Source organism: Henckelia pumila, chromosome 2, assembly GCF_033568475.1.
Source record: "Henckelia pumila isolate YLH828 chromosome 2, ASM3356847v2, whole genome shotgun sequence".
NCBI classification, from domain to species: Eukaryota; Viridiplantae; Streptophyta; class Magnoliopsida; order Lamiales; family Gesneriaceae; genus Henckelia; species Henckelia pumila.
In genome coordinates this window covers 134238767-134382945 of record NC_133121.1, presented here as the reverse complement: position 1 = coordinate 134382945, position 144179 = coordinate 134238767, and the positions used below count along the sequence as shown (strand labels likewise).

The following is a 144179-nucleotide window of genomic DNA, read 5'->3' as shown; positions in this document are numbered from 1 at the left end:
AAAATACCTTCGTCTTTTTAATTTTCTCCATACCTCATTCCATCTTCTCAACTAAAATTAGGAGCATAAAATTTTTACATTCAAACTTACTCCCTTAAGGTCGGAAAAAGTGTTTAGGCTGTCATTAGGTAGTAAATATTGGTCTTGAAACGATGTCGAATGGGGGTTTATCACACGTTTTTACGCATGCCATTCGTTTTTAAATTAGGCTCAAACAAGGTACTAAGGATAATTAATTCATTGGGTAGCTTGAAAGGCACAAACGATTTCTAGAAAAATTGCCTAAATCATCCCTAAGTCACATTTTACCCGTATCTCGCCTCGAAGGGTGTCCGAACTAGTTCTAGACAACATCTCAATCCACATTCAAATCATACGAATTAAATCAGTGCACTGACCAAAGGGAATCAAAGTTCTACTGAGACGGCATCACTGGCGACTGCCATAAATTCTGTTGATGGATTTGAGAGTGTGGAGCAAGCTCAATATGTGAATAACAGAAATTACAACAACTATCGAGGTAATCCTGTACCCAACCAATATCATCCTAGTTTGCGTAATCATGAGAATTTCTTCTATGCAAACAATAAGAATGTGTTGAATCCTTCTCTGGGGTTCAATACTCAGAATGGTGAGGGTAAGGCATCTTTGGAATACTTGGTGCATAATTTTATTTCAGAGTTATCCACAAGATTTAAGAGGAATGAGAATAAGTTGGATACTATGGAGACGCACTTGACCAATGTGAGCGCTTCTATAAAAAATCTTAAAACACAAATTGGTCAACTGGCGAATACATTGAATAATCAGCAGAGAGGTGTGTTTCCTAGCAACACTGAGGTTAATCCTAGGGAACAATGCAAGACTGTCACTCTTAAAAGTGGCAAAGAACTTGGGACTGATAACCCAAAGGCAGTGGATGATGAGGAAGTTGAAGAGATTGTAATGGAGTCCGAAAAATCTGATAGTAAAAATTCCAGCAAGTCTGCAGTTGTGCCTGAGAAACCACATGTGCCAAAAGTTGTTTTGTCATATTCTCAACGGTTCAAGAAAAAAGCGTTGGATGATAAGTTTTCTAAGTTTCTTGACATCTTCAATAAAATTCATATAAATATTGCATTCGCTGATGCTTTGGAGCAGATGCCACATTATGCTAAATTCATGAAGGATGTGATGGAAAAAAAGAGGAAACTTGAAGAATTCGAGACAGTGAAATTGACCGAGGAGTGCAGCGCCATCCTGCAAAAGAAACTGCCACAAAAATTAAAAGATCCAGAGAGTTTTACTATTCCTTGTATTATTGGTGGTGCTACTGTTAATAGGGCATTATGTGATTTAGGTGCAAGTATTAATTTAATGCTTTTGTCTATTTTTAGGTCGTTGGAGCTTGGCGAGGTGAAACCAACCACGATTACTCTGCAGTTGGCTGATCGTTCTCTGACATATCCTAAAGGAGTTGTGGAAGACGTTTTGGTAAAAGTAAATAAGTTTATTTTTCCTACTGACTTTGTAGTGCTTGACATGGAAGAAAATCAAGATGTCCCTCTAATTTTGGGGAGACCATTCTTGGTGACTGGCTGAGCGTTAATTGATGTGCAGGAGGGTGAACTAAATCTACGAGTTGGTGGTGAAGCTGTCACTTTCAATATCTATAAAACTATGAAATACCAAGATGAGGTAAAGTCTTGTAATCGTATTGATTTATTTGATTCTCACGTGAATAATCTTGGTGCGGGATTGGAGTTGGAAGATGCTTTGGCGAGGTTCTTAATTAATTCCATAAATCAGTTTGATGGCGATGATTGGGAACATAGAGAGAAAATTCTTGCTCTTGAAAGTTTGCCAAAGGAAAAAGATGGCCAAGACAAAATTGAAGCATTTCTTGAGGAAGTCAGCAAAGAGGTACCAGTTTCTTCTACTCCTGAATTGAAAGAAGTGCCTGATCATTTATGCTATGCATTTTTGGGAGAAAATTCGATTTACCCGATAATTATTTCATCCTCTCTTACTCATGATGAAAAGGATAAATTAGTAAGAGTTTTGAGAAAATTTAAATCTGCTTTGGGTTGGTCATTTCTGATATCAAGAGAATTATTCCCAATATTTGCATGCATAAGATTTCAATGGAGGAGTCCTATAGTCCTTATGTTGATCATCAAAGGAGATTAAATCCTGCGATGCAAGAAGTGCTAAAAGCTGAGGTTTTGAAACTATTGAATGCTGATATTATTTATGCTATATCTGACAGTTCTTGGGTATCGCCAGTACAGGTTGTGCCGAAAAAGGGAGGTATGACTGTGGTTAAAAATGAGAAAAACGAGTTGATCTCGACTCGTACTGTTACTGGTTGGAGAGTTTGCATTGATTATAGAAGGTTGAATAAGGCTACTAGAAAATATCGTTTTCCTCTTCTTTTTATTGATCAAATGCTTGATAGGTTAGGAGGTTATAAACATTACTGTTTTTTAAATGACTATTCTGGCTACAATCAAATTGTCATAGCGCCAGAAGATCAAGAAAAAACAACTTTCACATGTCCCTATGGTACATATACTTTTAGGAGAATGTCATTTGGTTTGTGTAATGCACCGGCTACTTTTCAGCGGTGTATGATGGTAATTTTTTCTGACATGGTGGAAGAAGTCATGAAAATTTTCATGGATGATTTTTCGGTGTTAATTTGGGTCTTTTTTTGATCATTGTTTGCACAATCTGACCCTTGTTTTGCAGCGCTGCCAAGAGAAAAAATCTAGTGCTTAAATGGGAAAAATGTCATTTCATGGTGCAAGAGGGAATAGTACTTGGACATAAGGTGTCATCTAATGAGATTGAGGTGGATCGAGCAAAAGTGGTTGCGATTGAAAAACTTCCACCGCCAAATAATGTGAAAGCCATTAGAAGCCTCTTGGGACACGTCGGGTTTTATCGTCGCTTTATTAAAGATTTTTTTAAAATTACTAAGCCCTTATGTAATTTATTATAAAAAGATACATCTTTTATTTTTGATGATGCGTGTTTGCAGGCGTTCAAGAAAATTAAGGAGGCACTAATTTTTGCACCTATTATGATTGTGCCTGACTGGAAAGAGCCGTTTGAAGTGATGTGTGATGCCAATGATTATGTTTTAGGAGCAGTTTTGGGGCAAAGAAGAGACAAGATATTTCAGGCGATTTACTATGTCAGCCGTACTCTTGATGGAGCACAACAGAATTACACTACTACTGAAAATGAGATGCTGGCTGTGATGTTCTCCTTCGACAAATTCAGGTCGTATCTCATAGGCTCAAAAGTAATTGTTTATACTGACCATGCAGCAATTCGTCGTCTCTTTGCCAAGAAGGATGCCAAGCCAAGATTGATTCGGTGGATAATCTTACTACAAGAGTTTGATTTCGAAATTAGAGACAAGATAGGGAGTGAAGATTTAGTGGCGGATCATCTGTCTCGCTTAGAGTTGGAAGGAAAAATTGAATATGAACTCATCAAGGAACAATTTTCTGATGAACATCTTTTTAAGGTAACTTCTAAACTTCTTTGGTTTGCTGATTTTGCTAATTTTCTTTCTTGTGGTGTTTTGCCTCCAGATCTTAATCATCACCAAATGAAGAATTTTTTTCATGATGTCAAGTTTTATCTATGGGATGATCCGTTTGGTACAAGAAGTGTTCGGACCAAGTGATAAGGAGATGCGTGGATGAAGCAGAAGCAAAAGAAATTTTGGAACAATGTCATTCTGCACCATATGGTGGTCACTTTGGAGTCTCACGAACAGCCACCAAGGTACTTAAGTCTGGTTTTTATTGGCAAACTTTATTCAAAGACAGTTATACCTTGGTAAAATCATGTGATAGATGTCAAAGGATGGAGAATATATCTAGGCGTCATGAATTATCCTATACAAATATTTTAGAAGTTGAATTATTTGATGTTTGGGGTATTGATTTTATGGGACCATTTCCCCTCTCTTTTGGTCAGTCTTATATTTTGTTGGTTGTTGATTATGTTTCGAAATGGGTGGAAGCAATCGCCACTCCCACTAGTGACTCTCGTGTAGTGGTGAAGTTTGTGCAGAAAAATATTTTCACGAGGTTTGGAACTCCAAGGGAAATTATCAGTGATGAAGGTACGCATTTTTGCAATAAGATCTTTAATTCATTACTGACGAAATACAGTGTTAGGCATAAGGTGGCATGTGCATACCATCCACAAACAAATGGCCAAGCAGAAATATCCAACCGGAAAATCAAGCAAATTCTTGAAATAACGGTCCACACTAACCGGAAGGATTGGGCAATCAAGTTGGATGATGCGTTGTGGGCATACCGGACCGCATTCAAAACTCCTATTGAAATATTGACTTCATTATTAAGAGTTATTTGCATCAAAGACCCCTATAAAATATTGAAAATGTACACTTCTCCCATGTGAAATTTTAATAGACATATTCAACTCTGACCTTTTATAAAATTAGCACACTCGCTCCTTCACATGAGTGATTGTTGCGCACGCACCCCTCATGCGATTGGGCAAACATTTTGATATTTTTTTTGCACCAAATACCCCTGTAAAATATTTAAAATGCACATTTGATCTCCTGAGAGTATAATTTTTAAATTCATTCAACCCATAATACACAATTTTTATTAACATCCAATTATAAAATATTTAGCAAACACTTTTCGTTTTATTAATTTTTATTTTTATTTTAAATTTAAATTTATTATGATTAATTATTTTTTAAAAAAAACAATATTATTATTTTATCTTGCTATCATTATTTTATTAAACTCACTTCGTGTTTCCAACTTCTCCATTAAATATGCATTCATAAACAAAATTTAAATACCTAAAAGTAACAAAATATTAAACCAAAATAATAAGTTTATGCATATTAATTTTCAATTTAGAACTATATATTTTTTAACCAAAATCTAATTTTTTTTAAAATGCATTGCAAAATTTGCATTAAATAATAATACACAATATTTATTAAGATCCAATTATAAAATATTTTTTAAACATTTTTAATTTTATTTATTTATTTATTTATTTTAAATTTATAATTATTAATTAATTTGTTTCTAAAAAAATATTATTATTTTATCTCGTTATCATTATTTTATCAAATCACTTCGTGTTTTCAACTTCTCCATTAAATATGATTCATAAATAAGGATTTAAATATCTAAAATTACCAAAATATTGAACCAAAATGATAAGTTCATGAATATTACTTTTTCGATTTAGAATTATATAACCATGTTATTTTTTTATTGTTTATTACAAATTGTGCAATGCATCTTTTCGAAAAAATTAAATTTTGGTTCAATAATATATAGTCCTAAATCGAAAAAGCAATATGTTTGAACTTATAAGTTTAGTTCAATATTTTGGTACTTAAAAATATTTAAATTCTTGTTTATGAATGCATGTTTAATGTAGAAGTTGAAAATATGAAATGAGTTTAATAAAATAATGATAGCAAGATAAAGTAATAATATTTTTTAGAAAATAATTAATTAATGATAATACATTTAAAATAAAAAAATAAAAATTAATAAAACAAAAAATGTTTTCTAAATATTTATAATTGGATCTTAATAAAAATTGTGTATTATGAGTTGAATAGATTTTAAAATTATATTCTAAAGGGGTCAAATATGTATTTTTAGTATTTTACAGGGGTATTCGATGCAAAAAAAAAAATCAAAATATTTGCTCAGTCGCATGAGGGGCGCGTGCGCAACAATCACTCATCTGAAGGGGCGAGTGTGCTAATTTTATAAAAGGTTAGGGTTGAAGATGCCTATTAAAATTTCACATGGGAGAAGTGTGCATTTTCAATATTTCACATGGATGTTTGGTGCAAATAACTCTCATTATTAATCACCATTATTTTTTTAGTAATTACGTTTTAACGGGAATTTACTATGTTTTGAAGGGAACTTACTATATATAGTATAAATTTTCATGTATATGTATATATGAACACAAAAATTAACTAAAATTAAAAAAATATCGAAATATACGATGAAATTTCAAATTTTGAACCGAACATATCATATATAGCATTTATGAAAATGTTAAATATATATTGACAAAAAAATTAAATGAAATTAAAAAATATTAATAACATCAGATTAAATTTCAAATTTAGAACCGAAAATAGGTACATTATTAACATATATAATTTATCATTCAATTTTAACATTTATATGGACACAACAAAATTTACTAAAATTTAAAAATGTCGATAACATCTAATAAAATTTCAAAATTAAACTAAAAATTGATACATTATCATATTGATAAATATTTTTTATTGTAATTATTTTTGTGAGAATTTTCGTATATGACAAAAACTCTTGTTATATATATAATAATGATTAATAAACCAAGTTTTCACGTTCATAAAAAAATATTATAAATTATTACAATATTATTATTTGTAAGTGATACATAATTAAATATATAAAATTAGTCAAAATCAAAATAATACAATTAATATGGACATTAAATGTTATTAAAAAAAAATATGGGCATTAAATGCCATTTTTATTTTAAATGTATTGCTTTAATTTATTTAATATGATATGTATATATAGTAACATTGATAAAAAAATTCCTTTTATGTTATATCAGTTTTGGCGGGAAAATATTATTTTTAGTAAAAACTTTGTTTTTATATAGATGTTTTTATATAGATATATATATATATATACTATTAAATAAAAATTGAGCATCCTTTAATAACTATTTTTGGTGTGTCAAGATGACACTAATTTTCTTCTCCATTTTACCCCTTTTCATTGAAATTTCTCTGCACGGTTTCCTTTTTTTTTAAGGCAAAGGGCAAAATAACATTTTTACAACTTCCATAATTCTAATTTCATCTCACGTCTCTCTCACATGTCTCCCAAACGAACGTTCTTTCTCCCAAACCAGAAATGAAAAACAAATTTTATTAAAAAATATTGTAAAAGCAAGCAAAGCGTGCTTCGGATCACTAGTAGATATAGATTTTAAGCAATTTTTTATTAAAAAAACTAGGAAAAAAAGCACGTGCGCTGCACGTGGAAAATAATTTTTAAACTTTTATATAAGCAAACTCTTTAAAGTCGAAGTTCAAGCTGTCACTCAGTCATACTTTATCAAAAACTCTCGATAGTTACTTTCAAAAGTTTAACTAAAGTTTCAAAAGACATATTTATGCATAATTTAATATTTAATCTTAAACAATCAATATTAATTAATCTTTAGACAAATCAAATTTAAATAAAGTGAAAGAAATTCCCTACTGAAAATTATTAATTAGATATTCAGAAAAATGATAGTGAGACTAATTAAATCTGAAATCTTGAGCAATATCAATATTTATAAACAATGTTATCTCCCATGGATACTTATTCAAACATTCACTAAATATAATATTTATAAACTTTTCTAGATCTCAAGTTAAGCTTCTTTTACTATAATTTATTAATTTGTAACTAATAATTTAATTTAACATTCACTAACCTATAGCATATTTAGTCTAAATATTTAACACTAAAATAAAATATGTACTGTGATTCTTATTTAAATTTTTTAACCATTTAGATGAAAACGCACGGTGGCACAATTAGAACGAATTTGCAGAATTTTAGAATTGACCATTAATTTATATGTATACATACACATTCAGATAACAATTCACCTACTCCAAAAGCATTTGCCTTGTTTAAACTTTGGAGAGTTTTTTTTATATTAGTATGATTGAGTGATGACAATTGAAAGTTGTTTTGATTAATTATCAAGTCACTTTTATCAAAAACTCTCGATAGTAATTACTCTCGAAAGTTTAACTAAAATTTTAAAAGACATATTTATGTAGAATTTAAATTTAATAATCTTAAACAATCAAAACTAAGTAATCTTTATACAAATCAAATTTAAATAAATGGAAAGAAATTTTCTACTGCAACTTTACTAATTAGTCATTCAGAAAAATGACGGTGAGGCTAGAATTTAACATTAATAATCTTAAACAATCTAAACTAATAATTAATATTTAGACAAATCAATCAAATTTTTAAATAAATAAATGGAAAGAAATTTCCTACTGCAACTCATTAGTAATTTGTCATTTAGTAAAATAAAGGTGAGGCTGTAATGAATTTTAGTTTTAATTAGTCGTTCACTAAAATAAAGGTGAGACTGTAATGAATTTTAGTTATTAAGCGATAAAGTAATATCCCTTCATGGTATGTCCATCATTACGACGTGAATTTGATTTGTTAGATCGAACCAGTTCTCGCATGTGTGAGAAAGCATGAAGGCGTAATAACAAATTGAAGAATTGAAATGAAATGAAATAACATGTATGTCGTATGATGAAAGAGATAGAGGATGACATTTTTTGGGTTTTTTAATTTTTGTTTTGTTGTAATTGATAATAATAATAATTATTATTATTAGTAAAATAATATTAGTTATTATTATTATTGTGTTGTAGAGGAAAATTTGATGGGGTGAAAGAGTAAATTCACAATTGGATATTAGTTATTATTATTATTGTGTTGTAGCGAAAAATTTGATGGGGTGAAAGAGTAAATTCACAATTGGAGTGGTGAAAATTTATTCACACATTTATATAGGAGATAGATTGTTTTGTTGTAATTGATAATAATAATAATAATAATAATAATAATAATAAGTAAAATAATATTAGTTATTATTATTGTGTTGTAGAAAAAAATTTGATAGGGGTGAAAGAGTAAATTCACAATTGGAGAGGTGAAAATTTATTTACACATTTATATAGGAGATAGATAATTGATAATAATAATAATAATAATAATAATAATAATAATAATAATAATAATTAGTAAAATAATATTAGTTATTATTATTGTGTTGTAGAGGAAAATTTGATAGGGGTGAGAGAGTACATTCACAATTGGAGTGATGAAAATTTATTCACACATTTATATAGGAAATAGATATTGTAAAAGCAAGCAAAACGTGCTTCGGATCACTAGTAGATATAGATTTTGTTGGGCTTTAAACGATACCAATCTTATCATAGACCCGGAAACCGATCCGTTGGCCCAATACCCAACTTCATTTTCATAATTCTCTCGTCTGTGCATTGTTGGGATTTCTTTTCACTTCTTTTCACTGTTGCGTTAACAAGCACAACTTTCGAACCAACGGACCCGAACACTGAGAGGTAATTTTTTTTTTAAAATTCTCGTCTTTTCTCTTGTTAATTTGCCAGGATGAGCACGATTTTCTTGAAATTTTATTCAGTTTTGAATTTTCTACTTAATTATTTGGAAATTTGAACTGTGCCGGCCATTGAGGATCAGCGCGACCCCATTCTGTTTTATACGCCATCAGTGTGTTTCTTTTGTGCTAATTTGAACTCATCGGCTTATCAATTTGCACGGTCCAGATTTCGATTCGTCACCCTATATAATGAACAATTGTGTTTGGATACCTAAAAAATTGGATTTGGATTTGGATTTGGAATTGAAATTGGATTTGGAATTGGATTTTAAATATATGGAATTGGAATTCCATTTCGGTGTTTGGAAAAAAGTTAAAATATATTTTGGAATTTGATGCTATAAATTTTATATAAATGACATTTTGTAAAAAAATTTTTTAAGAAAACTTAAAATTTATAACCAAAGTATATATATTTATTATTAAAATATTTTTATTATTTTTATAAACCCAAATTCCGTGAAATCCCATGAAATCCGACCAATTTTATAACGATTTCAGTAAGTTAAATGAAATCTCATGAAATCCCATCAAATACCAATCCCGTTTTGAAATTCCGTTTTGCCAAACACTAAAACGGTATTTTCAATTCCAAATCCCACCAAATTCAATGCAATTCCGTGATTCCAAACACAGTAGGATTTTATGACGGTACGGCTCTTGAGGCGGGCAGTACGGTAGCGTGGCCTCCTCTGAGCCATTGATCGGCGTTGTAATCCAACGATCACGATTGACTCTCTTCTCCTATAAATAGGGGTAAAAATTTATTTTTCATTTTTACAGTTTACGTTGTCACTCTGCCGGATTTTGGAAAGAGCTCCCGACCCGTGTTGGAATTTCCTTAGCTCCTCTTGCTCTTTTAATCCCGAGCACTAGTTGTCTCCCCGTGCCTCCCTAGTCATCTTCGTTCCTTTTGTAAGTCCTTCCTTCTCCCTTTGTCAAACTTAAATTAGGATGTCGTCCCCAGACGAGCGAGTGGTCAAGGAGGTAGTATATTATGTAGACGTCCCTTCCTCCACTCCTGAGATTCCTGGACCCTCTGACCCTCAAGGGTCAGATTCGTACCCGAGCCCTACTGAGACTCGGGAGGCTAAACGGCGGAGGTATCACAAACTTAGGACTGATGAGACCCGATTGAGGGGGAGGGTCGCCCATGGTACGAAGTCTTGGCTTCCTACCTTGGTCCGGATATGGGCCCGACCATTAGGGTCAGGTCGGGCATGCCTGATACTTATGATTTACTAATTCCCAAGCGTCAGGACCGGGCACACAAACCCCAGAGAGTTTCTTTAGTTTAGTATAGATCAAATAGAAACGGGCCTTAGGTTTCTCGTCCCTGACATTGTACAGTCTTTGTGTAAGTATTTTGAGGTGTGGCCGAGCCAGCTCTCTTCTAACTCTTTCTGCTGCATCCTCTCTTTGGGTGTTTTATTTAGCTTTTTCCACATTCCCCTATATATAGGTAATCTCCTGAAATTCCTCCAAATTAAGAAAACAGCCCCGGGTCGGTTTTACATATCGATCCGGTCCGAACATCAATTCCATTAGGGGAAGCCCAGCTATACATAAGGGTTGGATCAACAAATACTTCTTTGTTCGGTCTAACCAACCATGGCAGTGTAGGACGACCCGGGCCATGAAATTCAGAACTTCTTCTATTCCGGCCTAGCCAACCCACGATTTCACTAATTTCTTGGCCATCATGAGTGTGAAAACCTTCGACGTAGAGCTTAATTGAGGATGATCTGCTCTACAAGCAGGGGCGGATCCAGGATGGTAAGTTTGGGGAGCTGCATACTAGGTAACAGTAGTATGCGGCGATGACATAGCTACCAATTTTCAGGAGGGTCGTCATTTTTGTTTTTTCATAATTGTAGTTTGTGCATTAGTTTCCTAAAACTTTAGTCATTTTACTCTTTATTTTAAAATTTAATCTAAAGCTAGAAAATATTGTTATTTTTATTACTTTTCTAGATATTTTTCATCAATACAAAAAAAAAAATGATTGAATATAAATTTTAAAAATTGGGTTTTGGTTTATGGGAGATGTCACACATAACCTCAATGAATAAGCAAGACAAAAGTTCAGTCACCTAAATAAAAGCTAATTCAATAATGAGATTAAAATTTATCTTTTTTTTACACTAACAATATATTAACTCACTAGAATAATAAAAGCAAATCCATTTTTTTTAAAATGAAAATGAAGTACAAAGTGTTAATCTCAAAATGAAAGATGAAGTATTGAAGTGCGCAAAAAAAAAATGAAAGATGAAGTGTGGGTCTTGAGAATCGAACGAACCTGCACCTTTTCAAAATTCCAATTACTTTACCAACTAAGCTAAACTTCTAACTTGTTGAATATATTAACTTGATATACATACACTAATCACAAAAAATACATATATAAAACCAAGAATTTTAAAATATTTCGGGGGGGCATGACACCCCGGGTGTAGAATATCCGCCTCTATCTGCAAGTATCCCTTCTGTAGGAAGGGAGTAGAGTTCCGAGGTGATTTGGGTAGGGACCTTCACTCTTAACCTTTCATTTATGCCTGTTATGTGTTGCTATTGACTTTCTTTCTGTTCAAACTTTTATGCAGACGAGAGAATAGGCCGAACTGAAATGCCTGCGGATATCCGAGCTGCCATGAAGAGGTTGAAGAATGATATCATATTACGATACCCCGGGTGGATTGGACCCGAAAAGATGGTATTAGCTTCTCGGGACAGCGAAGCAGGTCCTAGCCCGACTATCTTTAGGAAGTGTGGTGATATCACATACTCGGGATGACGATACCTCGAGTGGATTGGACCCGGGAAGATGGTATTAGCTTCTCGGGACAGCGGAGCAGGTCCTAGCCGACTATCTTTAGGAAGTGTGGTGATATCATATTACGATACCCCAGGTGGATTGGATCCGAGAGGATGGTGTAACCGCAACATATTAAGGAACCCGGGACTGGGTGGCAGTAACCTGGGATCTACGAGGAAGGCTTAACCTGGGAGGCCTTAGCACCCGGACCGATATAGGAGATCGAAAGGAACCCGGGTAAGGGGCCTGGGAGCTAGAACCTCCCGGAGTAAGCCTTCGGAAGTTAGGAAAGGAAAGGAAAACCAGTGGGGCCCCGGCCTTTCTATTTTTAGGGCCAGAAAACGGCCACGTTTATTTGAAGTGTGTTAGGTTCAAATCACAAATCCAATCATTACTAAACAGGATCCAAAGGAGTGGGCTCTGTCCGAAAATTGTGGGGGTCTAAATCACACGTGATAACCATCTTATCACCCTAAAAGTTGTCAGTAAGGCCATACCCAGTAATCATTGAGGACCCGGGTGGGCGAGTATAAAAGCCCATCCTCGGGCAAGGTAAGGCTATGGACTCACTCTCTAAAAAATATTGGTAGAACTTCGTCTCCAAACGGATAAGATATTCATATATTTTGTATCTTTATCTACCTTTTCCGCCGGGAATTTACCCATCCCCGGGCAGTCATTTTGTGACAATCGCATCAAAGAAGAAGAAGTCCGAGGCTTTCGTTGTGACAACTGAGTCCGAGCTGCCTTCTCTCGAGCCCATGGAGCGGAAGTCATCAAAAAGAGCCCGAACAGAGGGCGGTTCGGGGAGGCAACAATTCGTCCCCGTTGGTGATTCTGAGGCCTCGTCCCGCGGAAAAGAGAAGTCCTCTGCAGTGGGGGTCGGTATGTTTCCCGAAGACTTGGCTCGAGGAGATCCCCATCATCCGTACAACCCCAGGGTCTCCTTTTTTTCCAAACCCGATGGGCCCGGGAGTCTGAATATCCTCCAGCACTTGGTTTCCTCTACGGATTTGGAGGTGGTTCAGTCCGTCTCGGACCAGATGGCGGAAGAGTCAATGGCCCTAAGCTTTATGCAGGTATCTTATTTTTCTTTATTTCCAACATATAGTCTGGGCTTTCTTTTTTAGACTTAATGTATCACATTTGCTTTCCTTATGCAGGCCCTTGCTTGGGCGTGTGAAATCACCGCCCGAGCCATCAAGGCCCGTGCTGAGGCTGAAGAGAGTGCCTTGCGATCGTGAAGCGGATTGGCGAGCTGACTGAGGAGATGCGCCATATACAGTCCAAGCATGACCAGGAAGTGTACAACATGCGAGCTGATATAGAAACGGCTCAGGATGGATGGGAGGGGGCCAAAAAGCGGATTGCCGAGCTAAAAGATACACTCCGGGATAAGGACAAGGGGATCGAGGCGGCCGTCGAGGCAGGTTGGGCTCGGAAAAAAGAGGAGTTTCTTGAAACCCCGGAGTTTGCCGACCTCTGTGCAAGCAAAGCATTGGTTTTCTTTGAAGATGGCTTCAAAGGGTTTTTTTGTTCAATTCCGAGCTAATGGTTATTCTGAGGTTGAATACCCCGCCACCTTCCTGGACTCCGCAAAGGCCCTAGATGACATGCTCTACAAGGAAAAGTCCGACCAGGAGGAGGATGAGGCCGGGCCAAAGAATGCGGTCGATCCCTAGTTTTTATCATTTTTCTTGTATTTATTTCATTCTGCTTCGGAAACAATGTTCTTACTGTAACTCAACACTTTTCCGATCGAGACCCTGTGTGGTCGTTTATATTGAACCTGGCTTCAAATTCTCCAAAGGAAAATAGTGAAACCAAGATATCCCACCACCAGGGTATTTATTCTTGATCAATGATCACAACATTTTAATGCATTATTTTGTTCACTTCAGCTTGATTTTGAATTTTTAGGTTGGAAAGAATCTCTCTTTTATTATAGGAGGTGACGAGGTGACGAGGTCAAGAGTGGGAAGCCATATCCTGAAATGTAAGTTGGAATAACTGCAACTAGATCTTGTGACTCGTAGATGTTAGTCGTACAGAAATTCAATGCTCATGTTGTTTGTTTGTGTTGGCATACTGTTGAAGATATATTGAAGCAGCAAGCTGGATCCTTCAAGCTGTCTTGTAATTGAAGATTCGTTGTAAGCATCTTATTTCTGGATGTTTTTTTCTCATTAAAGGAAGTCTCATTTTAACTTCGTTCATTATACTTCTGTCAACTACTATAGCCGATGCATTGGTAGACACATTGCCATGATTTAAAAAAGCCCATCTTAATTCCAGTTGGATTCATGACAAGGCATCCAAATTTTTTTATATATATTTATTTTTGTCTTTTTATTATTATGATTTTTATCTGTATGCCTTGCTTATTAATAGATTTCAATCCAAATAAATCCATGGACCATCCAAGAGCAGTCAGTCTTTTAGTTTGTTATTTCATGAATTCTTTACCATTTGCTAGGCCCGGTGTTATTGCTGCTAAGGAGGCTGGAATGGACGTAGTTGTTGTTCCATCCCTCCCTAAACAGTCCCAACTTTTCACCTCAGCCAATGAGGTCATCAACTCTCTGCTAGATTTTCAACCAGACAAGTGGGGCCTGCCTGCGTTTGAAGACTGAGTCAGCGGGTTTTTTTTTCCGTGGCATTGTCCATTACCACTGTGTGTTGACCCTGTCATTGGTACAGGGGTTGAAGGTACTTTACCAATAGAACCTTGGTACATTGGTGGTCCTGTCATCAAAGGTTTTGGCCGTGGCTCAAAGGTCCTTGGAATCCCTACAGGTTTTGATTTCTCTATCTTTTCAAGTCTAACCTTGCTAAGGGATGTATAGAAGCTCGGATCAACTAAATTGGCAATTCAGTTTGGCCATTGTGACTATTTTTCCTCAAAACTGAACAGACTGAAGAAACCATGCAAGAGAATGAATTTGCCTGTTTCGGTCATAAGTTTTACCATTTCAGTTATTTTAATTATCTTCGTTTTGATGTTAAATTGTGCTGGTTAGCTTGGTCGGTAAAAATGTATTCGATTTGGTTCGGTTGAATGTAGTTCTGTTTTAGGTGGTTCGATTTGCTTAGTAAACAAGTACATACCTCCACCACTGATAGCAACTTTCTATTTTATGTTAAGTTGCGGCTACTCATAATCAGTTCAATCAATTGTGATTTGTGATTGTGATTGCGATTGTGATTGTGATTGTGATTGTGAGTGTGAGTGTGAGTTTGGGTGGTCCAAAACAGTTAGATTTCTAACTCAGATTTTTTGTTGTTGTTATATATAATCACTCCAGCTAATTTGTCCACGGAAGGCTACTCGGCTCTACTTTCCGATCATCCTTCAGGAGTTTATTTTGGTTGGGCCTGTTTAGCCACCCAAGGTGTTTACAAGATGGTCATGAGCATTGGTTGGAACCCTTACTTCAACAACGCGGAGAAAACCATAGTGAGCCAAATATAATCGCACAGCTCTTTAGTCTTTATTTTAAACATTTACTTGCTAGGCCTTTTCTTTATTTGCTGCGACATTCTTGATCTTGATGTACAAAATGACTACAGGAGCCATGGCTGCTTCACGATTTCGACGAGGACTTCTACGGAGAGGAGTTGCAACTTGCTATTGTTGGCTATATAAGGCCTGAGGTACGACATAACTTCATTTTCATTGTTTGTGTGTCATGGTTTTCCTTCTGTAATGGAACCGACATTTAGGTAGTATTTGGGAAAACTTTTAGAAAAGCTAAGAAGTACTTCTTAGAAGCTGTCTCAAATACTACCTTAGTGTCGGATTCATAAACTCCATAATTTCTTTAACTGATTTGGACAATTGTGAAATTGATGTTGGATCATAACTCTCAGGCGTTAATGATCATACATGCCAATTTCCCATCACTCGAAACCCTGATGGCAAAGATTTACGAGGACAGAGAAATCGCGGAGAAAGCTCTCGATCTTCCCTTTTATTTGAAGTACAAGGAAGACACATACATGAAGAAAAGTTTGCAGCACAGCTGCTAATTAGTTATCTACAAATTGTTTGGCCAACTGGTAACTCAATGATTTGATTATGTCATTGAATATAAATGTACAATACATCCAGCAAATGTCATTTCCATTGTAAATTAATATGAGTAACCAAAATTTCTGAGGAAAACGCTTTTCTTTTCTTCTTCTTTTTTTTTTTCAATACTAATGGGGATGGTTTTGATTTTATCGGGATTTGAACTCTAACCGTTATGGCAAGCGGACTGGCGGGCAACCGGCAAACACGTCGTCTTTCATTATTTTTGTTTTATAGTCATATTTCGTCGGAAAGCTGACCATGACCATGACACTTTGAAAAATAATAAACCAAAACCCAAAAAAAGAAAAAAATTAGTGGACCAAAAAAAATTTGATTGAAAAAAGTAGCCTGAAAAAAAAGCATTGATATTTTTATTTTTATATTTTTATAAAAAAATGAAGGTCTTCCGGAAAACTAGCCCGGTTTGTGAAGCGTAGGAGGAGAACGTGGTCTTATGATGGCTATGGATATGATGATGTTGATTGTTAACTCGATATTCATTGCTTTGTTTTCTCTCTAATTCCTTCAATTCTTGTTTACTTAAATGAACCCAACTTTAATTTGCACGTTCAATGGTCAGCCAACTTAAATGAAACAGAACAAGAAATTAAAGCCGATTTTCCTAAGTAACTGAATCTTTTCCCATTTATTCTATACTATTAATTAAATTTTAGTCACGTATACTAACCATTAATCAATTTGGTCTGTTAATTTGATATCAATATAAATTTATATTTATAATACTAATACAAATATCAACAAAAAAAAGAAGGAAAAACTATTCACCCTAAAGAAAGGAAATCATCCCATTAACATAGCTGAAAATCCATTACATGAGTCTGAAAATTCGCTTTTTTAACAATAAAAAAAATTGAATAACTATTAACTCATGCATCGCGATCACTAGTGTATATCAATAGTTCGTCTCTGTTTTGTTGAGTATGCGTGTGGCGTATTAGATGCAGACATACATGTATGCATACTTGCAGCTAGCAGCAAATACCAAGATGCACTGGACTCTCCCAGCTCTGCCGGTTTTCGGAACCAGCTGTAGTAGGTTTCTTGAAGAATCCCATTTTCATGATGAAAATATCATCTAAATCAGCACATCCATATTATTGCAATAAGAACATTAAATTCTCCTAGATATGCAGCATTGAGTTGATTTACTGGTTGTTGAATTTGAAGTGGCTACATATGTAATGTGCCTCAGTTGCTGGAGGATATACCATTTCATTTCCATTACAGTAGAAAATTGTTATGTCAGGTAACATATCCTAACATCTGGATAGCAGAGCCAAATTTTTCGCCCTTCTAGTTCGGTACAAAGTTCTCTGGTTGCATTAAAAAGTGCAATGCTGAGCAATACACAGATCACCTGCACATCAAGAAACAATATCGAGATTCAAGCCAAATGCCTATCTTTAAAAATAAAGCTATAGATATGATGTCATATATTAGTTAGCAGTTGCAATGTAATAATTTTTTTTTACCTTGATAGAGTTGAATGGAGACAGACAATCTTAGGTTTGCAGTAAAAGTTAATGCTCACACAAGCTAACTGTTTGCGTACGTTGGATCACTTCGAATTAGATCATGATGAACGTACATGAAATGAAAACACACCCCTCCATCAGAAGGAACCTCACAAACCAAAGCAAAGTGTTTCACTTGTAGGCTCAATGATGTGAACTTCATTCTTGGAAGTTGAAAATTAGCGTGGCGTAAAAGAATGAAGAGCGACTTAATTCGATGGAAAATTAAAAAATCTAGCTAACTAGACAATGATATCTTTAGGTGCATAAATTTCATGTAATATATATGGTAGCTACTGTCCACATAGAGGATGATTCTTAGATGCCTAGGATTGTTGCAAAAAGTGCATCTTGATGCATGTAATCTTAACAGTAAAGCAGACTGCTGATTATTGAATTAATTATACGAAAATTGCGACATGGGTTTGATCATATTCATCAATTCAACACACAAACATCTTGCACTAGTAGACACTCATAAGTCATAATCTGGCCTATAGATGTATTCATATAGGAATGTACCGGAAAACGCCCATGAGTGCAGGCTATACCTATTACATGATATGCATTTTAATTTGTTACTCCTAAGTGGTAAGTATTTGATTCTAGCTAGCCACAAAAGTAGAAAAACATAGAAATGACCTAAAATAGATAGGTGTATGATGCCACTTGAGTGTCACTAATTCATGTTGTGTCTTTTTGGTAGGTTAGTTTCAACCTTGGCCGTTAAAGTATGCTCATCAGGAGTCAGGAAAATAATTTTTATTAAATAAAGATTAAAAAACAAAGTAAAGGGCTCACTAAAAAATGAACAAATGTTCATATTTTTCCTGCTGATAAATTTCATGTACTTTTGGCTATCCAGAGGTGATGATCTTTTTGTTCAGAAAGGCATTTTTTAACCTTTTCAGCTCCATTTTGGTGACTATCCGATCCCCTAGCAATTTCTTGGTCGGTATTGATTATAAGACGAAATAAATGCAAATTCCAATATCCTTTATTTGGTAATCAAACTTGATATCAGATAACAATTCCTGCCTCAAAAAGGTAAAGAAAGTCGCATGAATTATATGACGATTATATGCAGAAAAAATGGGACTGAGAGGAGTACTAAAAGCTATTTTTTAGTTGGGAGGAAAATGTTAGTCATTGTAATTACATGAAGGCATAGTAACACACCAGTCTGTCTACTTTATATATTCTCCCTATTTATACACCTCTTCATACGAGATTCTACCTAGCTATCCCCATGCTTTTGTGCACTGAGGCAATGGCTAATTCTTTTCATTGTTTTTTGGCACTGTCCCTCATACTTTCACTTCATTTAATTAACTCGACATCTACAAGTCATGTAATGAAGTCTCATATATCGCCTAATCGCCTACATATTTTGTGCTTCAGTTATAATATATTACATTTGGTCTCATTTTGAATTTCTTAATTGCTTCATGTTTCCCACAGGTTCACATTGTCTACTTAGGTCACAACCGCGAAAACCATGACGATCCTCTTGTTACGACAGAATCTCATGTTCAGCTTCTCGCTAGTGTCTTTCCAAGGTCGTCCCTTACCATATATATCCAACATTCTAATTTTCCATGAACATGCAGCAAGCTTGTTGTCAACCTCCTCGATCTAACCCCAATTATATATACTTATTAATTATAGCAAAGAAAAAGCGAAGGAAGCCATCCTCTACAACTACAAACACGCATTCTCGGGCTTTGCCGCGACTCTTGATGCAAGCCAAGCAACGGTTCTAAAGAGTACGCAGTAACAAGCTCCCAAACACTAAAAATCTCGGTGTAAATCTATATATATATCATGTATATATCAAGCATGCAGTTGCATGTTCTGAGAATTTTCACGCGTAATATAGAATAATCTATCATGCAACATGATCTAAGCAAAAGTGCTCGTCATAATTCGATCATGTGTCATGTGTTTATATATAACATATGTATATATCTTAATAATTCAGATACAAGAGGGGTCATCTCTGTGTTCAAGAGCAAGACAATGCAGATGCATACCACAAGAAGCTGGGATTTCATGGGTCTTACCCTGGATCACAGCCAAGGAACTCCGCCACAACTTGCATATGGTGACGATATCATTGTTGGAGTTTTTGACTCAGGTAGCTAGCCCCCCCATTTCTTGTTGATACCCATACATGATACACAATACTATCATATAAAATCGGCACGTAAAATTGGGATTTTTCACGTCCTGTATGAATGGAAAATTTCAAGGTATCTGGCCAGAATCTCCTAGCTTCAAGGAGGAACCACGGATGGGACCTATACCAAAGCATTGGAAGGGAGAATGCGTGGCAGGGGACGAGTTTCATCCCAAGAAGCATTGCAACAAGAAGCTCATAGGAGCACGTTATTACCTCAAAGGATTCGAGAAAGCCTTCGGGAAGATTAACAAAACAAGAAATAAAGAATACATATCACCTCGTGACGCCGTTGGACATGGAACACACACGGCTTCAACAGCGGTAGGATCCAGAGCGAAAGACGCTAGTTTCTACGGTTTCGCGAGCGGAGTGGCACGTGGAGGAGCGCCAAGGGCCAGACTCGCAGTTTACAAAGTATGTTGGAACGTAGATCACGAAGCACGTTGCAGGGAAGAAGACGTTCTTGCAGCTTTCGACGACGCAATATGCGACGGCGTGCATGTTATATCGGCATCCATTGGTATAAGTAGGCCACCCTTGCAGGAATTCTCTGCATCAAAATTTGATATTGGCTCGTTTCATGCCATGCAACATGGGGTGAGTGTGATATTTTCAGCTGGTAACAGCGGCCCGGATCCGGGCCTTGTTACGAACGTCAGTCCCTGGAGCATCTGTGTTGCTTCTTCCACCATGGATCGAAATTTTCCGACCAAGATCTTGTTGGAAGACAACGAAGGCAACCGCTATCTCACTGTACGTTGGAGTTCATTATATAGATAAAGACAACCCTCCCTTCACCTAGTTTTTTGCGTTGAGTTAGGTGAAAATTCATTTTTTAACATGGTATTAAGCTCAGATCGAACTAGACTTTAGAAATTAATCGTAAAAACAAATGATATTTAAAACTATATATCATTTTTATGATTCTAAAAAATATTATACCGTACAATAATCCTAGTCATGACGGCGCAGGGTGAAGGTTTCGTACGCAATCACGTGGGTGGAAAATTAGCAAGAGCCAGAGATTATTTCGATGGCGGGTAAGTAACATTTGAATCTCTGTCAAATAGTAGATTTTATATTTGATTGTGTTGGAAAAATTGAGTGAAAAGGGTTAAAATGGAGTTGAAAAACTTTCTCGGACGGACAGAAGAAGTCGCGCTCAAGCATGCAAAGATTGGCACGCTCGAGCGCGCCTGGCCCAAGCAAAGGGAGCTAGGCAGAACTATGTGCGCTCCAGCACGCCTGACCGCGCTCCACAGCGCGGTGGAGCGTGAGCTATGCTGTTAAGAATTCTGGCAGCGTCTTGACTCCGGATGTTTGCACCTGTTCGAGCCCTTTTTCTTGTCTGATGGAATTACAATTATTATGTGATATATATTCATTCTAAGGCACATCTAAAATGCGATAAAAGCGGTTTGTGTGCAGAAGGTTGCTTCCTTCGACGAAAAGTCGTGTTCCTTGAACACAAACCAGTGACCATCTATATATACACAATCCCTTGACTGCATACAATACACAAGAGCATACATATTCCCACATTATTTTCTAATTCTCTTCATTTGAAAGTTCTGCATATAAGAGTTCGCATAGATCAAGTAATTTGTTGTTGTGCTATTACGTATTTGATACAAGTCGTTGTATCTTATGGACGATTATCAAAACCGTTTTAGCACTTGTATACTGGGCAGTTTTGTCTTGCGGAAAGAAAGTTATACTCTTGTCTCGATAGTCCAAATCATTTTCTTCCAACTCTATCACAAAAACAACAACAGTCGATATCTTTCCTACAAACATATTGTTTGAGGTGAATAAATTTCATGTATATAGGAGATGTAATGCAGAAGACTGGAACAGTAGCCGGCCATTATCGGGTATGGTCCTTGTCTGCTTCGTGAGCGATGGAGCACTGGATTGTGAAGATGCGGGGAATGCAGCATATGTAGGGCAAGCCGCGGCGCTCATATGTGTGCAACCATTAACCAGGCCGATTGCCACCCTCAGTATGATCCCGGTGGTTTGCATAGATGTCATTCAAGGCACCAAAGTCTACCGATCAGCCGGGTGAGTTATTCATTTCGTTGATTTGCCAAAACTTTTACTAGCTCGCAAACCCGTTATGTATTTTTTTCGTTTTTGGTAATCATGTTAATATTGAATTTGTATTTTTTTTTGGCAGGTAACTTGTAGTTTTTTTATTTTTGGTTTTGTTACGGTGAATTTTAACTTTTAGTCCGATTTTCTTTTTCATTTTTGGTTTTGATAAAAAATGGACTGTGAATGAAATTTTACCGGAATATGATTAAAAATGAAAAAAAATGAAATTATTGGGCTAAAAATGCAAATTCAAAATTATTAATATTAATTAAAAAAATTATAAGAGCAAAAAACAGTGTTCTAAAAGGTATCATCTAGATGCCAAATGGTCGCCAATTGTCGATATTTAGAAGACGTGTCACTTGACTACGTTACAATGATCGGCTGCTTATATTAATAAATATATATATTTAAAAAGTTTAAAAAGATTAATTGCCGTATTAATTGCTCGTGATTTATCAATTGTATCGGGTGAAGAAGAGGAACATGTCATGAATTTTGATTTGAATTCGATACAAATGAATTATTGAAGAAATATTAAGCGAATTATATATTTATGTGAAAAAAATCGTCTCGACGAAAACCTGTCGACCGATTTTAATTAGAACACTCCAAAAAATGTAATTTTCCCAAACTTTGTGTATCATGTATTGCTTGATTCATTGTAATATATATACATGAACTAACAAAAAAAATCTGATCTTTCGAAAAATATATGTGCATTGAAGTCTCAACAAAACAGTGCGGATCTTTCCAAGTGATACAGCCTTTAAAGGGTCACCAGCGGCACCGGTGGTTTCAGCCACTTCTGCTCGAGGGCCAAGCTCAATTTCTCCTGATTTTCTTAAGGTGATTTATATATATTTTATACCATGCACCCCGTGTATATATAATCTTCAAGTGATCATATAATATAAATTATCAAACTTATTGATTTATATATACGAATTAATCTGTATGTTTACAAACTTGCATTTAATTCGCATGATGCAGCCAGATATTAGTGCACCAGGGAGCAACGTATTGGCAGCATGGCCTCCAAATATTCCTCCTTTGATATCAATGTTTCCCGATGATGATAACAGCTCCGTCACATGGAAATTCGACTCAGGCACGTCCATGGCTTGCCCCCATGTCTCCGGAGTCGTTGCACTCGTTAAATCTGCGCATCCAAACTGGTCCCCTGCTGCTATTAGATCCGCTATTATGACCTCTGGTAACTAACAACTTTTATGCATTGACCAATTAAATAGATAATTATAAGACGTGGAAACTCACAATCGCTATATTTTTCGGTACGCACCGAGTAAATCTTTGTGCCATAATAGATTGTAAATCATGCTGACCACATAAATCGCACTGGATAAACATTGTACGAGAAGCTTTTTTTTACTTGTCGGTATTGACTTGCTTGATTTCACATGCAGCTTACAATGTTGACATAACTGGTGATACAATATCAGTAGAAGGAACAACAAAATCTGCTGATCCCTTTGACATTGGTGCTGGCCACATAAATCCGGTGAAGGCGTTAGATCCGGGACTAATATATGATATGACGGCTAGCGACTACATCGTTTTTCTCTGTAACAGAAATTACACTGACGAACAAATACGAGCCCTGGTCATGATCGACACGTGCACGAGGTGCCCGAGCAGATACGAACCCAACTGGAACATAAATTACCCTTCGATCACCGTTCTTGATCTCAAACAGGAGACCACAGTTAAGCGGACAGTCCGCAACGTCGGTCACAAGAAGACAGCGATATATTTCGTTAGCATCGTGAACCCAAACGGGGTCGCGGTCCAGGTCTGGCCAGAGATCTTGATATTTTCGCCTTTCAAAGAAGAAATAACATACTTCGTGACGTTAAAACCGTTGAAAAACAGCCAAGGAAGATACAACTTCGGTTCAATTACTTGGTCCGATGGGTTCCACCATGTGAGGAGTCCCCTTGTGGTTCAAGTCAATAATACTATGTACTGACTAAGTATTTGAGTGATATGATATCAAATAAATATCAGCTTACTGGTGTTGGTGGCTAATTCTATCACAAATATATATGCATGTATTGATTCCAAAGACATGGAAGAATTCTATATAAAATTCTCATATATATCCAACATATATACATGCGTGATCGTTTTTATTTTTTGAACATGTAAATTTTTTGAGAATGATCGTTTGTTACAAGCAACAACTACGAGTGAAATCCACCATTTGCCCGGACAAAAGCTGAATTAAAGGCAGAAACAAGATGAGCAACCTTAATCATGTACTAGAAATCACTTGAGCTTTGAAAAAAGCTTTAATTTCTGATGCATAGAAACCAGCATATATCTATGGTTTTGCTGCGTAGTCGTGACTGTCTGTACTCCTAACAAGGAATTTGTTACAACAAATTAGTAATGAAACTATCCGCACAACTGACAGGACTTGAGCATTGACCTGACCGACGTGATAAAAACTACTTAAATCTATCTAATTAAATTAGAAAAATACCCACAATCACCAGGAGTCGAACCTAGTATCAATTGGTCTCAGGGCCTCACCTTAGCCATTGGGCTAAGGGCTCGTTGGCGAATTTGTTGCAACTTGAACATAAAGAAGTTTGACTCCTTTGCGGATGGCCAGGAGCTTTGCGTTATAAAGCTAAGGTTGGCTGATTTGTTTTCCAAACGCCAGCAGCAAATCACGAAGGCCATCACCACTCTATATCGGTTCAATGCATGGTTAACACATGAGTAATCACTTTTAGTACTAATTGAGTAATTATGCATATCACATTCGAAAATTTTCTTTTGCTTATAGATAGATTATAATCAATAACCTGATACATGAATATGAACCGACTAGTTATGATATTGGCGCGTGATATATTTATAAAAACAAAATGTACTTTGTCTATTGCATGCTAGTGATTTCAACGTGGATTATATTTGATTGATCAATGGTATTAATATTAATTATTTAATTATAATTGTTAATTAAAGACAATGAATATCGTTTTTGAAAAAAGAAAAAACAATGAATATCATTCATGCTTATATTATATTTCGAATATCGTCATCGTTGTGTTAACGGTACGAGTTTTAGCTTATTTATGTCCACACTCACATGCCTCTCAAAATCTTTTCAATTTGTCACCTATCCTGAAAATGTTCAAAGTCAAGAACACTTACTTTTAGAGTTTTTTTTTTATATATATATAAAACAAAATGGTTATAACTAAGCTCCCATAAAGGATATGCACTTGGATAGTATTAGTACGTGATACATATCAAATCTTTTAGGCTTATATATATAATTTGATTTTATTTGGATTTTAGTCCTTATAATTAATTCGCCGGCCGAATGTTGTCCTTGTGCTGGAAATTTAATGCTGGCATGTTAGTCCAGCGTGTAGTGCTGAGCGCTTGTCGCTTTACCTAAAGTTATAGTTGTTAGTAATTGTGCAACTTAAATATTTTAAATTATCACACCTTCCCAATAATTGCACTCCGTGCAATCAATGGAAATCGGACTCATGACCTTGGCTGTGATACCATTTGTAGAACCGAACAATTGCCGCATTACCAAAAGTTATAGTTGTTGGTAATTGGACAACTCAAATCTTTTAAACCGCACAGCCGCCCAAAATGTCATAGTTTGATCGTTCTACCCAACATGAATAATTATTGCACCCCAACACATACAGCGTCTCCTTAACAATCTGACAAAAATAGTTGGACATTGAAATTTCGTGCACCGAAACAAAAATTCAAATATTTAGTAGATCAGAACACGAAATTAGATAAGTTAATTGATAAAAATAAATATTTTGTGATTTAGTATCATGATCTATATTCGCCAGACATATCGACTCAGTCCATATTTGGAGTGAAAAAATAATAATTTTGACATATAAAAAAATACATTTTCATAGGTTTAGTTAGATAGAATATCCTTCTCACAAAATTGAACTGTGAGACGATCTCATAAAAATTCTTGTTTAAAAAAAATTATTTTTTCTTTTATATATTTGACAAGAGAATAATGTTATGAAAAATATCCTAATAAAACTATAATTATTAGCTAGTTAATTGGACAATACTGGTTTTGTTTTAGTTTAAACATTATTTTGAATTTTTTTAATCAAAGTTTTGCGATTAATATATATATTTAGTTAAAAATCAAAAAATTATTATTGTCAAACAATTTTATTAATATAGTTGTCTTGACAATCTCACACGCGCCAAACGTTTCAAGTGGTAGGTAACTACATATCGGTCGGGATAGTGTTTTAAGTTTAAATGGACATTGTGGTCACCACCTAACCTCCAAATCCTAAGGAAAACTATATGTAACTGCCCCATCGAAAATGGTGTCCAGACAACAGAAAAACAACTGGACGTGAGCATAAATGCTCAATACGATAGTATGAGTATACAATATTATATATGCATGTACGCAAGTATACCGGATACCAAGACACTCAGGTCAAGAAACAAGCTCAAAGACTGGGCCCAGGGTATATAGCACGATGCACCGTCACATCAGGAGGTGGCTCATATACCCGGTGGATAATGGTGACCTGATACTAGTACAAGTGTCCAACCATAATGGTGACCTGACACAAGACTTACGTATCCAACCATCCACTACTCGTAGGGTGAGCGCCCTACTACTACAGGATATCTCAAAGATACAGGATCAATATACTCATGTATGCAACATACAGTCATGACAGGTATATTGTGGTGACATCGGGTTGCTAATCTTATTTTAGGGAAAATTAATAATAATTCATCATTAATATCAAATAATTAAATTAAGCTAAAGAATTTTTTTAAAAATATACACGGACATCTATCAATCGAGTACACGAAACCATGCACAGGGCATGCAGGGGTCCATGCCCTGCTATTAAAATCAGAATTATGAACATTTCAAATCTGAAAAATGATACAATCTATCATATATATTTCTCACCAAGTTCCTACATAAAATACATGCATTCAAACACCTGTCTAATTATCTAGAATACCTGAAATCTCAGGCATAAACGAGTACTCGACAAACAACATATGCAAAGTTCTTTGTTTTCTAACTTCATAAAATACATAACTTCTGTTAAAACCCGAGTCACCACATTCTAATCTCGATCTCGATCTATCCCGGTCATCTTTGGCTCGATCCTGCCCTACCTATTATCATGCACACATACAAAACACAGCAATAGCCGGATAACTCCGATGAGAATATAATTCCCAGTATAAATAACATAACATGCAAGATATAAACATGAATGCAATGCATGTTTGAAAAATATTCTATCAAGTCTGATATCAACAAAATCTCGGTTCTTGGGATCCAGGGGAATAAAATCTCAAAGAAACCACCGACTCTCCCAATCAAGGTGGCGTCAAGTATCTCAATCCCCTGACTTTGGTGCAACTATAGTGAGTCACCTAGCTCTGGAAGTCGATCTATTTTCCTTGCCACTCAACTATAGCCATCCAAACGTCATTTGCAATCTAGGTCATTCGACCCTCTCTGCTTTTCAAGTAAGTTTCAAGATGAATGCAACATAATCTTGATGCATTAAATCATACAAATACTGTAAAACATCTTGAACAAGTAAAGCACATAATCATTCAAAGCAACAATAATCATCTAAATCAAATAAAAACACATAGGCAAACAAGTATGTGATTTCAAAAGGGAAAACTCGAGAATCATATCTATCTCGAGCGTTCTATCCCATCTGGATTGCTGTCAATTTATACCTTTTTTCTTCTGAATCAGAGGAGCTCCAAAGCTGGACAACTATATCAAGAACTCAAATCAAAAGATGCTTAAATTCATGGTAATTTATCAAGTGGAAATGGTTGCAACCTAACTCTATCTTTCAATCGGGATTTCCGAGCTCAATCAACTTCAACACAATCTGAAAATATAGTGTTTATAACAAGGAATATCAGCTTCCAACTCAATCCCAAACATAGCTAACTCAACAAGTTCAAAAGTGTAGCAATTCTAAAATCGGTGGCGTAACGGGTAAAAATTGGCAATCGAAACTATATCTAAATCAATTCCACAATCATATACAACACAACCCCCCAAACATATCAGCATGTATACGTTAAAAACCAACACATTCAGAAGTGAGGATTTTAAAAATTCTTAAGAAAAATCATAACAAATGCAATCGGCGTTCTTTCTTCGATCCTTCTTCGAATATGCAATACATGCTAACTCAAGAACATGTATGACCAATAAGAAATACATTCCATAGTTCACTTCAAAATCAAGTATGATAGAACTTAAGAAAATTTATACCAAAACGTAGCTCTCGACGAGGTGATTATAAATATATATTCAACTCTGAATTGTGACGGCCATTTTGCACAAAGTCGAAGTTTGAAGAAGTTGAAAATGGCGTGGGGTTCACTTCTGATTTCTTCCCCTTCCTTGCTGCTGTGATGTCATGAGAATGAAGAATAAACAAGTGGATGAATTGATAAATATAGGCCAAATTGCAGTTTAGTCCATGAACTCTTTGCTATTTGCAAATCAATCCTCGGACAAATTTTTTAATTCAATTTCAATCCTAAATAATTTAAGAATATTAGAATTTAAATCTAAACTCTAAATATTTTCAAATTAAATATTCTCGGATTAAAATTAAATAATTTCGGGTCTTACATATATGCAGATAAAATCATGTCATATAATTAAATAAACCATGCAAACACATAATACATGCATATCCAGTTTGGATATCTCGAACAGTACTTTCGTACCTTTCTAAGGCAGATCCTAGAAGCTCCCATCTAGGTTCCAAGCCTACCATGCAGCACTACAATTCATAATAACCATGCATTATCTAAAAAGCCAAACACCATCTATCATGCTCTAAAAGCCTTAATTAAACTATAGCATACTCCCTATCTACTATAAGGAGCCAGAGCTATACTTTCGTCTGTCATCATCCGCTTATGTAGAATGCCCCAGAGCTTGGGCACAGCCTCGCTACGACACCTGGACACCTCGCCAAAGCTCTGTTGCTTGGCCACTACTACGGACATTGTCCGCTAACTATAAAAATACTACTACCTACTCCTACTCTTAAATAAAGAGTCCCGAAACCCTTAAAATAGAGTCATTACGGGAGATAAGAGGTTTTGAAGTGATTTTCAAATGAGCATCTCGATCCCTATTTATAGAGCATGATCGGACGCTCCGATATCCAGATCAAACGCTCTCATCTGCGCATGCATGTCACGTTTCGATCGGTCAAGATCGGATGCTCTGATCCCCATTTCGGACGCTCTGATCTCATGCATGCAGCTACGTGTTCAAGTCTTATTGTCACGTGCATGGCACTATGATCGGAGGCTCTGATCCCTGTTCGGACGCTCTGATCATCCCCGTAGCTTCCGAACTCCTTCGCTGGCTCCGATCTGGTTCGGACCCTCCGAATTTCCCGAGCCCAATTAACCTATTAACCATTTTTCGGACATTTTGGACCTAAATCCTAGTCCAACGTTAGATCATATTAAAACCTGTTAATCATGATTCACTGAATCTAAACATGATTAGCAATTTAATCTTGTAAAATGGAATCGGGCTACTACATATTACGTTATATCATCACTATTTATAATTTTTAAGGACACTTTTTCAATAGTTTCTCAAAATATCATTTGATCTTTTCAAATTTTCAATCTTATCGTTATTTGTATTTTAAAATCTAATAATATTTTTACTTATATTTTGTTTTTAGTTATTATATTTATTATTCCTCTTAATAAAAACTATGAAAATATCTTTAATTTGAAAATAAAAAAATTATCTTATTTATATAAATATTCCAATTTTATAAGCACGTAATGTGTACAAAACAACATTAGTTATTAAGAGGGTGTTTAAAAACAGCTTATAAGCTCTATGAACTTATAAGCTGTAGTGACCCTTACCTGGATCACCTACTAAACAGAACATAGGCATGCAATTAACTTAATTAAACTGATATCAGAATAAAACTGCGGAAACCAAAAACAATATACAATCCCAATGAAAGGAATCTGTAAATATTCAAATATTATACAACCAAATCGAACAGCTGAATCAATCTAATAACAACAGAATAAAACCTAGGCGAAGCTCCAGCTGGCCAACAACTGCCTAGCCCCTCTTGGATCCACCCGCCTCGTCCAATCGCAAACCTGCCCCATGGAATAGGGTGTCCAGAAATACAGAGTATGAGACGTGAGCAAAATGTTCAGTACGAGAGTATGAGTATACATGCATGTAAAGTGAACTCCCTATAAACTCGAGGTCAAGGATCAGATAACAGAGACATACCGGGCCCTGGTATGTAGCACGTTGTGCCGTCGCTTCAGGAGGTGGCTCCCATACCATAATACCAGTGGATATGCCGGACCCAAATCGATGGAAGTCCAACCACTAACAGGATAGGGAAAAACCCTACTAACAGACATCTCGAAGGAGATAGCTCAGTATGCAAATGAATGCAGCATAAATCAATGGCATATAAATCATGCAGTCACATAATACATGCATACTCAGTCAGGATATCTCAAACAGTACTTTCGTACCTCAAATCAGTGCAAGCTCTACCAACTCTAGGTCCACGCCTATAGTCTGCTCTACACTGCCAAATGATACTACTATCATTAAAGTGCTCTAAAAGCCTTAACTAAGCTATTGCATACTCTTAAATATTTATAGGAAGCAAAATCTATACCTTCGTCCATCGTTAGCTTTTTGCTGTCGAGTGCCTCAAAACTAGGCCACAGCTCCGCTACGACGCCTGGATCGTTATGCCACTTTCGGATTCCCCACGGGACGCCTAGAATTCCCTAGATCTGAGTTAGAAGGCTAAGGAATTGAGAGAGAAGAGAGGGATCGGTGCACTCAAAAATGAGCTCGGCACCCCCTATTTATAGACGGAGTTCGGATCGTCCGAACTGGACTTCGGGTCGTCCGAACACGTTCGGGCGTCCGAACACGTTCGGGTCATCCGAACTGGGCTTTGGGTCGTCCGAACCCGATATTACGTCATTGCTTACATCATAATGATGACGTAATCCATAACGACTGTCGGCAGCACGTTCGGAGCGTCCGAACCACTCTTCGGATCGTCCGAACCCTGACTTCGGACCGTCCGAACCTTGACTTCGGAGCTTTCGAACTCGATGACCCTCAAACCATTTTCAAGTGTTCTGAATCCAATTCCGGACTCCATTAACCCATTAAAAGTTCCCTTAATCATGTTTACTCTTAACTAGTAGGCTTAATGAATTGATTAACATTTAATCACTGATTTCGGGTACGGGCCACTACATTCTTCCCCATTTAAGATGTTTCGTCCTCGAAAACATGTCTTAAGTACTGAATGTAAAACAGAAATCAAAAATATTTTTTATTCCAGTCAAACGCTTACAGAGTTTACAACTGAATACAACTTAAACCGAAATTAAAACAACTCAGGATGGTCTTCACGCATCCTGTCCTCAAGCTCCCAAGTAGCTTCCTCAGTGCCTCGGCGCTGCCACTGAACTAGAACCAAAGGAATGACTTTGTTCCGCAAAACCTTATCCTTATAATCCAGGATACGAATAGGTTTCTCAACATAGGTCAAATCCTTGTTCACCTGAACCTCAGATCGCAGCAGAATATGAGACTCATCCACCACATACCATCGCAATAGAGATACGTGGAACATGTCGTGAATACTGGAAAGATGCGGTGGCAAGGCTAGTCGATAAGCCAAATCGCCAATGCTCTCCAAGATCTCAAACGGACCGATAAACCTGGGAGAAAACTTGCCCTTAAGGCCAAATCTGAGAATCTTGCGGAAAGGTAATACTCTCAAAAACACTTTCTCTCCGACATCGAACTACAAAGGCCTACGCTTGGTATTAGCATAGCTGGCCTGACGATCCTGTGTAGTCTTAATCCGTTTCTTGATCTGATCAACAATGTCTATCGCCTGTTGGATAAACTCCGGTCCCTCAGCCTGTCTCTCCCCCACTTCTTCCCAGAAGAGTGGAATACGACAACGTCGCCCGTACAACGCCTCAAAAGGTGTCATCACAATACTAGTATGATAGTTGTTGTTGTACGCGAACTCGATCAATGGCAAATGATCCTGCCAGGCTGAAACAAAATCCATGACGCACGCTCTAAGTATATCCTCCAAAGTACGGATAGTGCGCTCTGACTGACCATCAGTCTCCGGATGATAGGCAGTACTAAAACTGAGAAGAGTACCCATCGCACGCTGAACACTCCCCCAGAATCTAGAAGTAAACCTGGGGTTCCGATCGCTGACAATGCTCACAGGCACTCCATGAAGTCGAACGATCTCCTGAATGTACAACCGAGCCATACGATCCACATTTTACTCCCGGCTATAGGCAATGAAATGCGCTGACTTGGTGAGTCGGTCCACCACAACCCAGATAGCATCACAGTTCCTCGGGGATACCGACAAATGGGTCACAAAGTTCATTGTGATAAACTCCCATTTCCATTCAGGGATAGGCAGACTGTGAAGCAATCCTCCAGGTCGTCCGTGCTCTGCCTTGACCTGTTGACACACCAAACATCTCGAAAAAAACTGATAAACACTGCGTTTCATTCCCTTTCACCAGAAACGAGTACGTAGATCCTTGTACATCTTGTTGCTCCCAGGATGAATACTCAACTTAGTGCGATGCACCTAAGACAAAATCTCCTCTTGCAACTCTTAATCCTGCGGAATCACAAGCCTACCAGACAAATACAGAAAGTCATCTGACTGATAATGAAATCCAGACGAGCTACCCTCGTTAGCTAGACGAGCTAAACGCTGGGTCTTTGAATCAGACATCTGAGCATCTCGAATCCGCGAATACAAAGCTGGCTCAGATAATATCGCAAACATCTGGATACTCTGCATACCTTTCTTATGCTTGAAGGTATATCCTGAAGTACAACAGTCACTGATCGTACTAGACATCGAACAAGTCTGAAGTGCGGATAGTTGCACCTTGCGACTCAAAGCATCAGCAGTGAGATTAGCAGCTCCCGGATGGTACTTAATCTCGCAATCATAGTCCTTAAGAAAGTCCATCCAACGTCTTTGCCTCATGTTCAACTCCGCCTGAGTGAACAAATACTTGAGACTCTTATGGTCGGTGAAGATCTCAAATTTCTCGCCATACAGATAATGACGCCAGATCTTCAAAGCGAACACAATGGCTGCTAACTCCAAATCATGGACTGGGTAGTTGTCCTCGTGAAGCTTCAGCTGTCTAGAAGCGTATGCGATCACATACCCATTCTGAGTTAGGACACAACCTAACCCCTGAAGAGAAGCATCAGTGTATACCACATATCCTCCAGATCCTGACGGTAATGTCAACACTGGCGCAGAAGTCAACCGCCGTCGAAGCTCACAGAAATTCTCCTCCCACTCGGAGGACCACTCGAAATCAACACCCTTGCGGGTAAGCTGCGTCAAAGGTCGAGCTAGTTGAGAGAAATTAATATCCTGCTAGACCCAAAAAGCTACGGATCTCAGCAACCGTCGTCGGACGCGACCAATTAAGCACCCCCTCAATCTTGCTTGGATCAATAGAAATCCCCTTCCTGGATATGATATGGGCAAGAAAGACCACTCAATCCATCCAGAGCTCACACTTGCTCAGCTTGGCGTACAACTGCTCATCCCAAAGAGTCTGTAGTACCAACCGCAAGTGAGAAACATGCTCTTTCGTATTACGCGAATACACCAAGATGTCGTCAATGAAGACCACGACAAACTTGTCCAAATACTCTCTGAAGACATGGTTCATCAGGTCCATGAATATAGCCGGCGCATTAGTCAAACCAAATGGCATCACTAGGAACTCGTAATGCCTATAGCGAGTACGGAATGCAGTCTTGGCTACGTCCTGATCACGGACTCTCAACTGATGATACCCAGATCTCAAGTCAATCTTGGAGTAAACTGACGTGCCCTGCAGCTGATCAAACAAGTCATCAATACGAGACAAAGGATACTTGTTCTTCACAATGACTCGATTCAGCTACCGATAGTCAATGCACAGCCGCATCGACCCATCCTTCTTCTTTACAAAAAGAACAGGAGCTCCCCAAGGAGATACACTAGGACGAATGTACCCCTTGTCCAAAAGATCCTGTAGCTGATTCTTCAACTCACGCATCTCTGACGGAGCCAGACGATACGGTGCTCGAGAAATAGGTGAAGTACCCGGCATCAACTCTATGCCAAACTCGACTTCCCTAGCAGGAGGAAAACCCGGAATCTCATCAGGAAAAACATCTGGAAATTCATCTACAACAGGAATACTCTCTATATGCTCTCAGCGGACAAATCAACTGCATAGATAAGGTAGTCTTCCCCTCCAGACTCTAGAGCTCGATAGACTCTAAAAGCTGATACCAAAGGCATCGGGGGTCGCGCTCCCTCACCATAGAAAAACCAGCTATCACTCCCCTCCGGATGAAAGCGTACTAATATCTGATAGCAGTCCACTGAAGCTCGATAAGTAGTCAACATATCTATTCCCAGAATGCAATCAAAGTCGTTCATCGCAAGAACCATGGGATTCGCTAACAGAATGTTCCCTTCGAACTCTAAAGGGCAACCCATCACTAGACGCTTAGCCAAAGCAGATTGGCCCGTCGGATTAGAAACAGACATCACTACGTCTAGTGAAATGCATGGTAACTTATGCCTCTTAACAAAACATGCAGAAATGAAGGAATGAGATGCACCCATGTCAATAAGTACAAGAGTAGGTATACCATAAAGCAGAAATGTACCTGCGATGACTTTCTCATTCTCCTCCACTGCCTGATCATGTCTCAGGGCAAACACCTGGCCAGAAGCTCGTGGCCTCAAATGAGAACTTCCAGCAGGCTGTCGCTGCGACCTCTGCTGAACGGTGGCCTGAGAACCAGATCCTAAACCAGAACCAGAACCGCCTCCCCCAGATAGTGGACAATCCCTTCGGATATGACCAGTCTCTCCACAATGGAAACAAGCTCCAGAAGCTCTACGGCAATGGTCAGTCGGATGGTTCTTCCTACAATGATCACACTTGTCCTTCTTACCAAAACGGACAACACCTTCAGAACCAGAGGAAGAAGTAGATCCAGACTTCTTGAAAGATTGGGCACGGGGACCCAAAGAACTAGCAGGCCTTGACTAAGGAAAAGACCTGTTCCGCCGAATTCTGTCCTCCGCCTGGTGACAACGGCTCACCAAACCCTCGTAGGACATGTCGTCGCCAACCGCCACACGGTCATGGATCTCAGGGTTAAGGCCCTGAAGGAACAGATTATATTTATCCCAGAGCTGTCAGCAATCTCGGGGCAATAGGATAGCAGATCAAAGAACTTCTGTTGATACTCATCAATAGACATGGCTCCCTGTCGCAGACTCAGTAGATCACTTGCCTTCGACTGACGGAGTGCAGGAGGAAAATACAGCTTCTGAAAAGCTGTGCGGAACTCGGCCCAGGTGGCCACTCCTCTCGCCGCAATAAAGAGTGCAAAAGTAAACCTCCACCACCTACGGGCTCGCCCATCCAGAAGATAGCCAAGGGTCTCCATATTCTGCTCCTCGGTGCAGTGGTAAGTCTGAAAAGTCATCTCCATACGGTCTAACCAGTTCTCTGCATCCTCCGGAGACTCACCTCCAACAAGGGGCTTAGGACCCATCTGCAGAAATCGCCGCACAGTGAAACGATCCTCATCACGACGACGATGATGACGGTCCCGACGATGCTCACGATCGTCATCTCCCCAGCATCCACCTCCACTACCATGGCTACTCTGGTCATCGTAGTTCGCCATCTACAAAAGCACCTCACGGTTACCTTATGCAGAGTCTAAATCCCAAGAATACTATGCATGCTCTGATACCATAAATGTAGTGACCCTTACCTGGATCACCTACTAAACAGAACTTATGCATGCAATTAACTTAATTAAACTGATATCAGAATAAAACTGCGGAAACCAAAAACAATATACAATTCCAAGAAAAGGAATCGGTAAATATCCAAATATTATACAACCAGATCGAAAAGCTGAATCAATCTAATAACAACAGAATAAAACCTAGGCGAAGCTCCAGCTGGCCAACAACTGCCTAGCCCCTCTTGGATCCACCCGCCTCGTCCAGTCGCAAACCTGCCCCATGGAATAGGGTGTCCAGAAATACAGAGTACGAGACGTGAGCATAAAACGCTCAGTACGAGAGTATGAGTATACATGCATGCAAAGTGAACTCCCTATAAACTCGAGGTCAAGGATCAGATAACAGAGACAGACCGGACCCTGTTATGTAGCATGTTGTGCCGTCGCTTCAGGAGGTGGCTCCCATACCATAATATCAGTGGATATGCCGGACCCAAATTGATGGAAGTCCAACCACTAACAGGATAGGGAAAAACCCTACTAACAGACATCTCGAAGGAGATAGCTCAGTATTCAAATGAATGCAGCATAAATCAATGACATATAAACCATGCAGTCACATAATACATGCATACTCAGTCAGGATATCTCGAACAGTACTTCCGTACCTCAAATCAGTGCAAGCTCTACCAACTCTAGGTCCACGCCTATAGTCTGCTCTACACTGCCAAATGATACTACTATCATTAAAGTGCTCTAAAATCCTTAACTAAGCTATTGCATACTCCTAAATATTTATAGGAATCAAAAGCTATACCTTCGTCCGTCGTTAGCCCTTTGCTGTCGAGTGCCTCAAAACTAGGCCACAGCTCCGCTACGACGCCTGGATCGCTATGCCACTTCCGGATTCCCCATGGGACGCCTAGAATTCCCTAGATCTGAGTTAGAAGGCTAAGGAATTGAGAGAGAAGAGAGGGATCGGTGCACTCAAAAATGAGCTCGGCACCCCCTATTTATAGACGGAGTTCGGATCGTCCGAACTGGACTTCGGGTCGTCCGAACACGTTCGGGTCATCCGAACTGGGCTTCTGGTCGTCCGAACCCGATATTACGTCATTGCTTACGTCAGCATGATGACTTCATCCATGACGACTGTCGGCAGCACGTTCGGAGCGTCCGAACCACTCTTCGGATCGTCCGAACCCTGACTTCGGACCGTCCGAACCTTGACTTCGGAGCTTCCGAACTCGATGACCCTCAAACCATTTTCAAGTGTTCTAAATCCAATTCCGGACTCCGTTAACCCATTAAGAGTTCCCTTAATCACGTTTACTCTTAACTAGTAGGATTAATGAATTGATTAACACTTAATCACTGATTTCGGGTACGGACCACTACATAAGCTGTTTTAGGAGCTTATAAGTTGTTCAGGTCTTATTTTAAAAATGTGTTTGGATGAAATTATTTTAAACAAATTAAAGATGTTGATGTGTTTGGTATTATAAGATTTTTTTATTCTCGAAATTACCAAAATGGGTCAAATACTATGAAAGTAATTTAAATAATATACATAAAAAATAGTTTCAAATTTATCATAAATTTTAACACATATATTAAAAAATAAAAATATTTTTAATTTTAATTTTAATTTTAATTTATAAAAAAATTTGAGAAATTATGTTAAAAAATGGAAGAGAGCGTGGTGAGAATTTAATAAAATATATAGGGATAATATGCAGAAGTAAAATATCAAAATAAGATCTTTTTTAAAAAAATAAGAGTAGTCTTGCTTTTTCAAAAACAACTTATAAGCTAACACCCTCTACATTATTATTAGTTTTTTATAGACGTATCCACATGTTATAGTCCATTCTATATTACTCTTAAAATAAAAAATATGAATAAATAATTAATTTGAAAATAACAAAAATTATATATTTTGATAAATATTTCAACTGTGTAACCACGTAAATTATGAAAAAAAAAATATAGCTATTATTAGTTTTTCTAGATGTATCCCCATATTATTGGTCGAGCAGATTAATTACTAATGCAGATAGTTGAATTGACAATTACGTTTTATCATTTATGTCCTATAATTTTTTTTTATTACGTTAATGGTGAATTTATATTTTTAGTCATATAATTTGCATTATTTTGGACCTATTAATGGTGAATTGCATTTTTTGATCTTGTGACTTGATTGTTTTCATCCGTCATTTTTTTTATAGAATTTTATCGTGTGTTCTATAAATTATTGATGTAGTGAATGCTGACGTGGATTTTTGGATAGAATCTTGTATATTTGTCTTTATATTTTTTGGAATATTATGTAGTTTTCCAAAAAAAATTATGTGATCAGCCTTCGTGACAGTCACGTAAGTAATTTTTCGCATTCAATGGCGGAGCTAGGATTCCTGGTCTACCCAGGCTAAAACTTTAAGCTTCCAATCTTTTAATATTTTTAATTGAGCTACCCGAGCTAATACTAAATTAATCAAAAAAATTTCAAAATTTATATATACAAAAATTTGAAAAAATTTCGGGCCACCCGGGCCGGGCTCCGCCCTTGTCCGCATTCAAGTTCGACTTAGTCAATAAATGACAAAAAAAATAAAATAAATATAAGTTATATGACTAAAAATACAAATTCGTAATTAAAAAAACCAAACAGAAAAAAATGTAAATTACAAAACTAAAATTATAATAACAAAACCAAACAGAAAAAAAAATGCAAATTACAAAACTAAAATTAATTTTCCTATTAATGGAATGCTATACATTCACGAATTTAAAAGTCAATATATAACAATAGTTTTATATGTAATTAAATTTATGTAAAATCATTGTTTTATAAAAATAAATGTTGATTTATTTTTGGGCAAATTGGTGATAAATCTCCAAACCCAAACTTGACTTTGTCCTAACTTCCTACCCATAAGATTCTTTGCATTATCTTCCTAGGACCACCAAACTTGAATATTTAATTGTTTAATTCTTGTACTGGATTTATGTTTTTTTATGCTTAAAATCTAAAGACTTTATGCTAAAATCTGAAGATTTTATGCTTATTCATGGTACAAAGAATTATCCGCAAAAATGGTATCAAAGTCTTAGGTTAATTATTCAGACATAATATTATTCATTAATTCATGATTTTCTTTGTTGATGAGAAGATTTTTACAAAAGATGACTTCAAACGAAGGTTTGAATCAAGAGAATTTTATTCATATGAAATCCTATAAACAAGTTAATCTATTCACAATAGATTACTTACAACATGTTGGGTTTTATGCTCTTAATTTTTAAGAGATAAAGAAAAAATGATTTCTAACTCTCAATTTTTAGAGATTACCCCAGATTCCTCTAAACTCTCCGGAGATCTTAGAGAAATTCAAAAGACGGTACAATATTACAACAATCAACTGTATGAAATACCTCGGTAAATTGAAGAAATCCTTAAGAAACAAGAAGAAATTATTGGAACACTAAAGGATCTTCAAAATAAAATCATAAATCTAGAACATACTTCGGGTTCTAGAAAAGGAAATAGAGGAGGAAGGTTACCACTCTCATTTGGTACCGAACCTTTATTACATCAGAAAGGTAAAACCAAAATGGTCCAAAAACCTTTAATCGATGATGAATGATGATTAATCTTATAAAAGCAGTATTAGAGAAAAACAGAAGAACCAGATAGTGAGTTCCAGGTTGGAGAAAACTCACATCCAGCAGGAACCAGATCGAGAAGGAGTAAAATCCCACTACATCAAACTCCTTACGGAAAAACTGTTTTAGATCCAATACATTCTTACGGTGTTATGTTAAACCTTGATGTTTTGGACCTCAAAAATAGAGAAGATCTTATAGATGATTGGACGTCGGCTATGAGAATAGCAGCAGGGACATTAGATCTCAATAAAGAAGGATTCATTAAACTTCTAGAAATGAGTCTAATGGGATCTGTTAAGATCGCATGGGAGATGACTATGCCAGAACTAAGGAATCAATCTTAGCAGGAGAATCCCTCAGCGAGATTGAAAGAAGAATGGCCACCCTATTTAAAGCACAATTCATAGGGGTAGACTATTTCAATAATCAAGATACAGAGAAAAAGAGAAGATATACTCAAGCTCTTTATAGCCTCGAGTTACATGATATCTGTTTAGTTGATAAATACATTATGTTATTCACAAAATACAGATGGAATTCGGGAGTCAAGGAAAATATAGCTATTCAGCTATTTTTCGCAAAAATGCTAAGTCCCTGGAGAGAAATGCTGATTAAAGAATATGTTCCAGGCAACCTTGATACATTGGCAAGACGAGCCTCCTTTTTGAAAGGAAAATTAGTAGAATGGTGCCATATGGCAGCATTACAGAAGAACTACAAGAAAATAAGGGGTATAGATAAGCGTACACCTTTGTGTTGTAGAGAAAATGATCTTCCAACGATCATTGGAAACAGATCACAGAGATTTAAAAGAAAGAAATTCAGAAATAATCCCTATAATAAAAGAATGAAAAGTTCTTAGAAACCAAGAACATTTTGGTCAAAACAAAAGGCCAGATCCTATAGATCAGGTAGAAGAAGTGGACCTACAAGAACATCCCCAGCAACAGGCTCATCACAAAGCAGGGGAAGAACACCATCAAGAAAAACTTTCAGAAGAACTCATACAAGAGCAAGTAAAAGTTTCAAGGATTGCAACTGCTGGACATGTGGAGCAAGAGGACATATATCTACAAATTGTCCAGAGAACGAGAAAAAAGGAATTAAACTCTTTGAAGCAACACCAGATATGGATGATGCGGTCTTCTTTCAAGATTTAGTCCAAGTATATCAATTTGAGGATATCCCCTCAGATGAAAGCATATACGAAGAAGAGATATTGTTTAGTCAAGAAGTTTCTGAGGATGAATCAGAATCAGAATCAGAATAAAGAGGAAGTGTTTCGCCATGAAACACATGAAAGTTTGGTTGGGTTCTTTAGCCAAACCACGATATCTCATAATATGGTCCAAAGGATTATGAGAAAAAATCAAACATTACAGAAGTATCAAGGATTTTCGGCAGGACAAGTTGAAAGAGTCTTAGGAAACCTAGGGCTAAGACAAAGAAGACATAATTTGATTTATAAGGTATCCAGAAGGGAAATGGCGATCCCTATGGAATTAACCAGTAATCAAATTGAAATGCAATTAATTCCCTTTGAAGAAATCCGAGAAGAATTACAGAAATTAAAAGCAGAAGTAGCAAAGACAATGTCTTGGATTCATATTGGAGCAATCCAGATTATGATCAAAACTACTTTTAAAGAGGAAATAGATTCACCCATAGATATCGTAGTATGCGATAAAAGAATGGAAAATATACAAGATGCGGTTCTAGGAACTATCTCGGGAAATTTATGTGCAGGAAAAATTGTGGGAGTTATTTATCCAAGAATAGCCTACAATTTAGCTGATAGAGATTTTAGTCGAGCCTTAACTTTGCATCAAAACTTCAAGGAAAAAAAACTAATGAAGGAAGGTAATAGGCCATATTCTATTACGTATCAAATTTCATATGCTCTTTCTAATACTCACCATTCTGAATTATTTATTAGAAATGAGTTCATTGAAATTCCAGAGATCTTTGGGAAAGTTGCTCAAGCAATATACCCGAAAAGAATCGAGTTTTCTTTAATTCAGGAAACAGGCATTCAAATTCAAGATAGACCGGTTCTATATAGAGACCTTAAAATATAAACCCGAAGGTTATCTTTCCAAGGAGACAGAATGATAAGCAGGAGATGGGACAAATCTCCTATTCAAGAAATTCCACCAGAAGAAAATGAGTTTTCTATAATAGGAAAACTCAGATCTCCGAAAGGATGGAAAGAAATGAAAATAGTATTCGAAATTACAAGTCATCGAAACTTGTTCCCTTGTAACTCGATTTACTATTTGGAAAAATAGGAAAAAGGAACTTACCAAGGAGTGATAAATATTGGAGAATTAGAAGTTCAAATCTGGGGAATTCCAGGAAAAGAAATGGATCAACTCATTTTTGGTCTAGAATTCCTGGAGGACCATAAACCATAGAAACGCCTTGAAAAATGAATAGAGTTCATGACAAAAAAAAAAGACTTGGAGAATTCAATAAGAATTCTACGAAATGGAAAACCAAGAGAATTGGATAAGGGACAATCCCTTAATCAGATTCGAGAACTCTGTTCACAAACAGAGGAATAAGCAAAAGTTGAAATTAGTAAGTCATAAACATGATTTACTAGAACGCATTGAAGAAGTAGAAAGTGTTAGAACCTAATGGGGGGGGGGGGGGGGGATTTAGGTTCTATTGGCAACTTTAGCAATTTAAAGTGATTATGCAAGTACGCAAGCGGAAGACTTAAGCAATCAAATAATAAGTGCGGTAAATAAATGCGTAATGTAAATAAAGCAGTAAAAGGGATAAGAGATGTTTATGGAAGTTCGACGATAAATCGTCTACGTCTCCCCTTCTTGGTTAAGTCGATTAACCAAGGATCCACTAGCACTTCGAACGTCTTGGCCTTGATGGCTCCAAGGATAGCCTTACAACTTGATACGATCACCGCGCCGATACAACTCAACACTCTTGGCCTTTAGGGCTCCAAGGATAGCCTCAACACTCGTAAAATACACTTGGCTTCACACACAAGTGTTTATAAAATCGAGCAACCAACTCACAAACTAACAACCCTCGATATTACAACCCCGAATACAACTCGATATGTGAATATATTTTGAACACTCAAAAGGGGCTACAAATTGCTCAACAAATGACTTGAATGATGCTTGAGAGGATTGAGAGACTTGAAGATGTTGGGATGATTTGAATGGCCTCGGAATGCTTCCTTTTATAGCTGAAATTTTGACATCGATCGGAACTTCCGATCCCTGCATCGGAGCTTCCGAAATTTGAATTCTGAGACACGCGGGTGTACTGGATCGGAACGTCCGATCCACTTCGGAGCTTCCGATCGGCGCAATAAATATGGTGTCGGGCAAAAGTCTTCCGGACAAGATTATCAGGCGGCCGTTCAGGATCGGAACGTCCGATCCTGTTCGGAGCTTCCGATCTGCTTCACTTCGTTGCCTCCGATCTGCTTCCGAACAATATAATTTTACATAGAAACTGATCGGACCTTCCGAACCACGATCGGAGCTTCCGAACCTGTTCTTCGTAGCTTCCGTTCCTCATTCCGACCAATATAAAAAAAATCCCTGAAATAGATCGGAGCTTCCGAACCAAGATCGGAGCTTCCGATCTACCCTTAGCTTCCGAAGATGCTTCTGATCCTGATCGGAGGTTCCGATCTCCAATCGGAGCTTCCGATCCCATAGTAGTAAACTTCTTCGAATTGTGTTTCTGATCTTGAGTATGAATTTAGTATTAATTCATCTTTGAAAATTTTAACTCTGTAATAAGCTCAATGTAAATATTAGTAATATTTTAACCTAGTTTTGTTAATCATCAAAACATAGAGAAATAAGACTTGTTAATGCATTAAAAACATTAATCTCATAATTCGAGATTTATATGCGTTTAAGGCGTAACAATCTCTCCCTTTTTGATGATCACAAAACTTGGTTAAAAACAGGAGATAAAATATACGATAATCATAAACAATTTTTATTAAGCAACAGATTTTAACGGATAAACAAATTTTATCAGATAAACAAATTTTATCTTAATTAATATTTTAACCATTAATTCTCCCCCTTTGTGATAAACAAAAAGTAATGAAACATAGAATAAAAAAAATACTAACAATTTCAAATTTTTTTTTAATACAATGCAAGAAAGAAAAAAATACAAATAAAAATACAAATAAAAATCTAAGAGTCATCATCATGCTGCGGAGGAGGGTAGCGAGCGGCGAAGTCATCAAATCGAGTCTCCAGAGAGGCAACTCTAGCAGTCAACTCGGTAAAATGAGTGTGCATACTCGTCTCAATGCGATGAAGAGCCTCGAAGAGTCGGTCGCTAGGAAATTGGTTTATTGGTGTAGGAGGGACCTCAGGAGCCTGGAAAGGAAGATCACCAATGGTAGACGCAAAGGCCTCAAAACTGGAAGAGGATGGAATATCAGTGTTGGGCGGACCAGTCGGAAAGCCTTTGGTTTGGATAGAGTGAGGAAGAGAGGAAAAGTCTCGATGAAAATCAGAAATAGGAGAAAATCTAGAAAAAGCTCGACTAGGATCATCAACCCATCGAGAATACACAGGATTCCAAGATAAATCCATCCTGATAATAGACTGATGGTTGATGATATGACTCGACTGGATTTCAAGAGAAGGGATCCCCTCAAAATCAATATCAAAACGACTCAAAATCCGGTTAATAAACCGGGCAAAAGGAAAGGAAACCTTTTTAGCCGTCGTTGCCGTGTGATGCATAGTCTGCATAACAAGGCGCGGAAGGTTAAAAGGTCGAGAGGAGATGATATGAAAGAGAATATACAAATCCAGATATTTGCAAGTGGAGAGGTCTCCACTGCGGGGAACTATAGATGTGGTGATGAGTTTTTGAATGATTTGGAAATCAGGACAAAGACTCTTGAGATGGATTCGATCGTCAGCAACAGTGGCTTGACGACCGAGAATAGTAGAAAGAAAGAGATCACGATCAAAGTTTGGATCATTTTGTGGCCAAGTTTGGGAGAAGTATTCACCGGGTCCATTCCTGGGAAGATCAAACCAGGAGGACAGATCAGCAGAAGAAAAAATGATATGCCTACCTTGAACGATGGTGGCAATGGTGATATCACCATGCCCTAATTCGAGTTCAAGGTTGGCATAGAACTCGTGAATTAGTGGAGGAAAGATTTGGTCGGGGACAGATGGCTGAAAAAAGGATTCCCAATGTTGAACATTGATTAAGTTCAACAGTAGGAGATGGGATTGGGCCAAGTAAGTAGTATCTAAGATACGACCCGGATGAATCTGACGATGTAAATAATCATCAGGTATGGGCCTAGACACAGCTGGTTGGGTAGGATCACGGACAATAATAGGACGACTAGAACTCGCTTGATCGCGACGGCGTTTGACAGGCATTTTAATATGTTGGAATCGGATAAAATAGAGATAAGAGAAGAATTTTAGGTGCAAGAAATCGGAATGAGCGATCTGATATTTATAGGGGATGGACCGATCGGAAGCTCCGATCTGGATCGGTCGTTCCGATCGTGCGGTCCACTGAGGTAAGGCCACGTGTCGATCGGAAGCTCCGAACAAGCTTCGGACGTTCCGATCCTGAGGCGGTAATTAAAGATAAGACGGTTAAAAGTAATTTGAAAAGTCGGATTAGATGGGGATCGGACGTGCCGATCGTGATCGGTGGTTCCGATCCGTATCTAGGAGGGAAAAATTACCGCGCAAGTTGAAAAGTGGCGGGATACAGATCGGTGGTTCCGATCTGGATCGGTGGTTCCGATCTGCCATTGGAAGAATGCATGATTTCTACTCTTTTAAAATTTATTTTATTTAACATTTAAGCAAATAATTCACATAAGAATGTGAGCTTCTTAATTTTGAATAAATACAATTGATTTGCATTATCCAAAATTAATTTGCTCGAATTTAATATTAAGCTCCCCCTTAATATGACATTAAATTTAATTTATGCCTACAAGTGATTACAATTCAATCATGCCAAGTTCACCACGCAAACGAATAAAAGTATTTTCATCTAGTGGTTTTGTAAAAATATCGGCAATTTGATTTTTAGTGTCAACATATTGAAGTTCAACTTCATTTCGTTCGATGTGGTCACGAATAAAATAATGACGAATGTCAATATGTTTGGTGCGCGAATGTTGAATCGGATTCTTTGTAAGACAAATGGCGCTAGTGTTGTCACAGAAAATAGGGATTTTTGAAAAAAAGACGCCATAGTCAAGCAATTGATGCTTCATCCAAAGAATTTGCGCACAACAACTACCGGCAACCATATATTCGGCTTCGGTCGTTGATAACGCAACACAGTTTTGCTTTTTGGAAAACCAAGAAACCAAACAGTTTCCTAAAAAGAAACAGGTTCCACTAGTGCTTTTCCGGTCCACCTTATATCCACCAAAGTCGGCATCACAATATGCTTTTAAATCAAAGAAAGAATTTTTCGAATACCACAAGCCGAGATTTGGAGTATTTGAAAGATATTTGAAAATGCGTTTTAAGGCGAACAAATGTGATTCCTTTGGACATGATTGAAATCGTGCACACAAGCAAACACTAAACATAATGTTCGGTCTACTAGCAGTAGCATATAATAAGGAGCCAATCATACTACGAAAGGAAGATTGATCTACAGTTTTACCATTTTCATCCTTGTCGAGTCTGATTGCTGTGCTCATCGGTGTGGATGATGATTTTGTGTTCTCCATCCCGAATTTCTTTAGAATCTCCTTAATGTATTTGCTTTGGTTCACAAAGAACCCATCCTTGCACTGCTTGATTTGCAATCCGAGGAAATAGTTAAGTTCCCCCATCATGCTCATCTCAAAGTGATCTTGCATAAGCTTAGAAAATTCTTGGTAAAGATCTTCGTTAGTAGAACCGAAAATGATATCGTCCACATAAATTTGCACAATAAGCAAATCATTATCTCTAGATAAAGTAAACAATGTAATATCAACAATTCCTCTAGTAAAGCCATTGGTAATAAGGAAAGAAGAGAGTTTTTCATACCAAGCTCGATGAGCTTGTTTCAATCCTTACAAAGCTTTGTTGAGTCTATATACGTGATCAGATAACAAATTATCAACAAAGCCATCAGGTTGTTCAATATAGACCTCTTCTTTCAAATCACCATTCAAGAAAGCACTTTTAACATCCATCTGAAATAATTTAAAATTTCTAGAGCAAGCAAAAGCAAGTAGCATGCGAATGGATTCTAGTCTAGCAACAGGCGCATAAGTTTCATCATAATCTATGCCTTCTTCTTGACTATATCCTTTAGCAACAAGCCTAGCTTTATTTCTAGTGATGGTGCCATGCTCATCAAGTTTATTTCTAAACACCCATTTAGTACCTATCACAGGTCTATCATGCGGCCTAGAAACAAGATCCCAAACATTATTGCGTTTAAATTCATTTAACTCATCTTGCATAGCAATAATCCAGGAATCATCAAGTAAAGCATCATCAACACATTTTGGCTCAACATGAGAAACAAAAGCAAGATGATTACAAATATTATTGAGAGAAGAGCGAGTAGATACTCCCTTTGATGGACTTCCAATTATCAGATCTTTAGGATGATCTTTGTGATGTGTCCATTCCTTAGGAAGTGGTGTTTCCTCAACTGTAGCATCTATATCATTTAAGCTTGAGGAAACCATCTCTTCTTCAAGTATTTCTATATCATCATTGTTAGTGCGAACAATAGTAGACATAGATTCATCAAAAATAACATGCAATGATTCTTCAACAAGTAAGGTGCGCTTATTGAATACTCTATAAGCCTTACTTGTAGTAGAATACCCAAGAAAAATACCTTTATCGGATTTGGCATCAAATTTGCCAAGGTTGTCCTTACCATTGTTGTGAATGAAGCACTTAGATCCAAAAGCCCGAAAGAATGAAATGTTAGGCTTTCTCTCCCTCCATAACTCGTATGGAGTTTTCTTGAGAATTGGCCTTATTGATACGCGATTGATGATGTAACAGGCAGTGTTCATTGCTTCAGCCCAAAAATATTTTGGTAGAGAATGCTCACATAACATGGTCCTTGCAATCTCTACTAGTGTCCTATTTTTCCTCTCAATGACCCCGTTTTGTTGAGGAGTCCTAGGACAAGAAAAATTGTGACCTATGCCTTTTTCTGTACAAAAGTTTGAAAAATTCTCATTTTGAAATTCAGTTCCGTGGTCACTACGGATCTGTTTTATTGAAAGATTTTTCTCATTCTCAACTCGTTTAGCAAAAGTTTTAAAATACTCAAAGGCATCATTTTTGTGAGCTAAAAACAATGTCCACGTGTAACGTGAAAAATCATCTACAATGACAAACGCATAAAGCTTTCCTCCTAAACTAGCGTTCCTCCAGGTACCACATAGATCTAGGTGGAGAAGTTCAAGGGGCATAGAAGTGGATACAAAATTTTTGCTTTTAAAAGATTCCTTTGTATGTTTGCCAAATTGACACGCATCACAAACAGAATCAAGTTTCAAATCAAGTTTTGGCATACCAGCGACTAAGTCAAGTTTTAAAAGTTTTTCGATGGTACTAGGACCAACATGACCCAATCGTCTATGCCAAAGAATGTTATCATCAACATTCACGGATACAAGGCTTTTTATATTTGATAAAGATAAATTATTTAAAGAGACCTTGTAAACGTTCTCACTTCTATATCCTTTGAAATTTATGGATTTGTCACTAATAAATGATACAGTGCAGTGTTGGGGAGTGAATTTGACTTCATAACCTCTATCGCACAATTGACTTATGCTTAGTAGATTATGCTTAAGTCCTTTCACTAGGAGTACATCATCAATTAGACAAGAATTAGATATACCTATTGAGCCGATGCCTTCAATTACTCCTTTGCTGTTGTCTCCAAAGGTGACAGTCCCCTTCTCCTTTGGTTTGATTGATTGAAGAAGATCCTTGTTCCCCGTCATATGTCTAGAACATCCACTGTCTAGATACCATATGCTAGGGAGAGCATTTTTCTTGTTTCCCTGAAAATAATTGATTTTGGTACCCTTTAGATCTTTTGGGTCCACAATGTTAGAAAAGAGAGATACAAAATAGACTTCTAAGAGTTCAGTCTCTCATAGCAACATCATCGCCACTTTCTAAGAGTGCTCCCAGTAGTAGGTAGGGCATATGGCCACTTTAAAAACCTATTTCCTTGGACAGAGCAACGTTCAACAGGGAGACCAGCCGCAAGTCAAGGCATTTTTAAGCCGGTCTATATTGAACTCCCTTAGATTGTGATCTCATAATGCCGACTAATGAGTTGTTAAGTACTCTTAGGCCTCCATTTCATATAGCTCTTTTGAACATATTGATATTTCAATGATCTGCATTTATGTCTAACATGACCAGATTTGCAACAATAAGAACAAGGAGGGGGTGATCTCATTTTAGCTTTAGCTATTAGACTAGCAAAGTCTATAGACTTTTTACCATAGCCTATTCCTCCCTTATCAAAGCTACATTTCTGCATGCTAAGTAGGTTGTTCAATTTATTGCTACTCACATTGAATTTATCGAAAGATTTTTCTAAGTGATCTAAGTCATCCTTAAGTCTAAGGTTATCATGCTCCTTAGTTTCTAATTCCTTTTTAAGATTTCTATTCTCTTTTCTAAGAACCTTAACCATATCAAACATATCTTTATAAGCATGTAAGAGTTCATCGTAAGTAGGTACCTCGTCATCGTCGTCAGAGACGATGTCATCACTTTTAGCCATTAAGCAGAGGTTTGCTTCCTCGTCGTCGTCGTCGCTATCACTCCAGGTAGCTAGTAGGGCTTTCTTCTTTCCTTTGTCCACTTTCTTCTTGAGTGGGCATTCATTGGCGTAGTGACCTTGTTGTTGACAGTTGTAGCAGGTCACTTCTTTCTCAGGTTTCTTGTCCTTTTTGAATTTGTTTCCTCGCATGAATTTCTTGAATTTTCTTGCGAAGAGAGCCATGTCATCATCGTCATCTTCTTCGACTTGTGTAGTCAAGGCTATCCCTTTGTGCTTGACATCTTCTTTCTTTGATTCTTTTCTTGTGGACACTTCTAACTCATGGGTTTTTAGGGTCCCATGTAGTTGATCAAGATCATAGGCGGCAGCGTCCCCTTTGTTGGATTCGATGATGGCGGTTCTCTTTGCATCCCATTCTTTTGGTAGGGCACGAAGAGCTCTCCTCCAAACTTGCTTGGTAGGATATTGTTCTCCCAATTGTGCTAACTCATTGATGATTTGAGTAAGCCTTCGGAACATGGTGTCAACATCTTCGTTGGATTCCATCTCAAATGTTTCGTATTTGAGTTGGAGTAAGTCGATCTTTGTTTCTTTCACTTGGTTGGTGCCTTCGTGACATATCTCTAGCTTGTCCCATATCTCTTTAGCAGATGAGCACATCGATATCCGGTTGTACTCGTTCATATCTAAGGAACAGTGCAAGATATTCATAGCTTTAGCATTTTGCGAAATTAATTTCATGTCCTCTTTTGAAAAGTCATCCATTCCCTTAGGAATTTCAACCCCATCAACTATTTTCATAGGTGTATAGGGACCTTTCACCGTCACTTTCCATAGGTCATAGTCTACGGATTGGATATATAGGGACATACGATTTTTCCAATACCCGTAGTTTATGCCATTGAAAAGAGGAGGACGATTAGTAGATTGCCCTTGAGCATAATCACTTGCTAGGTTTGCCATAAAAAGGTTTTGAAAAGTATTTTCAAATGGCTCTGATACCACTTGTTAGAACCTAATGGGGGGGATTTAGGTTCTATTGGCAACTTTAGCAATTTAAAGCGATTATGCAAGTACGCAAGCGGAAGACTTAAGCAATCAAATAATAAGTGCGGTAAATAAATGCGTAATGTAAATAAAGCAGTAAAAGGGATAAGAGATGTTTATGGAAGTTCGACGATAAATCGTCTACGTCTCCCCTTCTTGGTTAAGTCGATTAACCAAGGATCCACTAGCACTTCGAACGTCTTGGCCTTGATGGCTCCAAGGATAGCCTTACAACTTGACACGATCACCGCGCCGATACAACTCAACACTCTTGGCCTTTAGGGCTCCAAGGATAGCCTCAACACTCGTAAAATACACTTGGCTTCACACACAAGTGTTTATAAAATCGAGCAACCAACTCACAAACTAACAACCCTCGATATTACAACCCCGAATACAACTCGATATGTGAATATATTTTGAACACTCAAAAGGGGCTACAAATTGCTCAACAAATGACTTGAATGATGCTTGAGAGGATTGAGAGACTTGAAGATGTTGGGATGATTTGAATGGCCTCGGAATGCTTCCTTTTATAGCTGAAATTTTGACATCGATCGGAACTTCCGATCCCTGCATCGGAGCTTCCGAAATTTGAATTCTGAGACACGCGGGTGTACTGGATCGGAACGTCCGATCCACTTCGGAGCTTCCGATCGGCGCAATAAATATGGTGTCGGGCAAAAGTCTTCCGGACAAGATTATCAGGCGGCCGTTCAGGATCGGAACGTCCGATCCTGTTCGGAGCTTCCGATCTGCTTCACTTCGTTGCCTCCGATCTGCTTCCGAACAATATAATTTTACATAGAAACTGATCGGAGCTTCCGAACCACGATCGGAGCTTCCGAACCTGTTCTTCGTAGCTTCCGTTCCTCATTCCGACCAATATAAAAAAAAATCCCTGAAATAGATCGGAGCTTCCGAACCAAGATCGGAGCTTCCGATCTACCCTTAGCTTCCGAAGATGCTTCTGATCCTGATCGGAGGTTCCGATCTCCAATCGGAGCTTCCGATCCCATAGTAGTAAACTTCTTCGAATTGTGTTTCTGATCTTGAGTATGAATTTAGTATTAATTCATCTTTGAAAATTTTAACTCTGTAATAAGCTCAATGTAAATATTAGTAACATTTTAACCTAGTTTTGTTAATCATCAAAACATAGAGAAATAAGACTTGTTAATGCATTAAAAACATTAATCTCATAATTCGAGATTTATATGCGTTTAAGGCGTAACAGAAAGGAGTAACCATACTCTACTTTCTGAGGCCTTAGAAAAACTAAAGGTAAATAGTCTTAATCGGATTACTGAGTTACAACACAGTTTGTTAAAAATGGCGGGGCCATTTAGTAATCCCTTTAAAAAATGACAACAAGTCCTTTCTCCATATACATTCCGATAGGGATGTTATATAAACAATATAAGGCTGAGTATTTTGCAACTTATATTGACTCGGGAGCAGGAATTTGTACAGCAAAAAGAGGAGTCTTCCCTGAAGAATGTGAAGAGGAATTGCCAAAAATTGCTGGACGAGATTTCTCTCGAAGAATTTTAATTCTTTGCAAAGGAATAAAACAAGCAGAGATCCTTATGGGAGGTGCAGGTCAAACACCTTGGTACAAGGTAAAAACACCACCAATCTATTTTCATGATACATGAGCTGATATCCTGTTAGGAAATAACTTCTTACAAATGTTAAGAAGTACACACAAGACAATGAGTCAAGAAGACTTATGTTCACTACAATTTGTGATCATAAAATTATCGTTCAAAGACTCAAGGTTGCTTTTTATCGACAATTGCCGATAATATTTCGCATCCAACGTTGGTAAAGGACAACTTTTTCACCCAAAAATGAAAGATCCAAGAAGGTTTGGAGAACAAGAACTCCAAACAGAGGATATGTAGCTTCTCAAGGTAACTCTAAATCACAGAGATATAGAGTTGGAAAATAAAGTATCCCTTGAAGATGTCAAAAAGAGGCTCAAAGAAAGTTACAACGAGCATCCTTTGGCATGGTGGGATAGAAATCAACTCAAAGTCAGTCTTACTCTAAAGGAAGGCAAAGAGTATGAATTCGTCAGATATAAGTCTATCCCGATGAACATAACAGATCAAAGGGATATGAGAATGATTATCAAGGAACATTTGGACCTTGGTTTAATCAAAGAAGGAGTTTTACCATATAGCAGCCCAGGTTTTCTGGTTAAAAATCATGGTGAAATAAAAAGAGGGAAACACAGACTAGTTATTAACTACCAAGGTATTAATAAAATCCTGGAGTTTGATGGGTACTTCATACCGAGTAGAGAACACCTAATTAGCTGTGTACGAAATGCTAGAGTGTTCTCAAAATTTGATTGTAACTCTGGATTTTACCAGATTCGAATGGAAGAAGGAATTAAGAAATTCACACCCTTCTCTACTCCACAAGGACACTATATTTGGGAAGTTATGCCTATGAAATTGGCTAATGCACCCCAGATATTTCAAATAAAGATGGATAACCTTTTTAAAGATTATTTCAACTTTATGTTTGTTTATATTGATGATATTCTTATAGCATCAAAAAATATAGACGAACATGTTAAACATTTAGAAATTTTCTCTAAAATTTGTAAACAAGACGGACTGGTCTTATCTGAAAAGAAAGCAGTCATAGCAACAAGGAAAATTGAATTCCTTGGTATTGAGATTGATGAAACTGGAATAATTCTGCAACCCCATATTGTTGAAAAGGTAAAGAATTTTCCAGATAAACTCAAAGACGTAAAACAACTCCAGAGTTTTCTTGGAGTAGTTAATTTTGCAGGGATATTCATTAACAACCTAGCAATGTACAGAAAGGTGTTCAGTCATTTGTTAAAAAAAGATGCTAGGTTTATATGGACCGATGACCATACTAAAGGGTTAAACCAATTAAAAGAGATATGTAAGAATCTCCCAAAAATGGTTATACCCGTAGATGAAGATGATCTGGTATTATTTACGGATGCCAGTGACGATTGGTGGACAACAGTCCTTACCAAGATCACTCCAGATGGGGAAATACCATGCAGATACTGTAGCAGTCTTTTTTCAGAATCAGAGGCCATCAGATGGCATATCAACGAAAAGAAATTTTATGCAGTTAAAGGGGCTTTTGAAAAATAGTCATTATTTTTACTTGCTAAAAAATTCACTATGAAGGTTGATAACACCCAGGTAAAAGCTTTCCTAAGAAATAAAATTGAATCTAAACCTGAGAAAGCTAGGTTATTAAGATGGCAAGCTTTATGTCAAAATTATATTTTTGATATTGTTATTATTAAATCTCATGAAAATATTCTTGCAGATTTCTTAATAAGAGATAGAAGGCAGTGATGTGGATTCCATCATGAAAATGCAGAGGCATCTCAGGGAACACCTTGGGTTGCTTCAAATCGAGTTCAACCAGTTAACCATTAATGCTAAAATGGCCGGCAGGTTACAACAAGCTGATCGGATCAAAGTATCTAATCGAATTACAGGATGTATGCAATCTCAAACACAACTATGTGCTGCTATTCAAGGGCCAATTGTGAAGGCTATAGAGGAACCATTAGTTTCTTATAAACAAGATATGATAAAACCATTGGTTTTACAAAAACAAGAAATACAACCACCGGTTGGGAAACAAGATGTTGAGGAAGCTAAAACTCAAGAAACAAGTGCTAATCTATCATCAGCTTTTGATGATCTCGATGAAGCAACAATTGATGACGATTCTTCATCAAGTCAACCCTCCGCCTCTGGGGTAAAAGAGGAAGAGATCAATCTTAGGCCCAACACTGACAAGAGCAAATCTAAGATCGATACTAACCCAGCTATTATTTCTCCATTTCAGGTTTATCAACAAAGGTGGGAGAAATTAAGTACAAGAAGTGAAATTAACCCTAACACTTGTAGGGTTGATGTGGCAGGGGTATATCCAAGGGTTTGGCTAAAAAACAATGTCAATCCTAAGAATGTAAAGCTCTGGTATGAATTTGGAGTCTTGGCCTCAGTTTATACAACGTCACCAAGCTTCCCGGAGATATCACAGTTACCAAAATGAATTCAAGAAGCAGTCCAAGAAACATGGGCAAATAACGACCATTTGTCCAGAGGAGATGTGCTTGAGTTATAATTTTTTAGTGCAGCTCCAGAACCAACAGTGAAAGGATCACACGAACCCTTTCATTTCATCAAGCTAAGGAGACCTGATATAAATAGTCATAAATTTATCAAGGATCCTAAAACTGAAGAAATACCCTTAGTGTCCACTTTCGGGGAAAATAAGATCTAAACCAGAAGGGCATGGGGTATTTGGGTCTGTCTTACTGAGATGGACAAAATCAAGTTTTCATTTAAATTTTATCAAAATTCTGTGAATGGATCATTCCTATTAAACACAATGACAGGGAAAACTACAACCTTTGCGGAAGAACTCTTTGAAAATAAGAGAAATCTTTTGTGGAACAACAAGATGCCGGAGAGTAAAGAAACTCGCCGAAAATTTTGTAACATGGCTCATATTGGACGATGGTCAGAGAATATCTGCCCAGAATGCCCAAATCAGAAGGAGCCAGAATTTGGAAAAACCTTTAGACCCCGAACGGATCGAAAGGATTTTTCCGAGACAAGCAAAGGTGGACAAGGACCACTGAAGATACGTTTTCATAGGGGCCTACTTCAAAAGCAAAAGATTTTCCGACAACAATAAAGCAGGCATGTGAGGAGAATAAAGTCAAAAGAAAGTGGCAGGAATGTGATTCCTCCACTAGTAAAAGATGCCATCAATAATGGCATAAAGAATACAAGACAGCTGCCTCTTCCACTAGTAAAAGATGCAATAAATAATGACATAAAAAAATACAAGACAACTGTAAGATTCCCTGAAGTTTCTCGCTGAAACGAGTGAAACCTCAGCTATAAATACAAGCGTTCAAGGAAGCTGAAGACATCGATCATTCCCTTCAGTTTTCTTACAAATAAATTGTTGTAATATTTCTCTTTCTATTGTATTAAGTTTTCTTATGTATTTCAAGAACAAAACTACTATGATTAGCTAAACAAGTTGTCTTCTCCTCTTCAAAGGAGTTGATTTATGTAATAATATTATGTCTGAATAAATTTCCTAAATCTCTTGTTCTTTCATGTTCATATTTTATAATTAAATTTATATATCATACGCCTTAAGGTAGAAAATGAATTAAGGCCGTGCTGGGTGTCGTTGAAGGAGCTTGTGCAGAAACCATCTGTTGCGACTGCGTGGTTGGAGTGTGAGGAGCACTTCGTAAAACTCAACAGGTATGATCCGACGACATTATGGTCAAAGAGGTATTTAAATTTAATTTATCTTACGAAAGCATGTTGGACCCTAATCTAGAGTATATCGGCTGAAAACCTTGCGTAACTAATAGTCTTGAATGACCGGGACTGGTTCGATAGGTATAACAAAGCCACGTACAAAGGATTAGTTTTAATTATATTTTAATTCAAATATGGAGACCACTAGGGAGTAAAAATAAAGAAAATGGTGGGTAGAGAGTTAAGTTAAAGAAAATTTTGGTAGTGGAGAGTTTAAAATAATTTGCCCTTTATTTTTAACCGAAAAAACTATATAAAATTAAATATATTTTTTTTGAGAATAATATTTTTCTAAACATTATATATGGAGTTAAAAAATTTATTTTAATTCATATATTTCAAATAATATAAAATGTAAATGAAAAATAAGATATTTCAAATCCAATCCGGTAAAAATCAAATGTTTATAGTAACCAGACACGGGAATATCTGTATTTTTTATTATTATTATTATTATGTGCCGTTAAAGTTGCATATTATTAATTTATTGATAGTTTATCTTATCCAATCTCATGTTTTAAGTTGCATATTATTAATCTATTAATAATTTATTTTATCAATCTAATAATTATTTATCTTATATTAATCAAAATCATTAATTATTTATCTTAAATAAAATAATTGAATTTAAATAAAAAAATTACCCTTAATAAATAATGTTATTCATATTTTATTAATTATTAAAAATACAAAATGATAATTTATCATCTTATTTAAAATTTAATCAATCAATCAAACTATTATTTATCAATCAATCAAATACTATGTTAACTATAGATTTTTTATGTATTAGAATATTTATCTTTACATTATTATCATATCTTAAATTCAAACAATGCTTTATTATACGAATAATAATATTGTATAGGGTTATAAAAAATTATGAAAATCCCGACCTTTCCGAATCTCATATCATTTTCATCTCAAAAAAATGCAGACCCGAATTATCGGTTTCCCGTCTTGATTAATATCGCGAGAGAAATAAAAAATAAATCCTCAGGAAACTGAGTTGTTCATGAACAACAAATTTCGTGTATTTTTTTCCGATTTTATTTATTGCGTACAATACTTAGAATTTTATGATCATCAAATTTAATCATAAACATATATAATGGATCTTGTTATGCATTATTTATATGTTTCTAGTCGAAAGTTTTGTTCTTATTTAGAAATATAAGTTTGTAAATAGTTTTTTTTTTAAAAATTACTAGAAAAAGAGTAACAATTTTTTCTAGTTTTCTTAAAAAAATATTGAATGTTATCCCTAATATTTTATTATTATATTTTTAGAATTGAACATTTTTTTTTATTTATACATATAAATTCTTAATAGTATTTTTTTAAAAAAAACAATCAAACAATGTTTGGGAACAAAAATTTGAAAATAAAAAAAATTATCTGTATATTCTTTCTCTCTACCCGACGGGATCTCAAACATTCAAAATCTCGAATATTCGGGTCTCGACATATGTCGGGTACGGGATTGAGAAAAAATAGGTTCTCGATTCTTATCGGGACATGAATTGGGTAGAAGCTTACAGGATGAGTTTCTATCCGATTCCACCCCTAATATTGTATTTATTGTTTATCAATAATAATTAATATATTTCAACTAAATCATAATTCATAAATAAAAAATAAGATATATCTCTATTCTCTAATCCGATCCGGTAAAAATAGAATGATTATAGTAACCGGATACGAGAAAATCTGTATTTATTATTATTACTAGTAAAAAAATGCACACGCTTTACGTGTTTAAAATAAAATTTTTTTATATGAATTTTTTTTAAAATAAACATGGAGTGAGTGGGAGGTTTAGTGAAATTGTAGATAAAAATGAGTAATTATGAAATAATGTATTTTGGTGTATTCAAAGATAATTATTATAGTATGCTCATCTTTTATATAATAGAATAGATAATTATAAATACAATAATACGTACATGAGTCGGGTTTGATTAGAAAGACAGGAACATAAAACATATTATTATTTTTTTAAAAGAGTATTTTTATTAAAGATTATTGTTTGGTTATAATGGTGTTTAGACTTTTACTTCTAATTATATTTTATTAAATAAGTACTCTTTTAAAACATAGAATTAATGGTTCTTGGGTTTTTAATTCTAATATATTTTAAAATAAAAATAAAAACACTTTTAATATATTTATCGAAACACTAAAACGGTTTCTATATTTTTTTTAAATAAAAAACTTAAAAAAACTAAACTTATTTTAACATTTTTTTAAAGTTAGAGCTTTCTATTATCCAAAATGACTATATTTGTTGTTTAGATTAGATATAGACATATTTTGAGGTATTTTATTATTATTATAAATATAAATATAATAATATAACTTGTCCATAATATATTTCTTGTTTACAAATAGACATATTTTGGAGGTATTTTTGAAATAGTTTTACGGTCTATTATGTTTCTATTTTTGAGAAAAAATTACATTTAACATCTGTATTACTTTTTTTGTTGTCTGAACAATTATTATGCGCAGTGTGACGTAATTAGACCAATGGAAAAAGACCACGTTTCAGCAAGGAAGAACAGTAGACCAAAAATGGGGGAGATCTGCAAATACACGGAAGTGAAGGGACGAAAAGTAAATAAAGTATTTGAAAGTCTCCAAATTTAATACGGAAATTCACCCTTAAAATTTCTTTTGGCTTCCTCAATACCCAAACCCTACTCGAGTTTGCTTTGTGGCGGCTCCGACTTGTACTCCGTTTCCGCTGTCGTTTTAGGGTTCCGCTGATTTTCTCGATTGATTATTCTGTAGAAAGAAAGATCCTGTTCATAGGTCATGTCGGCCGTTGCTCCTACTGCAGATCGTATCCTTTAGCTGATTTTTTGTGCGTTCTTTCTTATTGTTTCAATTTGTGGTTCGGTTTTGTGGATTTTGTCATACTTTTAGCTTATTTTGTTTATGTGCTGATGTTTTTTTAGATTCAGTTTCGTTCTATTCAGTTTTTTTGTAGATCTGAATGGAGTTGTAAGATGTTAGTTCTTGGGTGGGGTAAAATTTTAAAAATAGAGATTTTACTGAGATTTTTCGGTCTGGATCATTGGGAATTAGATTTTTAATTTGGTATCATGTTCGTGCAGATTTACCTGCTTCTGTCTGAATACTCCCCTCTTGCTAAGTACTGTTAAAACCCTTTTTAGCTAGACACAATTGTTTTTCTAAAGCTTCCTTTAACGTTAAGGTTTGCTATGCTATTGGTTCATACAAAAATGGAGTTGAACTAATTCAGAATAATGGGTTTTTTTTTTTTGCTGAGATTGATTCTGAATCATGGCATCAACTTGGGATTTCTTTCTGTTTTAAATCAAGCGCTAGCTATTGCATGAATTATTTCTGTTTTTTTTTGCAATAGCTTCATCGAAATTTTGGAACTGAGGATCTGTTCTGGGTTAAAAATATGCGATCCTTTACTGTTATCTGCTGTAGAGGGTGCAGATTTGTTGCAGAATTTGACTTTGGACTCACAAGCAAAAACTTTTGAAGTTTCAGATGCCGCCAAAAAGGTATTTGAGCTTTATCGTGCTTAAATTATGTTTTTGGCTATTGTTTAAATCTTTTGGGGAATTAACATGTCTCAAGCTTCTTCTATGATTTTTGAAATGTCAACTCTCAGCCTTCAGTTGATTCTGCTAATGCGGCGAATAGGATGCAGTCAGATCGGTCTATCTCTCCTCTAATACCTGATTTCATGGATCCAACAATGTGTTACCTCCCAAATGGTTATCCTTCCCCTGCATACTATTTTAGTGGTGAGTAGGTTCTGTAAAGCTTGATATATTCTTTTGTTCGCACCTGATTGAGCAGGTTATTGTTTATGATCTGGATTCATATTGTTTGGATCATATTTCCTGACATTAACCTACCCGTTTGTATTTAGGTTATGATGGGAGTGCTAATGACTGGGATGAATACAACAGATTTATGAATCCCGATGGTTTAGAGATTCCTGCAGTGAGATCTCTCTCCTGATTAATATTTTTTAAGTGCAGGCATTTCGAGTGGCTACTAATATGTGGCTTATGTGTGATTATTTTTTGTGTAAATTCTTGACATGTTTGCTTTGAGCCTGATTAAATTTTAAATTCTAATGTTTAATATTGTAACTTCATTTGGAAAATTTCCAGGGTGTTTATGGGGACAACGGATCCCTTATGTACCACCATGGGTATGGTTATGCTCCTTATGGTCCTTATTCTCCTGCTGTTTCTCCTGTTCCGACCGTTGGACATGATGGTCAGACATATGGAGCTCAGCACTATCAATACCCAACTCCCTATTTCCAGTCACTAACACCAACAGGTGGTCAATTCCCCACTATGGCTGCCCCTCCCAAAGGGGATATGGCCACTGGTGCAGCAGCTGACCAAGCATCATTGCCCATTGATTCTGCTAATTCAAAATCTAATGGCATTTCCAATGGCGGGACCACGAAGGGAAATAATGGCTCAGCGCAAGCGAGAGCAACATACAACTCCTCGTTCAATGTGAATGGGTCCTATGGAAGGAATGCTTTGACTGGAGGAATTCCGACGTCTGGTTATCAGGATCCTAGATTTGGATTTGATGGTATACAGGTACCTATCCCATGGATGGAGAGCCCATACTTTTTGGATGGACAGCCGAGATCTATGGGTGGTTCTACCTTGACTTCATCAAGCGCAAATGGGAATGATGTTCCTTCATCCCGGAGTCAGAATACCCAACCTCACTTCATGGTAAGCCGAATATGAGCACCACCATGGATGTCATTTTGCCGTTCTGTGAAAAACTTTTGTTCCGTTGATCTATTTACTTATTCGTAAATTATTCACATCTTGCAGAAGCATTTACTTATTGGTCTCCATATCCGATTGTTTTGCAAAATGGATTGACATTCGCACTTTAAGCTCTTACTAACCATTTATTATCCGATTGAACATATAAATAATTGTATGATAGATTTATTAGGATTACTAATTGTTTCATCCACAGGGATTGCACCATCCAAGGCCAATGTCTGCCATGAACACATCCAATGGATACATGAATAGATTGTTTCCCAACAAATTTTATGGTCAGTATGGAAAAGCTTATAAGTCGGGTCTGGGCTATGGATCTAATGGATATGATTCACGAACAAATGGACGAGACTGGATGACTTTTGATAGCAAGTATAGGCCCAGGGGAAGAGGAAATGGCCTGTATGGTTATGGAAATGAGAGCATGGATGGGCTGAATGAACTGAACAGAGGCCCGAGAGCTAAAATCTCAAAGAGTCAGAAGGGCTTTACGCCAGCTGTTCTTGCTGTCAAAGGGCAAAACATTGCCTTGACCACCGGGGCTGCTGATTATGATAAAGAGATATCAAGTGTGTCCCCTGATCGAGAACAGTACAACCGACCAGATTTCCCTGAAACCTATGCGGATGCAAGGTTCTTTATCATCAAGTCATACAGTGAAGATGATGTTCATAAGAGCATCAAGTACAATGTCTGGACCAGCACACCTAATGGTAACAAGAAGCTAGATAATGCATACCAGGATTCTCAAACAAAGCCTGGAGGCTGCCCTGTTTTCCTGTTCTTCTCGGTAAGCATACCTATAACTCAGAGTGGTTACTTGTTTGGGTTGATGGCATTTAAATTAATAATTGCTCTGACATGTTATCATTTTCCTAGGTTAACACCAGTGGACAATTTGTTGGTGTTGGGGAGATGGCTGGGCCTGTAGATTTTAACAAGAATGTTGAGTATTGGCAGCAGGACAAGTGGATTGGCTGTTTCCCTGTTAAGTGGCACATTGTGAAGGACGTACCAAACAGCCTGTTGAAACACATTATTCTTGAAGATAATGAAAACAAACCAGTTACTAATAGTAGGGACACACAGGAGGTATAATGTTTGCTTGTCTAATGTGACTCATTGTCAACGATGTTGGTGGTATTAGTTGTTTAATTCGTTCTTGGTTATTTTGGAGGGGACATTAAAAGTAAATGTTTTAATCCTGTATACAGGTTAGGCTGGAGCTGGGACTTCAGATGCTCAAAATATTTAAAGATCATGCAATTAAACAATGCATCCTGGATGATTTTGATTTTTACGAGGATCGCCAGAAGAGAATTCAGGAGAAGAAAGCAAAGCAACAGCAATTCCAGAAGCAGGTGCGTTAGTATTGTACTTATTTCTAATTTGATAGTCTTGTTCTGGTCTGTGAAGCTTCAATTGTTATCCCATGTTTATTTCTCATTTTTCCGGCCTTTGCCATTTAGGCTCAAGTATGGGAAGGAAAGCCCTCCGAGGATAAGAACAAGGAAAGTTTAAATGGGGATCCGAAGCTTCTCAAATCATCAGAGGTGGCCTCTGATTCGAACAAACAATCGACAACAGCTGTGCAGGCAATTGGGGATTTTACTACGTTGAAAAATGATGCCCCTCCAAAATCTGGAGATAGTCTTAAGCCTGCAGCTGTCCCGGAGAAGATCGTAGCAAACGGGGTTGCGAATGGTTGCTAGGTTTCACCATGACTAAAAGGGCAAGTCCATTGATAAATACTTGGAAGTTTTTAAGGCAAGCGTTGGTGGTGCCCTTTGACGTCGATGTGGTTGCTGGGAATCTAAAATCTATGGTGAAGTACCAGAGCTTAAATATTGGAAGCCTTTCGTAGCATGGAGCCCTGTGTTTTTCTCATGTTTAGTTGGTGCTGACAGGTGTTCATGTGTTTTAGAGGGTTTGGGTTTTAGGAGTCTTGTTTTTCCTTTTTCCTTTTTTAGTTATTATGTTGCCTTTTTCTTAATGCTCAGTTTTCTGTTTTTTTACCTTTATTTTGTTGGAGTTGGCTATCTGATCTTGTAAAGCTAGCCTATTTTTGTATCGTGAAAGAGAAGCTAGATTCAAGGTTGGATAAAAGCACTACAAACCTCTAGTTGATTTAAGAATTTTCCCCCCTTGTTTTTATCTTCTAAGTTATCTCATTGCAGTGATTAACTCTCAATCTAGACATCTACTTCTATTCCAATGATTATGAAAACAAGATAATACATATAATGATAACTATGAGATTCAAAACATTTTTTTTTTTTTTGAAAGAGAGATTCAAAACTTTATATCATGAGGTTATTGTATATTACATTTCCCTGGTTAGTTAACTAATGCTAGGGCTGCTAACATCACTGACTCGCCTCCACGGAGTATGAAACATCAAAGTGATACTGACTGCAAAAAATCCTACGAAATATCCAATCCCGAATGGGATATCAGACGAACTCTCCTCCCCCTCTTCCTCCAATGACGTTTCAAATGGTGACCTTACCGGACAGTTTCTATGCAGCACAACGCCACAGAGTCTTGGATTCCCCTCAAACGAAGAAGCGGGGAACGTATCGAACTGACCACCCCTTGGAATTTCGCCTTCAAGATCGTTATTTGCGATGCTAAATGCAGACAAGAAATGGAGCCTTTCCAGTGATCTTGGGATCTCACCCCGAAGATGATTCCCCGACATATCCAATCTTTCCAAATTAACGAGACCGGACAATTCGGTAGGGATGCTGCCGTTGAAGAAGTTGTTGCTGAGTTCCAGTGTGTGCAGAAGCTTCAACTGCCCAATTTCTTTCGGGATACTGCCAATGAGCCTGTTGTTCCCGACTTTCAGTCCCCTCGGAAGGTTAAACAGGCGATTGTATTGGAGACTGTCAAATAAGAAAGGCAGAGCTAAGTAACTCAAGTCTGAACTCGAGTTATCCGATATCAGAGCCGGTAGCCGGCCTAGTTCGGGTGGAAAACCTCCCGACAGGAAATTCTGTGTGAGGTTTAGGACAAACAGGCTCGGCATATCCCCTAACCAAGTCGGAATCGGGCCATAAATTTGATTGAAGGAGAGATTTAACAACTTGACCTTCCTCAGTTTAGCAATCCAGAGAGGGATTTGACCCTTGAGCTGGCACCCTCCCAGAGTGAGTATTTGCAGATTCTGGAACCCGTTTAGATGCAGGAGGTCCGGCATCGGTTCGTTGTTGAAGCACCTGGAGAGAAAGAGAACCTCGAGGTTGTCACAGTGTCTTAGAATCTCCAAAGCACCAGCAACGTTAGACAGGTAATTGTCTGAAATCGAGAGGTGTGCTAAAGATTTCAATGCAGCCATGCAAGGTGGAATTTCACCCGTTAGCTTGTTGTAGGCCAGCCGAACCGCAGTCAGGGACCGGCACAAACAGAGGCTTCCGGGTATCTCTCCGGTGAAGCTGTTGTTGCCAAAATCGATGGCTTGAAGACGCTGGAGTTTCGAGAAATCAAGGGTCGAAATTTCTCCTCCAAACAGATTGTTTCGCAGTAGTAGCGTTTCCATATTGGAGCAATCTGTCAAAGAAAGGGGCACGGAGCCATTCAAGCGGTTGGTGTGAAGCTGGAGCTGTTTCAATTTCGTAAGATACCCGATATCTGGAGGGATCCCACCACTCAATTCGTTGACATGGAGCTCTAAAATCCTGAGATTGGAAAGCACAGAAATACTGTCGTCGATTGGCCCAGAAAATTTGTTGTTTGTGAGAGAAATTTCTTCCAAGGTCTTCAGATTGTACATATCCAACGGAATCAATCCCGAAAGAGCGTTGAAACCTGCCCTGAAAACTCGCAATCTAGAACACCCACCGATTCCCCCAACCACAGCGCCATTGAACTTATTCGCCGAGAAATCCAAGATTTCAAGAAACGGGGAGCCGCTGCAGATAGATGAAGGGATTGGCCCCGTGAAGCTATTATTGCTGACATTGAACTGTACCAAATTCGACCCTTGACGAAGAAACAAAGCATCGATAGACCCGTTAAACAAATTGCTCGACAGATCCAAGGTTCGAACCGAAATGGGCAATGTCAGATTGGCTTGAAATATTGAACCAGAGAGACGATTGTAACTCAAGTCCAGTGTTTGTAGTCGACGAAAAACGCCGTCGGGAACAGAGCCGGAGAGCTGGTTTCTCGACAGATCGAGGTGAGAAAGAAAAGTAAGGTTGAGAATAAAGTTCGGAAAAATGGTTCCCCGGAGACCTCTGCCGGGCAACGATATATGGCTGACTCGACCATCGGAGCTCCGGCAAGTGACGCCTTCCCATTGGCAGCAATCGGCGGAAGAAGACCAATTCAGAGGGGCGACGGCGGCGGAGATGTATCGGTCGAAAGATAGGAGAGAATCACGCTCGATTTGATGGCAGCAGAGAACATTCCAAGAAGAAGAGAAAACGAAGAGAAGAAAGATGAGCAAACTCGTACGGCCCAGACTTAACATTGAATGATATTTGGATTAAGGTTTGATGTGTGTGTGCTATGTACATATGTACATTTTACCAGAAAGTCTTCCCCCTCTCCATTATCTCTTTTCATGTTCATATTGTTTTCGGGATCTCGAGTTCGAAACCCAATTCATAGAAATCAATTTTTCTTACGTGGGGATTTCTCTAATCTTGACGTAACTAACTAAACATCTCACCCAGTCGACGAGATTTGAATCCAAGACCACTTAGTTCTTGAAGTCTCACCTTGGCCTAATAAATGGTCGGTGTTTTGAGAATGAAAAATAGTGAGTTTTGGGTATTAAAATGAAAAATGATTAGGATCTTTTACTTGTAATATGGGTGGACAGGTGCTAAGGTATATAGAGATGGGTGATCATGAAAGAGACACGAGTCGTTGTCCAAAGGGCATTGAGATTACGAATTAGATCCAACTTATGGATTCTTCCCATTTGGCAGCCTAAATTATTGACTCCAGCTTCCTCGTCTTTTCTATCCACTCTCTTCGTTGTTTACACACACTTTACAATCTTTAGTTTGACTTTTGAGCTCTCCACTTGAAGTTGCACCTCGATAAGTAACAATTCCGAATTATAAAACGAATATAATATAATTGTTGGTACTACGAGACCAGTAAACATGCTTACGCATAATTATATATGAATATCAAGTTTATTATTTTAACAGTTTTTTTATTTATCTGACAAAACAGAAGTTTCTATGTAAAGTGGCATGTAAGGTTTAATGTTTAAAGACCACAGTTTATAGATACAAGAAACTATCATAATACTGAGATTATCTAAAACTATTTGTATATCAAAATCGTTTCCCAATATGTTAAAAATAAAACCTGATTTTGTAAAATGTATAATAAATTACTGAATGAGAGTACTTTTCTATGAAATTTTGAAGTTAATTCTTGTTTGAATGAAAATTAAGGGGAAAATAGTGGGAGGCCCACTCAGCTGGAGAAGGTTGAAATTGTGCTTGTGGGTCAACGGGTCAAGCAGTAGGTGGTTGACAATTGTGGTTCAAGAATATTTGTGAAAATGGATCGTTTCAGGTTTTCCACGAATCTCCACATTAGAATTAATCGTACCATAAAATGTATCAGCATTCATCGTAAGCGAAAACAAACGTACCCCGTTGACGTTTAAAATTCTTTTTTTTTTTTAAATACAAATTAAAGTTCAACGAAAAAACTCATTCGCAACACACAAACGGAGTAAATATGCTTGATTTTTTCAAAAATATCATGGGTGTAAGATATATGTAAAATACTATTTAATTTACTCATTAATATTTAATCATATATATATTTTTTAAACATGACCAGCCAATTCGTTACTAAGAGTCATTTACAATTATCAAAGAATTTTAGGACAACCTTTATATATTTATAAAAAATATAAGTTCAAGTTGTTCTGTACACTCAAATTGATTCAATAGTAAATTAAGGGTTAAATAATCATACATGAACACATCTCTTTTTTGGAAATAAAATAAAATAAAATAAAATAAAATAATATGCAATAGACGTACTATATCCTACAATATATCAAGGACGAGTAGCTTTTTAAAAAAAGTGATCTATCTAGGGGTGGAATAGGGTCGGAATCCGTTCCGTAACCCTTCTATCCAATTCTCGTCCCGAAAAGAATCAAAAAAATTCGGGATCCCGTCAGATAGGAAGAGAAAATCACGATTTTTTTTCATTTTAAAGATTTCGTTCAAAAAACAAAAAAAAAATATTATTTTATTTAAAAAAATACTATTTAGAAATTTATATTTCTAAATAAAAAATAAATATTCAACTTAAAACATATAATATTAAAATATTTCAGATAATGTTTCAATGTTTTGTCAAAAAAAAATCATAATATGCATCGAATAATTATTAATAAAATGTTCGGATATAAATTATTTATTAAATTTTGTTAAATAGATTGTCAAATTACTTATCTTATTCTAGTATTTGATCTAATTATATAATTATAAATATGAATTAATTTAATTATTAATTTAATTATTTTAAAAAAAATGCACGAAAATGTTATTTCGTTATTCTACTATTCAATCATTTCAACAAAAAATATTATGTGAATTAAATCTATAATTAATTATTATGTGAGTGAAAACACAATAATATTTAGCTCATTCTATTAATAAAATATAGTATAGTATTATTTCGGGACGGGTCAGAAATCTTGTCGGGATAAGGTTTTATTCCCGATCTATCTCTCGATATTAATCGGGACGAAAAAAATCCCGAAAATTCGGGTAAAAGAAATGTAGGGCATGGATTTTTTCGGAACGAGAATGAGATGAGATTCGATAAAGGTCGGGATTTTGAAAATTTTTACCACCCCTAGATCTATCTATAATTAATGCATCATGAAAAAAATATATAACCAGGAAATAGAAAATTAATTATTTATTTAACAAAAGATGTATTTTTAAAATTGTACTCTTCAAATGATCTATTAGCTGTCTTACTACACTTAAAAACGAGTATATAATTTAAATTAATATATATCTATATATATATATTGCATTCCCTTGTTTATATTTACTTGCATGTGTAAATAATATCATAAATAGTTTCGAAATGTTATGTACACATGATTGATATCAATCGCAAATTACTAAATAATTTTATAACAAAATATTATATTAACGAATGCAACATATGGATGTTAAAGACCCTATTATGAAATCTATAGTCTAACATATGTCCCAAATATATACGATCATTAGTTTTTTCACACATGTTAAGAAAATAATTGAAAAAACAAAGTTTACAAAAAAGTAATTGTTTATATAAGTGAGACAGAATGATTACCATTACTATTATTAATTGAAATTTTTATTGATGGGTTGATATATAGAGCCGCGTCTCCACCGCTTTAGAGTGTACGTAGTGCAGGCCGCCTTGAATTTGTATTTACATGTTCACAGTCAATGATCCAATCATAAGTCAACTCAATTGTATTCATCTCTATTGTGCTAGAAATATATTCTATAATTATATACAGTATGGTAATTTTAATTATGTAAATTTTAATTTGCATGATAATTAATGAAAATCAAAGATCTGTTATACAATATATGTTTGTGAAAAAACTAGAGCATTATAACTTTATTAGAGTATATTAAAAGATCGCGTGGAAATGTTACCACATTATTTAAGGAAAAAAACAGTACAATATATAGCATAACATATAGCAGAAACTTTTGTTTCAAGTTTTTTTCAATAATAGTTAACACTTTTTCTGTGTAATGTATCATTTATAGGGACTGGTATGAATGAGACACATTTTGGCTTCTAATTTCTTTTTATATATATTGAGCATGGAACATTCAATGAATGGGACATTACATGATAGTTGGTAGAAAATAACATTATAAATATAAAGTAAATTTATAATTATGTTTATTGTCAAATCTAAAAATTGATAAAGTTTCAAAATTCGATACTTTACATAAGTAATATAAATAAAATAATTATTAAGTTACTTTAAACATAAAAAATAATTTATTCACTAACCGATCAAATTTTCATGAAATTTTTTATTAAATAAAATTTAATTATTGAAATACATTCCCTGCTAGATTTAGAGAATATCTATAACTGTTATTATTATTATTATTATTATTATTATTATTATTATTATAGTATTTATAACATTGAAATCTTAAAATTTTGTGTCATTAGTTATTACTAGCATGATTGGGATTCAAATTTATTTTTTATTTTTTATTTTTTTAAAAAATACACTAATATGTTAAAAGATATAAATGAAGATAACAAACATTGACATACACAAGGTTTATATTGACCTCGTGTTTTTTATTCATAAATTTTTTTCATGTACAAATTAGTCCCTTTTAAGGAAAAAATCCTAGGTTCACCCTTGATTATACATTTTTTTCTTATATAAAATATAAGTGGTAGATTTCTCATCTAACCACACAGCTCATACAATAAGATTTGAACGTAAGATTTCATAATTCCTGACATACATTTCAACAAAACAATTTTTCTACAGACTTACTCGGTGCTCCAATTTCACCCTTTTATGATTTGTAGTTAATATTTTATTTAAAAAAAATCCATATACTTGTAGTTCACGCTATGTATATTTTAAAATTCATGCTTGAAAAGACGTGCAAAAACAACATTAAAACTACACAATTATTTAGTGTTGACATTTCATGAAAAATATTTTGAATCGATCTTTATTACAACACTTGGTATCTTATGAAAATTGATAAAGATTATTTTCAAATATGCCCTGGATGCATGACTCTGTAGAGAAGAGTGTTCCATAAGCATCAACAAAATCCATTTTAAAAAGTACTGTAAAGTAAAATTTGAATGTAGAAATGGAAGTAACACAAGTACATAACTACGCATGACAATTGTTTATTAGGAAATCGAAAAATGGATGCATGACACAGAAGAAAAAGCCTATGACGGAGGATCGGAATTCTCTATATATAAGGAAGAGTTTCAATGCCATTCTCATTTTGGAATAGCATTATCAGAATATCATATGTGAGTTTCTGTTTACTTTTTGTATCAGATGAGGTATCGAGCCCCTACCCAGGAAAAGTAATAAATAAAAGAACCAATTTACAAAGGTAATAGTTGGAAAGAAATTACGAAGTGGGAGCAGGATTTGTGGGTGGAGCCCGGAGAACTTGCTGTAGTAAGCGTGCTGCTAGCCGTTGAGTGATTCCACCAACCAAACGCCCTCCCAATCTTCGTGCTCCTGGTTCTTGCAGAACCTGGTTCAATAAATAAGCTTACTGGGTCAGCTCATACAAGAATATACTAGCTTTTCCAAAGCCAAACAACAAAATACTATTTTTCTTCCACCATGGATTGGAATGGGGCTAGCTCATAATACCATATACTATGTCTATGGATCACAGTCCACCTTTTCCCCTTTTGCATCAATCTGCTCTAAGTAGACAATTATTCAGATGAGAAAGAATCTCAAACATCCAATCTTCTATTTTCACCTCCAATCTTACCTTAGACCAAAGTTCAAGAATCATTGGCATATTTCTGGGGGATTGAAATCAAACTAAGTCCTTACACATTGAGTGAAACATATATGTTGGGTTCCACTTCAGGGGACAACCCCTATGGATATACACACAAAACTTGAACCCAATGATGGGATTTATTTTGTAATTATTGACAATGCAATACCTTAGGATGGTTAGGAAGTTGAGTTGATTGACAATAACTAGACCAGATATCTCGGTCCCTGGGATCGTGATTGTTTTTATTTAGTTCTGAAATTCCCTAGGTGTAACGCCCGGAATTATTTAATTTTAATGGGAATATGTAGAGTTTTGATTTAAATTCTAATATTTTTAAATTATTTAGGATTGAAATTGAATGAAATATTTGGATGACCAAATTGCAAATATTGAAGAATAGAGGGGCTAAACTGCAAATAGAAAGGAAGTTATCAGATTTTTAAGTGATTGATAAGCATGTATAAGCATGTATCTTTTGTTCCGGTTACCCGAATTCGATTCCGAAAAGTGTTTTGGAATCCTTGCGACGAGGCCTTCGATTTTATGTAAGTTTTTATGTCTTTCATCATGTTTTGAGAATCCGGAAATGGCATAGATCAGTACGTTTGTTTATGTGTGAGTTTTTAAAGTGTTGTATCTTGTATTTTCAAAACCCAATCGACGAATGGCTATCGATGGTGTTCTTATGCATTCCAGTGTATAATTCGAGCTATATATTTGCTGATATGCTGAGTTTTGATTGATATATAGCTGATAGATGATGTATATATTGGTGAGCTTTGATATAGTTGAGTTTTGGATTGCCGAATTTAGCCGTTACGCTGCCGAACTTATGATTTGAGGCTGTTTTGCTATCGTATGTTGGGCTGAGATATTTATGAGTTGTAGCTGATGTTTGTAAATGTTCTACAATTCATTTCAGATTTTGTTTGAATGCTTTCGAACTCGAGAACGTCAACTTCGAACCGGTAGAGATTTGAAGCAAGGTGTGAAGTTATTCTACAATGGAGTTTGGTTGTTTTTTAATACAGATTTTGATACAAGTTTGATGGTGGTTAATTGTTCAGATTTGGATAGCTAGAAGACATCTTGAAACCATACTTGAAAGGTAAAAGTGGACTTCTAGAGATGATTTGTAGTACCCCGTACCCAAAATCAGTAATTAAGGGATTAATCAATACTAATTAAACAAATTGGGTATCGGACGGATCGGAAGCTCCGATGCTGGATCGAACGTTCCGATCAAGATCGGAAGCTCCGAAGCAGGATCGGAAGCTCCGATGGTATTACGTCAGGCCTGACGTGTGGAAGGATCGGAAGCTCCGATCACCCCTATCCGAAGTCAACCAGTGAGATTTTGACACGTGGCAGATGAGGATGTTCGGAAGCTCCGATGACGGGATCGGAGGTTCCGATCGATGTCTATAAATAGAAGGCCGAGGCTTCACTTTCATTTGCCAATTCCGAGTTTTCCTTTCCATTCTAGTCCTATTGGAGTTGTTCTAGTCTTCTTAGGCTTGACCCGGGGGTCGGCGAGGCGTTCAGGAGACGCAACGGAGTTGTGCCCTAGTTCTGGAGGTATCGACATCAAAGGGCTAACGACGGACGAAGGTATAGTTTTTGCTTCCTAAAAAAATTTAGGAGTATGCAATAGCCTAGTTAAGGCTTTTAGAGCACTATAATGACAGTGATATCATTTGTCAGTGTAGAGCAGACTATAGGCGTGGACCTAGAGTTGGTAGAGCTTGCACTGATTTGAGGTACGACAGTACTGTTCGAGATATCCTGACTAAGTATGCATGTATTATGTGACTGCATGATTTATATGTCATTGATTTATGCTGCATTCATTTGCATATTGAGCTATCTCCTTCGAGATGTCTATTAGTAGGGTTGTACCCTATCTTGTTAGTGGATGGACTTTCATCGATTTGGGTCCGGCATATCCACTCGAATTTCGGTATGGGAGCCACCTCCTGAAGCGACGCCACAACGTGCTACATACCAGGGTCCGATCTGTCTCTGTATCTGATCTTTGACCTCGAGTTATAGGGAGTTCACTTTGCATGCATGCATACTCATATTCTCGTGCTGAGTGTTTTATGCTCACGTCTCGGACTCTGTATTTATGGACACTCTATTCCATGGGGCAGGTTGGCGATTGGACGAGGCAGGTGGTTCCAAGAGGGGCTAGGCAGTGGTTGGCCAGCAGGAGCTTCGCCTAGGTTTTAATTCTGTTATTATTGGATTGATACAGCTTTCGATATGGTTGTATAATCTATTTGGATATTTACACATTCCTTGTCTTGGGATTGTAATTTGTGTAAATGTTTCCGCAGTTTATTCTGATTTCTGTTAATTAAGTTAATTGCATGCCTAAGTTCTGTTTAAGTAGGTGATCCAGGTAAGGGGTACTACATGATTTGTATTGAGTTCCCTAAATCACATACGTATTTGATTATTTGCTCTTATGTGTTTTATGTGACTTGTTGATGGAGTATATGATGTTAATGAATGTTATATTGATATTATATGTTGCATTCATCATGTGAGACTTACTCCTTGATTTTGAAATGAACGGAAGCGTTCTAATAGACGATTTCAGGAACTATATATGTATGGCCTGGGTGGTTGAGTTAGCCTAGCGTCTGACTTAGATGTATGGTTACTTCAAAGTCTAGAGAAGTAAGATAAGTAGCCCCACCTCGATCGGGAGAGTCGGTGGTTTAGTTACGATATCTTCTTCTCGGGATCCCAACCGATGAAATGAGAGATTCTTTGAGAGTAACCTGTTTTAAAGCATACATTGTATTTTATTTTATATCATGAGCTTGATATATATAAAGTGATTGCATGTTAGTTGCTTTTACTGGGAAATATGTTTCTCACCGGAATTATCCGGCTGTTGTCGTGTTTGTATGTGTGCATGACAACAGGTGGTTTAGGAACAGGGCAAAGACGAGCTTGATGAATCGAGATTTGAGAGATTAGAGTGATGATCCGGTATAGCAGTCAAGTTGCTGTCACCTTTATGTTAAGAACAAGAGTTTGAGTTGTATAGTTGTTAGACTTGAATCTTGTCTACTTTACTATATAAGTTGATCTTATGTTTAGAGTTGGAGTTGTATAAATGATAGACTTGAACTTATATCTAGAGTGTATGCTATTCTAGCTTGTATAACACTTGATCTTATGGTGTTATTGTATAGCAATGGCATTGTAGTTGACATGAGGTTGATTATGATATAGTCTTGTTAATGACTCCTCTACCTTCTTTGATGATGTTTCTTGGACTTGGATAGATTGTGCTTGGAGTATTGAAGGAGGGATCAGCAGCTGAGTTTTCTGTTTTTTTTTCTGGCTGTTTGGCCTGCGCGCAGCTGAGTTTTCTGTTTTTTTTTCTGGCTGTTTGGCCTGCTCGCGCGCGCGCAGGCCAAGCCAAGCCATGGGGCCGCTGCCCCATTGAACTGCGCCCGCGCGAGGGGTGCTCCCCACGCGCACGCAGGTCACCTTTACAAAAAAAAAAAAAAAAAAATTTAGGCTTTTGATCTTAGCCTTAATCCTTGAACCTTGGACTATTATCATGATTTGAGAGCTTAAGAACCGGGTCGTCACACCAGGTGATGCTCATTTTTCAGCTGTGGTTCATTAATTCGAAATTTCTCTTCCCTTGGTATTGTGGTTCATACACAGACATTGTCAAATATAATAAATGCTGTTTATACCGGGTGAGAATATGACAGCGATCTATAATAGGTTACTGCGTCTCATTTGATTTCACAAAAAAATAAAAAGAACTAAAATATAGGTCTTGATCCAATTTAAAGTCTAAATAGGACGTAGCAGGACATATAAGTTGTGAGCTAATTAGGGCCCAGAATATCGTGCGACAACTAAGATCTTAACATTCCCATCCCCTGGAGGCTGGAGGTCATTTGCAATGATAATGCACCTAATCTTACATTATTTTGAATTTGATGCCTAATGCAAAGATCATTGTCATATAAAATTCTCACTTTGCAATGATGATTTGAACCTTTTGGGAAAAATCTGCTAATTACTTGGCTGATTTCCCTATAGGGGCATGGATTAGTTCCAGAAATCATTATGTTTGTGACAAGCTGCTATATATCACATACAAGCTCAAGTTTAAGGGGGTGTGCCATAGTTTTTTTTTATTATAAAAGTTAATCAGAGCTTGACTATTTGAATTACCTCTCACGGTGGATTAACCATACATGAATGTTATTACCCAACACTGATGTTAGTGATGACAAATGTAATGATACCGAGACTTACTTCAGGGAGGTATTGCAGTTTATGTGAAGTAAAAAAGAAATGATATATTCTAACCTGAAGTATGGGCTGCAAAATACTTGGATCGAAATTATTTGAGGATTGTAGAAGTGCCCATATTCTGAATACCTGTGCCCTAAGCTCCAGCATACTTTCCTGTTCAGCAATGTTCATTGCAAATGGACTGGTTGCATTAGGATTATAGATAAGAGACCGTACAAGATCGGGCATAGAGTTGTATGATTCAAGCACAGAACCCAGGACAATAGCTTCAGTGGCGCGAACAGCTTCTTTAATTACTAAAACCCTCAGCTCTTCACCATCAGCACCCAACAATAGTTTGAGAACAGGTTGCAAAGCATCTTTGGCAGAGAAATCTCGGTCTTTCTTCCCTTGGACTAGCAAGTTTTCAAGTCTATTCCACCTGTCACAAACAATGAACATAAGCTTCTAATTCTGCCAATGACTCGGGAGAATACTGAATAGCATATACACTACACCAGAACCGAACAATTTAAACTATACATGCCTGAATCTCCCATCCTTGAAAAGTAACTCAATAAGTGCATCTCTCAGATATGGATTAGGATCTGTAAGAAGCCTTTTAGCAAAATAAGGATATGACGCAGCCAGCACCTTGAAATTAGGGTCAGCATATAGAGCTAAACCTTCTAGAACAGTGAGAGACCTCAAAATCAAGGCATAATAGGCTGGCACTGCAAAAAGTAGAAATAACAATCAGAAACGGAGATGAAAGTATAATAGCTGTAGATAACCTTTGAATTTTGTGATTAAACAACCTAGCACCAGAACTCTTTAAGCTAACATAAATTGCTAGACAGATTTCTAATTTACAAACCGGTGAAATATGACCTGATTTCAAAACAGCATTTATAACGATGAACAGCTGCTACAGATTATATATGTACTACAGACAAGTGACAAGAATAACACCGTATAAACATGGATGAATACAGCCTCCTTTACTATGATAGAATGTGTCTAGATCTTTGCTAGTCTGGACTTCATACTCTTTGCTTTGAGGCAAGGATTTATCAGAAGATTATGCCCTAGGCTATCAAATGAATGCATACCCATAAACACAAGCCACATTTAAGCATACAAAAGAACAGCCAAATACAAAAACTTCCTTCAACTCATCATCTCAGAATTATAAATTTTTTGATGCAACGGTTTCAGTCCATCAGCAGCTGTATTCAGACATCGAATAGCTATTTGAGTTCTATCAGGAGTCTAAATCTAGTACATTGAACAATTAATGTTTTCAGGGATTTTTTTGCAGCAATGATGAACAATGTTTTTTCTTCAAGCCAATTTTCACTAATATTAATCCATATTTAAAATATAAATCAAACCAGCACTCATTTTTTGGAAACAACATTCTCAGTTATTGTTCATCAGCCAGGAAACCGTGGCTGAAGATAGCTTTCTACATCATTATGGCACAAATACTCTCCTCTATTTTCCCATACTTAAATCCTTTCATTCCTTCTGGCAATCAACTTTTCAAAAAATATATAGCCTAAAAGTTTCTTCCTCTGCATAAAGTAGGACAATGTTCTCACATAGACTTGACCTATCAAATGCAGTCAACATAGATGATTTCAACGAAAGTAAGCCCTTACCGTTGAAAGGATATTGATACAAGACAGCACCCAAACCATCCACAATGGTTTTAAAGTTGAGCTCACTGACAGTTGAATTTAGAGCATCATCAAAGAAGTTCCTCAGCGCTGGTACAATAGGAGATACATCTACATCAGGGGACAAAAAGTCTAAAACATAATAATCACGTGCCATAGCTTCGTAGTCTCGATTAACCATGTGCACAACATGACCAATTATCGCAGATCTTGCTTGTTCAGGAGTTTCACTCATCATTCCAAAATCAAGAAAAGCAAGCTTCCCATCAGGTGTTGCTAAGAGGTTCCCTGGATGAGGATCAGCATGAAAATAGCCATACTCAAGCAGCTGCCTAAGACTGCATTGAATACCAGTGTTTACCAGATCCAGAACTTTGAGCCCCTGCCTCTCTATGGCATCTTGCTCATTTAGTTTGACCCCTTCAACCCACTCCATAGTTAGCACCTTTCCACTCGTGTAGTCCCAGAAAATATCTGGAACAAGAACGTCTTCTTTGTCGGCATACAACTTTTTAAATCTCCTTGCATTTTGACCCTCCTGCATAGACCTGTCAAAATTAACATTCAAACCTACTAGCTTTCTAGCTCATGCAACTAAATGAAGGGCATAGGGTGTATCCTAATAGGCACCATGCGCAATATTGCTACAAACTTGATGAGCTTCAAGGAAATAGAAATAATCTAAAAAACTAACCTGCACATAATTGAGTTCTTGGTAAACTCTTCTAGCGAACTCGTCTATAAGAGCGACAACATCACTTGAAATTATATCAACATACTTATTTATAAGAAATCCTAAACCTCGTATCAGGTAAAAATCTAGCCCTATCGCTGCTTCGATACCAGGTCTTTGCACCTTCACAGCAACAATCTGCCCGGATATCTTCAGCCGTGCCTTGTAAACTTGGCCTAGACTGGCAGCAGCAATTGGAGATGCGGATATTAATGAGTAGACAGAATCAAGTGGACATCCCAATTCTTTCTCAATACATGAAAATGCTTCTGCATCTGGAAATGTCGGTAATGCATCCTACTCCAACAACAGAAAGGAAATCAAAACAATTTAATCAACTTCACAACAGTATCAGGTAACGCCTAAGTTATAGTGTCCCAATTCTAGTACTTCGCAAGTCAACAACAGGAAAAATATACAAGTTAATGAGACTGCAATTCGAAAATGTGATGGCTCTAAGTTGCATTATTGACGCTTGGAGAAATAGACAGATTTTGGTTCTAAGCTGAAGACTGCAAGACTTCCAGGCAAAAACGGCAGTTTGTGGAAGCTAAGTTACGCATTGATTTTCTTTAATGTTTCCCCCCTTAAAACCCACTTGATGATCTTGAACTTAAATATTATTATTTCAAGGATTTTGTCGGACACTAAATAAAGTGGTTCAAATAATTGTTTAGAAAATTATAATTTGACTAGAAATGTATGCGCTTATAAGACATTATAATGAATCTCTTTCAACATGAAGCAAGTTCACTTGTATCCTTGGCTTGTGGAGAAAAGAGGAGGAAACTTCATAAAACATTTCTTAACATAGAGGATCAATTAGATGAATTAGTACCTATACCTGCTTTTGCAATAGAAAGTTACAATCATTGTGCCAAAAGCATACAACTTTCTATGAGCATTTCATACAACAGTAATAAAAAAATCAATGGCATCTTTCACCCCACTAACGGAAGACAATCCTGATCAATGCATCCTCACTTCAAAATATACCAGTTGATAGTTCAAATCTGATTAGTCACTACCCATAAAAAAATTTGATAAACCAACATGAACTGTAAATGAAATACACGGTACCTGCAACTGAGAAAGCTCCTCGAGATATATGGGCGGGCACAAATCTGGCCTCGTGGACAAGCCCTGACCGATTTTGACAAAAGTAGGTCCCAATCTGGTGCAAGTCTTTCTGAGCTCAACAGCCCGCAATCTTTGGTTCCTATCAAGCAGGCCGTTGACTCGGTCGAGCCACAGATTCAGACCAAATGCACCCACTCCTGCGAAAACCTCCAGCGCCCTGCCCACCACCTGGATCGGTCGGGAGCCATACATACGGGTCAAATCTTCTGGGCTGTAGACAGAAGCATTAACGGCACGGGCCATCGCCCTGGCTTCTGCTTGCATATCATCAGCTCGGTCTCTGGAAAGAGCTGCGGAAGTGGAGGAGTCATCTCTCACACGAAGGACAACAGAAGCAGCAGCATTCTCCCCGCCTCCGCCTCTGAGGGCAGGCACGGGTCTCGACTTCTCCACCAGCGCGGCTCTCGGCGGTCTAGCTTTCCACGTCGGTGTCCTGCTATTCAAACTGGTGGCACCCCCGCAGCAAGCCACGGTGATTGAGGTGGAATTCATGGGCCAAGGAGCGACGGGGAATTTCCTCCTATCTTCTTTCTTTCTCCTCTTCAAATGAATATTAAAAATAGTTAGCAAGTTGATAGTTGTTTACCATAAAAATCTGCGCCACAACATATCTCAGCACGCAACTATTTTCGACCCAACATGAAATTCAATCCACCTCTCCTCCAAATTGAGATTCATTTCGATTAATTTTGATTATTTTTTTTTTATTTCTTTCGTTTTTTTAACGGCGTAACCACTAAAAATTGAAATGAATTTAAATTTTAATAATAATTGTGACACCAAAATGACCATCTAATTCTATTATCAAAAATCCAATAGAAACATCGTCCTAACAATATAAATTTTGATATTCGGATATTTCGATATCACGTTAAAAAAAACACTCAAAACGCATTATGGGTCAGTGAAAATATATGTGTTATATGAAATATATGTTTGTGCTCAACGATATATACCGAAGATTTTTATTCGAATGACAGAATAGACCCATTTTTTTTAAATCGGTTTATTTGCCACTTGGGTGTTTCCTTTTATCCTAATTTCAACTATTTGGGCTCGTCTTTCTGGGACTATACACACATGTCATTTACATATTCTTTAGATAGTACTTTCTGCAAGTTCCTTTATTTGAATTAAATCATTACATTTTCACCAACTAACATTGTTTAGATATAAGCCAAAAACATAAGGTAAGAATAACGTGATGACTTTAGTTTTTTTTTTTTTTTCCCCGGATATTAGGAAATCAACACGAGTAATCCAAAAGGATAAACATGTACTGCATGAAGCTATACTCTTTATTCTGCATATATAACATCATTGCACAATCTTTGAAAAATTTCTTGTTCCGGTAACATGGCCAGGAACACATATCCAATGTGCAAGGCATCCAAAAACTCTGGAAACAATCTAATTTAAGACTCAGAAATTTCAAAAACAAAAATGCATACAGAGTGGAGCAAGATTAACTTTCTCCGGTTTTTCTTTCTTCCAGAAATCTTCAAATCCACGGGCTAATGCTATAGTATATTCAAAAGTTTTTCTTCCGAGGTGTAGACAACATGATTTTTTGACATGTATTTGATTTTCCATCTTGGGTAACTTTCCTCAAAGTCTCAGCGATGCATCTTGAGCAAGAAAGAGTAATATCTCAGGAAGGAATGAGAGAAACCCAAAAACCAATCGAAGCACTAATTAGCCTGGAAATCCAAGAAGAGGTGCAGTTTTTGTAGAAGAAGCTCATGTGTTCCATACAGAGGCTTACTGCTTATGATCCAATCCTTCTCAAGACCTCCCGCTTTGCCACTATTCAGCATCTCATCGTGAAAAGCAGAAATGATTAGATAAATCGAACTTCTCAAAATATCAGCCAATGCATACGCTTTGGCATAAACAGGGCTGCCTCTTACTTTTCCCATGGTACTACCCGTTGACTCTCTTCTCCGTGTGTTCATGGTTGCCCATCTGATGCCATTAGGACTCATGAGATCATGCGCGGATGGTATGTTGGTCTTCTTCCCAATGAGAGTTTCAACAGCTAACAAACTAGATAGCAATGTTGAGATCACAGCAGTATTGCTCCCTGAGAGTTGAGCAACACCAAACCTGTCCTCTTTGTGTGATCGTGCAGTCAACGAGGCAACAATTCGAGCACACCATGAACAAAGCTGAAAATAGTCGGCAACAAATTAGCTTCATTTCCCCTTTAAGGAAGTTGGGGAACATTTAAAGACAAATATCAATTGAAGCAATTACCAGTTCACCCTTTTTTTTCCAATGAAATTCCAAATTATGCAATGATACAGGACAGATAGTATGTTTGCTTAATTTTTTTAAAAAAATCTTACAAATTACTGTGTCGAGTTCTAGAGTTTCATAGACCAATTTTAGACAATAATAAGAAGAAAAATAAATTTTTCAAAAAAAAAAAAGAAAATTAACGCTTTGCAATTGCGGCAACAAGCTGCAAGTTATCACGTATTTCTTTCTTATCTTATCCGACTCAACTTGCTGTTTCAGCATCGCTGAACCTTCCATACAGATACTAAAATTTCCACAGTTTAAATGTGACTCAAAAGTTTGCTATGCTATGCTATGCCCACACACTATAAGGTCAGTAGAATAATTTATCCAGTAACCCATGCTAATATTGAATGTGTAAATTAGTAAATAAGAGGGGTATCAACATTGATGCAATCAAAACGAGTAGTGTTGGTCAGGGGAGCTAACTAATGATCCAATCAAGTTCAAGGGAACTAAATATCCAAATGTTTAGCAATCTTTATGCTTAGATATGTTGATCAGGTTTCCTGGGTGCTGAATAATAAACTCTTTAAGAGTTACTAAACATAGGCTTGATTAAGTTGGATAGGATGGCTTAATCCTTCATTTGCTGTGAAGGATGCAGCCCAAAATTCTTTGTCCATGCCTGTGTATAATGGATAAATGCATCTCGTTATCTCCAATGCACTCCTCCCACATATCACCTAGCTCCACAGTTGACTGTGCTATTCCTCAAGCCAACCTTTAAGTTATATACCCCTCAGTCCTCCACCATTCACACTTGGAAACTTGTTGATGTGACACAAAATCACTTGTGATGCAAAATGAAAGGGAGTAGACGAATGAGAGGGAAGAGAGACGAGGAGAAAAGGGGAGCAAGGTTGTAAAATTAAACCCAAATGCTGGACTGGCATTGGGGAAGGAGAGCCAAAGACGAGCAGATAAGCTAAAAAGGGCTGGCAAAGGACAAGTGCTGCAGCTGCAGGGGTAGATAGTGGAAAGGGAGGGAGAGGGAGAGGGAGAGGAGAAGGAGCAAGGAAGTAGCGTAGCTTGGAGTTAGCAGTTGTACAGCCGCAAGGTGATGCAAAGATGATGGAAAAATGAAAGGATTGTCACTCCGATGATATACATGTCAATCATCCTATCTTCAAACGCATGTATGAAATATGTTAATAATTATCACCTATGATTTTTTTCTCTACCAAAATCAAAGCATTTATTATCGATAAAAAATCAATCCATTATACCACCAGCCACTAAGTGCGGCCTTTGAGTTCCTAGTTCTACTAAAACCAGCTAATTTAATCAGAAGCCCAGTGTGGCTCCATAACTCTAAAATTTCAGAGTGCTCAAGGTTGAATGTTATACTTGAAAAGCGGATAGAAATATAGAATATATAGCACAAGACAGCAAATTCCAAATAAATAAATATGATCTGATCAAGCATCTTCACCATTAGCAAACAATTTATTCCTTGATAGTTCATGATCCTATAATTCAGAACTTGGATAATGATGTTATCACTTGATGAGCAACTTGAGCATGATCCGAAAACATTGATATCGTACCTGGGAGTCATAAAATGATTCTGAAAGTCTCAAAACCACAAGCTGGTTGGTTGGCGAAGTCAACTGATACGACAACTGCAGAGAGTTACCAGCTGATGAGCTCTCTAGACCTTCAGCAAGTTTTTTAGTGAAGTTTTCCAGAGGCCCCAAGCATGCAGATATAATTCTTTTATAAGTTTCACCGGTTTCCTCAAAGAATGCAGCTCGACGCCATGTATCAACATTATTCTCACACAACATACAGAGATCAAGATAAGCAAGATATTGCAAAAGAGACTTTGGCGTGCTTTCGTCAAGTGTCACTAGAAGTTGCTCACTTGGATTTGTTTCTGCGGCGGCTGATCCTTTTGGAGGTGCAAATACAAACCTCTTCGTATGAAGCACCTGTAGAGAAACACCATGGTTAATAGACTAAGTAACAAGAAAAGTCAAACTAGAAGCATTGAAGGATTTATAAGGGTTCAAACGGTATCACAAAACAGATGTAGGAACAATGAGCTAGTTGGCGAAGAAACCTGGTGTAGGTGGTCACTCAATTCCCAACAAAAAATCATTAGAAAACTTCCAAAATAGAATATAATCTGTTCCACAACAAACTTTCTCCCAGAGGCTTGGCTTCTGTACTCAGCAGGCAGGAAAAATGCCAGTGAAGCCGATAATAAGTAACCAGCAGCTGAAAACCTTAAAGCTCGTCCAACAGCTAGAGGAAGCCCCATCTTAAAGCTAAAGAAAGGAGGGCGCTGTAGACACAAGCAGATGGATCAGTATATTGCATTAAACGAGACAATATTTCTCAATCTCTGGAAATGGATATCATATATGAGAGGCAATACATAATCAATGTTACAGAATGTTCAGGATAGTCAAACCTCGAAGTTAGATTTTATAATATGGTAAATAACTATTGATAGCAGATAATGGATATGGCTAACAGTTTTTGTTTCCGCGAAGGAATATACTAATACTCTTAGTAAAACTAACTGAGTGGAACAAACTACATTCATCCATTTGAATTGTTAGAGGGCGTCACACAGAACTATGGGTAATTTCTTTTAACATTGAACAATCCTCCCACATCATTATAATTATTTCATGTTCAAAAAACATAATAATGATACTCCCACAATTCTCCACAAACGAATTTCAATACATAAAGCATAATGAAACATGTAATAGATGTCTATATATAATCTGCTCTCTAATCTTCACTTTTTGAATCACAAAGTCCTAATTCATCTGGCTCAGGTTTCCTCATCGATAACATTTTGAGATACGCTGTCACATTCATGGCAAGCTCCGTGAGAGATTGTTCTAGGATCTTTAATCTAACCCATACCCCAAGACAATATCAAGGGAATTCATTTAGTTTTGCAAGTTTTCTGTTTGGCATACTGACAAAAAAAAAATACAAAGAAATGATTGGAGATAAGGAAACAGCGGATACCTGAATAATCGGGAAGCGCAAAACCCACCGTTGCTTATAAACATAATGCAACGCATAAAACAAGCCCATCATAAAACCTCTAAACCCCAAATTCCCAACCAACCCAGCTCTCTGAGTCTTAGACCTTGACTGTAGATGATAAACATCGCAACCCCAGCAGATGCAAATGGCAAACAATGCCCCCGCAACGGCGAACACGCTCACGAACAAAGCAAAGCTCAACCAAACTCTCAACTTCTTCCTCAATTCTGAAGAATTTTGACTGCCGGGAACAAAAACAAGGCGGAGCAAGGCAAGAGAAACATCGATGGGCGAAGCTGAGGGAAGGAAATGAGGAGAGGAAAGGAAAAAGATGGAGATGGAAATAAGGAGGAGGGAAAAGTGGATGGCGAGGAATGAAAGCAAGGACAGAAAAGTGGGAGTAAAAGGTTTGGGTGTGAAGGGGGAAAGGAAAATGGTCTTAAAGATGAAGAATATGCAAGTAGATTGAAGAAATTGCCAGATTAAGAAGCTAAAGAAGCGGTCTTTGATTATGGTGATACGGGTTCCTCCTCCTCCTCCTCCTCCACCGCCGCCGCCGCCGTCCTTGTCTTTGAAAAACGTGCGTTCGATGGCGGCGGAGATTGGCATAATGGCGAGGGTTGGAAGTGCAGCAGCGCGTGTGTTACCGCCAGGCAATGGAGTTTTCCGTTTAGGGGTTTTTTGCAAATTCAGCTCTACTTCTCAACGATGAAGTCAAGTCGGAATGATTTCAAATTTCCTTTCTATTTTCCTTTTTTTTTTGGAAAATAAAAAAATTTTGAAACGGCCTTTTTCGTGTCGTCGCCTCGTCGGTCTTCTTTGAGTTTAAAATCGGTACTTAAATTATTTGTCGGAGATTAATAGAGATACTTATTTATATCGACCCCTTTTATTATTATATCGTAATTACCCAGTTTTGTTAATTACTTAAATAACAAAAAAAAATGCTAACCAAAATTTTAAAATAAATAAATAAATAAAAAGTTAAAAGGGGCCAAGCCGCTTGAAAATTTGGGTATTTACCCTCTTGCTTTTAAAAAAATTGGTCCTAGGCCACGTATAAAAATATTAATATAATTCTACTACCTCTTTTGTTGTGCAAAAAATATTTTTCATATTTTATCTATAAAAAATTTAAAATACATTACTTTGTAGTCAAATTGTGGTATTTTAATTTTATTTATTTGATTATTTTATAACATCGTATTACAAAAACTATTACATTTTAAATGTAAAAAACATTTTTTTATAGTTATATATACTGACGAATTTTGTACATTGAGACGCCAAAAAAATGAATAAAACGTTGTAGAAAGTATTAAAAGTCACGTAAATTTACAATTATGAGGTTATAGTCATTTGAGCTTCTTATTTCAAAATGACATTAGTGCCTATTCATTTTTCTGAGAGGATTATCAGTTGTGTTGAGATATTACAAAGTGTTGTATACAATATAATTTATTTTTCATTTATATTGATTTGTATTGAATATACCATAGATCATTTTATCTCCAAGTCAAAGTAGTATCATTTATGGGTATATGTGACGATGCACATTCATGTTTTAAAAGTACTTATAAAAATATCATTTTTTTTGTTGGACAATAAATATGTCATAATAAAATATCACGTAAAATTATCTCATTCTTACCCTCGATTTTAAAATAAAACTTCACTCATGTCTTTTAGGGTTAGAGTATAGGTCAATATAAATTGTTCTAATAATAATCGAATATCAACGATAAAAATGTAGATCAAAAAAGGATGAGAGATGAGCTCAAAAATTTGGAGACAATCAAACTCGTACAATCTTTTCGCAAAACAATAAATTTTTTTTTTCTGAAACCAGTGTATGAATAATTATATTAAGTGAGCATTTGGTTTATTCAATTACCAACCTAGTCGAATTAACTGAAACCTATTTAATCGAATTTTTAAAGGTAAGATTTGGAGACAATCAAACTCATACAATCTTTCGCGAAACAATGAATTTTTTTTTTTCTGAAACCAGATGAATAATTATATTAAGTGAGCACTTGGTTTATTTAATTACCAACCTAGTCGAATTAACTTAAACCAATTTAATCGAATTTTTAAAGGTAACAAAAATCATATAAAATTAAAAATCAATGATTTCAACCGAGTTAAAAGATTTTTTTAAACTAGAAGGTACAAAAATATATATAAAAAGAAATAATTGAAATACGATCGTATCATAATAAAACTCGTTATACTAAAAAAAAAAAAAAATTACTTACAATATTAAATATAAAATGTTAAACAGACATTATAAATACATTATTATATGTAAAAGCCTAAATAAAAAAAAATCAATGAATCGTTTCTTCTCTTAAAGTGTGATTAGTGAATATTAAAAACCGCAATTATTCCTAAAAAAAACTCAATTAATCATTACCGTTATTTAAAATCAATGAATATAATCAACATTAAAGATATCGAATGTCCCCGAAGGACAACATTAAATTAAGATATCAAAGTTTACTTACAACATGCAAAATTACTGCCTACCGATGTAAGCAAAAGCGAGCATTTGATAAATTCGATAAAAAAATCGAATCAAATTAACCGAAACTCAATTAATCGAATTTTTTTAAAAAATAATCGAACCGAATTAAAATCGATTGATTCGGTTGATTACCGAATTAACCGATTTTTTTACAAAATAAAATTTTTAAAATACAAAAAAATTATTAAATTAATTATTGAAATATGATATTTTTATCATAATAAAGCACACTACTTAAAAACTTTAAATAAAAAAATTAAGTACGATATTAATATAAATGCATTAAACAAAATATTATAAATTATACGTAAAGCTTAATAAACAAATTCAAAATTTAATTATTTATAATTCGATTAACCGAATTTTTTTTTGACTAAAATAAAAAGTCGATTTAACCAAAATTTTATAACACCAAAATCGAATTTAATTTTTGAATTTATTGAATTTGATTGATCGATTCGATTTAATCGAAATAACGCTCTAGAAGTAAGTAAACATTAATCTTCACTTTTTTATTATCAGGAAAGGAACAAATTTCATGAAATGATTAATATGCAATGTGAAGAGATACTCCCCGTAGTTGCAGATTGAATCAGTTGACCCAGCCATACAGCTTGAGCAGAGCATACAGAACAATAGAAGAAGAGATGCATAAACAAAACCAGTGACAAGCACATGGTATACGACCTACTTCCGACGATACTATTTTCCCAGCTTTTCTTCGTATCCCGCCGCCGATCCTGTAATATAAATGACATTAGACTGGAGGAGGACAAATGGGATTTCAAATATAATAGAGTAGGCAAGAAAAAACTTGCCTTTCGACTGATTTTATTTCTTCTAAAGTCGGTACTGGCGATGAATCGTGTGGTTCTTGTTCTTGTTCTGGTACTGATACTGATTTTAGTCCTGGTTTTTGGTCTGGTTTTGGTACCGGTTTTGGCGGTGTTGGCATTTCGAATTCTTGATGAATTGGTTTGCTTTCTTCACCGGGGACGGCTAAATTCTTGGCCTACAGAAATGTTCCATGATTAGTTTACGAGGGATTTTATCTATGACTATGATAAAGAATGACTATAGTTCAGGGAAATGCACCAGATTCCGAAACTGGAGATTGTAAAACATGTCGACGTATCGTTGTTTAGCCTGTTTTTGATCTTTATGCAACTGCCTCCAGAATCCATAGGTTAATCCCATGTTCAGAACTTTGTTTGCATAGATCTTCCATGTGTAGCTGCAAGAGGAAAACGGGTGAAACGACCGACAAGTATCGATGACATAATAAAGACTATGTCTTAAACTTTACATACCATTCTTCTATACGTTTAAGGCCGCCTCGGGATATCCTAAGCCAATACTTGTTATCTCCTTTACATTTCTCGAAAAAATCAGCAACCTTGTTGATTGATTCGTCGCCATTGTTAGGATCGATATGAAATCCAGATACCCCATCGACTATGATCTCCGCTGGGCCTCCTTGGTTTGTGGCAAAAGTAGGCAGTCCACAGTTCATTGCCTCGATAACCGTTAGGCCAAAAGCTTCATAAAGTGCAGGCTGAATAAATGCGCCTTTGGTGTCAGCGATGCACCGGTAAAGCTCACCGTTACGGTATCTGTCGGTTTGAGCTGCTATCCATCTTATTTGGCCTTTGAGTTGGTATCTCTCGATCAGCTCATGCATTTTCTTGATTTCAGCCATTTCTTCCCTATCTTTTGATTTGGATGGATCAAAGAACCCTCCAACAATAACAAGGTTCACTAAATTTCTCACCCTTTTGTTCTTCCCATACCATTCTGTCAATCCGGTAATATTTTTCACTATATCGAGCCTTGCCATTGAAAAGATGATGGGTTTCTTTCGATCTGCTAGAAAACCACTGCCCAAAGAAAATAACAGTTTTGAATATGTAACATAGATACTTATTACATTGATGGACTTACATATGCTCTTCATTATCCTCCTTACTGTAAAGTAACTGGTCGATGGCAGATTGAAACTTGGTGAATCTCTTCTGTTTCTCCAGGAATGGGAAGTAAACAGATTGATCAGCGCCAGGGGATGCGATATTGAACTTGGGATCAAATATATTGATGCCAGAAACTACCCTATAAAGCCCTGGCATAGTGAATGCTACATGACTTTCATACTGTCCCGCTCGGTTCTTGCTGAAAGATCATAAACAAATCATTCAGTTGCCAACTTTCAGGTGTGGAAACAGACCGTTTTAACTGGTGAGGTATACTCAGTCGAGTAGCAAAAACACTAACCTTCCTGCAATTTCTTGATATGTGCTGGTGATTATAAAATCAGTAGCATTCATTGCTATTAGATCAGCTGTGAACTGGGAAGAAAAATGATATTTAGAATCAACTTCCTTCCACTTGACATCTGAATCTTCATACTTGGTCTTCTCCAAAGCATGAGCAATTGTTCCCTGTGATCAACACATGCCCATTTTTGGATTTTTTTTTCTTTATATTGGAAATAGAGAAAATCTAAAACAAAACCTGTGTGACTCCAAGTTTGTTAGCCACCATAGATGCCACTAAGTTTCCATCTGTGTAGTTCCCAAGTACAAGGTCCGGTTTACCTTCCATTAGCTCCAGAATCTTGGCAGTGGCATCCTACACGATCATACAAGTAAATCGAGAGTTTGTTCATCTGGAAATAAACTTCCATGCCTCATTCAGTAAACAACAGTTAATTACCTGAGAAAACCTCTCCAGATATGGGTAAATGTCGAATCTAGAGACCCACGATCCAAGAACTCCGCTCTCGGTCTTAAACGGCACCCTGAGGATATGGGAATGAGCTGTGTTGAAAATAGGCTCTATTTCCTGATTGCATTTGTTCCCTTGAGCATCCGGGATCCGCCGAGTCACCTGTATATTTAAGAAACTACTACTTATATATTCAAGTTCCTAGATCCAATTTAACAAATTCTTATTTATTCCCGTACCACAAGAATCTGAGGCTTCACAGTCAAACCTTGCATCTTAATTCTTGATAAGAGTTCTTCCTCCAGAGCTTTTACTTGATCGAGAATGTAAACCACCTGTTCAGTTGTTTGGTGCACTCAAAACTAACTCCCAATTGTGCAATTTTTCACGTGTAAGATTTTGTTATAAAACCATAATATTTGTTAGGGAGCAACAACTGCATACTCTATCCTAGCTGCGTATGTGATATCGCTCAAAGCTACTCACCTGGCCTCCAGTATCAGGCAAGCCAAGGACATCCGCTTGTCCAAAGTATCCATGAATAGAGAAGATAACGATGTTGTAAATAACTGGAAGCCTGCTAAAAAATTCTTCCATGTTCACGGGATCAGGTGCTTGAAGTATCTCAGAAAGTATCCTCATTGTTTGTCCAACTCTTTCTGCATTATCACCCCATCCTTTCTCAAATCCCCATTCTTTGAGTCTGCATCACTCAATGTAATTTAGTTCAACACACCAATATGGATTCTAAAGCATTTCTTTGATTTATTTCATGAAGGGGTCAAAAACTTTTTACTTTTGCTCCAAATTTTGGTAAGGCGTGTCCTTGGGGAAGGCCGAGATGTAAACTTCTGCTATTACCAATGCTGCTTGAAGCTTTGATGCCGTATTAAGAGTCTCGTTGATCATTAGTTTCTGCGAGAATCACCAAATTAATCGAACGTCGCAATTCTTGAAAGGACTTATATATCCATATGGGTACGTACCTCTCCACTATGATAAAGAGTGAGCAAGTAGTCCACCAAAGGCTTTGCACTCTCAGAATTTCCACTTAGCATTGATGTCATGAACTTCGCGACATAGCTTAGTCCATTTCCGATAGAATTCGGGAGGACTAGGCTTGGGGCAGAAGCACCAAACACCCCAAAATCTACTTCCAAAGCATTTCCATCATTTGACCTGTGGTAATTGGTAAACCCAAAGCCTCGGTATCACTATCCATTAAAGAAATACACTCATCTCTTTTTTGTGATTTGAACTCACCAGTTCTCATCAAACACCATTTCTTTGAATTTCAAGTAATCTGTGGAAGTGATTTTGTCCACAGATAAACTATCCGCGTGCACCTTGACGTACTCCCAAACACCGGGTTGATGCCTGATTGCAAGGGCAACATAAGGTGGCACAATTGCAGCTTCCTGCAGATATAGCTCTTGTCAATTGAATCTAATATAATCTAAGCTGATTTTATAATGCTACTTTGGTTCACAAAAATGCAATATATAATATGCTGCCTCAAGTGCTCTCAACTGAAAATATCTACATGAAATACCTCCTATCCACAACCTGCATATCTACCTACAAGTATCATGCATGCTATAATATTTACAATGACAAGTGCTGCAAAAGAATAGCATGCTCGATCGCTAGCGAACTCGGAAAGCAATGCAGTTACCTGTGTGGAGTTCATGATATCACCAAGTGTACCTTCCCAAACCTTTGATCTTTCAACCTTGTCCTCAATAGTTTGCTCTATCTCATCCTTCAAATGCTGGAATTTCATCAGCCTTCTTCCATTTTCGCTGAACCTTCACATTTTGTCAATCAAATTTACAGGTCAAAGCAAGAATCGAACAGAAAATGCAAGAAAAAATATATGTTCGTAGGAGCTAGCAAAGGACTAAAAACGTAAGAATATTATAGTACTTGGCAAAACATCTTTTGACGTGGTATCGACTTTGTCGCGATGCATCCGACAATGTATCCGCGGCAACAGATGAAGCCATTAGAGGATCAAGAGATGAAAGTGTGTATGATATTTTTTTTGTGGGATTGTTCAGTTTGATAAAGAAATGTGATTCACTAGTTTATATAGTAGCTAGGAAAAATACATGAACATGGAATATTTTAAGAGTGTTGACAGCCAACGTCGAGAGGAATTGAAGAGAAAAGAACAATATGTAGGATGATAACGAGAAGTGATACTAAATTTAGATGAAGAAAGGAATTCAACCACGTTTTCTTAGATTTCTCGTGTTTTTAAAAAGTTGAAGCTAAGGCAAAGTATTCTTGTGTCGCATGAAATCTTACGAGAAAACACATTCTTTTCTTTAATGTTTGATTCCTCTTTTATCATGCTCCAAATTATTTGGATTCGATATAATTTACGTAAACTGTCATACATTTGACAAATTTATCATAAAAAGTAAACCTATATTACAAATTTCTTTTTTCATATTTAAATTTATAAAAATTGATATTTTTCAAAAATTTCTTTTTTATATATAAATTTTTAATATTTAATAGGTGAAGGAGATGGTGGGAATTTATAGAAATATAATAGGTTATTTTGGAGAAGTAAAATTTTAAAATAAAATCATTTTTTAAAAACTAGGATCATCCTAATAAGTAATAACATCTCCAACTAATTTGTGCAAGGTTTTCTTGTGCACCAAAACAGCGCTCCCTTTGTTTTGCACCAAATTTGGCGGAGGGACCACTGCGCCAAATTTGGTGCAAAACTTTTCCATTTTTTTGTTTTTATTTTTTTTGTAATTTTTTCAATTCTTTTACTTTGTTTTTAGTTGTTATAAAATAATAATTAATTGATAAATATTTTAATTTTGGTATATAATAATGTCTATTTATTTATTTAATTTGAGTAATGAAATATTCAAATACAAAATTTAATTATAATTAGACTTCTAATTCTTATTTTATTTTTAATGTTTAATCATTTATCAATTTTAATTTAATAATATGTGTTTATTAATTTGCATAATATAATTATATTAATATATAATAATTACATTAATAATTTAAATATTATTATAATTACATGTATTAGTAATATAATATTATTTAACATATAAAAATTAATCATAATTATATTATTAAATTTATAAATAGATATTAAATAAATATTAAGAAATAATGCATGTGAAATAAAATATATTCCGATAATATTCTTTTGGTGTAAAATTTGAAATAAATGGGTTGGAGATAGATGTTGCATTCGGTGCATAAATTACACTATCTTAGTGCAAAACTTACACCAAAATAGATTTTGTGGTTGAAGATGACCTAAATTTTTTTTTTCAAAAATAACTTATAAGTTGTCAGATAATTTATTTTGACTCTGCTTATAAGTTGTTTTTGTGGACCTTATAAGCTCAACCAAATAATATTTGAATAGTAAATTTACTTAATAAGTTTTGAAGGTATTTTTTGAAAAAAAAAAATTATGTGACTATTTTTGTAAAATTAAATTGGTTCAGAGAGTCGAAGGTGGATTTGAAACTCAATGATTTCGAATATAGTTTTTTTTATTTATAATAAAACAAAATATCAAATTTTAAATTCACATCTTACTGTTTTTATACATTATACATTACTAATATAAAAATATAATAAATTTCAAATGATACAATTATTGGATAAAGTTGAAATCCGTCATAACTTAAAACTTGTCATAATTTATACAATTATTAGATAAACTTGAAATCCATTATAATTAATATTAAATATTATATAAAATGTAAGTTGTAGATTTAAATTTTAGGTTTTAGCTCTCTAAACACAAAAAAAAAAAAAAATTCATCTAAAATCCATGAATTTCGAAATCTATCAAGCAATACACAAACACACACACACACATATATATATATATATAATTAATTAATCGAGAACTTGGGCTTATTCCCAAACATGGTCCAATTCAATCAAGAGCCGGTCCCGATCCCGAATGCTAATTGGGCCATTTTAATGGGGAAAATTAGCAATTTGGTCATGTATGTTGGTCTGTTTTTGGTTTTGGTCTTGTATGTTATAATGTTTGAAAAACATACGATAACTTGGATATATTTTTGGTTTTGGTCCTATATGTTGTCATGTTTTGGAAAATGTGCTATACCTTGGATATTTTTTTGGTTTTGGTCCCGTATGTTTTCATGTTTTGGAAAAGATACAATAACTTGAATATTTTTTTGGATTTCATCCTATGTGCCAAAACTCTCGAGAGCTGTCGGATTTTTGCTTAGTTGACATAATATTTCGCCAACTTGACGCCTATTCATTTTTATGTGGTATAATTGGGTTCAATATGAGCAAAAATAACTATAAAAAATTAAAATATAAAAGAAAAATACGTGAATCATTTATTCCAAACAAATTTTCACAAAAAAAAATATAATTAAAGGGTCGTCCCCCTTTATCTCAACAAAAATGATTAAATGACTAAATTTTCTATCACATGACTTGCAGATGGATACACTTTTCACCATTTACATCGAAGGTAATTTTATTAAAACAAAAACCTAACCAAAATTTATTGGATTTTATTATTTAAGAGGGGGTAGAATACGATTTGGACTCGGCCTCTTCAATTAGGTTTTTGTTTGTGTGAAGATTTTTTTGTGGCAAATGATTCACATATTTTTTATAAATATTTTAGGTTTTTTTTTGTTTTTTATAGATAATTCTACTCATGTGAAATCCAATTTAAGCCACATAATAATCAATAAGTGTAATGTAGGCAAAATATTATGTTAACTAAGCAAAACATGATATCTCTTTCGAGTCATGAGTTTCATGAAAACATACAGGACCAAAAACAAAAAAATATTCAAGTTATAGTACCTTTTTTGAAACATGACAAGACCAAAACCAAAAAAATATCCAAATTATTGTATGTTTTTCAAAACATGACAACATACAGGACCAAAACCAAAACGCAGGCCAACATACCGAGCAAAATGCTAATTTTCCCCATTTTAATGTGCAAACTTTACATAAAGCCCTATTAGAATTTCGAACTCTCTTTCCCGCCACCAGTTCCTTTTTCGCGCCATTGTCCACAGAATAAAGACCACATTAACATGCACCACACCATTGCTGTTTATTCACACCTAATTCAACTGTCCCAATCACTGAAAATATTCGGATCCCAGTGCAATCTCATCCGACGATGCCAACTGTCGCCGTACTCTGCTCAACGCCGGCGGAAGATCATTTGCCTGCGAGAGGAATCGAGGCCACGCCTCGCAAACGGCGATTGAGATCCGATTCGAATTCCGATGCGGACAGTGTGACACCATCTACAAGGAAGATCCCCAAATCGTCTGGCTTATGTGATGCGGGCTGCCCTAACAGTCCTCCGAAAGAGAATGTAAGCTCGATCGATTTAAATGACGTTAGTAGCGTTCCATTTTTTTTAATTCATGATTTTTTTTAGTTTATTTTTGGAATTTTCAATTTGATGGGTTTGTTTGATTTAATTGTCGATGTTGATCAAACACATTCCGACTCATTTAAGAATCAAAATCGCAGTTACCAAGATTGCCCGCGAGAAAGAGATTATTTGATAACGTTGCTGAAAGGCCAGTTTGGAATCCAGCAGGCAAGTTTATTTGTCCACAACAAAACTACATGTGATGTATATTTGATATATTATTTGCTTAATTAATTTCGTGTTACTTAACTTTTTTAATTATTATGGTTTACAATTAATAGATGTGGAGCAAGTGAGAGTGGTAAACGAAGCGCTGCACGTATCTTCTGCTCCAAAGATTGCTGTGTGCCGTGAAAATGAGCAAAGCATGATTTTAGATTTCTGCAAGAAATGTGTAAAGCAAGAGAAGGCTGGGAGTATGTATATTTCTGGATGCCCTGGAACTGGAAAGTCTTTATCGGTAGAGATTATTAAAGAGATCCTTGTTGATTGGACAAATGAGGTACCCATTCGGAACATTTGTTAACTTGTTTGCGGTTAAGTCCATGTGATGAATAAGTGTTGGATGATAATTACATTACGGACTTGGGATGTTTTTCACTTTGCTATCAATGTGTTGACTAGCACCCACTAGAACCCAACAATTACCAGAAAAAGTATGTGAGAACTGAATGTGTTGCTTTTTGATAGAGCTCTAGAAACTAAATATATTTTCTAAATTTTGTGCCTGAAATCGTCTGGTTTTAAATATAAATTGAAAATTTCAGTAAGTCAAATTCCATCCTACATAGTTTTTAAGCTGCTGTCCTTTTTTCCTAAAATGATGGGTTTTTATTCAGGATTATATATACATTTGAAAATGGGGTTTTTTTCTCCAGTTGGTCATTCTTTCAATTTTTTATGTAAGCAATAAACTGGTAATAAACTTCATGGACTTTCCATATGCCTAACATTATGTTTTACATGTTTGTTGTTAAATGGTCACAATGTACTCCAATCCTAAAGTAACGTTCTCTTTCCCTTTCACTTTTACCGTATGTCTGAGGAAAACCCCTTTGTTTCTTCCCCAAAACCAGGAACAAATACAGCCTCCAGATATTTTGTCAATGAATTGCATGTTTCATGCACAGACAACTGAAATTTTCAGCAAGGTACACCGATTTTCGGGTTTATTTTATCTCCAGCGGATTAAAATTAAATTTTCTAACATTCTATTATTGCCCTACAGATTCTCAGAAAGCATTTCCCTCAGAAGGAGCCTAATTTTTTTAAGCTGCCTCTACAGCTTCTTCGTAACCTGTATTCCCAAAAGCAGGCAGTGGATGTGAAAATGATGTAAGAATCAGATATTAGCATTCTCTTGTCTAAGTTTGATGAGTTCCAATGTTTATCCAGATCATTGCTTGATTGCTCTGTAAATGTTTGTGGCAAGAGTGGTGAAGGATTTCTAATTCTGAGTATTGTCTTTAATTAATGTTTTTTCCTAATTAGCAATCACGATTGACAGATTAGTGATTGTTGATGAATTGGATTATTTGATTACCCAAGACAGAGCTATGCTTCAAGATCTTTTCATGCTAACAACATTGCCATTTTCCAGATGTATTTTGCTTGGTACGTGGGGGATACTCAATACAACGAATATGTTCTATCTTCATCTTCTAACTGCTTTGCCTTTTGTCTACAGGCATCGCGAATGCCATCGACTTAGCCGACAGGTTTATGCCAAAACTACAATGTTTGAACTGTGAGTGTTTGTCTATTTATCTGGTTATTTTCCAAAATCTTAAGATTCATTTTTCATGTTGGAGTTTGTTCCAGAAAATAGAAGAGTAGATACTCTGCTTGAATTTGTCTCCTATTTTGGATATATTGGTTCTAAAGACTCATTTTTTATTTCCAATTTGCTAGAGATGAAATCTTTTTCTACTTGCATTTGATAGCTATATTGACCCTAATGGCTATAATTGTTCCTCCAATTCCTCTGACTTGGCGTTTTTTTGTTGAGTAATGGATTCACAGATTAAAGATTCTTGCGATGCTCCCATCTTGATTCCTCTTTCTAGTTTAAGCATCTATTAAAACATGGTTACCTATGTCATTATAAGAAGACAAGTTGCTCATTCCAACTGTCTAATGCCCAACATAGTTGTCCTTTCTCTTTTATCTGAGTAGAAGTTAGAAATTTGACATAATTGAGCCAGCTTGTCTCATGCTGGAAATGTATTGACGCATGGATCTTCTTCCTCTCTGCTAGGCAAACCCATGGTAATAACATTTCGCGCCTATTCCAAGGATCAGATCATCATGATTCTTAAAGACAGACTGAGGGTAAACCTTTTTAACTTATTACATATCCAGAGAGAGTTTATTAGTTTGATTTTGTCTTTATATTTGCTCAATAGAAAAATTCATCCTGCCACTTAACTCCACATCAGATCACCTATAAAATATGTAGTCTCGTGTTGTTTAGTGGATGAAGGCATATTTTGCAGCAAAAGACCACCAAAACACTGAAGTTGAATGAAGGACTGTCTGCTTTTCCTATTTGGAAAATATACCGTCTTAAGTCCGAAACAAATCCAGTTAGCTTATATCAAAGGAGAAAGTAAAAAAAATGGAAAAAATGTCATTTTGCCAATTAAGGATGCATATATATTTGATATCATTCTAATCTGGTTGCAATTTCAACAGGCACTTCCTTATACCGTCTTCCAGCCACAAGCCGTGGAACTCTGTGCTGGGGTTTGTTTCAACTTTAATTCCCTTTCGATAATAAAGAGTGTCATACAGGCTATTTGGCAAATCTAAGCACGCCACTGCTATTTTCTCGTTCTTTTATTTAAAACATCCTAGAAGATCACATGTATCACTTAAGGGTCAAGAGATGGCTAAATTTCCATTGTTTGTGTTGCTGCAGAGAGTTGCTGCAGCATCTGGAGATATGAGGAAGGCTCTTTCTATTTGCAGGTTGGCATTTGATTCCTACATTCACCAATTTTTAATTCCTCTTATTTTTTGCTTTATTTAATTCTCAGTGCCAAGCAGTAACACAAATCGGCAACAGTATAAAGTACTGCATTGGACAAGACAATGGATTATTTTTTAAGTTGGTAATGCCTTTGTCATTCATGAATTACAGCCTTATTTACATGTTCCTATTGCAGGAGTGCTATTGGGATGCTAGAAACTGAGATAAGAGAATCTATCAGTAACAAGAGTTTGCCATCAACTGGAAAGAATGACGACCAACTGAAGTCGGCTGATTTCGATTGGTTGACTAGTCAAGTAAATAATCTGGTAAGCATCATATAGCAATAGCATATTTTGAGTTTCCTTTTGCTGTAGTTGCAAAGCCCAATACAACCATCCTGAAGATGATTTTTTGGTATTTGTTTCCTTTATATTTATATTATGTTCCATTGTTGAGTCTCCCATGAAAGACATGCTTTCACATCTATGCCAATGTCTTCTTGTTGATATACTTCCTCACGGAAAGTTATCCCAAATTACCGCTCAGATGTCTTTGAAAAATTCCATGACAATTTATAGTCTTTACATCATCAAAATAAGTATACAGGCCTATAAAAAAATTAGGTATTGCACTATTGGTAGTTATGGACCAACCTTATCTTACTGCAGCACTTGTAGCTTGCCCATTCTTTAACTGCAAAGGGTGAGTATAGTAACCATGTGCTTCCTTCAAAGTTCACACAAATCCAATATTTAGTGGTGCATGTTAGTTAATTTCCGGTGTTTGTATGCCTGTGCAAATATTTCAAGAGGATAAAATGATAAGTCAAGGGTGCTTGTGGTTAAGTAGCTTCACTCATGGAGCATTGGGGCTGTTTTGAATAAACTTTTGGAGTGAAATGAGATATCAGTCTATATTCTCCATTATACTTTTTAAAAACCCGGTGTTGCTAATCGCTGGAAAAATTATACCACTCATCAGCACTCCACTGTGAAGGAAAATCCCCTCCACCGGCTCCATTCAGTATTCTTGTAGCCTGCATGGTGCCTCGCTAGCTTTTAATAAAATTTATATGCTGTCCTCACCTTTACCACAGCCTACATGCAATCCATTTTCTCTCATGGTTTTCATCTCCTCGTAGGTGAGGATCGATCATGTTGCTGCTGCATTATCAAAAACATTTAAATCACCTGCAGTAGACACCATTCAATCTCTACCACAACATCAACAGGTAAACTTTACTGAGAAGACATCCCTCAATAAAAACCTTTTTCAGCTGTAAATTTATCATATGCCTAGTTATGAAATATACTAAGTGGCCTGTGAATTTTTCATTGCCTATGTATATGTTTTCTACTGAATGTTGAATGGCTACTTTGGCAGATCGTACTTTGCTCCGCTGTGAAACTTTTCCGAGCAGGGAAGAAGGATGCAACTGTTGGTGAGGTGTGGTTTCTAAAATTAGGACAATGTAATAAATTTCTATGGCATCATTTAATGAAACTCTATACTATGCTGCAGCTGAACAGATTTTACAAGGATGTGTGCAAATCAACCTCAATCCCACCGTTGGGCATTATGGAACTGTCAAGTATGTGTAGAGTGTTGGATGATCAGGTAAAACCTACTTATACAAGATGAGAATATCTATAAACATATATGATGGAACATCAACAATCAACATTGTTGTATTCCATAGAAAGTCCATGGAAGGTTGCATGAGCTTACAAGCACGAACCTATTTTCAGGGAATCATCAAACTTGGGCAATCACGAGAAGAAAACAAAAAACGAGTAACATTAAAGGTGGATTCAGCAGACATTGCTTTTGCTTTGCAGGTTAGTTGTGCCTGATATAGAATATTGCTATGGATAAGCTGTCATTTCAAAACACACGCAAATTGTTCATGACATAACAAAATCCTTCAATTTCATATTTGTAGCTTGTGCTAAAAGTTTCAGTACTTTTATTTTCATTTTTTTTTGAAAAAAAACAAGAAGATGCTTCGGTATTTTTACCGATGAAACTTTCTTTTCAGTGTATTTTCCAACTACACATTGTATTGTACTTGAAAAATGCTAAAAAATCAAAGGGGTTTGAAATGCAAACCAAATCCTTCAAGCGAAACAGTTGCTTTTCCATGACTTTATGTGCCTTTGTCTAGGACAATAACATCTTATTTGTAATTGTGCTAATTATGAAACAGGGAGTTCGTTTCTTTCGCAATTGTCTGCAGTAAACGTTCAAGAATCTTGATTCTTTGGAGGCTATTGGGTGGCTAATTCTTTGCCTGAAGATCAAATCTGAAGAGACAAAGTTAGTGAACTTGACTATCTACTTTTATATGTTTATTTATGTAGAATTTGTAATGTTGGCCGCATTTAGGCTTTTGCATAGCCTTAAATATGTTGGATACTTTTTAAAACCCAAATAGTGATCGAGAAATTTCATTTGAAAATAAAATGCAACTTACTCCCCAGCCAGTATATACAGACTTAAAAGTCATTTGGATTTGGGTGTTGTATTCTGCCTCTTTTTAAAAAATTACATTTGTTTTTATGATAGTTTTCATACCTTGGTTTTTACCCTATTACATGTATTTTTACCTTTATTCATTACGTAGCTAATTTAGCTCATTCTTTCATGTGAACAGGTGACCCAAGGACTAAGACAAAGTCCTACTGAGCGCAATATATCTCATGAATCAAATGGTCGGCATCTATTTTCGAAACTTGCACGAAAATAGAGGCAAAAACATATTGCGCCAATCGATTGTCAGAAAGTGTTGTAGGCTGCGGCATTTGCTATGCTTTTATCAAAGGTTTTCCAGATTTAAGAATATAGGATAGCAAAATTCAATATTTGAGAACATCAGATGGAAAGTTTGATGTAACTTGTTTCAGTGAAGTAGTATATGCAAGGTGATGTCCTCATTTCAGCAGTACAAATTGGCTAAATACACCGTACATCCTTCTACAGATACGACATTAACCATTTAAAATCATGTTAGTTTTTGGCAGATATATTAACTATTAAGAATTATTAAATTTTGGGACATCTTGAATTTGTGTTTTAGTAATCACAGACGGGAGCGCTATTGGGTGCCAACGCGTTCATGCTTCTCGAGCAAGGATCTTCGGCCATGGGCTATGAAACCATGATAAATAAACAATTTCATCTTTATTTATTTTTTGAAAACAATTTCATCTTTATTTTACGACCATCTGGATGGTAAGAATGGGTAGCCACAACTGGAAAAATCAAATCAAAGCATATATAGCTTATTTTATAGTTCTCTTTCAACAAAATACAAGATAGTAATAATTGTTGAGTCAGGAAATTCAACTAAAAATGGTCAAAATGATTTTTTATCGAACATGAGGCGGTTTGAGTAAATCATTCGAAAAAATAATTATTATTGTAAGTTTGAAAATTAGGATCCGTTTGGATTTGATAGACATTTTTAAAAAAAAACATTTTTTAAAGCTATAATTTTTTGCTTTTTGAAAAAGTTCTAATTTTGACTTAAAAAAGTGTTTATTTAAGTACTTTTCTGATCAACCAAACAATTTATTAAATGAAAAGCACTTAAAAAATGCTTTTTTGGTCTGACTTTTAAAACCAAACGGACCTTTATGTTAACATTAAAAAAAATATATAGTGTAGATATGACAACCCTTTGTTATAAGATTTTTCCAATATATGTTATCCAAAACTCAAGACCGAATAGCTAACACACTAGAGAAGGAACAACATTGAGGAAGACAGAAACAACCACCGACACCTTGATTCCGTCCTTGAATATATCTACGCACATTTAGGATTTGATGATGATTGATGAGTTGACGATGCTTGTAACTTTAATTTCACAATTTAATAAAATAACACATAAATTAATATTATATTATATGATTTATTCTCACTTAAAAAAACTGCATGCTATTTTCCTAGGATCGAGTAATTTCTTCAAATTATTTATTGCGGAATTTGTATGTTTTTACGATGTCATTTTGTTAAATAGACGGTCATTTTTGTTTTGTAAATTTGATCTTTTCCAATGTATTTTATTACATTAGGAAGATCTAATTTTTTTTAAAAAAAATTTGACTGGACCTAAAATAATAAAATTCTCCCTGTTTTTATGTACTTTTGTACATATATATATATATAAATATAAATTTTATTAAAATGAATAATGTAATTTATTTCTCAGAGTTTGCTAATTCATTGCATCGACGACTTTTTGGATTTCCTTCGTCCATTGGGTTTTCTTCGGAAACAAGATAACAAAATGAATTCATTAATAATAATAATATAATAAAATAAAATAGGAAATATTTGTTTATATAACATCCAAACAAACCCTCCATTGTCTCACAATTCGTTTTCAGTCGAGTCGAGTGGGATTGCGTGAAATCTCGTCTGTCGTTTGGGTTTTCGGTATATAAGGGCTATACAATTATCAGCCCCCTTTCATTTCTAGGGCGGAAATTTCGTTAATTCGCGGCTTACTTGGAACGCGATTGTAGACATGGAGGCTTCTTCTGTGGTGATCAAGGTGTTTTTCGAATGATCTTTTACCTTTTGAGTGTAATTTTTAGTGTGTGTTTTCCCGGATGTAATATGTATGGGTGCGTTGACGGTGTCTGCGAGAGTATTAGCTTTTGATTCTGTGGGGAATTATTCTTTGTATGTTTTCTTTTTCCCGGATTGTGTCGTGTGTTTTTTGGAAAGGGTTTTCGTTTTCCATATCGATTCTTCTTGGATGTTAGAATCTGCGGCTGATTTTGATATTTCGTTATGTCTTAAAACCACAACCCTTTTTTGTTGCTTAGCCATCGTTCTATGTTCATCTCTTCGTTTTTTTGTGCTGACGTTGATGGATTTCAGTTCGTACTCTCTTGTTCTTTGGTCTATGTTCCTGTCGATATTTTTACTCTAGATTGTGGCTCGGTAAGGTTGAGATAAATTTTCTAGGTTATTACTTTTTCGAATTTTTTGTTCCCTTTACTTTGACCCTTTTAACGTATGAGCATGCCGATTGACTTGTTTCTAGATTTGAAACTTTTCCTTTATGGTTTGATTTCAGTACTTATTTAATGTGAACTCAATTTACCAAGATAGTCTCTCTTTTTTGGGTATGTATGCGGTCGTTCTCAAATTTGATTGTTGGTAGTTCTTTTTTTTTTGGTCATCCATGATCATTAATCTTTTTATGATGTGTTGTTACTATTGAAGCATATTCTGCTTTTTATCATGTTAATATTATTTATTTCAGTTCCTGAATTATGATTGTAAAGGTGATCAATCAGCTGTTTTGCCTACTATCTACTCCGTTTGATGTTAATGTTAACTTTCTATTCACTTTTCCAGATGCATATACATCTTGGATTGTCTAAATTTTCCTGATCAGCGTTCTTAACAATTTTTACAGGTCAAATATGGTGATATTCTCAGGCGTTTCAATGCCAAGGTTGTTGATGGGGAACTGGATCTCAGTATGGCCGGACTGACCGAAAAAATCTTTTCCCTCTTTAACTTTGCTCCTAATGTTGAAATCATACTCACTTATATTGATGAAGATGGAGATTGTGTGGCTCTTGTTGATGATGATGATCTCTGTGATGTGGTGAAGCAGTCCCTGAACCCTTTGAGAATCACCGTTAAACTAAATTCTGAAAAGAATGGTACAACGTTTTCTCTCTCAAGTGGAACTTCTACTCCCTTGAGATCCCCTCGAGTGAAACAATCATTTCAAAATCCTATTGCCGGAGTGTCTGAAATTCTGAAAACTGTCCCTGAGCCCTTACGTGGGACACTTGTGAATCTCTCAACTGATTTGGTATCAAAAGTGTCGTCCACTGCCCCAGGTATATCTCCAGGCGCTACAGAGCTTATTAATTACTTCTCCAAAGTGGGCTTGTCGTACCTAGACCAGCTTGCAGAATCCCAGACTAGAGTGCAGCCTGGCGGACAGAGTGTTGTTCCTGAAAACAGTTCCGCTGTACCTGAATCTAAGGACTCAAATTCTTCTCGGATTGATCCTAAAATAACTGTGGTCTCATCGGTTGGGAAATCTAAAAACGAATCTTTCAAAAGTAATGAGATTCCACCAAAGCCTCAACTTGAAGCGACTGCGAAGAATTTTGAGGTTAAAGCTCAAAGTTTAGCTGGAGGAACCAAGGGTGCATCATCTTCTGAGGCACCTGGCTCTAGTTCTGTAGCTGGGCCACTCAACTCAAAGAATACAGACATTGGGCAGCTTGAAAGTTCAGCGCCTGAAAATCCTAATCCAAATGTTATACACCTTAACATTGGTAAGAAAGCGAAGGCCAAGATGATAAATGACTGTAATCTTGATGAGAAGTCGCGTTTAACCTTTTCTGATCCTTTGAAGGGAAACTCTCCAAATGGAAGAACGGGAAGTGTAGTCCCTATTGGTTTTAAGAACCCTCTGGATTCACTTATGTCCCCTAATCCTGGTAGTTTTTATAAATTTCCAATCTCAGGTTTAACTTGCCCATTTTCCGGAATACCAGTGGAAAATGTCTCAGCTGCTCCACCACAACCTGTTCCTCTGTCGGTTGCATTTAACAGGAGCAGAATTGAAAATGATGGTACTGGGACTATCTTCCATCGTGGTGTTCGCTGTGATGGTTGTGGAGTGCATCCTATAACTGGTCCGAGGTTCAAGTCTAAAGTGTAAGATCTAACATAACTCATTTGTTTTTTACTAATATAGCTTGTTCTCCAGATGGTAATCAGTAAACTTGTATTCTGCAGAAAGGTAGACTATGATTTGTGCAGCATCTGCTTTGCAGCAATGGGAAATGACAATGACTATTTAAGAATAGATTACCCAGCAATTAATCGACACCAGTTGTCCTTCAAGGGATTTCATGATCATGTATGTTCGTTCTACAATGATTTTGTCTCTTCATCTTTTGTCTTATCTAATATGTTAATTTCCGAGCTCTGTTTCCTTAAAAGTACCTTATGTGTTGTACAAAATTAGCATGCCAGGGTCCGGTGTCCGGCACCACCACAAGTCCTAAGGGGTCATAAAGTTAAGCCAGGTGGATCCAAGCTAGACAGTCGCTTCATCCAGGATGTCAATATACTAGATGGCACTGCTATGGCACCTTTTACTCCATTCACGAAGATTTGGAGAATGAGGAACAATGGTACACTAGCATGGCCTCAGAAAACACAACTTGTTTGGATAGGTGGAGATAAATTGAGCAATTTATTGTCAGTCGAACTAGAGGTGAGTTGTTTTTGTTTTGGTTTTATAGATTTTCTTAAGCTCTCTTTGGGTTTGACTTAATCGTGATTCTCAACATTCTCTTGTTGTATCATTGGGTTTGACGTAATCGTGATTCTCAACATTCTCTTGTTGTATCATTGGCTAAGTTTTAGTGTCCATTCAAAGGGTGAATGCATCCATTGGAATGGATGGTAAAACTATGTGTACTGCTTACCGTTATAATTATTATCATTATTATTTATTATGGCTGTTTATATTCTGGTTTCTTTTTGGTGGGAGTGATGTAACTGTTATCTCAAATCTCAATGCATTTCTGCTTTAATCTTCTTTGCTAAAAGATCTTTTGATTTTCAAAATTAAATTCTTACCCATATGGTTTGTATTGTGACAGATTCCTGCAACTGGTTTAGCTGTTGACCACGAGCTTGATGTTGCTATGGATTTTATTTCTCCTGATCTTCCTGGCCGGTATATCTCCTACTGGAGAATGGCTTCACCTTCTGGCCAAAAGTTTGGGCAACGAGTTTGGGTTCTTATCCAGGTTGGTCACTGGTGACAGCTCAGTTTACTTTCTGAAGTTGTGTAATGCCTCGTGTTTTTACCGGGATAGTGAGTTTGACTTTTATGCATGAATATAGGTTTATGCTGCTTTGAAAGAGACGCCCCGTGTTGGTGTTCAGGGTTTGAATCTAAATTTACCCCCTGTGAACAGTGTCTTGAATGGTCCTGAAATTATTAATATGGACTCGACACCTCTGGTGGAAGATAGCCGCCTGGAGCCTGATAACTCCAACAAGATGGTGGAAATAGTGGATACAGTATTTCGTATGCCGCTGCCCAATAATGAACAGGAGATGAAGTTTCCCATCACTGATAGCTTACTTGTAGGAAATGGTATGTCAAGCTCTGCTGTTCCGGCCCCAACTTCTGAAAGATATCCTATCATCGATCTGTCTGATATAGCACCACCAGCATTCTCTACTCCTACACCATCTGTCCTTTATCCTTCGGCACCATCTGTTGGGAACACAGTGGCATACACGGAAGAGCTTCCGGGAAAGGAAGAAGTAGAGGAAAAACTTCTCAGGGAACTTGAGGAAATGGGCTTCAAACAGGTTGATTTAAACAAGGAAGTTCTGAGAATGAATGAGTATGATTTGGAGCAAGCAGTGGACGATCTTTGTGGAGTTTCTGGGTGGGATCCTATGCTTGACGAGCTCCAGGAGATGGTGAGTTTCATCTTTATTTTTTCCCCCGGTGATCTTCCTCCTGCTTGTTAATTTTATTCTGTTCGTTTTATAGTTCTTTTTTAACATATCTAGTTTTTATGCAGGGTTTTCATGATACAGAAATGAACAAGAAACTGCTGAAGAAGAACAATGGAAGCATCAAACGTGTGGTTATGGATCTCATCGCCGGAGAAGAGCAGCAGTAAATGTCTTTGGTATATTATCTATGTGGGGAAACATGCCATATATATACATATATATGAATATGAATAAATGCCAAGAACTTCTGGGACCCGACGTACTGTTCTTGGTCTTCTGGAGTTTCAACTTGTTTATTTCGCTGTTAATGTTGATATAACTGGTGTTGATAATTTCAGCCCTCTATCTGCGCCACCTCTTTTTTTAGTCCCTGTCAGTGCTTTTCTAAGAAGTACGTTATCCTGTTATTGGAAAAATTCAACGACTGTAAATTTAGTAGATTTTTAACGTAGATTATTTGTGGAGTCAAGATGATATTTGAAATTGAACAACTTACAGAGAGAAATTTCTGGCCCAAGAAATGCTCTATTCAGAAAAATAAAGATGAACTAAAATTGCATATTTGAAATTGAACTAATTTGAAGGATGCCCGTTCAACAAAAGTAATCCCAGTCACGAGCGACATCAGTTGATTCAACCAAAAATAAAACCAAAAATAATCAACAAGCGAAGAAAGGGTTTTTTAAATAAATATAATAAATTTTAAAAAAATTTAAACAAATATAACAAATTATAAAACTTTTAAAAAATATTATAGCGTGGAGTTTGAAACCCCACTTTCTTGAAGAGTTGGGGTTTGAGACCCCGACTACTCATTTGTTATTTTCGAGGAGTCGAAGTTTCAAACCCCTACTCCTCATAGCCTATATATATATATATATATATTCTTTTAATTAGTATTTTTTAGTTTTATATTTACAGATTTAATTGTTTTTGTATGTTAAAAAAAACGATTATTATGATTAAAAAAAATTAGTTGTTTATAATTTTTATAATACAGTTGAACTTTTATAAATTAAAAATATAACGACGATGATATTTTGCTAATTTAAAAATATATTAATTAATTGATAAATTAATAAATTATTATTTATAGAGTATTGTTGATTCAAAATGAATATAAAGATTAATTATATAAGAAAATTATGTTTTATTAATTTTCATAGATTTATATAAGAGTCTTCTAAATCGAAATTGAAAAAATTATTATTTTCATAATTAATAATTATAAAAAGTATTTTTAAGGTTTATATGAATATATTGTTTTCTTATTATAAAATTTAGAATGAAATAAAACGGTAAAATAAACTTTCATAAATTTAATTTTTAAAAAATTAATAATTTTTATAAAAGATAATTTTTTTCAATCTCGACTTGGATTGATTTGTTAAATTAATAGTTTAATAAAATAATAAGATTATAATTTTTTTAAAAAAACTCTTATAAAAATCTATGAAAATAAACATATATAACCAAAACTGCGTTCATTCAATCAAAAAATAATTTTTAAAATAATAATTTATTAATTTATCGGTTAATTGAGATCTTTCTAAAATTGAATATCATTGATCAAAATATTATTAATTTATAGAAGTTCTACATTATTGTAAAATTTCAAACATCTAAAATATTAATAACTTTCGTTTTTTAAAAAATACTATTAACCATACTCAGTCACTTTTCAAACATGTAATTAATAAATTGAAAAAAATAAACAAATGTCTATCTACGAATTTTAGGAGTTACAAAATATATTTTTTAAAATAATAATTTATTAATTCATCGATTAATAAAAACTTCTCTAAATTATTATTATTATTATTATTATTATTATTATTATTATTATTATTATTATTATTATTATTATTATTATATATAAAAAATTTCCCGTAGACGCCATATTTTCATTTACCGAGATTGATCTTATGTGTTATAAATATTACACTTTTATTTTTATTAGTTTTTTTTTCTAAAATTTTGATATTTTAATTTTTTATATTTTTCTGAACTAAACACTATAGATAAGATAAATTGATAAATAAATTTTAAATTTATTTTTTATATTATTTTATAAATAAAAAATAAATTTAAATATTATCGAAAAAAGAATATTTATACATAACATATAATATTAAATATATTATATGATTTTATACGCACACAACATGTGTGTGCGATTATGCTAGTTATTTTATATAAAAAAATATAGTCAAAATGTTCTTATATATTTACTCATTTTGTGTTTTGGTCATTTAAGTATTTAATTTTGGATATTGATCCTATAAATTAAGTTATATTTTGGATTTTAGTTTTTTCTTAATGGATTATCGACGTGAAATCAAAATATGATGACGTGCGAACTAAAAATTTTTCACGGCATTGAAAAATGATGATGTATCTGTTGTGGCATCAATACTTGAATGTCATGTTTTCAAAATCAGATTGAACCGATCGGTTCAACCTGTTCGACCAGGAATCGGTCACCGGCCTAGTCTAAAACACTCCAAAAAATCGTTTTAACCGTTCAATCAAAATCGGTCAAGAACCAACTAAGAACCAAAAAAACAATTTTTTATTTTTTTAAAAAAAAGTTTTTTTTATTTAAAAACCTTAATTTAATATTTTATTATATATACATGGTTATTTGAAATTTTTTTTTCTTTAAAAATATTATTTTATTAATATTAGAGTCTTTAAATTAATTAATTTATTTTATAAAAAATATATATAATTATAACTAATATTTTGAATATATTTATATAGTTATTTATTTTCAAACGATGATAAATACATTTTTTCTATTTATATAAATTTTTTAGGTTTTTATAATTTAAAATATATTATTAATTATATTAAAATATATAAACGGTTTTTTTGTCCGGCTGTGCAGTAAAAAAAAATTTGATCGATTGGATCGTTTTTTAAGTTAGACCGGTTCGATCACTGACCTGGTTATAAAAATATTGTTTAAATGAAAAATGACTAAATACCAAAACATAACTTAATTTATTAGGCCAAAATCCAAAATTGAATACTTACATGACCAAATCACAAAACAAAAAAACTTACAAAATTATTTTGACTATTATTCCTTTTGTAAAAGTTCGATTATATTACAAACTTTTTTCAAAATATTTAGAACAACTATAGATTCAAATATAAAATCAAAAAATAATAATTGTAAATTGAATATATATATATATATATAAATATATAAATAAAATATAAATATATTTACAATGAAGAGTTGGGGTTTCAAACCCCGACTCCTCGAAAATAACAAATGAGGAGTCGGTGTCTCAAACCCCAACTTCTCAATGAAGCGGGGTCTCAAACCCCATGTTATTATATTTTTTTAAAATTTTAAAATTTGGTATATTTGTTAAAAAAAAAATTAAATTTATTATATTTATTTAAATAACCTAGCGAAGAAACCTCAAACAATGATAACCTCGGAACAAAATACCAGGATCGTCATGCACGTGCTATCATATTAGCTAGCTAAATCGGCTTGTTTGTCAATTTGGCTGCACTCAACACTCAAACTCTGAATATGCTAAACCAATCATGTTTCGCATTTCTTTGATTACTTCCAAGCACGTAGCATGTTGAAAGACCAAGTACTTTGTCCAACTAAAGATCCTTCTTTTTTTTTTTTTACTTGGAAATCCGCAACCGCTATCATTCGGTGCGTTTTGGGTAAACCCCGGTCTAACTAAAGATCCTTCTTCGTTCTATGTTGGGTGGGACAGATCCTTTTTCGTTCTCTGTCAATTTGTCGGGCCAATCACCAGAAATCTTTGCAAGAACACAACCCATCCTTGAAGTGGTGGAACCGGTTTCTATCCCTGATCACAATCTCTCTCCCAAAAACCTTTGATATAATCTTCGTCGCATTGTGACAGTCGCCGCATATTCTGAGATTTTTTGATATTCTGATTGTAGTACGGGGAGAAGTTTTGATAAGGGCAAATGCAATGACCAGCTTCTCACTGTGATGAAACACAGAAGCTTCCTTATCTTCTTCTTCTGCGTCCAGTCTCACCTCCACTGTATCAGGCACATATCCAGCTGTCTTTATCTTCTCAATCATGTCCTCTACTGATCTGTAGATCTCCTTTGATTGCGGGTGTCGATTATCTTCAGCCAAAAACTCATGAACGACACCATCTAACTCGATAAAGCTACAACCAGGATCCTTTTTAACTCCTTGCACTTTCATCTCATTTCTCAACCTCTTCGCATCAGCTAACCTACCAACAGATGCATATAGATTAGAAAGTAGTATGTAATCCCCGCTATGTGCAGGCTCTAAACTGATTACATGTTTAAACGCTTCTTCTCCTATTTCAATGTGCTTATGAACTTTACACGATGAAAGCAAAGTTCTCCACACCAAAGCATTTGGTTTAACGTGCATGTTCTTTATGAACTCATAAGCATCCTCAATCAACCCGGCTCGGCTCAGAATATCAACTAAGCAACCATAGTGCTCGATTCTTGGTGTAATGCTGAAATCTCTACTCATGCTGACAAAGTAACCCCAACCCTCGTCGACCAAGCCCGCGTGACTACAAGCACAAAGAACAGCAACGAAGGTTACTTCATTTGGTTTGACCTTTTCTTGAAGCATCAAATGGTAAAAATCAAGAGCTGTGTTGCCTCGTCCTGAATTAGCAAGACCTTGAATTAGTGCTGTCCATGACCACACATTTCTAGAAGGCATATCTTTAAATACTTCCATTGCACTATCCACACACCCACACTTTGCATAAAAATCTAGAAGCGTTGTTCCAAGGTTGATGGAAAGCTTCAAATTCTTTTTCTTTATATAAGAATGAACCCATTTTCCAGTTTCTAAAGCTCCTAGCGCTGCACAGGACGAAAGGACACTAACCATTGTCACCTCGTTTGGTTCTACATTCGCATTTTGCATATCGAGAAAAAGAGCAAGAGCCTCCTTGAAACAACTGGAATGTGTATATCCATTAATCATCGCGCTCCAAGCAACAACATCGCGTATACAAATTTGATCAAACAAACTCCTTGCAGCATCCACCCTACCACATTTTGCATACATATCAATGAGAGATGTAACCAAGCCAGCATCCTTCATCAATCCATTCGCCAATGCATACTCATAAATCCATTCCCCTAATTCCAAATCCCCAAGCCTCCCACAAGCCATCAAAACGTTGATCAAAGTCACTTGATTAAACCCAACACCCATTCCTAACATCTGCCCAAACAACTCCGTCACTTCTTTCCAATACCCATGACTTACATATCCCGAAATCATCGAGTTCCAAGCAACAGCACTTCTTTCACTCATTCCATCAAACAGTTGGCGAGCCAACTCAATTCGACCACAAGTGGCATACAAATGAACCAAAGCGTTTTCAACAAACCCTCTACATTCAAACCCATCAACAACTTTTAGTATCTGGGCATGAACTTGCTCTCCTTCACTTAAAGCCCCAACCTGTGAACATGCTTTCAAGATGCTGGGAAAGGTAAACTCATCTGGGTGCACAAAGCTTTCAACCATTTTCCTGAAAAAAAGAATAGAGCTTTCCGGGTTTTGCACTTTGGTAAATCCCCTAATCATTATATTGTAGGCCGATGAGTCGGGATTCTCGAGGTAAGCGAAAATAGAGAAGGCATAGTCGATTGCAGGGACGGGAAGGAGGAGTGCAGCAGACTCCAGCATGCACTCTGCTACCGCCGGGTGGTGGAGGAGACGGGTTTTTATCAGGTGGGCGTGGATTTGTCTGAGGTCTCTAATGTTCTTGCATCGATCAAGAATCAAGTTCTTTGGATTTTTCGGAAATTGAATGAGTTGAGTAGGCAAAGTTGATACACCAAAGCTCATACTTGTACACAAGGAAATCTTTTACTCGATAATCAATACACAAAAATGTTACTAATATACACGTACAGTTTTAGATTACCTGTGGAAAGGTATTCATGGTAGTATAACAAAGAGCCTCACAAGCTGTAGGAGTAGCCTTCCAGATCAAATCCAACAAGCTTAGCAAATACTGTGGCGAATTCTTTCTCAAAACCACATATAAGAGACTCTCCAGCAGAAAGTGTGCTAAGAAAAACATGTCCATGTTTGCATACCCCGTGCCATCAGGACCTTCATCCGTCAAACAATCAGTACAGTGGCAAACATTATCAGGCAAGTTACGTTTAGAAATCACCAGATACTTCTGCAGGTGCCCAATCAAGAATATGAGATCGAATTTCAGAATTGATCATTGAGACGGCATCATCAAGTATCCACCTCCATATCAAATGGGAAGTGTCTTGCGGCATAGTTTTAGTTGTTTACAGTAAAGTTGGAGCTATTAGATTCAAATCCAGCCCTGAAAAATTTGAAGATTTGTGGTTAATTCAAGTATTGAACTACTTTATGAGTAGAATTCCGAACACACAAGGCAAAACATTTGTGTGAATACATCAACTTTTCAGGATTTGAGCTCGAAAATCTAAAAATCATTATCATATAATTGTATGGATTGTGTTCGTATTAATGCCGTTTGAATTTATGCATGAGTAAACATGAAAGGCGAGATGTTGAAAGTAAAGCGAATCAGCTTCACAATTGGAGTTCATGTAACCAACTTTCATTTGTTATTTGTTATTTTTTATTATTCTTCATTAATAATAATTGTTGAAATTATTGATTTTGCTATAATTATTGTAAATACTTTAACCTATAATATTATTTGAAAATTGGAATATTATTGATTTTGTCTCTAATTTAAAATACTTGGATATTTACTCTTTTCAGTCCATCGCCACCTCCTCCCTTTCATCATTCTTACGTTTAAACAATAAAAAATAAATATCAAGAAATAAATAGAGAAATAAGCAAAGTAAAAATCTTGCATCATGTTCAACCCAAACCATCTGTTTGACGCCACCATACCCTCCCAATTTTTAAGTACATTAGGTTCAGACAAATTCGGGAAAGAAAAAAATAAATGAAACCATGACAACCGGTTCTGCAAAACTGGTTAAGCAAGTCATATGTACGGATTCCATCTATTTTAACACCAAATTGGACGGGACCAAATCGAGTACATTGGAAAATAGAGGACCAAATAAGGAACAAACTCTAAAACGAGTGACTAAATTGAGAATTATCCCATTAAATAATATATAAACATATATAAATATAAAACTTGAAAATAAATGCATAGACGTTTTTGTTAGTAAATTATAATTTTAAGATGGCTTGTAAGAAACACTTTTTCCTTGATATGAAAGCTTTCCAGTTAGCTCTTTCCTTCTCGCATATCTAAGTGATTTTTTGTGTGATAAACAGGGCCAACGGAAGATCTATGCGATGAATATTTCATTTGCAAATCAGAAACCCATTGTCATAAAAAAAATCAAGGTGTCAAGAACTCGTCAGGTTACACAAGTAAAGGCAAAACCAGGTCAAAAAAAGGTATTAACGGATGGAACACCACACGAGTGTTGCGGCTTCCGCTATGCACAATATACACCTGCAAGCCGCCCTCGGGAACTTTGGCCGCATTCCCCAAACCGAGCCGAGCGCACCATTCGAGGCCATTCCCACTTCAAATATATGCATATTCCTTGCTGCCTCAAATAGCATTGCGTCTTCATCCTCGGCATATCTTTAGTGGCACGGTGTGTGTCATTCAAAGCTCATCTTTCCATCAAGACCTCCTTAGATGATCTCTGGAGAAAAAAGGATGTCCAAGGGCTTCTACGGCTGAGATCCTATCAGATGGATCGTATCTCAAAAGTCCTTGCAATAAATGGATGAGATCCCCTGCTGAATGATCTACATGCTGCATAATCAAGTTTGGAAGCCGTGGCAGCTTCAGAACTGCTTTGATACTATCTCTAGATGTTGCTCCCTCCGGCCAGTCTAACCTACCCCTTCTGATGTATTTCTCCGCGTGTCGGCTGAAACATAAAATGCATTGGCAAACGTTGCAATAACCATTGTTTGTTTTATAATGTGAGATGTCAAAGACACTAGCTTACTCGGCTCTCTTCAGCATGTGCTGTGGCAATGGTCCAAGGACTCTTTCCATCATTGCAAGGTGTTCTAAGTTCTCGTGCGTTTGGAACAAGGCTTCACCCTGGATGAAAGTGGCCAAATCAAGCATAGAGAATATTGCGATCAGAAAAATGCAACCAAAGTAAGACATCTCCGCAAAAAACAACAAATGATGAGGAATCAAATAGACATACCGAGCAAAGCTCCACTAAGATACAACCCACACTCCATATGTCACATGGGTAACTCCATCCAAGTCCTGAACAGAAATTGGAATAAGATATCACCACAATCAAATTATAACAAGTACCAAAAATCTAGATATTATTTATTAATTTAGCTTTAGCATACCTAGAATGACTTCAGGAGCTCTGTAATGTCGAGTAGACACAATGTACGACTGATCCTGCCTGTCATAAGTCGTACTACCAAAATCAATGACCTTTATGGCACTTGATTTGGGAATTCTCTTGTAATATGAACTATCCTTTATAGACTTGGATGAAACCTTGAAGATGAGCCAAACTCAAAGTTAGTACAAAGTCTAGCACCCAACACAAACTGGCTCCGTGAATCTCAAATTGTACAGATGATTTTGGGTGTGTAAGATACAAAAAGGCCAGTTAAAAGACCACCTTGTGCTCAGGAACTTTTATGTACTCGGGAGAGACGAATAGAATGTTCTCAGGCTTCAAGTCCGTATGGATGAGTCGCATATCATGCATAACTGAGATTAGAAAAACCAATCAACACAACGTAGCAACAAAAAGTGCCAAAACAAACCATGAGGCATGCATGAAAACATGCTAAACCCAAAATAAATATAACCGCAAACAAATTTTGTAATTCATTTGTGCAAAATAGTACAGAAACCATGTGAAATAATATAGCATTATATTGAAATCAAGCAAATATGAAACATCATTATGAATGAAGATTTACACACATGCTACACATTCCAAAAGTTGTCTGCCAATCTCACGGACAAGATCAATGGGAAACGAGCGATAATTGTTTTTGCGAAGGAAATCGTATAAGCTTGGCCCAAGTTTCTCAAAGACCTGTTAAAACCATTTAAGTTCATCCAAATCTTAATCCCCAAAGGTATGTTAGGTTGGGGAAATTTAATCCACCGAATCAATCATATACTTACGATACAGATATGGTTTCGATAGTCAAACCAGTTCCGTATTTGTACACAACTGCAAGAAATAAACTCGTTCAACCAACGCATTTACGAACCAACATACGAAATAGTGAGAATATTTTACACCAAGTTGAACAAGAAACTCACCGTTCAGCACATTTGTCATGATTAACAAGTTGTTGGAGCACTTCTACCTCAATCATAGCTGCATCACGATATTTCTTAGTACTCCGAACAATTTTGATAGCAACCATTTCTTTTCTTTCCCTATCCCAGCATTCCAAAACCTGACCAAAGGTGCCTGCAGGCAGAACTTCATAAATCAGATACTGTCGTAGTTTATCACTGGACCAAAGGAACAGGTAGATTTAGCATACCTTCACCCATCTTGCTATTGATCTTATCTGCAGATGAGAAATAAGAAAAAGAAATCAGACAAGTTAACAGAACAATTATAAACTTACAATATAATTTGGGTCACCAAGTTAAAGCAATAAATTTTTCAAGCATTTGAAAACCTAAATTTAAGATTAGGCCCCAAGAGTCAATATGGGGAAAGTACCGACGCTTAATCCAACACAAAACTTAACCAAGATAACTTGGTTTTCTAAATAAATTCATGCGATAAGCTAAATTGCATTCACAGTAGGCCACATATGATGGAGTCAACAATGAAATAATAGGAGGTTCTTATGATGGTAGAAGTAGTTACAGCGAGAGGTTAAATTTTCTCCGAGCTCAAATATATAATGTCCATCTTTGTCATCTTCTCGCCATGGGGGGGAACCATTTGGACCCAATCCCTTAACAAAGAGAGAACTTGGATGATTCGAGAGTGTTCTTGAAGGAGCAAAGCTTGTCACATTCCCAATCTCTTGTCCACAAAACAATCCTAGCTGAGCCTACACACACGCATCCATTCACGTTTTCTCAATAACACAATTCATTAATTACATTTACCTCCTCTACAAAAGCTTCCGGGCCAAGCTAAACTGGTTTCTTTGACAAGTCAAACCAAGTAAAAACCTCAATACAATACCAGTTGGGGAAAAAAAATTCTTACATACTGAAATCAAAGTATTTTCAAACACAGAAATCCTTCGATAAAAGCAGGAAAACATTCTGACATCATCATTTGAAACAAACAAGTAGAAACCATGCATCAACTTTATCACCGAACTATTTATAACGCATCTTAGTTTAGCTTACAATGAAGTGACGGATATGTTTATAACTCATAACCAGTTACAAAATAACAATTATGTTTGGCCTCAATATTAAGATACTTCATTCACAGGTACAAAAACATATATTTTTTTAACAACACATTAAATACGAGAAAAAAAATTTAGTTTTATTCAAAGGTCTAATTGTAAAGTTGCGGAAAACCCAGTTAATTTCAATCAAATAAACATATTTCTACCTCGATACGAGAAATTCAAACTGAAACTCGATCGTAATTTATAGATATATGAACTTTGGAAACCAGATGCAACAATCTTCCAGATCTCAAACCAAAACATACCAGATAAATAACCTAAGCATCAAAATCCTACTTTAATCACAATTAAACCCATAAAGATAAAATCTTTTCCATACCTGATAAATATCCCACCAGATCTACAAAAAAAAACCAAACACAATGAACAAAAACTTGGATTCAGGGATTAGATCTTAAAATTACCTTCGGCTGTTGAGGAACAACATCCCATCCCAACCGCGGCCTCTTCCTTGGCCGTCGATCCATCTCCAACTCCGTCACGCGCTCCGTTTCCATAAGATAGATGCTGAAAATTCGAGAGAAAAACGAGACAAAAAGATAATAATTCAATCGTTGAGAGAGAATTTGTGAATACGAAACCCTATGGATGGCGCCGCGGAACCTAAGGCTAATACCAATCGCTAAATATGAGAATCAATAAGTGCAGCGAAATCCAACCGTACACGTGGCGAATACAATACCCTTGCTTTTGGTGATGATGCTCTTTTAATCAAGCTGTCGGTTTCTCGAGGTTAACTAGAGTTCAAAGTTTTCGTTGCTGGTTGGGTTTCGACCTCTAGTTGGGTTAAGTTAATGGGCCGCAATTGCACGCGTTGCGCGCTTGTATAATAAATTTTTATATACACGTTGTGTGCTTACAAAATTTATTATTTTATGAAATAATTGTAAAACAAATTAAATAATTGTAAATTTTTTTAAAAAACGAAAACAAAAAGGTCACATCAACATATAAATTTGGTTTGGTCAAACACTTAATATAATAGAATTGACTTAACATAAAATCTATATATACTTTTTCTGTTTAAAAATTTTATAAATGTGTGAGATTAAATTTCGAAAGCTTGTACATCATAAAATATTATTTTTTAAAACATAATATGAGATTTCAACACTGACATGTGTTCGTGTTTTTTCGCGTTTAAGTCGATGTTATTATAACTTCATTGTATATTTGTATAAAAATTTGGTGATTTTGTAATGATGATATTGAAATATTATTTTTTTTATTTTATTAAATAAATTTTTTAAAAACATAATAAAATTACACATAAGTATAACAAATTAAAAATAAACATAATTAAATTTTTAAAAATATAACATAATTATCCAAAAAAACACGAAAAAAAGACATACAAATCATTTTATATTTTATAAAAAAAAATACACAAAAATAAAAATAGACACATAAAAACACTAATTTTATATTATTATTTTGTACAATTTATTTAATTTTTTAATAATAAAATCATTTAAAAAATTAAAATATCGAGGATTTACCTTTTCTTTCTTTAAAAAAATAAAATTAAAAAGAAGATTGGTGTAGGGCTGGGATACCGAGCTAAAATACCGACTTTTCGGGATATCGTACCGAACTTTTTTCGAAATATAGATATTTTTTTGGTATATTGAATTTTTTTTCGGTATCTATATATACAGTACCAATATGAATTTTCCATACCAACATTCAGAATTTTGATATCGATACCGGTATGAATTTTTTTCATTCCGATATTTTTTATACGGTATATCGAAAACCCACCCATAGATTGGTGAGCTTCACCGTCGCACCAAATATCTCTGCACGAGGCCACCACTTCCTCACTTGCGGAAGTGGTGTGAGATCCTCGCCCTTTTTAGGCGAATGTGAAAAAGGATAATGTTATGTATACATAGAGTCTTACAAAGAGGCTTACAGGTCCTATTAAATTAAGAAAGTGTATCAAAATTCTTTTAAAATATCTTTATTTTCAACTTACAATTATTTGTCTTGTTAAAAAAAAAAACTCTTAACAAAAAAAATATTATTTTTTATTTTATTATTTATTGTGTAGTATTAAGTGTGTCAAAATTGAACCCGACACCAGTTGACAGATAATTATCGAATTAAGGTGGAGATTTTGGGGTTCAGGTTAGACCCGAAATATTTGAATTTTTTAAATTTTTAACAAAATAATTAAATACTCATAATAATAATCAATATATTTTGATTTAAATACATAATAAAAATCTCACTTATATAATTTAAATTTAAAAGTTCAAGTGTATAAAGTTTAAAATATACTTAATACACAAAATAAAAATTATTTTTTAAAATCAATATTTTATAAAATAATTATTACATGTTGAAAATCTATGATACAATATACAATAATTTTTTTTCAAACATACAATATATAAAAATATAGTAAATATTTCTTAATTTTATAAATAAGTAAAAAAAATTTAAAAATTTTTCAAATCAAATCCGAATAAATTAATAGCGACCTACTCGAACTCGACTAACCCGATCAACCCAAACCTAATAATTTGTTTCTTTATTTTGTTATTTAACAAAATAATTAATTATTACACATAATAAAAAATAAATATATTTTAACTTAAATACATAATAATAAATCTCGCTTATATATGATGTAAATTTGAAAGTTTAATTTTAAAATTTTAAAATATATTTATTCGAAAAAAATAAGCAATTATTATTTTTGCTGAACTCAGTAAATAATTATATTTTCATAATTATATTTTAAAATTTTATAAAATATTTATTTTTTTTAACTCAGTAAAATTAATTCTATAACTAAGTAATATAAAATAATAATATTTTTGTTAAAAGATTTTTTTAGCAAGACAAAATTAATTGTAGATTGAAAAGAAAGATTTTTTAAAAAAAAATTGAGATACTTTCCTAATTTAATAGAGTGTGTAACCCTCTATGTAATACTATATGTACATATAGCATTATCCATGTGAAAATGGGCCGAGGAAGTTTGTATTTGCTTTAATAATATGATGAGTTGATTGCTTCTCTTAGCTTTTATTAGAATATAAGATTTTTTTCATGGTAGAATCCAAGGTGTTTTTCTCCATCTTCAGCTGCAACGTTAGGGATTAGAGAAGGCCTCAGTTGGCTCAAGGAGCTCATTAATTTTTCAAGCATCATTTATAGGGTCCGATGCGCTTCTAGTTGTCAATGCGCTGAATAATTATTCTAGTTTTGGTTTAATTATTGAAGATTGAAAAATCATGGCGTTGGATATTTTGTCATGTACATTTGCTTTCGTTCGTCGATCAACGAATCAAATCACTCATGCGCTGGCTCGACAATTGATTCTATGACTGGTTTTGAAGGCCAGGTTTCTCCGACGCCTTCTTTTATTATTGATGCAATAGCTTCGGCTTTGGTTTAATGAAATATCTTTTCCATTCAAAAAAATAAATAAATAAGCTTTTTCTACACATTTCAAGTTTAACTCTTAATTTTTCGCCATTTACGGTGCATATGTCGCTGATATTGAATTTGTTCGATCTTACTCCTTCAGGTAATCTTAAATTTTCGCTATTTTACGACACGTGTCACTGATATCAGATTTATAGACATAGGTCGTTGATATCAAATTTGTTCGATCATACTGCTTGAAAGAGTAATCCAAAGGGCCTTTATTATTATTTTTCTTTTCTGCATTTGAGATGTTTATGTGAACATCTCAGCTACAAAAAATATGAACTCTTAGATCATTTTCAAGCGGTGCTATCGATTCATAATGTGAGGATTATTATAAATTTAAGGGGTCACATTTATTACCAACTATATAATAAAATCCAATCACCTTAAATTATGACAATAGTGGATTAAAACAGTTCACTAAACAACACATTGAGTTGCAACTGCAAGTAGAGGAGTAGCTCTACCAACAGCAACCCCAGGCCTTTCTTTCATGTCCAAATCCTTCCCATCAACTCCATCAGCCAATTCCCAGTCAAATTTATACACAATGTTTTCCAACACAAACTCATTAGTAGACATGGAAAACTTTCAGGTTGTAGAATTGATCGCAAAAGTACAAGTGGCACATGTCAATTTCGTGGAGATAGACTAATTTCGTGGTCAAGTAAGAAGCAGACATCAATTGCTACCTCGACCGCCGAAGCAGAATACCTTGCTGCTGGCAGCTGTTGTGCTCAAATACTCTGGATTCAACAGCAGCTTAATGATTATGGAATCCGGTCGAGTGAAGCTCCAATCTACTGTGACAATACAAGTGCCATAGCCATCACTCACAATCCAGTGATGCACTCTAGGACAAAGCACATTGATGTCAGGCATCACTTTATCCGAGATCATGTCTTAAAGAAGGAAATCAGGCTGGAATACATCTCTACCGATCAGCAAGCAGCAGACATATTCACCAAGCCTTTACCGGACGCTAAGTTTTCATATTTTCGAAATATTCTTGGCTTAGTAGATCTAAGTTAGTATGCATGCTTTTAGGGGGAATGATTGCTAGTATGACTTTAATAGCTTAGCTGTTACATTGCTATAAATGTTGGCATATCATCCGCCTTTAGCTAGTCTCTGACAGGCTCCGTACTACCAGCTTTGTGCTTTGAACCAAATGACATTGATTGGGCGCGGTGATTATACTCTTCAAAACTTTTTGAATTTCAAAAATACTTTTCATGACATCATCATATGGCCCATAGGTTTCTATATATACTTCTTTACACTCGTATATCAACCTTTCACCGTTGCTAAAGCTTTCATATTGCATTAAAAGTTTTATCGTATTACTATCAAGCTTTTGCTTACTCTCTGCTCGAGTTCTTATCTACAGCTATCATGTCGATCCAGAAGACTTGCCTTGCAATCAACTTTGATTCCGTTATTGAGGCAAACAATGCAGGAATCACTGAGGTCTTCACCATGCTTGAAGCCTCTGGACTGAAGAAGTTTTTGGGAAGCAGCGCCATCTGCGATCTGCCTGTCTTGAAGGAGTTCTTTGCAACTGCTCAAATCGAGCATGGGACTGTCAAATGCTTGATCCGGACAGAGTCCTACTCCTTCAATCAAAATTTCTTCGCCAGCACATTTGATCTGCCCTCCAGGGGTTTGACAAAATGCGCGGATCTTCCCGATGGTAACTGCTCATACTGGTTGAAGGAATTCTCAACCACTGATGCTCCGATCAAACTGCCGGCTCAGAAGACATCTCTTAAAGCTCCATTCAGGCTATTGACCAACATCGTGGCCAAGAATCTTCTTGCCAAGGCTGGATCGTACGACAAGGTGACGATGGAGAAATTCCAATACATGGCTTGTATCGCCTCCAAAATCAACATCAACTGGTCAGACATATTGTTCACTACTTTATGTGAAATGATCAGGGGAAAAGGGCAATCCGAGAGATTTGCTCTGCAAATTTGCCACATCTTGAGCGTCCTTGGAGTAGACTTCTCCAAGACTGACCTCTGCATCCCACCAAATGGCTCAACAAGTCTACAATCTTCAAGTTTCTGAACAAGAAAGAGGTTGCGGTCGACACTCTGCCTTCAACCGCAAGTGTTGTTGATGTCACTCAACCACTTTCAACAGTTCCGGTAGCGGCCAAACCAGCCCATACCAAGAAATCTGCCAAGCGTCAACTTATCATAGAGTCTGACTCTGAAGAAGAATCATGTGAGCACGTTCCACTGATTCAAGCCTTCAGCAAGTCATCTCCTTCTGTCTCCAAAGCAGCTGTGCCATCCACGCCTGCAGGCGAGAAGAAGAGGCAGCACAAGAAGTTAAAGTCCCTTTCTGGACTTGCTCCTACCGTTCCAACACCAATTCTGCCAACGGTCGAGACTACTACCACTACTGCTACTACTGCTCCACGTCCTACCAAGGGTGTGATAATCATGGAAGGTGCCTCATCAACTCCAAAGGTCACTCTCGCTGATCCCAAGGACAAAGGGAAAGGTGTGATGATCTACTCACCTAAGGCTCAACCAGCAGCTACTGTAGAGCTCAACTTGATCATCTCTCACGTTCTCCGCACTGTCAAGCGTCACCTACAGCGCTTTGACAGATGGCATCATTCCCGTAATCACCTGACGCTTGCTCAAATATTTCCTAAGTGGAAAGCTCTGAACGTTATTGAGCAGAAGATGCTTCTTTTTGCTGACACTGAAGACATCGTGGAGGCTCTGGGAAGAAGACAGCTCATCGACTTGAAGCTTCGAGGAATCCTGATATCTCTGTTGATTAATGAGCGTGTCAAGAACTTCAAATCCAAGAGTCCTACCGCCACCGATGACTTTGTGATTTTGACTGGACTACAGAATAGTCTACGTCAAATCACTCAACTACTTCAGCACTTCCAAGCTCTTAACAACGTAAAGACGACAGCTTCAGCAGCTTGTATACAGGCTTATGGACTGGAAGCACTGGTGATGATGAAGACTTTTCTTACCCAAGATCAGGGTGAAGAAGACGTCTCTGCTATTACTCTTTCAGATGGGATTCTGACCGGTCTCATCACTGCTGACCTGTTTCAGTCATCCGCTCTAAGATCGATTGTGGCAGCATCTTCATCGGTCGACCCCGCCTCAACCGTAGTCCAAGCAGTAATTCAACCGGAAGCAGTTGTGACTGCTAACTCATCTCCAGCGGCGACCGCTCACACCTCTCCCAGTCGTCTACAAGATTTTTTAGAAGTGATTGAACAAGAAATTTCTGTCACCTCTGTGACAGAGGCTCCTTGCAGCAGTGAAGCAGTAGTGCCCCCAACAGAGATACCAAGCACTATTGTATCACTTGCACCTCCAGAACAGCCAGTGACTGATGCTGACCCAGCACTTCAACCGTCTCCATCTACTGAAAAGTTTGTGGAAAATCTCCTAATGGATGAACCGAGTGCTGATCCTGCTACTCCACCAACCATCTTGGCTGCAGTCGAGACCCCTACATCTCCAACTGTACCACTATTGGAAGGTACATCAGCTAGCTCACCAGCCAGATCACCAGCATCACATCATCTTGAGTCTGGCCCAGCTTCACCAAGGAATGACACACAGAGTCAAATGCTTCAGACTGATGACTCATATATTGAAGCCATGGCAGCAGCTCTGGATCACACATTGATAAATAGGCTTCATGAGCTCATGCAAACAGTTCGATCCTTTTCACAAGACATCACAAACACATCCTCATGGGTTGACAATTCACGCAAGACGATGATTCGGCATTTTGATACCGTGTCTAGAGACCTTGCTCATCTGTCCAAAGAGATCACTGCCCATCATCGCACTCAAATCAAAACGCTCTCTACCGTCTCCGAACAAGTTGTCAGATCTGAAAACCGCCTTCATAGGCAGTTGAATGATCGGATGGATGCTATGCAAGCTACTCTAATTGCTCAACTAGATGCAAAAATTGATACTATGCAAGCCTGCCTTGGCACTCAACTCACTGAAGTCATCCTTCGAATCAACCAAGGTGATGCCAAAAAGGGGGAAGAAGAGCAACGAAGAGCAGCAGAGGCAAAAAGACGTGAAGAAGAATCCAGAAGAAAGGAAGAAGCCGACAGAAGAAGAAGAGAAGGAGATAGGTCAGGAGGAGCCAGTTGGTTCAAAAGATGAACAACTTGTCTCTTCTTTACTTATCGCAGCTGTATCTCATTTTATTTTTCTTCAGTAGGTGTAATAAGAATGCTTATTGTAATTAATGAAATTCATTCTCTCAATGAAGTTCATTTTAATGCTTTCATATTGTTTTCGGAGCACTTAAGTTTTGTCATCACCAAAAAGGGGGAAATTGTTGAATCCGACATTTTGGTGATAACAAACAACAACTCATTGTATAGGAATGTGCTGCCAATCTTTTGTATTTCATGAATCTACTACAACTCCTACCGCAACCGTCTAAACCCTTCAAGTTATCTACCGGAAGCTTGTCAACCGCCTTTGTCTCTCGACCGGTTGCAGTCACAAGCCTATCGACTGGTTACTCAAACCAGCAGAGGATAAATCTATCTACCGGTAGAATGCCAACTGATTATCAAGATATCTCAAGACAAATTGTAACACCCGGTATTTTTAATTACATAAATCCGCCTGCATAATTAGGATATTTAATTATTTAAATTTATGATTTATGGGTTAAATAATTATGTGAATTATTTATGCATGATTTAAGTTATTTTTAAGCATTTAACCCATAATTAGTGATTTTTATGATTTTTAGTATTTTTATTATTTAATCGCGTAGACGGGACCGTGGACGGACGAGATGACAACTTTCAAGCCAAATTATTTTATGAGTCTTTTTAGAGCCTTAAAATATTATTTTGAGTTTTATTATCTCAAAATTTTAGGTATTTAATTTTATTTAATTTTAGGGGTCATTTTTATCCAAAATTAGTCAAAATATTGACTTTTTAGTATTTTTAAAATTCCCCTAAATTATTATTTCGAGATTTTATTTAGGTGATCAGATTTTTAAATGTTTATTTAAGAGTTTAAGTTGTATATTATTTATTTAAAACCTTTTTATTTAATTAGTTAACCTATATTTTAATTAACCCTAAAATTAGACTTATTCTACCAAAAACCCTACCTTAGCCGATTGTTTTCTTTCTCCCCCTAGCATCAGCCGTCACCTCCATCTTCTTCCTCACCAAACCAACCTCCAAGAACACCATAGCCTCGGTTTTCAAGGTTCCAAACAAGCCATCGTCGTCCCGGCGTCCCGAAGTCCTCCCTACGCGTGTTAAATCCATACCTACGGTGAAAGGCATGGTTTTTCTTCCCTTTTCAACATTATATCAGTGTATAATATGTAGGCTATGGTAGGCATCGAAATCTTTAACCATTTTTTAGAAAACTTGTTGAAAGGTTGTGTTTGCACGCATGGTTCATGATTCACGAAAATTTTGTTGGCATGGCTTGGTTCGGGGCTGGGGGTTCGGTCAGGTAAGGTCCTAGGGTGCCTAAGGATCGAGCCATGGCAGGGCTTTGGGCTGGGAAGGGCTCGGCCGAAGGGTTTCAAGCAAGAAGGGTGCAGACGGCGCAGGCTAGGGCTTCGAGTTCAGGGGCTTCGGGTTCCTGGTTTGGGCGTGCATGGGGGCTGGGGCCTGGTCAGGTTAGGTCCGCCCGGACGTGGGCTACGTCCGGGCAGCAGCGCTCCGGCCAGGGGCGGCCGGAGCAGGCCGGCAGCAGCCATAGAACGGCTGCTGCACACGGCCGAAGTCAAGAGGGAGGCTAGGGTTCGGGTCTAGGGTTTCTGATGGTTCCGGGTCGTTTCTTGGGTCCGGGTCGGGTCTAAAATAATATGGGTTAAGTTAAGTGGGTCCGGGTCCGGGTTATTTTAGTTGGGCTCGGGTATTTTTATTTTTAAAGTTTTTAAGTTAATTAGGAATTAAATGGGCTAATTAAATTCCCAAAAAATTTAATTAGTACCATTTAATTTATTTGGAGTCCATTAAATTATTTTGGGTTATTTTAATTATTTTTGGGCTTTTAATAAATTTTATTTAAATTTTTAAGTTGGCCAGAAATTTTTATGGGCTTGGGAGCCCATGAAATTTATTGGGCCTGTTATTGGGCTTTTGGGCAATGGGCCAGTTTCAGTGTTATTGGGCTTAGTGTAAATTTAATTGGGCTTAGATTAATTAATTGGGCTTAAAGTTTAAGATATTGGGCTTAAGTATGTTAATGGGCCAGATTTAAGTTAATGGGCTTGAGTGTAGGGCCAGCAGTCCAGAACCATCCATGAGAAAATTGCATGTGTCCTGATTATATATTTAATTATTTTTATGCATTTAAGTTATTTTAATATTTATATGTTAGTAAGAAAATTAAATTAAATATATATGAAGGACACACAATTTATTTAAGTACATGCATTCATGAAATCCATTTTTATGCTATGATTTAATTTCTATGGTTGAGCAAATAAAATATTTTAGGTGGAAATTGAAGTAGTGTGGCCATTTATGTATGGGCAGTTTCTGCCATTTATGTATGGGCAGTTTTCTGCCATTTATGTATGGGTGGTTCGCCACCAGCCTCGTACGATGGTTTCTTAGACTGATCAGTCGCACTATGGGTCACACTTACGGATAGGACCATTCGATGTTAAGAAAATAAATGCTCAACAACTCAAGTATGTATGTTATGTATTATGTTATTTATGTTTATTTAAGTAAGTTATGTTATGAAATTTTTAAGCATGCTCATTCATGTATATGTATGTATTAGTATTAAATTGTTTTAAATTATTTTAAACCCTTGTTAGTATGCATGTTGGGCCTCTAGGCTCACTACACTGATATGGTGCAGGTGAGTACGTAGAGGAGCAGGTTACTCCTACCGGTGATGAGGATGTATGAGCCGTGCTGCAGTAGCCCCGTGACCGTGATAGCTTCTGAGTCACCGTGCTGATGTCTTATGATACATTTTTATTATTTTCAAGAGTTGAGGGTTATGAATATTTTATTAAGCATTTTTAGTGCATGCACACATTTTAATTATTTTATTTATGCAGTATATTTTTAATTCTAGAGTTGACTCAGATGTTTAATTATTTTTAAAGAATGCATTTTATTTAAGTATTTAAATTGTTTATTTATTTAGTCATGAATTTATTTTTAGTATTTTATTTGGTGCATATATGTATGGGCATATATGTACATATATTTATTTAGTAGTATATAAAAAAAAAAAATTTCCGCATATTTATTTATTAGAGAGTTAGGGTCGTTTCACAAATACTTGAGACAAGACGTTCATTGCAAGATCTTTTATCAAAAGCAGAACCGGCGTATCAGAAGATCTGTTGACTCTTGCATCGAGACAATAGGTTGCACTAAAATGGCAAAAACGCATAATGGCTACAGATAAAGCATTCGACCGTTTATACCAGTTTTGGACCCTGGAAGTTATCTGCATTTAAAGAAGTGTACGATCTTCATGCAGAATCATCAATGCATTTATGAAGCATTAAATGTGCATTCAATGCAGCATCAGAACGTTCAAAAATAAAGACGTTGTTGATTGACCTATATAAAGGAAAGATTGCTCAAGAAGTGACAAAAAAAAGACAAGCAACACGAAAAATCTCAATCAACTCAATAACTTGAATACTATCAGAAGTCCTCGTCTGATATACTGAAGCAATACTTGAGCACACTTACAAGATCATTCATTTGCTGCTCAAATAAACCCTCGCCTACAGTTTACATATCTGATCTTCAAGGATCATCCTAGGGTTTCCAAGCCTCTCGACCGCTCTGCAGTTTGAGAAGCCCAACCGGACTTGTAACACCCGAAATTTTAATACGTAAATTCGCATGCATAATTAGGAGAAATTAATTTTAAAATAAGGGTTAAATGAATTTATGTGTTATTATGTGATTTATATGCATGATTTAAGTTATTTTAGCATTTAACCCAAAATTAGTGATTTTTGTGATTTATGGAAATTATTTGGTTTTGATCGCGTAGACGGGACCGTGGACGGACGAGATACCAAAATATTTAGCCAAAAATATTTTATGAGTTTTATGAGCCTTAAAATAATATTTTAAGGTATTTTGTCAAGAAAATGTTAGTATTTAATTATATATTTATTTAAGGGTTTATTTTTAGCCAAAATTAGTCTCTTTATTGACTTTTATTAATTTTTAAAATTTGCCTATTTAATAATTTCGAGATTAGGAGATATTTTATCATATTTTTATTATTATTAGAGAGTTTTAAATTATATTTTTCTATGGTATATTATCTATATTATTTAGTTAATATTTATTATACAAAAAAAAAATTATCCTAAACCAAACCCTACACTCTAAACTCACGTCTAAGCCGCCTCCATCCTCTCCCTCACCTTCTCCTTCATCGGCTTCAACAGAAACAACAGCCCCATAGCCGAAAGCTTCGAGTTCTTTGAGTTATTTTGGAGGTTCGTCGTCCCGGAGTCCCGTAAACGCATCGTTCGTTGTCAAATAATTACGAAAGGCATGTTTAATTCTTTTCTCAACACCATATAAGCTATTATTTTGGTTTTTACAGCAGAAAGTTTGTGGTATATATGTTTGTTGTTCAGAAGTATATGCAGATGGTATTTTCCTTTCCTTTTTCTCACGTTTTGCTTGATCTTTCATGAGTATGATCACGTTTTTTATGCATGGTAAAGGTCCAGGCGGCTAATCCACATCTGAGGGCATGTCTTAGGGTCCTTGTGGTCGTGTGGTCCTGTTGGTTTTGTCCATGGTTGGTCTGAAACGAAGCACTTCTCCTCTAGTGCACCAGATCGCGCAGATTTGTGTTCTGAGGGAGAAGGCTTCGTTCTCCCTCCTCAGGCCACTATTTTGGGTGAGGTTTGTTGGGTTGGAACCTACTAGATGTTGGCTGAGTTTTGCAATTGGTTTCGCGATTTTAGGTGGTCGGAATCTCTAGAACGAAGCAAAACGCCACAGCTGCTCCTGTCTGCGCGCGAGCTGCGGGTAGGCAGTTTTGCAGAGCTTCGTTCTCCCTCTATACTTGATGGTTTGGGCTGTTTCTTACATGGTTGGAAACGTCTTGAAGAGGGCTAGAGGTAGGTTGTGGTGCTCCGGCCAGTGGACGGCCGGAGCACGGCGGCAACTGCCCCGGAAGGCTGCTGCTCGCGCAGCCGAGGGCAAGGAGAGGGGGGGCGTCGGGTAGGGGAGTTCTGGGTGGTTCCGGGTCGGGTCAGGGTAGTGGGTCGGGTCAGTAGGGTCTAGGTTCGGGTCAGGCAGGTCCGGGTCCGGGCTAGGTGGGCCGGGCTTGAGTATTTTAATTTTAAAATGTTTAATGCTTTAATTGGATTTTTGGGTCATTTAATTAGAAATAAAATTATTTGGGCTTCCAAATAATTTTATTTGGGCTTTTTAAATTTATTTTAAGTTAACCCAATAATTTTATGGGCCCGTGGGCCCATCGGAATTTTTGGGCTAGTCGGTGATTTTATTGGGTCAGTCTAGGAATTTTTATGAATTAATTAGTTATTGGGCCTAAATATTTTTATTTAAGCCCAATAACATTTAAGTATTTTATTTTAGTAAAAATTATAATTTTTAAAATTAATTATTTAATTATGGGCTTTAAGTTAGTTAACAGGCTTTAAGTCAGTTAAGGGGTTAGTAGAGAGAGACCAGCAGTCTGGACCAATCCATGAAAATAAACTAAGTCCGGAATATATATTTAATTATTTTTATGCATGAAGTCTATTTTAAGTAAAAGTATATTTATTATTAAAATTAATTAAATATATATTACGGACATATTTTAAGTGCATGCATACATGAAATATTTTATGATGTGTTTATGATTAAGAATTGAGCATGAAAAATATTTTTATGGAAATTGAAGTGATGTGACAGCATAGAAGTGGGTTCTACCACTGACACAGAGGTAGTTCTACTACCGGCATAGAAGTGGGTTTTACCACTGGCACAGAGGTAGTTTACTACCAGCATAGAGGTGGATTTATCCACCGCCACGTACGATGGTTCTTTAGACTGATCAGTCGGCACAGTTATTAGTCACATTCATGGATATGACCATACACAGTTTTTATGTTTATGACATGCTCAATTATGTTATGTATGATGAAGAAAGTTATGTTATGTATAAGATTTATGATTAAGCATTTATGTTATGAAAAATGTTTCCACGCATGCTCATGTACATGTATATGTATTAGTATTTACGTGATGCATTATTTTTAAGCTTGTTATAAAGGATTAGACATGTTGAGCCTCTAGGCTCACTACGCTTATATGGTGCAGGTGAGTATGATGTAGCTCCTACCGGTGGCGAGGACGTATGAGCGAGCATGGCAGTGGCCCCGTGACCGTCTCGCTAGGATTTTATTTATGCATGAGTTATATATTTAGAATATTTTTTATGTTTTTATTGGTTATGATTAATTATTGAATTTTTATGATTTTAGTAGACATAAGTTATGAATTTTCACGATAGACATTATTTTATTTATTGCATGACTCAAGATTTTATCAAATAAATGTTTATTATTTTATTAAGCGAGTTATTATTTGTAATATCAGTTTTAAAGTATATACATATATGTATGAGCGTATATGTATAATATTATCTTTAGTATATATAAAAAAAAAAAAAAGTTTTTTCCGCATTTAGTAGTACTAGGGTGTTTCAATTGGTATCAGAGCACGGTCCTCGGAGGGTGTCCATCTGCCACGTGAAGCTCAGAAATCCTGCTACTGGTCTGTAAGTTTTAAATGTTTTAATAAGATTTAGAAGGAGCATATGTATTAATTTTAAGTATTTCATGTTCAGTAAGACTTTTGAAACCCTTAGTTATGCATTGCGATTTACGTAAAGAAATATGTGGTGGTACAGAATGCCTCCCAGACAGATTCCGTCGAATTTCGAGGACGAAATTCAATTTAAGGGGGGGAGAATTGTAACACCCGAAATTTTAATACGTAAATTCGCATGCATAATTAGGAGAAATTAATTTTAAAATAAGGGTTAAATGAATTTATGTGTTATTATGTGATTTATATGCATGATTTAAGTTATTTTAGCATTTAACCCAAAATTAGTGATTTTTGTGATTTATGGAAATTATTTGGTTTTGATCGCGTAGACGGGACCGTGGACGGACGAGATACCAAAATATTTAGCCAAAAATATTTTATGAGTTTTATGAGCCTTAAAATAATATTTTAAGGTATTTTGTCAAGAAAATGTTAGTATTTAATTATATATTTATTTAAGGGTTTATTTTTAGCCAAAATTAGTCTCTTTATTGACTTTTATTAATTTTTAAAATTTGCCTATTTAATAATTTCGAGATTAGGAGATATTTTATCATATTTTTATTATTATTAGAGAGTTTTAAATTATATTTTTCTATGGTATATTATCTATATTATTTAGTTAATATTTATTATACAAAAAAAAAAATTATCCTAAACCAAACCCTACACTCTAAACTCACGTCTAAGCCGCCTCCATCCTCTCCCTCACCTTCTCCTTCATCGGCTTCAACAGAAACAACAGCCCCATAGCCGAAAGCTTCGAGTTCTTTGAGTTATTTTGGAGGTTCGTCGTCCCGGAGTCCCGTAAACGCATCGTTCGTTGTCAAATAATTACGAAAGGCATGTTTAATTCTTTTCTCAACACCATATAAGCTATTATTTTGGTTTTTACAGCAGAAAGTTTGTGGTATATATGTTTGTTGTTCAGAAGTATATGCAGATGGTATTTTCCTTTCCTTTTTCTCACGTTTTGCTTGATCTTTCATGAGTATGATCACGTTTTTTATGCATGGTAAAGGTCCAGGCGGCTAATCCACATCTGAGGGCATGTCTTAGGGTCCTTGTGGTCGTGTGGTCCTGTTGGTTTTGTCCATGGTTGGTCTGAAACGAAGCACTTCTCCTCTAGTGCACCAGATCGCGCAGATTTGTGTTCTGAGGGAGAAGGCTTCGTTCTCCCTCCTCAGGCCACTATTTTGGGTGAGGTTTGTTGGGTTGGAACCTACTAGATGTTGGCTGAGTTTTGCAATTGGTTTCGCGATTTTAGGTGGTCGGAATCTCTAGAACGAAGCAAAACGCCACAGCTGCTCCTGTCTGCGCGCGAGCTGCGGGTAGGCAGTTTTGCAGAGCTTCGTTCTCCCTCTATACTTGATGGTTTGGGCTGTTTCTTACATGGTTGGAAACGTCTTGAAGAGGGCTAGAGGTAGGTTGTGGTGCTCCGGCCAGTGGACGGCCGGAGCACGGCGGCAACTGCCCCGGAAGGCTGCTGCTCGCGCAGCCGAGGGCAAGGAGAGGGGGGGCGTCGGGTAGGGGAGTTCTGGGTGGTTCCGGGTCGGGTCAGGGTAGTGGGTCGGGTCAGTAGGGTCTAGGGTCGGGTCAGGCAGGTCCGGGTCCGGGCTAGGTGGGCCGGGCTTGAGTATTTTAATTTTAAAATGTTTAATGCTTTAATTGGATTTTTGGGTCATTTAATTAGAAATAAAATTATTTGGGCTTCCAAATAATTTTATTTGGGCTTTTTAAATTTATTTTAAGTTAACCCAATAATTTTATGGGCCCGTGGGCCCATCGGAATTTTTGGGCTAGTCGGTGATTTTATTGGGTCAGTCTAGGAATTTTTATGAATTAATTAGTTATTGGGCCTAAATATTTTTATTTAAGCCCAATAACATTTAAGTATTTTATTTTAGTAAAAATTATAATTTTTAAATTAATTATTTAATTATGGGCTTTAAGTTAGTTAACAGGCTTTAAGTCAGTTAAGGGGTTAGTAGAGAGACCAGCAGTCTGGACCAATCCATGAAAATAAACTAAGTCCGGAATATATATTTAATTATTTTTATGCATGAAGTCTATTTTAAGTAAAAGTATATTTATTATTAAAATTAATTAAATATATATTACGGACATATTTTAAGTGCATGCATACATGAAATATTTTATGATGTGTTTATGATTAAGAATTGAGCATGAAAAATATTTTTATGGAAATTGAAGTGATGTGACAGCATAGAAGTGGGTTCTACCACTGACACAGAGGTAGTTCTACTACCGGCATAGAAGTGGGTTTTACCACTGGCACAGAGGTAGTTTACTACCAGCATAGAGGTGGATTTATCCACCGCCACGTACGATGGTTCTTTAGACTGATCAGTCGGCACAGTTATTAGTCACATTCATGGATATGACCATACACAGTTTTTATGTTTATGACATGCTCAATTATGTTATGTATGATGAAGAAAGTTATGTTATGTATAAGATTTATGATTAAGCATTTATGTTATGAAAAATGTTTCCACGCATGCTCATGTACATGTATATGTATTAGTATTTACGTGATGCATTATTTTTAAGCTTGTTATAAAGGATTAGACATGTTGAGCCTCTAGGCTCACTACGCTTATATGGTGCAGGTGAGTATGATGTAGCTCCTACCGGTGGCGAGGACGTATGAGCGAGCATGGCAGTGGCCCCGTGACCGTCTCGCTAGGATTTTATTTATGCATGAGTTATATATTTAGAATATTTTTTATGTTTTTATTGGTTATGATTAATTATTGAATTTTTATGATTTTAGTAGACATAAGTTATGAATTTTCACGATAGACATTATTTTATTTATTGCATGACTCAAGATTTTATCAAATAAATGTTTATTATTTTATTAAGCGAGTTATTATTTGTAATATCAGTTTTAAAGTATATACATATATGTATGGGCGTATATGTATAATATTATCTTTAGTATATATAAAAAAAAAAAAAAGTTTTTTCCGCATTTAGTAGTACTAGGGTGTTTCAATTGGTATCAGAGCACGGTCCTCGGAGGGTGTCCATCTGCCACGTGAAGCTCAGAAATCCTGCTACTGGTCTGTAAGTTTTAAATGTTTTAATAAGATTTAGAAGGAGCATATGTATTAATTTTAAGTATTTCATGTTCAGTAAGACTTTTGAAACCCTTAGTTATGCATTGCGATTTACGTAAAGAAATATGTGGTGGTACAGAATGCCTCCCAGACAGATTCCGTCGAATTTCGAGGACGAAATTCAATTTAAGGGGGGGAGAATTGTAACACCCGAAATTTTAATACGTAAATTCGCATGCATAATTAGGAGAAATTAATTTTAAAATAAGGGTTAAATGAATTTATGTGTTATTATGTGATTTATATGCATGATTTAAGTTATTTTAGCATTTAACCCAAAATTAGTGATTTTTGTGATTTATGGAAATTATTTGGTTTTGATCGCGTAGACGGGACCGTGGACGGACGAGATACCAAAATATTTAGCCAAAAATATTTTATGAGTTTTATGAGCCTTAAAATAATATTTTAAGGTATTTTGTCAAGAAAATGTTAGTATTTAATTATATATTTATTTAAGGGTTTATTTTTAGCCAAAATTAGTCTCTTTATTGACTTTTATTAATTTTTAAAATTTGCCTATTTAATAATTTCGAGATTAGGAGATATTTTATCATATTTTTATTATTATTAGAGAGTTTTAAATTATATTTTTCTATGGTATATTATCTATATTATTTAGTTAATATTTATTATACAAAAAAAAAATTATCCTAAACCAAACCCTACACTCTAAACTCACGTCTAAGCCGCCTCCATCCTCTCCCTCACCTTCTCCTTCATCGGCTTCAACAGAAACAACAGCCCCATAGCCGAAAGCTTCGAGTTCTTTGAGTTATTTTGGAGGTTCGTCGTCCCGGAGTCCCGTAAACGCATCGTTCGTTGTCAAATAATTACGAAAGGCATGTTTAATTCTTTTCTCAACACCATATAAGCTATTATTTTGGTTTTTACAGCAGAAAGTTTGTGGTATATATGTTTGTTGTTCAGAAGTATATGCAGATGGTATTTTCCTTTCCTTTTTCTCACGTTTTGCTTGATCTTTCATGAGTATGATCACGTTTTTTATGCATGGTAAAGGTCCAGGCGGCTAATCCACATCTGAGGGCATGTCTTAGGGTCCTTGTGGTCGTGTGGTCCTGTTGGTTTTGTCCATGGTTGGTCTGAAACGAAGCACTTCTCCTCTAGTGCACCAGATCGCGCAGATTTGTGTTCTGAGGGAGAAGGCTTCGTTCTCCCTCCTCAGGCCACTATTTTGGGTGAGGTTTGTTGGGTTGGAACCTACTAGATGTTGGCTGAGTTTTGCAATTGGTTTCGCGATTTTAGGTGGTCGGAATCTCTAGAACGAAGCAAAACGCCACAGCTGCTCCTGTCTGCGCGCGAGCTGCGGGTAGGCAGTTTTGCAGAGCTTCGTTCTCCCTCTATACTTGATGGTTTGGGCTGTTTCTTACATGGTTGGAAACGTCTTGAAGAGGGCTAGAGGTAGGTTGTGGTGCTCCGGCCAGTGGACGGCCGGAGCACGGCGGCAACTGCCCCGGAAGGCTGCTGCTCGCGCAGCCGAGGGCAAGGAGAGGGGGGGCGTCGGGTAGGGGAGTTCTGGGTGGTTCCGGGTCGGGTCAGGGTAGTGGGTCGGGTCAGTAGGGTCTAGGTTCGGGTCAGGCAGGTCCGGGTCCGGGCTAGGTGGGCCGGGCTTGAGTATTTTAATTTTAAAATGTTTAATGCTTTAATTGGATTTTTGGGTCATTTAATTAGAAATAAAATTATTTGGGCTTCCAAATAATTTTATTTGGGCTTTTTAAATTTATTTTAAGTTAACCCAATAATTTTATGGGCCCGTGGGCCCATCGGAATTTTTGGGCTAGTCGGTGATTTTATTGGGTCAGTCTAGGAATTTTTATGAATTAATTAGTTATTGGGCCTAAATTTTTATTTAAGCCCAATAACATTTAAGTATTTTATTTTAGTAAAAATTATAATTTTTAAAATTAATTATTTAATTATGGGCTTTAAGTTAGTTAACAGGCTTTAAGTCAGTTAAGGGGTTAGTAGAGAGACCAGCAGTCTGGACCAATCCATGAAAATAAACTAAGTCCGAAATATATATTTAATTATTTTTATGCATGAAGTCTATTTTAAGTAAAAGTATATTTATTATTAAAATTAATTAAATATATATTACGGACATATTTTAAGTGCATGCATACATGAAATATTTTATGATGTGTTTATGATTAAGAATTGAGCATGAAAAATATTTTTATGGAAATTGAAGTGATGTGACAGCATAGAAGTGGGTTCTACCACTGACACAGAGGTAGTTCTACTACCGGCATAGAAGTGGGTTTTACCACTGGCACAGAGGTAGTTTACTACCAGCATAGAGGTGGATTTATCCACCGCCACGTACGATGGTTCTTTAGACTGATCAGTCGGCACAGTTATTAGTCACATTCATGGATATGACCATACACAGTTTTTATGTTTATGACATGCTCAATTATGTTATGTATGATGAAGAAAGTTATGTTATGTATAAGATTTATGATTAAGCATTTATGTTATGAAAAATGTTTCCACGCATGCTCATGTACATGTATATGTATTAGTATTTACGTGATGCATTATTTTTAAGCTTGTTATAAAGGATTAGACATGTTGAGCCTCTAGGCTCACTACGCTTATATGGTGCAGGTGAGTATGATGTAGCTCCTACCGGTGGCGAGGACGTATGAGCGAGCATGGCAGTGGCCCCGTGACCGTCTCGCTAGGATTTTATTTATGCATGAGTTATATATTTAGAATATTTTTTATGTTTTTATTGGTTATGATTAATTATTGAATTTTTATGATTTTAGTAGACATAAGTTATGAATTTTCACGATAGACATTATTTTATTTATTGCATGACTCAAGATTTTATCAAATAAATGTTTATTATTTTATTAAGCGAGTTATTATTTGTAATATCAGTTTTAAAGTATATACATATATGTATGGGCGTATATGTATAATATTATCTTTAGTATATAAAAAAAAAAAAAAAAATTTTTCCGCATTTAGTAGTACTAGGGTGTTTCAATTGGTATCAGAGCACGGTCCTCGGAGGGTGTCCATCTGCCACGTGAAGCTCAGAAATCCTGCTACTGGTCTGTAAGTTTTAAATGTTTTAATAAGATTTAGAAGGAGCATATGTATTAATTTTAAGTATTTCATGTTCAGTAAGACTTTTGAAACCCTTAGTTATGCATTGCGATTTACGTAAAGAAATATGTGGTGGTACAGAATGCCTCCCAGACAGATTCCGTCGAATTTCGAGGACGAAATTCAATTTAAGGGGGGGAGAATTGTAACACCCGAAATTTTAATACGTAAATTCGCATGCATAATTAGGAGAAATTAATTTTAAAATAAGGGTTAAATGAATTTATGTGTTATTATGTGATTTATATGCATGATTTAAGTTATTTTAGCATTTAACCCAAAATTAGTGATTTTTGTGATTTATGGAAATTATTTGGTTTTGATCGCGTAGACGGGACCGTGGACGGACGAGATACCAAAATATTTAGCCAAAAATATTTTATGAGTTTTATGAGCCTTAAAATAATATTTTAAGGTATTTTGTCAAGAAAATGTTAGTATTTAATTATATATTTATTTAAGGGTTTATTTTTAGCCAAAATTAGTCTCTTTATTGACTTTTATTAATTTTTAAAATTTGCCTATTTAATAATTTCGAGATTAGGAGATATTTTATCAGATTTTTATTATTATTAGAGAGTTTTAAATTATATTTTTCTATGGTATATTATCTATATTATTTAGTTAATATTTATTATACAAAAAAAAAATTATCCTAAACCAAACCCTACACTCTAAACTCACGTCTAAGCCGCCTCCATCCTCTCCCTCACCTTCTCCTTCATCGGCTTCAACAGAAACAACAGCCCCATAGCCGAAAGCTTCGAGTTCTTTGAGTTATTTTGGAGGTTCGTCGTCCCGGAGTCCCGTAAACGCATCGTTCGTTGTCAAATAATTACGAAAGGCATGTTTAATTCTTTTCTCAACACCATATAAGCTATTATTTTGGTTTTTACAGCAGAAAGTTTGTGGTATATATGTTTGTTGTTCAGAAGTATATGCAGATGGTATTTTCCTTTCCTTTTTCTCACGTTTTGCTTGATCTTTCATGAGTATGATCACGTTTTTTATGCATGGTAAAGGTCCAGGCGGCTAATCCACATCTGAGGGCATGTCTTAGGGTCCTTGTGGTCGTGTGGTCCTGTTGGTTTTGTCCATGGTTGGTCTGAAACGAAGCACTTCTCCTCTAGTGCACCAGATCGCGCAGATTTGTGTTCTGAGGGAGAAGGCTTCGTTCTCCCTCCTCAGGCCACTATTTTGGGTGAGGTTTGTTGGGTTGGAACCTACTAGATGTTGGCTGAGTTTTGCAATTGGTTTCGCGATTTTAGGTGGTCGGAATCTCTAGAACGAAGCAAAACGCCACAGCTGCTCCTGTCTGCGCGCGAGCTGCGGGTAGGCAGTTTTGCAGAGCTTCGTTCTCCCTCTATACTTGATGGTTTGGGCTGTTTCTTACATTGTTGGAAACGTCTTGAAGAGGGCTAGAGGTAGGTTGTGGTGCTCCGGCCAGTGGACGGCCGGAGCACGGCGGCAACTTCCCCGGAAGGCTGCTGCTCGCGCAGCCGAGGGCAAGGAGAGGGGGGCGTCGGGTAGGGGAGTTCTGGGTGGTTCCGGGTCGGGTCAGGGTAGTGGGTCGGGTCAGTAGGGTCTAGGGTCGGGTCAGGCAGGTCCGGGTCCGGGCTAGGTGGGCCGGGCTTGAGTATTTTAATTTTAAAATGTTTAATGCTTTAATTGGATTTTTGGGTCATTTAATTAGAAATAAAATTATTTGGGCTTCCAAATAATTTTATTTGGGCTTTTTAAATTTTTTAAGTTAACCCAATAATTTTATGGGCCCGTGGGCCCATCGGAATTTTTGGGCTAGTCGGTGATTTTATTGGGTCAGTCTAGGAATTTTTATGAATTAATTAGTTATTGGGCCTAAATATTTTTATTTAAGCCCAATAACATTTAAGTATTTTATTTTAGTAAAAATTATAATTTTTAAAATTAATTATTTAATTATGGGCTTTAAGTTAGTTAACAGGCTTTAAGTCAGTTAAGGGGTTAGTAGAGAGACCAGCAGTCTGGACCAATCCATGAAAATAAACTAAGTCCGGAATATATATTTAATTATTTTTATGCATGAAGTCTATTTTAAGTAAAAGTATATTTATTATTAAAATTAATTAAATATATATTACGGACATATTTTAAGTGCATGCATACATGAAATATTTTATGATGTGTTTATGATTAAGAATTGAGCATGAAAAATATTTTTATGGAAATTGAAGTGATGTGACAGCATAGAAGTGGGTTCTACCACTGACACAGAGGTAGTTCTACTACCGGCATAGAAGTGGGTTTTACCACTGGCACAGAGGTAGTTTACTACCAGCATAGAGGTGGATTTATCCACCGCCACGTACGATGGTTCTTTAGACTGATCAGTCGGCACAGTTATTAGTCACATTCATGGATATGACCATACACAGTTTTTATATTTATGACATGCTCAATTATGTTATGTATGATGAAGAAAGTTATGTTATGTATAAGATTTATGATTAAGCATTTATGTTATGAAAAATGTTTCCACGCATGCTCATGTACATGTATATGTATTAGTATTTACGTGATGCATTATTTTTAAGCTTGTTATAAAGGATTAGACATGTTGAGCCTCTAGCTCACTACGCTTATATGGTGCAGGTGAGTATGATGTAGCTCCTACCGGTGGCGAGGACGTATGAGCGAGCATGGCAGTGGCCCCGTGACCGTCTCGCTAGGATTTTATTTATGCATGAGTTATATATTTAGAATATTTTTTATGTTTTTATTGGTTATGATTAATTATTGAATTTTTATGATTTTAGTAGACATAAGTTATGAATTTTCACGATAGACATTATTTTATTTATTGCATGACTCAAGATTTTATCAAATAAATGTTTATTATTTTATTAAGCGAGTTATTATTTGTAATATCAGTTTTAAAGTATATACATATATGTATGGGCGTATATGTATAATATTATCTTTAGTATATAAAAAAAAAAAAAAGTTTTTTCCGCATTTAGTAGTACTAGGGTGTTTCAATTGGTATCAGAGCACGGTCCTCGGAGGGTGTCCATCTGCCACGTGAAGCTCAGAAATCCTGCTACTGGTCTGTAAGTTTTAAATGTTTTAATAAGATTTAGAAGGAGCATATGTATTAATTTTAAGTATTTCATGTTCAGTAAGACTTTTGAAACCCTTAGTTATGCATTGCGATTTACGTAAAGAAATATGTGGTGGTACAGAATGCCTCCCAGACAGATTCCGTCGAATTTCGAGGACGAAATTCAATTTAAGGGGGGGAGAATTGTAACACCCGAAATTTTAATACGTAAATTCGCATGCATAATTAGGAGAAATTAATTTTAAAATAAGGGTTAAATGAATTTATGTGTTATTATGTGATTTATATGCATGATTTAAGTTATTTTAGCATTTAACCCAAAATTAGTGATTTTTGTGATTTATGGAAATTATTTGGTTTTGATCGCGTAGACGGGACCGTGGACGGACGAGATACCAAAATATTTAGCCAAAAATATTTTATGAGTTTTATGAGCCTTAAAATAATATTTTAAGGTATTTTGTCAAGAAAATGTTAGTATTTAATTATATATTTATTTAAGGGTTTATTTTTAGCCAAAATTAGTCTCTTTATTGACTTTTATTAATTTTTAAAATTTGCCTATTTAATAATTTCGAGATTAGGAGATATTTTATCAGATTTTTATTATTATTAGAGAGTTTTAAATTATATTTTTCTATGGTATATTATCTATATTATTTAGTTAATATTTATTATACAAAAAAAAATTTATCCTAAACCAAACCCTACACTCTAAACTCACGTCTAAGCCGCCTCCATCCTCTCCCTCACCTTCTCCTTCATCGGCTTCAACAGAAACAACAGCCCCATAGCCGAAAGCTTCGAGTTCTTTGAGTTATTTTGGAGGTTCGTCGTCCCGGAGTCCCGTAAACGCATCGTTCGTTGTCAAATAATTACGAAAGGCATGTTTAATTCTTTTCTCAACACCATATAAGCTATTATTTTGGTTTTTACAGCAGAAAGTTTGTGGTATATATGTTTGTTGTTCAGAAGTATATGCAGATGGTATTTTCCTTTCCTTTTTCTCACGTTTTGCTTGATCTTTCATGAGTATGATCACGTTTTTTATGCATGGTAAAGGTCCAGGCGGCTAATCCACATCTGAGGGCATGTCTTAGGGTCCTTGTGGTCGTGTGGTCCTGTTGGTTTTGTCCATGGTTGGTCTGAAACGAAGCACTTCTCCTCTAGTGCACCAGATCGCGCAGATTTGTTTTCTGAGGGAGAAGGCTTCGTTCTCCCTCCTCAGGCCACTATTTTGGGTGAGGTTTGTTGGGTTGGAACCTACTAGATGTTGGCTGAGTTTTGCAATTGGTTTCGCGATTTTAGGTGGTCGGAATCTCTAGAACGAAGCAAAACGCCACAGCTGCTCCTGTCTGCGCGCGAGCTGCGGGTAGGCAGTTTTGCAGAGCTTCGTTCTCCCTCTATACTTGATGGTTTGGGCTGTTTCTTACATGGTTGGAAACGTCTTGAAGAGGGCTAGAGGTAGGTTGTGGTGCTCCGGCCAGTGGACGGCCGGAGCACGGCGGCAACTGCCCCGGAAGGCTGCTGCTCGCGCAGCCGAGGGCAAGGAGAGGGGGGGCGTCGGGTAGGGGAGTTCTGGGTGGTTCCGGGTCGGGTCAGGGTAGTGGGTCGGGTCAGTAGGGTCTAGGGTCGGGTCAGGCAGGTCCGGGTCCGGGCTAGGTGGGCCGGGCTTGAGTATTTTAATTTTAAAATGTTTAATGCTTTAATTGGATTTTTGGGTCATTTAATTAGAAATAAAATTATTTGGGCTTCCAAATAATTTTATTTGGGCTTTTTAAATTTATTTTAAGTTAACCCAATAATTTTATGGGCCCGTGGGCCCATCGGAATTTTTGGGCTAGTCGGTGATTTTATTGGGTCAGTCTAGGAATTTTTATGAATTAATTAGTTATTGGGCCTAAATATTTTTATTTAAGCCCAATAACATTTAAGTATTTTATTTTAGTAAAAATTATAATTTTTAAAATTAATTATTTAATTATGGGCTTTAAGTTAGTTAACAGGCTTTAAGTCAGTTAAGGGGTTAGTAGAGAGACCAGCAGTCTGGACCAATCCATGAAAATAAACTAAGTCCGGAATATATATTTAATTATTTTTATGCATGAAGTCTATTTTAAGTAAAAGTATATTTATTATTAAAATTAATTAAATATATATTACGGACATATTTTAAGTGCATGCATACATGAAATATTTTATGATGTGTTTATGATTAAGAATTGAGCATGAAAAATATTTTATGGAAATTGAAGTGATGTGACAGCATAGAAGTGGGTTCTACCACTGACACAGAGGTAGTTCTACTACCGGCATAGAAGTGGGTTTTACCACTGGCACAGAGGTAGTTTACTACCAGCATAGAGGTGGATTTATCCACCGCCACGTACGATGGTTCTTTAGACTGATCAGTCGGCACAGTTATTAGTCACATTCATGGATATGACCATACACAGTTTTTATGTTTATGACATGCTCAATTATGTTATGTATGATGAAGAAAGTTATGTTATGTATAAGATTTATGATTAAGCATTTATGTTATGAAAAATGTTTCCACGCATGCTCATGTACATGTATATGTATTAGTATTTACGTGATGCATTATTTTTAAGCTTGTTATAAAGGATTAGACATGTTGAGCCTCTAGGCTCACTACGCTTATATGGTGCAGGTGAGTATGATGTAGCTCCTACCGGTGGCGAGGACGTATGAGCGAGCATGGCAGTGGCCCCGTGACCGTCTCGCTAGGATTTTATTTATGCATGAGTTATATATTTAGAATATTTTTTATGTTTTTATTGGTTATGATTAATTATTGAATTTTTATGATTTTAGTAGACATAAGTTATGAATTTTCACGATAGACATTATTTTATTTATTGCATGACTCAAGATTTTATCAAATAAATGTTTATTATTTTATTAAGCGAGTTATTATTTGTAATATCAGTTTTAAAGTATATACATATATGTATGGGCGTATATGTATAATATTATCTTTAGTATATAAAAAAAAAAAAAAAATTTTCCGCATTTAGTAGTACTAGGGTGTTTCAATTGGTATCAGAGCACGGTCCTCGGAGGGTGTCCATCTGCCACGTGAAGCTCAGAAATCCTGCTACTGGTCTGTAAGTTTTAAATGTTTTAATAAGATTTAGAAGGAGCATATGTATTAATTTTAAGTATTTCATGTTCAGTAAGACTTTTGAAACCCTTAGTTATGCATTGCGATTTACGTAAAGAAATATGTGGTGGTACAGAATGCCTCCCAGACAGATTCCGTCGAATTTCGAGGACGAAATTCAATTTAAGGGGGGGAGAATTGTAACACCCGAAATTTTAATACGTAAATTCGCATGCATAATTAGGAGAAATTAATTTTAAAATAAGGGTTAAATGAATTTATGTGTTATTATGTGATTTATATGCATGATTTAAGTTATTTTAGCATTTAACCCAAAATTAGTGATTTTTGTGATTTATGGAAATTATTTGGTTTTGATCGCGTAGACGGGACCGTGGACGGACGAGATACCAAAATATTTAGCCAAAAATATTTTATGAGTTTTATGAGCCTTAAAATAATATTTTAAGGTATTTTGTCAAGAAAATGTTAGTATTTAATTATATTTATTTAAGGGTTTATTTTTAGCCAAAATTAGTCTCTTTATTGACTTTTATTAATTTTTAAAATTTGCCTATTTAATAATTTCGAGATTAGGAGATATTTTATCAGATTTTTATTATTATTAGAGAGTTTTAAATTATATTTTTCTATGGTATATTATCTATATTATTTAGTTAATATTTATTATACAAAAAAAAAATTATCCTAAACCAAACCCTACACTCTAAACTCACGTCTAAGCCGCCTCCATCCTCTCCCTCACCTTCTCCTTCATCGGCTTCAACAGAAACAACAGCCCCATAGCCGAAAGCTTCGAGTTCTTTGAGTTATTTTGGAGGTTCGTCGTCCCGGAGTCCCGTAAACGCATCGTTCGTTGTCAAATAATTACGAAAGGCATGTTTAATTCTTTTCTCAACACCATATAAGCTATTATTTTGGTTTTTACAGCAGAAAGTTTGTGGTATATATGTTTGTTGTTCAGAAGTATATGCAGATGGTATTTTCCTTTCCTTTTTCTCACGTTTTGCTTGATCTTTCATGAGTATGATCACGTTTTTTATGCATGGTAAAGGTCCAGGCGGCTAATCCACATCTGAGGGCATGTCTTAGGGTCCTTGTGGTCGTGTGGTCCTGTTGGTTTTGTCCATGGTTGGTCTGAAACGAAGCACTTCTCCTCTAGTGCACCAGATCGCGCAGATTTGTGTTCTGAGGGAGAAGGCTTCGTTCTCCCTCCTCAGGCCACTATTTTGGGTGAGGTTTGTTGGGTTGGAACCTAATAGATGTTGGCTGAGTTTTGCAATTGGTTTCGCGATTTTAGGTGGTCGGAATCTCTAGAACGAAGCAAAACGCCACAGCTGCTCCTGTCTGCGCGCGAGCTGCGGGTA

General features: G+C 36.0%; 11 protein-coding genes across 13 annotated transcripts; 5 read left to right on the top strand and 6 right to left on the bottom strand.

The window, feature by feature from the left end:
• Positions 1-14713: 14713 nt before the first annotated feature.
• Positions 14714-16247, top strand: LOC140880382 (bifunctional riboflavin kinase/FMN phosphatase-like). The gene is made up of 4 exons (XM_073284756.1): positions 14714-14884; positions 15394-15545; positions 15659-15742; positions 15959-16247. The coding sequence occupies exons 2-4, from the start codon at positions 15492-15494 to the stop codon at positions 16115-16117; spliced, it is 297 nt and encodes a 98-aa protein (XP_073140857.1). The 5' UTR covers positions 14714-14884; positions 15394-15491; the 3' UTR covers positions 16118-16247.
• An 875-nt stretch (positions 16248-17122) lies between these two features.
• LOC140878461 (subtilisin-like protease SBT3.18) lies at positions 17123-23967 on the top strand. Its single transcript, XM_073282062.1, has 11 exons — positions 17123-17197; positions 17377-17430; positions 19160-19257; positions 19367-19464; positions 19680-19835; positions 19951-20633; positions 20853-20920; positions 21711-21944; positions 22706-22826; positions 22971-23193; positions 23405-23967. Exons 1-11 carry the CDS (start codon positions 17123-17125, stop codon positions 23965-23967), a joined length of 2373 nt encoding a protein of 790 aa, XP_073138163.1.
• Positions 23968-58465: 34498 nt separating this feature from the next.
• Positions 58466-62764, top strand: LOC140879786 (YTH domain-containing protein ECT4-like). Its single transcript, XM_073283689.1, has 9 exons — positions 58466-58638; positions 59259-59335; positions 59446-59581; positions 59710-59783; positions 59957-60547; positions 60804-61400; positions 61490-61702; positions 61825-61971; positions 62080-62764. The coding sequence occupies exons 1-9, from the start codon at positions 58611-58613 to the stop codon at positions 62320-62322; spliced, it is 2106 nt and encodes a 701-aa protein (XP_073139790.1). The 5' UTR covers positions 58466-58610; the 3' UTR covers positions 62323-62764.
• An 87-nt stretch (positions 62765-62851) lies between these two features.
• On the bottom strand, positions 62852-65418 carry LOC140879784 (receptor-like protein 2). The gene has a single exon (XM_073283686.1). The coding sequence runs from the start codon at positions 65085-65087 to the stop codon at positions 62952-62954; it is 2136 nt and encodes a 711-aa protein (XP_073139787.1). The 5' UTR covers positions 65088-65418; the 3' UTR covers positions 62852-62951.
• A 4147-nt stretch (positions 65419-69565) lies between these two features.
• Positions 69566-78620, bottom strand: LOC140879785 (protein ACTIVITY OF BC1 COMPLEX KINASE 3, chloroplastic). Its single transcript, XM_073283687.1, has 6 exons — positions 77920-78620; positions 76801-77136; positions 76089-76644; positions 74972-75158; positions 74500-74866; positions 69566-69882 (listed from the first exon to the last, which is right to left on the bottom strand). Exons 1-6 carry the CDS (start codon positions 78469-78471, stop codon positions 69754-69756), a joined length of 2127 nt encoding a protein of 708 aa, XP_073139788.1. The 5' UTR covers positions 78472-78620; the 3' UTR covers positions 69566-69753.
• A 648-nt stretch (positions 78621-79268) lies between these two features.
• Positions 79269-84081, bottom strand: LOC140882555 (uncharacterized). Its single transcript, XM_073288625.1, has 4 exons — positions 83275-84081; positions 82346-82570; positions 81831-82214; positions 79269-80147 (listed from the first exon to the last, which is right to left on the bottom strand). Exons 1-4 carry the CDS (start codon positions 83902-83904, stop codon positions 79671-79673), a joined length of 1716 nt encoding a protein of 571 aa, XP_073144726.1. The 5' UTR covers positions 83905-84081; the 3' UTR covers positions 79269-79670.
• Positions 84082-86327: 2246 nt separating this feature from the next.
• Positions 86328-90584, bottom strand: LOC140881848 (sucrose synthase 5-like). Its single transcript, XM_073287471.1, has 15 exons — positions 90470-90584; positions 90219-90351; positions 89807-89961; positions 89530-89722; positions 89340-89458; positions 89030-89246; positions 88783-88878; positions 88532-88705; positions 88331-88447; positions 88091-88257; positions 87764-87988; positions 87133-87699; positions 86918-87056; positions 86641-86834; positions 86328-86562 (listed from the first exon to the last, which is right to left on the bottom strand). Exons 1-15 carry the CDS (start codon positions 90547-90549, stop codon positions 86415-86417), a joined length of 2724 nt encoding a protein of 907 aa, XP_073143572.1. The 5' UTR covers positions 90550-90584; the 3' UTR covers positions 86328-86414.
• A 3092-nt stretch (positions 90585-93676) lies between these two features.
• Positions 93677-99900, top strand: LOC140883707 (cell division control protein 6 homolog B-like). The gene is made up of 17 exons (XM_073290276.1): positions 93677-93953; positions 94091-94160; positions 94274-94494; positions 95069-95143; positions 95221-95327; positions 95500-95606; positions 95680-95739; positions 96250-96323; positions 96687-96737; positions 96913-96962; positions 97160-97292; positions 98108-98197; positions 98350-98412; positions 98488-98583; positions 98715-98804; positions 99173-99282; positions 99620-99900. Exons 1-16 carry the CDS (start codon positions 93729-93731, stop codon positions 99203-99205), a joined length of 1545 nt encoding a protein of 514 aa, XP_073146377.1. The 5' UTR covers positions 93677-93728; the 3' UTR covers positions 99206-99282; positions 99620-99900.
• Positions 99901-101328: 1428 nt separating this feature from the next.
• LOC140881731 (protein JOKA2-like) lies at positions 101329-105867 on the top strand. Its single transcript, XM_073287274.1, has 7 exons — positions 101329-101524; positions 102401-103668; positions 103750-103873; positions 103982-104233; positions 104625-104774; positions 104872-105462; positions 105567-105867. Exons 1-7 carry the CDS (start codon positions 101498-101500, stop codon positions 105666-105668), a joined length of 2514 nt encoding a protein of 837 aa, XP_073143375.1. The 5' UTR covers positions 101329-101497; the 3' UTR covers positions 105669-105867.
• Positions 105868-108942: 3075 nt separating this feature from the next.
• On the bottom strand, positions 108943-111966 carry LOC140883838 (pentatricopeptide repeat-containing protein At1g08070, chloroplastic-like). Its single transcript, XM_073290433.1, has one exon. The coding sequence runs from the start codon at positions 111371-111373 to the stop codon at positions 109289-109291; it is 2085 nt and encodes a 694-aa protein (XP_073146534.1). The 5' UTR covers positions 111374-111966; the 3' UTR covers positions 108943-109288.
• An 899-nt stretch (positions 111967-112865) lies between these two features.
• On the bottom strand, positions 112866-116605 carry LOC140880207 (serine/threonine-protein kinase AFC2-like). 3 transcript variants are annotated; one of them, XM_073284451.1, is made up of 11 exons: positions 116380-116605; positions 115408-115597; positions 115073-115099; positions 114843-114996; positions 114702-114750; positions 114495-114609; positions 114184-114275; positions 113900-114056; positions 113743-113807; positions 113533-113630; positions 112866-113451 (listed from the first exon to the last, which is right to left on the bottom strand). In XM_073284451.1, the coding sequence occupies exons 1-11, from the start codon at positions 116470-116472 to the stop codon at positions 113199-113201; spliced, it is 1293 nt and encodes a 430-aa protein (XP_073140552.1). In that variant the 5' UTR covers positions 116473-116605; the 3' UTR covers positions 112866-113198. The 3 variants fall into 3 exon arrangements, with proteins under 3 accessions (XP_073140552.1, XP_073140553.1, XP_073140555.1); XM_073284452.1 differs by lacking the exon at positions 115408-115597 and having other exon boundaries at positions 116380-116571; XM_073284454.1 differs by lacking the exons at positions 114495-114609; positions 114702-114750; positions 115073-115099; positions 115408-115597; positions 116380-116605 and having other exon boundaries at positions 114843-114992.
• Between the last annotated feature and the right edge of the window lie 27574 nt (positions 116606-144179).

Excerpts from the sequence above, each read along its gene's own strand:
- LOC140880382 (XM_073284756.1), top strand. The coding sequence starts at position 15,492 with ATGGTCATGAGCATTGGTTGGAACCCTTACTTCAACAACGCGGAGAAA. Across the intron at positions 15,546-15,658 it reads ACAACGCGGAGAAAACCATA|GAGCCATGGCTGCTTCACGA; the intron begins GTGAGCCAAATA and ends AAATGACTACAG. Across the intron at positions 15,743-15,958 it reads TTGGCTATATAAGGCCTGAG|GCGTTAATGATCATACATGC; the intron begins GTACGACATAAC and ends CATAACTCTCAG.
- LOC140878461 (XM_073282062.1), top strand. The coding sequence starts at position 17,123 with ATGCAGACATACATGTATGCATACTTGCAGCTAGCAGCAAATACCAAG. Across the intron at positions 21,945-22,705 it reads AAAGTCTACCGATCAGCCGG|TCTCAACAAAACAGTGCGGA; the intron begins GTGAGTTATTCA and ends TGTGCATTGAAG. Across the intron at positions 23,194-23,404 it reads ATCCGCTATTATGACCTCTG|CTTACAATGTTGACATAACT; the intron begins GTAACTAACAAC and ends TTTCACATGCAG.
- LOC140879786 (XM_073283689.1), top strand. The coding sequence starts at position 58,611 with ATGTCGGCCGTTGCTCCTACTGCAGATC. Across the intron at positions 59,784-59,956 it reads ATGGTTTAGAGATTCCTGCA|GGTGTTTATGGGGACAACGG; the intron begins GTGAGATCTCTC and ends GAAAATTTCCAG. Across the intron at positions 60,548-60,803 it reads ATACCCAACCTCACTTCATG|GGATTGCACCATCCAAGGCC; the intron begins GTAAGCCGAATA and ends TTTCATCCACAG.
- LOC140879784 (XM_073283686.1), bottom strand. The coding sequence starts at position 65,087 with ATGTTAAGTCTGGGCCGTACGAGTTTGCTCATCTTTCTTCTCTTCGTT.
- LOC140879785 (XM_073283687.1), bottom strand. The coding sequence starts at position 78,471 with ATGAATTCCACCTCAATCACCGTGGCTTGCTGCGGGGGTGCCACCAGT. Across the intron at positions 74,867-74,971 it reads TTCAAGGATGGGAGATTCAG|GTGGAATAGACTTGAAAACT; the intron begins GCATGTATAGTT and ends TGTTTGTGACAG. Across the intron at positions 69,883-74,499 it reads TTTTGCAGCCCATACTTCAG|GTTCTGCAAGAACCAGGAGC; the intron begins GTTAGAATATAT and ends TTATTGAACCAG.
- LOC140882555 (XM_073288625.1), bottom strand. The coding sequence starts at position 83,904 with ATGCCAATCTCCGCCGCCATCGAACGCACGTTTTTCAAAGACAAGGAC. Across the intron at positions 82,571-83,274 it reads TGCGCTTCCCGATTATTCAG|CGCCCTCCTTTCTTTAGCTT; the intron begins GTATCCGCTGTT and ends TTGTGTCTACAG. Across the intron at positions 82,215-82,345 it reads TGAGTGACCACCTACACCAG|GTGCTTCATACGAAGAGGTT; the intron begins GTTTCTTCGCCA and ends GTTTCTCTACAG.
- LOC140881848 (XM_073287471.1), bottom strand. The coding sequence starts at position 90,549 with ATGGCTTCATCTGTTGCCGCGGATACATTGTCGGATGCATCGCGACAA. Across the intron at positions 88,258-88,330 it reads ACAAACTTGGAGTCACACAG|GGAACAATTGCTCATGCTTT; the intron begins GTTTTGTTTTAG and ends TGTTGATCACAG. Across the intron at positions 87,989-88,090 it reads TATCAAGAAATTGCAGGAAG|CAAGAACCGAGCGGGACAGT; the intron begins GTTAGTGTTTTT and ends ATGATCTTTCAG.
- LOC140883707 (XM_073290276.1), top strand. The coding sequence starts at position 93,729 with ATGCCAACTGTCGCCGTACTCTGCTCAACGCCGGCGGAAGATCATTTG. Across the intron at positions 94,495-95,068 it reads TTGTTGATTGGACAAATGAG|GAACAAATACAGCCTCCAGA; the intron begins GTACCCATTCGG and ends CCCCAAAACCAG. Across the intron at positions 95,607-95,679 it reads TTCCAGATGTATTTTGCTTG|GCATCGCGAATGCCATCGAC; the intron begins GTACGTGGGGGA and ends TTTTGTCTACAG.
- LOC140881731 (XM_073287274.1), top strand. The coding sequence starts at position 101,498 with ATGGAGGCTTCTTCTGTGGTGATCAAG. Across the intron at positions 104,775-104,871 it reads GAGTTTGGGTTCTTATCCAG|GTTTATGCTGCTTTGAAAGA; the intron begins GTTGGTCACTGG and ends GCATGAATATAG. Across the intron at positions 105,463-105,566 it reads TTGACGAGCTCCAGGAGATG|GGTTTTCATGATACAGAAAT; the intron begins GTGAGTTTCATC and ends GTTTTTATGCAG.
- LOC140883838 (XM_073290433.1), bottom strand. The coding sequence starts at position 111,373 with ATGAGCTTTGGTGTATCAACTTTGCCTACTCAACTCATTCAATTTCCG.
- LOC140880207 (XM_073284451.1), bottom strand. The coding sequence starts at position 116,472 with ATGGAAACGGAGCGCGTGACGGAGTTGGAGATGGATCGACGGCCAAGG. Across the intron at positions 114,276-114,494 it reads ACTTTTGGAATGTGTAGCAT|TTATGCATGATATGCGACTC; the intron begins GTGTGTAAATCT and ends TTCTAATCTCAG. Across the intron at positions 114,057-114,183 it reads TAAAAGTTCCTGAGCACAAG|GTTTCATCCAAGTCTATAAA; the intron begins GTGGTCTTTTAA and ends CTCATCTTCAAG.